We start from the raw sequence: 144,179 nt of genomic DNA on the forward strand, positions 1-144,179 counted from the left end.
TTTTATTTTATCCTTGGAAGTTGTAATACTTTGAAAAGTCCTATAATTAGTTTTCATTTTAGTTTTATTTCGTTTTAGCAGAAATGTATTTTATTGGGATAGGAAGGCACTAGAAGTAAATCATAGACCAAGTGCACTGTGGGAGGGATTAGAATATTGCAACCCACATTATGGAAATCTGAATGTAGCACGCGCTTTATATGCATTTAAACTCATTTAGTACTCACACCAAGTCTACGAGGAAATTATGGCTACAGTTTAAGCAACTTGACCAAGGTCACATGGTGAGATTTCCACCCACGCACTCAGCTTTGCTGCAGAAAAGCCTAAGGTAGGATCTATACTTTAGGAACATTCACATTAATTCTCTCAAACTTTTTTAAAGAATAAGAGGTGGCTTCTAATGATGTGTTTTCTAGGCTGTTTGAGTCACTTGCTGTGTTCCAATCAAGGGGTTTAAACTTTTTTCAGAGATGCTAGACTCCAACAGAAAAGACAAAGCAAGACCAGTGAGAATCTAGCACATGTATCTAAATACAGTAATATTCACAAAGCATATTTATTAAAAAGTAAGAAATTTATGGCAGCAAATGCTAGTGTAATGGCAAAGGTCTTAGAGAACTCAGTCATCATTATTATTATTATTATTATTAATGAACTCTCCCTCTTCTAATTTGCTTCTATAGAGAAGGTTTTCAAAGGCTTTCTCAAAGATGTAAGAAAATAACAAAATAATTCTCGAGGATATCTTATATATTTATCTTATCTATATGCTATATATTTGTTGGTGACTAAATCTTGCTTTTTACTTGCCAAGGAAAGCTGGGTCATGGTCTGCATTAAAACCTAGTAATTGCATGACTCTAAAAGTAGTCAGCATGTTGGTCTGGTCATTAATCCACCAAGTACCTCGCTGTTCTGATAAAATACACAATTTTGGGAATCCAATGATCAGATTGGTCATTTCCAGAACTCTTTGGCTTCATCTGCAGAACGGCTCACCACAAGTTCATAGCAGAGTCAGCACAGTTAGATAATGAGACAACAACGATGACCTCAAGAAAACCTACTAGTCAAGTAACACAATGCAGTAAAAGGAAGCACCTGGTTTGAAATTCTAAGCCTTATGTTTCAAAGCTTCCGAGCTGCCTCCACCATTCATGGTCAGATCTTCCCTAATTCTTTCAGGAGGCTTCAGTTTTCCCTTCTCTGAGACAGATGATACATTTAATGATAGCAAAAGAATCTATAAATATAAATCCTATTAACGAGCACTCTAATCTTAGCCAAAATCAGAAGGGAAAATTCAGCAGCTCTCCAGCATGGTTGAGTCACTCATTCATCGTTGTCATTCTTTGCGCATATTGAAAACTAATGGAAGAAAGTAAAATCAGAAGTCTTACGATTTCTGGTGGAGTCCAGAATTGTACTTGCATTATAGAAGGTAAATTTCGTGCCCTGAATACCTGGTAGCTTTTCATTCTCATCCTCTCTTTGCCCTATGGGCCACCGCTTTCGAGGAAAGCTGCTTATGTTAAAATCATAAACCACTCCAAAAACAGAATTCAGCTCTTTTACTCTTGTTAATATTTTGTCAATACAATGAGAAGGTTGCTGTCCAGTTAGCTGCATTTGTCAAGAAGTATTGTGGCTGGAAGAAGGACACCTGACCACAATAAGTGAGAGTCACCCATTTTTCCCAGTGTTCAGCCGATGATTAAGAACATTTCCGGGATCTTGCAGGTATAGTTGAAATAATCAGATCATGAGAGAATGTTGTTACAGAGTAAAGACTGCCTTCTCTAGAAATTGTTTTCATTTTACTTTAGTTTTTGTCTGTCCACAGAAAACACTTATTCTAAGGAAACCAGTAACCAAAGGGTCAATGGGACGAATCCCAGCTACAGATTTATTACTGCGACTACGACTTTTTAACCAGATCTTTTCCCTTTGACTGTAAATTTCCCTGCCTCCTCTCCTTCTGGGAGGTGGATCTGAGGCTTGCTCTCCTGTCTTCTCTGGCTGCCTCTCCAATAAGCCCTTTCCTCACTACATTGTCTTTGCTGTGCATCCAGCAGACAGACTAGGATTTAGTTACAGTAAACCACCAATCATTTTGGTTTCCTTTTCTTTTCTTTTTTTTTTTTTAACATTTTATTTATTTTCTTATTTGAGAGAGAGAGAGAGAGCAAGCATAAGAAGGTAGAGTGGCAGAGGGAGAAGCTAACTCCCCACAGAGCAGAGACCCTGATGTGGGGCTTGATCCTAGGACCTGAGCTGAAGGCAGATGCTTAACTGACATAGCCACCCAGACACCCCAATTGTCTTTTTTTTAATACATTTTTTTTTCATATGGAGTTGAGAAATTTTGGTTTTATTTGGCTTTAAAGAATTGAATGTTGAGACACCTGAGTAGCTCAGATGGTTAGGATTCTGCCTTCCATTCAGGTCATGACCTCTGGATCTGGGAATCCAGTCCCACATGGGTCTCCATGCTCAGTGGGGAGCCTGCTTCTCCATCTCCCTCTGTCCCACCCCCCTACTTGTGTGTGTGTGTGTCTAAAAGAATTGAACATTAACTTTTTTTTTTTAACAGCCGGTGGGTTTTTTTTTTTTTAATTTTTATTTTTAAGTTATATTTGGGCTATTTTCTCAGAAATTGGACAATCATCAAAGAAGGGGAAAGGTTAAATATTGATTAGCTAAACTAGGTTTGCCATAAACATGCAGCAAAATTTGGGCCTCGTGTGTAGGTGCTCATGTGTCTCATTCAAATTCTAGAAGTAAACAGTCAGGGGTTATGACTTGAAGTTCATTTTATTTCATGTTGTTCAATGAGTAGGGAACACCTTTGGGTTCAGTCTTACACCTTCCTATAATTATAGTCCTCCTTCTGGTGAAATTTAGCCTTGAGCAGAAGTGTGAAGCAGGCTGTGGCAGGTTGGGGTGTCAGGGAAGCAAACTCAGACGGAGATGAGCACACACGCGCAGACAAGGCTCTTGCAATTGACAGCTGTGAAAGCGGTGAGTGGGGAGGAAGGGCAGGGTGGAGGGGGAAGTGAACCCAAGATGAAACCTCAGCTGAAGCTGAAATTGAACCTGCAGCCCATTTGTGAGCCAAGGTACCTACCAGTCATCAGGTAAGAGTGGTGGCCTGGGGAAGAGGTAGAACCTTAGAATCTTAGCGAATACTTTCTCTTCAGCCTCAGGCTCTCTACCAAGAGTGCTAGGGCACTTCATAGAGTACCGAACAGGCAGGCAAAGCTTGTTCCCCTTAATGCTGTCCCCAAATTTGGGGACATGTCTGTCTATCCTAATGGCCTGTGCTCTAAACTTTTCCATTTCTCCTTTCTCCAACCATACTCGACCGTCTTTTGCCCCATCCTCTACTGGTCTTTGCTATATTTGAGTAAGACACTTATTCCTAGCCCCCATCATAATGATTAATAAACACTCCACTTCTGGAAAATCTAAGTATCACCTCGCTATTTCAATGAAGATGCCCGGAATCAAAGGAGTGAAAAAACTGGTGGGCATTTTAAGCAAAGTGGAGGGTGGTAGTGCAAAGGGTAAGAGCCACAGGGAATGTAAGCTTTTTTTAAATGACCCGGTTACATGGGTACACATGGTTGACTCCACTGTTAATACTCTCAGGAGATTACATCATGAAAACTTTGCAGAAGTGTGTGCCCACCAGCTCTCCCACAAATACCTACAGAAGCTCAAAAGGAAGCTACTATGTTTCAAAATGTCATTTAAATCAAACAGTCCATGAGCATGCCCAAAGTATGGTGGGACTGGTGGATCCGTGCTCAAAGCTTGTCACTTACAGGTCACATGAGATAGCATCTCTCTCTCTTTCCGACAATCTCATGGAAGAACAGACTGTGAGATGTCTGTACTCATTACAGGAGTGCAAGAAGCATTTTGTTATCATCCCTGGATGACAGAAAAGGAAAGAGACAGGAAATGACAGGAAGGAATTTGATGGAGTTAACACAGCTAAGCAACCACTATGTACTAGGTGCTGTGATGGTAACTTTTTTTTTTTTAATATCTTATTTATTTATGAGAGAGAGAGAGAGAGAGCACACATGAGTGAGGGGAGAGCCAGAGGCAGAAGGAGAGGGACAAGCAGACTCCCTGCTGTGCATAGAGTCCGAGGGTTGGGGGCCTTGATCCCAGGACCCAGAGATCATGACCTGAGCTGAAATCAAGAGTCAGATGCTTCTCAACGGACTGAGCCACCCAGGTGCCCCTGTGCTGGTAACGTTAAATGGACTCTCATACCAACACTATAGTAGGGGTTTTTATTATACCACTTTCAAGATAAGAAACCAAATATTAAAGAGGTCAGTTATTTGGCTAGGGACACAACGAGTAAGTCAATAAGCCAATATTTGAACTCCGAAGTCAATGCCATTTTCACCCTCTCATGTGGCATGGATTCTCAAATAAATTTTAATAAAAGCAGTTCAAATTTCTAGTATTCGGATGGTTAATATTTTGAACTACTTGTTAATTCTTTTGATAGCTTCTTGGTCTAGATTTTTTAATTATTATATTTCCTAAACTAAACCTGATTAACTTATACCCATGCCACAAATTATTTGCATATTTAAGTGTGTTTATTCATATCTCCACAAACATGTTGCTTATTTTTCCCTAAAAAAATATGTCCTACCAAAATATATTTGCCCATACTTTGATCACTCTTCTGCAAAACATATTTTTAAAGTGTTTATGGTTTTGGTTTGGTTTGTGTTGGTTTTTTGTTGTTGTTGCTACTGCTGTTAAAATGTTGGTACTTTTATATAAAATTTTATAGATTGATTGATTTTTTTTTTCCTTACGTTGGTTTGTTTGTTGTTTACTCTTCAGGCTGCACTGACTTTTTAAAACAGACTCAGTTTTTAGTAATTATTTCATTAGTGAAAGCTATCTTTGTTAAAATAAATTATTTCAAGAACATGCCTTTGAAAATTTGAACTTCCTTCACTATGCAAAAATAGATATGATTAACAGCAATGTGCTTTTCCCTCCAGATAACGTCATCTTCGATTTACTTATAAGTTCCTAAACTGCCTGGTAGAATTTTTAAAAATTTTAGAAAAAATCTACTAAATAATTTTGAAATATTTGCTTTGATAAATTCCTTTTAAAATGGTATTTTGGTCCTTTAGAGAGGTAACATAATCCTTAACTAACTTTTGAAAATGAAATTTTACTAACTTGATTACATTTTATTTGATTCTCTTTATACATTCAACAAGCTTAAAATTTCATAATAAGGACCTAATGAAAGAATGAGATTGTAAAAGAAGTGAATACATAATGATACCTCAATTTGTGTCCCCTGAATCACTTTCTAACTACACAGCTAAAAGCCATTCATTTAAAGTAGCCATTACTAGATTGGAAACTCTGAATTATATAAAAATCTTTAATAGAGCAATGTTTCATTATTAAATTCAGATATATGATGTAATCAATTGAAGCTATTACATACTGGTATGGATTCTTAACCACTTTAAGGCCAAATATTAACATCCAGTGCTACCTGGTAAGCAGCAGTTCTATAAATTTATTGAATGTCCTGGAAAGAAGTATTTTCTGATTATTCTAAAAATTCGTTCTTTATTTTTAAGATCATAATTATATCCTTTTTCAAGATTCAAAGATAAGAAGTGGCACAGTCAGTGTTAAAATCTGTTCTATTTCATCAAAAATAAAGCACATTTATCATTCAGCATTTTCCTGGGTATTCTTCTCATAATTTCTTTTCTGTTGAATATTTAAAGTTTAATAGCTATTACATAAAAGGCTTACAAAGATAGAAGATGCACTCAATATTTTAAGAAACAATCTTGCTTTATACAAGTTTTATTGTAGGGAAATCTATCTTTAATAATTTTAATTGAAATAAAGTATTTTATAAATATGTCTACTTAGTAACATAGTTTGAACTTCCCTCTTTTGAGGGAAAGATAATTGAGTTAATAAGAATGAGTTTTGTTTCCACTTGCTTCTCTATTCATTTGCAATTTTTCAGCCACAATGAATTTGAATGAGTCCATCACTGCACCAAACACTTGACATAAGTTATCTTGTTGACTCTGCACAAGTACTGTTTCCCCATTTCACATTTAAGGAGAGTGAGACTTAGAAACATTAAATAATAACACACAGGTACAAAGTGGCAGTTCTTTGTGATTCCACAGCTCTTTTGATAATTGTGCATATTGCTTCCCAAACATACTGAGCTTACTGTCATTGTCACCAAGGGGGGCATGCTAGTCTTTATAATAAAGTCAATGAAACTGGGTGTTTGCATGCTCCCTGTTTTCAATCCTATATGCATCTTCCTAAAATTTATAAAAATGTATAACAAAAATCAGCCCAATTCACTACAGCTGCACTTCATTGAAAATTGACATGGATGAAATGAAATTTAAGTCCAAAAGAACTTAAGAATCAACCAAAGTCTTATGTGCTCCACTAGAAGAAACAAGCCAGAGAGATGAATGGTCTTACCCGTGATCCAAGGGAGCCCCAAGCCATGTAACCCAACTTTCTGGACATTAACTCCACATATTTGCACTAAGTACCTGACATTGAGTATGTGTCAGGCCCTGTGCTGGATAATTGCTGTTGAGGTAAGTATCATAGTTACCCCCCTGAACAAAAAAGGAAACTGAATCATAAATATGCTCAAAGCCCAAGGTTAGTATGGACTGGAGTAAGGCTAACTGTAGCTCTGGACAGCTTTGAACTCAGACTCAGAGGAATTCCTCCTGCTCAATAATTAGCCCCCATAATATAGTCTGTATAGAAACTACTGTTCTCTATCAAAGGTGATTGGCCTTCATTGCAAAGCAACTGGTTCCCACTTATCCCAGATATACTAGTGGAGTGTGCTGTGTTCCAACTAAGGATGGCCAATATGTAAAATATTTAACAATAGAAAGAGCTGGGCAGGGGGGCAATCTATCAAAACAGACACCAGATCAAACACAAGAGAAATTGGCTCTAGACCACGGGAATGCCAGTATTGATTTATACCTGTGGAATAACTGCCTTGAAACCAATTAAACTCCGCAGTCAAGAACTAGAAGAGAAAACATATTTTCCCCCTAGCATCTCACCTCCTGCATTTGTTAAATGAGGAAAGGCTGGATAAAAAGGAAAATAATGCTAATATGGATGCCAGTGACTGTGCTGCCTTGAGACTATCTTGTCTACCATCAATGGAAAGTGTACAGAAGGAAAATACATGACCTGTCTGAAGAGGACGCATGCATTGATTACAAAGAGTTAGCAGGGTGTCAGCTGGTACATGTTCACATCTGCACTGCAAAACCATTAAAATGTCCTTCCTGTTGATGCTACCAGCCCCAATAGCAGCCAGCCAAGTGCAGTTGTAGATCGTATGGTTGGTCATAGAGTAAAATGAAATAACACTATACCATTTAACATTATAGTTTCCGGAACAGAAAGCTATTATCTTGAATTTTTTTTAATGTTTTAATTTCTCAATGTTTTCTGAACTCTCCATTCTGGAGTGCATTTGATACTTCTGAATAAATTTTCATCAATAACCCCATGCATATGTTTTGAAGATCAGAGAGGAAACATGCTAACTACACTAAAAGGAAGTCTATTCTTTTCACCATTCAGCAGTGCTGCTCAGTGGTCCCACCCATCATCAGACAGAGGACCCGGTATGATGCTGTGCTGCCTAATGGCACTTCCTTTTCCCCAACTTTTCCAGGAAAAAAGAGAGAAAGAAAGAAAGAAAGAAATAGATAGATAGATAGATAGATAGATAGATAGGGAAAATGGAAAAACCCCTGTCAACTTGTATCGATAATGGTTGTACAGTTATGTGGAACTTGGGATGCTAATTAATTCTTTTGAATAGTTGACTCTTACATATAATTCTGATCTTAATACTTACAAAGTTTGGTTTCTTCATATAAAGTTGGCAATATGTCACCCTGTGCTCACGAACGACGTTTGTCTGGAAAATACGTGGTGCTCAGTGCTATGTATTTAATGCTTGCCTTAGTCTGAGACTGCCAGCTGCTCTCCAGGCCCAGAGTTCTGACATCCTTCATACATGTTCAACTTCACTGTCTCTATTTCAGGTCAAAGAAATGGATGGCCATAAAGCATAAGCTATTAACAAGGTCAATGGGCAAAGACAGGTTTCCAAAATAAGTCAGCCTGTTTCAGGTGTGAGTTCCTACTAAATACCCCCTCTTCTGCCTCCTTCTTTATGGGAATATCATTTCTAGAAGAGAACTATGTCTTCTTGTAACAAATAACTGAGATAATAGTATGTGAACCTTTAAATGATGCATACCATATTTTAGATATAAGATATGACACAGTGAATAATGACTGTACCGTTTGATATTGCTGATGGAAACAAAAAAATAAAATAAAAAAAGAGATCTTCTTCTGTGTTTTACATGTGAAAAATTCATCCTGACTAGAGAACTGTCAAAGTGTTTTACTTTGACTTTATGTCTACCCATATGTCAGGTACTTCCCATATGATAACATTTTGTGTTAAGACAATTCTTCAAGATATCTCTTTACATTCCTTTCTGAAAGTTAGTTCAGAGCTTTTAGATTGTCTGCAAAATATTAAAAAAAAGTATGTTCTTCAAATAATTTGAACAGTTCTTTCAGCCTTTCTTGTGGGTGGAGACATAGTCTGATTTTCTAATATAGCTTTCAAATCAGACACATGTGTGGTCACCAAATAATCATGATAGCAATAATTGCTACAGAAATTGCCATGGGTAAACAAGAGTTTTGTTTTGTTTTATTTTTGTGTTTGTTTTTGCTTAGAAAAATGTATGTTTTATTTATTCTTGTAAAGTATATATTGTGGAATTTGAACAAGGTTAATTCTACATATCCAGTATTTCACAGAACATTCTGGGGCTTTTTAGAAAGGCGTCGAGCCATAGAAGATTGACAAGGTAGATATCATTTGAGCAGTTGCTGTTCGGAGATGCCTGAACCCACAGGGAGCCTGCTATCATGGCAGGGTCTCATGTGTTCTACTCTCATTTTACCCAAAAGCATGTACTAAACACCTGCCAAGGTCTGGATACTATACTCAGCACTGGATGACATATAACAATTGACAGAATGTGTAGTCTGTCCTCAGGGGGGTTGGAGCATAGGCATGAAACAGACCCATGAAAACTATAATGTATAGATGCCATAACTAAAAGTATTTTAAAGTTATGTTAGCTGCACGGAAGTCTCAGATAATTGACAGATATTATTTGAGAAATTTCCCAAAGGTGGGGGCACTTGAATTGTATCTTAAGGAAGGAACAAGTCACTGAGCAAAGGAGAAAGTGCATGTCATAGGATAAAAGGCCTTGAGCAAAACTACGAGAGTCAGGAAGGAGTTGGAGTTTCCTTAGAGATAGACTCTGTTTATATCAAATTTGGATCTAGTCTAGAGCACATAATGAACGGGTGGGGGGGGGACACTCTGGCAAGGAATGTCCGAGAGCACAGTATATACAGCACATATGTCATACAAAGAGTTTGAATTCTCCCTTAAAGTCATGGCAATGGAAGATTTTGAAACCAAGACAGTGTCACAGTCAGGTATTCTTTACGGATCTTTGTCCTTTGTCCCACAGTGTGTAGGAAAAATGTAAGTGGACTAGAGACCACAGGAATTGTCTTAGCCATGCCAGAGTTTGGAAACTGAGAGAAGAAAATACACTCGTGAAATCTTACAACTGTTGGAAGTAGAAATGTGCCAGATTATTTAAATGTAAGAGTGTGAGCTCTTAAAGAAAGCAAAGAAATGGGAAAAGCCTAACCCATGTACTGAATGCCAGTAACTTCCAGGGAAGATTTTCAATGATATAAAGTTACTGTCAGCACCAAAACTTACCAGGCCTCAGCAAATATTTGTGGAATGGGAAAAAGAATGAAATTAACAAAAGCCCTTATTACCCAAATCACAGAGTTTTGCAGACTCTCAAAAAGCACAATTTTATATTTGGTTAAGAATAGAGTGATCCAATATGGATGTTGATTATGTCATTGAAATGACCAGAATCTCCTTAAAGGTGTAATAAATTTTTCATTTAGTTTAGACTTCGTACCAAGAAAATGGGTAAATGGGTTCATCAGTCGGTGTGTGTGCTAAAAAGGCATCTGTTTTAGAGTGTACCATTGCTAAGTCTTTACTCTTAACTTTCAGTATAACTAATGAAAACAAAACTCCCATATCCTCTAAAACACACGTTTTCTATTTGTGCTATTAAAAAAAAAAAAAAAAAGTGTAAATCCAGAAGCCAGTTTGCTAAGGCCCTAATAGATTCTGACATATGAGCATCTTCAGCAGGATCTACAAAATACTTCGAGCAACCTCTCAAGTATGAAACAAATTCATTACCAAAAATAACCTGACTCAGGTCCTTTTAATAGTTCTTTCAGCTCACCCTGTGGGTTTAGGCATATCTTGATTCCATCTGAAGCTTTCAAATCAGATAAATGTGCAGTCACCCAATAATAACAAGCATAGCATTTCTATTAAAAAAAAAAAAGCAGGGATATGTAACCAATGGATTTAAAAGACAGATTTTTTTAGGTTTTAATAATGTTCCCTTGATTTGTCATGAACAATAGTTAATATCATCTACTGAGTGAAGTTGTGATATCTCCATCATCACAAATTTTAACCATTGACAAAGAAGTTGCCTTGAAGCCTTGTCAGTCTTAAAGCTAGTCAATTTATTAAGAGACAGGAAAAAATTAAGAGCCTAAGAGTCACGTTTAGGTTAATTCCGACTCTTGTCATTTTACAGGTTTTGTGATCATGGACCAATCACTATACTTCTTGGGAAACTGAGCTTTACAATCTGAATAATGATGATAACGTACCTTACATGGATAAAGACAAAATGTGACCACATGTATCAAAGCATTCTATATATGGTCTTACATAGGTGATCAACGATTATAAGGTGCCATTATTCTTGTTTTAGATTAGTTTATATTCAGGTGTCCAAAGGAAATTTAAGGTTGCATGTCTAATTACCAAACACAATTCCTAAATGTTCAATCATGTAGTATATGTTTGAAAAGTTAATTCAAATTCAATTCTAATTTTATCAATTCACTATCACTTTGTGTCATCTATTAAATACCAAGATCATCTAATATATACAACTAATGCATCATCAAATTTACCAAGAAGTACATGTATTTCTTTTGTCACCCTAGACACTGTGGTGAGTTGGAGAGAATGCAGTCTCTGAAAATCTGGAAAGTGTTAGTAAATGAGCTTATTGCATGATCTATGAGCTCCTTAGCAGCAGAGTCACATTTTTCTCCAAATCCCCAGAAGGATCTAACATAGTACTCTGTAAAAGTAGATAAGGAGTGAACACTTTGGATGGACAGATTTCTTTAGGAGCACAGGGAAGTGGAAGATATGATTGATGTGCCAAAGACTACATTTTATTCCTCTCTGAAAACTCTATACTCACCCAGGTTCCTGGAACAAAATAGAAGGATCTTAATAACCTTTTTTTTTTCTTTTGGTATGAATTGTATTCCTTGACTAAGGGTCTGATTTTCACAGAGTAAGGTCTGTAATTCTTGGTAAAAGTAAGTAGGAGTTGCCTGAACATTACTTGACATAAAATCTCCCAAATGTAATGTGAATCATCTGTCTTTCATACTTAATTTTCCAACAGAGTCTACAAATAATTAACACTAGTTAACTGAAGTGTCATGATTTTATTTCCTGATTTAATCTCTGTCAAATACATTATTAGTGAAATGGTCAAGAAGAGTTAAGAGAAAGGGCTCTGGCAAACTTTGAGATTAATCTGAGTTGAAGTGGAGCATATGAATAGATACATTTTCATGAGTGCTCATTAGAAGTATGTGTACATGAGCTGTAAACAGATCTGAAGTAGAAATGTACCATGAAAATATGTTAAAGAAAATTGACATTTAAAACCAATAGCTTATGTGTTGAAATAAAAAAAAGATTATTCTGATTGGATAACTACATTGGTATTTATCTCTACCCTAAACAACATGGATTTTACAAATACAAAACAATATGTTTGATGTATGTGTGTATACTAAAAAGATATTCATAGAAACACACAATCTAGTTGGGAAGTAGAAAAGAACATGAAGATGTCATAGAAATCCCTCACACAAAAAGGCTCACATGGCCTTAAAAAACACTTCTTTAAGGTAGGAGAAAGGGAAAGATCCTATTACCTTCTTCATCCCTGCCATCCTCCTGCATCATCAGGAAGCATCCCATATTTCTTTTTAACATTAAGAATGCAAGTATTGGTAGAACCCCAATGAACTTACTCAGATAAACACAATGTGGTTTTCTTTTAAAATAAGCCTTTACTGAATATATCAACACGGTACTGTATAGTGTGGAGTGAAGTTGATAGTTAACAAAGTGTGTGACATGGTAGGTCTCAGAGGGTGTGTAATGCAGAATCTTCCAGCCCCTTGCAGTCCCTTGTCACTGAGAACACACTAAACGTAAACCGGAAGCAAATCAACGTATGGTTCAAACAATAACAAATCACTGGAATTAACTTTCAGTGAATATATACTGGTCCTAGGAGGAACAGACAGTGGCGACAGCTTCACCTTACCTCAAAAAGGTTATAAATCTTACATCTTATGGATATCTTTATAAATGCCTCGGGGTGTGCATTTTTGTGTGTGTGTGTGCATACGCACGTGTGTGTTTCATACTCGTTTAAAAATGTCTGTTGCAATGGCCTTGCTTTGTGCTCTTCGGTGAATGTGCCGCTAGAAAAAGAAAAATGAAAACCATAGCACAAGACTCTGATCCATTTCTTACAACAACAGTATCATACATGTACAAATCTTTCTCCCCACAATCTGTGACAAACATCCCAGTTGCCAGTAATTGTCTTTTGACCCTGCTGAAGAAATCAGAGAAGGATATAAGCTACAGCTTTCTTCATTAGTATTTTGACTGAAAAAAACAAAAACAAAAACAACAAACAAACAAACAAAAATCAGGCCAGTTTTGACTATGATTAAGAATTAGGAGAGTGTTTTGTTTGTATCTCTTTCCCTTTGTATCTCTTTCCCTTTGGGGCACAAAGAAACTGCTTTGCTTTCCCATGAAGCAGGAAAATCATGGGCAAAACCATTCTTCTCATGTTCTAAAGTAATGTCTTCTTGTTGTAGGTTCAAGAAAAACGCTATACACAAAGAAAGCAATGGAAATGAACCACTTCATGGTCAAAAGTTGCACTGAGCTCTCCAGCTGAGGTTCCCCAGACTAGTGCAGCAACTGTTCCGTGTAAGTTGTGTTTGGACTGAGTGTCCTGCTGGCCTCATGCAGAGCAGGTTTTCCACAAAGGGGAAGGAAGTTGTGATCTTGTGAAATGACTAAGACATCATGATCTGCACTCATAGGAAATGGGGACTTAGAATTAGCTACTTCATTAATAATTTTGCCAGACTAGTCACATTACAGGTTTTTTGTTTTTGTTTTTGTTTTTACCTCAGGGAACATATCTAATATATTTTCAACAAGCATCCAGATAATTAGAAATTGCATTATTTCTCATGGGATGGAATGTTTTCCACTTCTTACACAGGGAAACACTTTTTGTCTCTGCCCGTGGTTGTGCATTGCAAAGACTGTTAATGCATTTGAGAGTTTTGTGGGAAGCCCAGAGCCTTTCTCCATTCAAGCACGTCTCCCCAAACAAATAGGTATTAATGATAACCCTGGGTATGAATAACGATCCGCAATATCTGTGTGATCATGGGTATATCTTTTCCTTTTAGAATTTCCTCTGCACGGTGAGAGTCCCCTAGCTCTGAAAGTGGCTGTGTATTATCTGATCATCTTGTTTGGTCAAACAGCGTCAAGCTCTTTACAAGCCAGTCCCTTGTGTATGGCTTTGTTCACGGACTGGGCCTGCACCTTTAACTGTGACTCTTGACTAATCTCAAAGTACAAAACAATGACAGCAAAAGAAGCTCGAATACAGAGTAGAACACATTCCTGTGACTGTAAATGCCAGTCAAACCCTAATCCAACACCTCTGGTTGGTTATTCAGCAGTTTTCCTAAGACACATAAGACATTACAAATACAGTGATGTGCTTTCTATCCTGGTATAAGCGAGAGCCCCAGGTATGCCATGACAAATGACACATTGATAGGAATTTTAGCAGTCTCTGCCGTATTGTGTGCAAGAGCAAAGGGAAGCCTATAACTACATTCTATCTCTTCAGGAACATCTTCTAGCAAAGGAACCACTTCAAGTGACTAGGTCTTCATTGTACCAGTTAAGCCCCAAATAATTTTATGAATCCCATAAGACGTCATAGAAACCTCTCCAACATTGGTCTTCTTGGCCCAAAGCAAAAATGTCTCAGCAGCTCGGGTTATACACACAATAGAAATAAATGAAAATGATTATTTTGTGGATAAGAGAGAAAAAAACCCTCAAAAGTCCAAGTACCATCATTTGAACACATAGTTTTATCTACACAGCCAAGGGGAAGAGGACAGTGGAAGGGAATTATCCAGGTAAGTACACAAAACCCCATGTCATTGTCCTGAACCTTACATGGCTTACCGTTTACACGGATCACCTTCACAGACTGTCTTGTCCCTTTGCCGTGTGGAATTAGGTTTAAAATAGCAACAGCCAAAATTTGCTAGCTAATAGACTAAAAGGGAAACCTAAGCCACTTTAGAATTAATTCAAATTAATTCGTAGCTAATTTCAGCTCAACTGACTGCAGTTTTGATTCTTGCTTCTACAACATTATAACTTCGGTTATATTTTCTGCTTATTCTGAGGGACAAGGGAGATTAAAACATAGAAGTTGGGGGTACATTATTAAAGAAAATAAAGCTCTTACTATAAAGAAAAACTTGCATAGCATTTTATACCTAAACTCTTACAAAGAAGACACATCACAGTTCTATTTTGTTAAAAGTGAGAGAGAGAGAGAGAGAGAGAGAGAGAGAAAGCGAAAATGATTGTGACATTAACTTCATAGGTCCCTAAAAAATGGCCAGCGGTAAAGGAAATATGCAACACAGGATGAAATTTGATTTTATAAGGAATTTTCCAAGGGTGTGTGTGTTTTAGATAATGTATGCAATCGATAGCCCTTCTACATCTAAGGGATGAAAAGGAGTAAATTATACATACTTTGTGAAGATGGGCATTGCTTCCAAAATATCTAGAAATAAACACAGACATCCCTCCCTTCCCTGTGTCCTCTGCTGTATGCCCTACTCTGCCAAGATTAGGGGAACAAGCGCACACTCCCTGACTTGTTCATTTTTCATGTTATCCTGTTAATAAAAGATTGATCATCCCTCCATGATTCCCAAACAAGAGGGACATCCAAGACTGAAAAGGAATAAATGAAATTTCAAAACTGGAACAGGGTCAAAGTCAGTTCAAGGTGGAAACTTGGGATTGCTTTAAAAAAAAAAATTAAAAAAATCATCCAGCTTTGATGTGTCCCCATAGAATTATAAACACTGAAAATTAGTATACATTTTAAAGTGTTTAAGTATATATGGATATTTTGTGCAACCAAAACTGTCATCTAAAATTTTCTTTCAAATTTTAAGCAGAGTGGGAAAAAAATCAAAAAAGGTAGCATAAATAGCTAATTACGAAAATATATGTGAGGTGATTGGAAGACAAATTTGCGAGGGGATAAAGGTATTAATTCAAGCTATTTCAACATGATACGTGTTAACACAGTCATTTGATAAAGTATAGCAGAACCGCTCATCACTTGATTTTGTCTAAATGGTATCAATAGTTTTTAAATAACAAGTTCAGTATATTCCAAATACTAACCTCTTGTTGGTCTAAATATCATGTTGACATAGCTGCAGTGAATCTACCCAAATAATTCTCATTATCAAAAATAATTCCATTCAATATAATTCTTCCCATTATTTTATTAGCCTCTTCTAAAAAAGTATTCTAGAATATATCTCTGTTGAATGTGATTCAACCTGACATATAATTTGAATAGTAACACTTTTAAAGGGAGTTTTCTTGCTGGAACATCCTACCTGTCCCTGCAGATGACTGAAATCAGACTCAAGTCTCTAACTCTGTTATCATATAGGGTCAGGGAAGCATGAGGAGTGATTTTTAAGCTCCCGGTCAGAAAGCCAACACCCGAGTTTGAAGTTCTTTTCCAAAATGTCATTTGCTGGGTTCTGACGGGTTGGGTTAACTTATCTTACAGGAACGGGCTTCCTCATGATGCTTTTCTCTATTTCCTGCTTTGGGTCAACTCAGGGTAACTACCTCCTTTCTTCTATTTCAAGATTTTTAACTTCTCTTCCAGACTAGGAAGGGCAGAAATAGCATGAAGGTATCTGGGCCATTTCTTGTTTCACCCACATCACTTAGCCTACCCTGACGAGCTCTTCTAATCTGCCCTTTCATCTAACCACCGACCGACCGTGAGAAAGGAATTTACTCTGACAGCTTCCACAGCAAAAATGGTTAATGTGCCTCATGAGGAAGAATCACTCCGTCTTTTGCCTTGGCGTTGGGTTCTCCTTGTACAACCCTGTACAGTACTTCAGCGACTATTTTTTTTTTTTTAAGATTTAAAAAGCAAAGAGTTACAAAACTGTTTGTAATTAACTTGAAATAGAAAAGATAGCACTTTTTTTTTAAATCCCATTATATAGTACACCGTATAAATTACAGAGTATTCAAATGCACAAATGCATCTGGGTAACATTTATCAAATGTAATTCGCGTGTCTCTAGGCGCACACACGTGTGTGTTCTCGAGAGTCTCACCGTCCGCCTTCCTAGCGCCGGGGCTCTGGCTGTCACGTGTGGCAGTGCTCCAGATCTGGAACGCTGCTGTTGCAGTATCGCATGTTGTTGGGGATGTGGCAGTCTGTGTAATTAATGCCCCCGTTCGGGGTGTAAATGGGCTGCAGTCTGAAATCTCCTTTAAGGAGCTGATCGTTATTTAAGGAGACGATCTGAAAGCTGGTTTCGGTCATCTCCAGGATGGAATTGTCCTTCTTGGTGCCGGCCTCGCAATAGTCATCTTTCCGCCGGCCTCGGTTGTACTTCCACTTCTGGGACGTGTAGCGCCCCTTTTTGTGCATGTGCCAGCAAAACACACTGAGCAAGACCACGAGCACGAATATCACTGCCCCCCCGATCAGGCCGGCCAGAAGAAAAGGGGAGCCCATGCTGTGGGAAGTCGTCTGCTCGTGGCTGGAAGCAGTGTTGCTGCCGTTGTTCAAGTAGGAGGCGTGGGTGGTGGCCTCAGAACAAATGGTATCCTCCACAGCTCGGTAATTAAAAGCATCCAGGGGCACCAAACAAATCCGGTAGGTGGATCTGGGCTCCAGGTTCACCAGGCTCAAGTGCTGCTTCTCACCGCTAACGATGCGTTCCTGGACGATGCCGCCCACCAAACTGTGGCCCATTTTCACCCACGTGAGTTTGTATGCCATCACCGTGAAGAGAGAGAGCCAGCTGACTTGAATGGACGTGTCGTTCACAAAATGGATAGAGAGCTGGATCCGTTCAGAAATTGGCGGGGTCGCTCTTTCCCTGCCGTCCCAGTCAGGAATGGTGGGCAGTCGGGAGGTGGTGGGAGTCAGGGGGGTATCGCTTCTGCTGGGGGTTGAGGCAGAGAGGGTGGGGGGCTGAGTCGTTGGAGAGGCTGTACTTGGGGCCGGGGTGAAGACGGGCAGCCCAGGGGTCGTGGTGGGGCACGATAAAAGATTCATATTCAGCTCCCTGACGGCCATCCCCCGGACTTGCTCGGGCCCCTGGCACATGAAACCTCGCACGTTGAGAGATGAAGGGATGTATCTGAGCCATTCCGTGACCCATTTAATGCTGCAGTCGCAAAACCAGGGGTTATTCCGAGCAGTGAGTTGCTTCAGGTTGGAGAGATTATCAAAGACCCCTTGAGTCAACACGCGCAGCTGGTTGTTGGATATATCCAGTCGTTCCAGCTTGCGCAGGTTTGAGAAGGCCGTCAGAGGGATGTGGTTGATCTGGTTGTCCTGCAGGTAGAGCTTGATCAGATGTGTACCTGGGAGATCGGGAGGGGGGTGGGAGAGGGAATTCCGCACGATGGAAAATTCCTTGAGCTTGGTGAGGTGGCTGAAGGTGCCCTCGGCGATGCCCTTGTTGGTCAGGAGGTTGCCGTCCACGATCAGACGCTCCAAACTCGTGAGGTTCTGAAAGGCCATGTCTGATATGACAGCGATTCGATTTTCATCCACTCTCAGCTCTTGCAAATCCACAGGAAGCCCCACAGGCACACTGCTCAGGTGATTCTTGGATAGAAACAACAGTTTGAGGCTAATAGCCTCCCGGAAGGCCCCGTCCTCCACCCCCACTGTGGATATCGAGTTGTCATCCAAGTGAAGCTCCTCGAGCTTCAAGAGCTGGGCCAGAGCAGCCCGTGAAATGGTCTGAATGTTGTTTTCCTGCAAATGGAGAACTCTGACGTTCTTGGGAAGGTTCATGGGGAATTCATCCAGTTGGTTGCCATAAAGGTAGACCGTGTGCACGGACCGGACGTTGTGCAGTTCTGCAGGAAATCCAGCATTATTAATTTGGTTGTTGTGGAGGTAGAGTACGGTTACGCCCTCCGGGATCCCAAGAGGCACTGAGGTCAAGCTTCGCTCATTACAGTAGACAAAGTTCCTATCGCAGCGGCACACGCTAGGGCACGCCGAGATTTCTGACACTTGTGAGTAGAGCCCCAAGGAGATAAGAAGCCAAGATTTCAGGAAAAAAGCCCCATGGTTGGGCCACTGTGTGGTCTGTAGGCCCATTTCTGAAGTACAGAAACAAAATACAAGGTGGTAGGGAAACTAAAAAGAGAAGAAAGAAAGAAAAAAAAAAAAATATATATATATATAGCAAAACCAAAATGATTGGACAGGGTTCTGTTAAAGTCCAGAACTCCAAGTAGAGGAAAAGTCTTGAAGGCCTGTGGTAAAAGAATTCTCCTATGGTCTCTGGTCTTATCAGCCTGTGTTGTCTTCTTTGTTATTGTCCTCCATGTGAGAAAAAAAAAAAAAAAAAGAAAGAAAAAAGAAAAAATTCAATAGGGAGAATTTTCGACACAGGCAATGAGTGAAGCCAAGTTTTCAGCGGTCACCAGGGGCCCAGCTGGGAAGGCAGAACTGAAACTCCCTTCTCGTATTGTAGATCAGGTCAGCGTTGATCAGACTCTGAACTTCTTGGTTAAACTCAATCCGCAATCTGTTGTAGGAAAACAAAGAGAAAAAAGTCAGCTAAGGTCCTAATGGATGAAGGGCTAATCTGATTCTTTGCCCTTCAAGAGCTGGGACCAAGTGACGAGAGAGGCAGGAGCTGGCTTAAAGTGATGTTTTAAGTAACAATAATTTGGTTGAAAAGGTATTCAAGAAAGGAACATGATTCAATGTTGCCTCTCACACTCAGGGGTCATCCTGTGAAATTTACATCCCCATCAGTACCTTCTCTTACATATCTATTTGCATAACCAAATAGAAAAGAGCAAGGCTCACTGTTGAATCCACTGAATCAATCTTGATGATACCTACAAATCCAATTGGTCACATTTTATTTTAGGACAGCACAAGTGACTGAGTAATTAATACAATTTGAGGGCAAATGCATGAAACCCTTTCTAGTTATAAATAAACAAAGGCAAGATAGGGACTGATGAAGTCCTTTAAAAAGATGTGTCCTTTTGATATGATGCTAAATGAAATAAAGTCAGAGAAAGTAAAATACCACATGATCACTCATATGTAGAATTTAAGAAATAAAATAGATGAACCCTGGGGAAGGGAAGGAAAATGAAACAGGAGGAAAATTGAGAGGGAGGCAAAACATGAGAAATGCTGAAGTCTAGGAAACAAACAGGGTTACAGGACGGGAGGTGGGTGGGGTGACGGAGTAACTGGGCGATGGGCATTAAGGAGGGCACGTAATGGAAAGAGCACTGGGTGTTATATGCAGTTGATGGAGCACTAAATTCTACCTCTGAAACTAATTTAAAAAATAAAATAAAATAAAAAGATGTGTCCTTTCGATCTGACACTGTGAGGGAGAGGGATAAAAGTAACGCACAGAAGCATGCATGAAGGCAAGGGGAAGATTTCTCTTTTCTTCCCTACTTTTTGCCTCTTTTCATCTTCGCCCTTTTCCAAAATAGTTTACGCTTGAGTTACCAAGGAGAACGACTAGGCTCCAGTCCATGATAACGTTTCTATTTATTCCCCCTTTCGGGACCTCCACGTACAGATGCCACATACAGATGAGATACACCCTTCCAATCTCCTTGAGAGCTGCCAAACTCATGACTGGGAATAAGTTATTTTTCACCTCTACCACCTTCCTCTCATCTGTGAGGGCTTTTTTTTCCACTTTTCAAGAAGGACCTTCAGCAGACTTTGAAATGATAGCACACCCAGTTGGGGAAGTAAAGGCAATCCACAGATAGTAATGATGCCTTCCTGCTCTGTGTGTTCTGTCTGTTTTTAGATCAGAGAGGTAAAGCAGTTAATTGAAAGGTGCCAGATTTGATTTCCTTACAAAATAAGCTAACATGACAGGACATGGCAAGCTATGAGTTTCTTAATTCTCACCAACAGACAGAAACTCAAAACAACTTATATCGAGAAGCACAGAGGAACTACTTGAAATTGTTCCCTTAGTTATCTTTAGAAACATAATTTAAGAAAGAAAAAAAAAAAAACACTGTAAATGCTGTTTAAGTGTCAAGGATATTGTAAATTTGTTCCACTACTTTAAAAAGAAAAAAAAAATTGTGAACACCTAAAAAAAAAAAAAAAAAATGCCTCTGGTGACCTGAAACAGCAAAATGTATGTCTTACTATTCAAAAGCTTTTAAAGGGAAAGGGGTGGGATAAGGAATGCTTGTCCAGGCAAAAACTGCCTGAGCTATGATACTGCCTGTAAAAACCAAACATAATTTAATTTGTTAAGACTTAAAAATATACGTTTCCCACTAGACAGGAGCCATGCCCCCACTCCAGCAAAAATCTCCCTGTCTGCTTAAAGAATAATTTATAACACAAATGGGATAGTACAGGAAAAATGAGTTTAATGTCATCACCCTGATGTCATCCTTAGCTCAGATTTCAAATTTTAAAACCATCTCGGTGTTCCCCAATAGCGTGCTACTCGAAGGTGATCCTGGTGCAGGAATGTGAACTCAAGCTGGGAAGTTGTTGGAAAAGCAGAATCTGCATGTTAGCAAAAACCTAAGATGTGCACCTTAACATCTGAGAGGCATTCCCCTAAACACAGTAACATCTTATTTATTCATTCAAACGTTTTACTTTATTAAATATAAAACAAATGCAAGAGCATGTCAAATAACTCTTAAGGAGGAGTAAAAGCATAAGGCATATTGATCACTTTGGTCCCCAGGAGAGAGTCTCAAATTGTATCTTCTCCCATAAATGACATCTTGTAGAAGGAGTAGTGCAATGACATACCATACACTTGGCCTCAACATACCCTTGAAAATGTATGTCTGAGTGACAAGCACTAATGCCCAGTAGAAGCTTAAAAAGTTTTTTTGTAATCAGGGAAGCCCGCTTGATACAGCAGGATTTATTTAAGAACAAACCTTTGTTTGGTGCCATTCACATTTACTCTTCACAGGAGGTAGGAAAGTGAGACCCACAGAACCACAGAACAGAACCTAACCCAGTTCTGAGTATTCCACAGGAATCTTCGACATGGGATGCCAGCACAGAATAAATAGAATCTCCGAAGAGAGAAAAACAGCTGCTCCAGAGTTCTAAGTTCCTAAGTAAAAAGAATGGATGGTTCTTAACTATGCTTATAGCCAAGTTTTAGGGCCCTGGAAACAAGGAACTAGTACTTGAGGATGGTCGAATTTACTTAGAAAGGTCATCAGGTAACAACCACAAAGCAATAATCACTGGGAGCTAACAAAGTACTTGGGTTTTGGACCTGGAAACTATCATGTTCCCAAATTATACATTTTCCATTTGTCTGCACCTCGTTTTCTGTGCGGAAGGGGAAAAGCCGCACCCCCTCACCGTTTGCCCCAGGCCTTGCTCTCTTGCTGACAGACTCTACTTAGGAGTGCTTCTTTTGTAATTATGTAAGAGGAGGATGTGGTCCTGAAGAAATCCTCTAATAGGATTACTTCGGGCAAACTGTCAGGGTTTATCCACCTTAACAGAAGAAAAGTCCCATCAAGATCACAATAGGTTGATCAGCTATGACAACTTCAGTTCTGAATGAAAACAAACTCTCGGGGTTTTCTTTGAATTTCTTGAGAATCCCACAAAATTACAGCAAATAGCAGACGTGTTGTAATCCTTGCATCAATGACAGCCTATATTTGTCTGTCAATATACTGTATCTTTGCATTCTTTACACTTTGCATTCAAATTAATGCAAGTGTAAAATTACAAACATCCAGGCAATAATGACCTTTTTTTTTTTTTTCCACTGAAGTAGTCTAAAATTTCTTCTATATTTTCAGGCTAATTCCTATGTAATACTGAGAGCAGAAATGCTTTCAGACCTTAAGCTGGAGACTCTATTCTTAAAAGAAAGATGGGATCCAGAGGGAGACAAAGTATAAGAGACAGGGACAAACTGACGGTTGCTGGGGGGTGGAAGATAGAGATGGGGGGGCTATGGACAGTGGGGAGGGTATGTACCATGGTGAGTGCTGTGAATTGTGTAAGACTGATGCTTCATAGACCTGTACCTCTGAAGCAAATAATACATTATATGTTAATTTAAGAAAAAAAAAAAAAGAAAGAAGAAAAAGAAAAGAAGAAAAAAAAAAAAAAAGGAAAAAAGAAAGCCTTATAGTAGAATGGTCAAAAGCAAGGCCCCCAGTTCTTGTCCCACTCCTGACAAGGAGTAGCCTCAGGATCTTGACCTTTGACACCTTCCTTCCCTCACCTGGAAGATTAGGATAATAAATAGCTCCTAACTCGGAGTATTCTTGAGAGAATTAAATGGGATAGTATTTGCAGAAAGCTTTCATGATGTCTGATACAGGCAAGAACATAATAAATAGAAACCATTATTCTCTCCCTAATTATGATTATTTATGTTGTCCAAAGAGGTAAACTCCAACATGTACTGCAAAATAAAATCACCTTGAACCTGCTAAGTTCTATGCCTTTCCATATACTCCAGAATATCTCAACCTCAGCACTATTGACATTTTGGGCTGGATAATTCTGTGTGGGGCTGCCATGAACATCCAAAAATATTTCCAGTCACACTGTCATAGCACATGTCCCCTGGGGTGACAAATCATTCCCAGTTACGAACCACTGACCCACAGCATCTTATAAGTGCCTTAGAAGATTAGCATTATTATTCTAATTTTATAGAAGAAATTGAGCATATATTTCTAATAAACAGAAGCTAAAAATGCTTCTTGTCATGGACACCAAAAAAAAACATGAAAATGTGACATGTTTTTCATTCATTTATTCAACCAATATTTCTTGGGCACTAGAATGAGAATACAGACTGAGGCGGAGCTAACGTGGGTTTTGGCTTCACATGCTTGACTAAAGTCAGTGAGGGGAGAGAAATTAATAAGCAGGGAATTACAGTACTATGTAAAGTATCCCACTCTTAGGGTATCAGAGGATTACGGTACTGCATAAAGAGCTCTAACCTAGTCCCTGGGGTATCAGGAAAAATGCTGCAGGACAGAGATTGTTTATGCGCTAGTCTGAAGGCTAAAAAGTTGCAAGCAAGGGAAGAGATTCCAGAAGTTCTGCACATGGACCCAAGCTGGTTGTAACAGGGATCAAAAGGTGAAAGCCAGTCCAGCCAAAAGAAGAAATAAAACTTGGACAGCACGTTCTCCCAACTCTGCCTGCTTCTCACTTGAGGAGTCCTACTTCCAGAAGATAATAAATAAACGTATGTTTCAAGTTCACTGGCCATTTCCATTTATAAGTCTCTAAATATTGGGAATAAAAGATTTTGCTTACAAGATGAGTTTCAAATATCAAGGGCAAAAATTGTTTTTTGTTTGGTTGGTTCTGTTTCTCCTTTCCTATTTGTTTGGAATATTGCACTGAATATGCTTCCTTTCCAGGAGAACTAGAGATTGTGAAAAGTGGTTTAATGGAAGGTGTTAAGGAAAAACAGGAATTTTCACTGAAATAGAAAACACAGTTTCCAAAGGTTGTGTATAAATCAACATGGAACAAACGTCCTTTGGAGACTCCAAGAACCTGGCCCTGCCATTCTGTTAAAGTTGACCGTAATGGCAGCAGTTTTTCTGGGCTACTTTACTCTAATTTAACTCTTTTCAAAGGAACTGAGACTCAAAGCATATAAATCACGTAAAAGCTTTCAGCAAAGTGTTTCCCTCCCAGTGCTGCATAAGAAGATTTTTTTTTTTTAATTAATTCCAGGAGCCTGTATTCCAGGAGCGCTTAATAAACTCAGACTATAAAAATCATAGTACAGAAAATAAGAATTGTCAATAAGCACTGCCGATTACATAATATAATGACACCAGGACAAACCCAATAAAATCTTAATGGTCTCAGCATTGGCTGGATTGTGACAAGACAGCCCAGTGCATGAAAGGCTATGAATGAGAAAGCTAACCCAAAGAGGGATTCTCTACAAAAGTTTCCCTGGGTACCTGGGACTTAGCACTTCTGGAGTTAGACACTTTGTGCTTAAAATCAGACACACAGGTGCAGAATCCATAGCCCCGACTATACTACAAGTGTCTCTGTTACAATCTGGAAACACTAAAACAATTTATAGATCTTGTGCACATTTCCACATTCCGGAAGATAGGTTATAAATACTGTTCTTACAACAGTCAGGAGAGTTCTATAGTTAGCGGGCCAAGATGTGGGGATTAGCAGAGGAATTTGGGGGAAAATATAACAATAGCCGCCCCCAACTTGAAGCCATTTTTCCATCTCATTCACTGACACTTAACCAAGCCCCTTGAAGTTTCTCATTAGATGAACATTTTTATTTGCTGAAGAAAAGAAGAGAAGAGGGAGAGAAGGAGGAAAAGAGGAAAGGAAGGAAAGGAAACACTTTATATAAATAGTTGACAATTCCCTGGCTCCAGTCAGTCTAGAATTGAAAACATTAAAATTGGACCAAAAAAAAAAAAAAAGCTATTCTCCTGGCAAGCATAAATTCTCTAACACATTTGAAGAGTTGTTCCCACATGGCTTCCAATGCAGTTGGTTCAAATAATAAGTTTAGAACAAGCAACCAATGTTAAAAACTCAAGTGCCCAAACTTTGAGGACACATGCGTTACTGTCTCTGGCTGTTCTTCACCCGCTACAGAGCTCCCACTGACCAGTTCTCGGTTCCACCAAAATCTTCATATCTGGATGCAAGCCTGGGGCTTCATGATGTTTAAACTTGGGGGTGAACAGACACTAATAGAGAAGAATTCTACTGAGATAGGACTAAGAGGAGTAAAAAAAAGAAACAAGTATATAGTTCATAAAGGATGGACCCCCTAGAGCCCATATCTATCCATTTTTCGAGCCATTTCCAAAGAAGATATTCGCTCAATCATACATTCATTCATTTGCTCAAACAAATGTATACTGAGAACCTCACGGTTCAAGCAAGGAAAACAGCTGGTTTCCGAGGCTCTTCTCTATGAGAGGACTTTGTCTCAGCATCTGATTCAGAGATTCTCCAACCCCAAGGGTCATCAAAACCCCTAGGGAAAGATGGTGAAAAAAGGAGGCTTCTAGGTAAAACCTACAAATGTTTGGTTTGATAGGTCTTCAAAGAAGGCTGTGCATGTGCCTTTTGTTTATATTCTCCAGAGGGATCTGATGAGCAACCACCTTAGAGTTTGACTGCCCAAATACCCACTATCAGGGCATGGAGACAACCAGTTTTTCTCTTTTTCTGGATCAAATTGACTTGTGAGAGGTGGAGCAGTAGAGGTGGTGGCCTGGCAAAAGCAAAGGGTTTGGGGTAAGTTAGAGTTGGGTTTTGACCTCAGCTCAGCGACTCCTCCAAAGCATGACAATAGGCACTTGACTTAACCTCTCTCTCTTTGTTCATCTCAAGAGGGGATAATAAGGCATGCTCACAAAATCCTTGGGAAGACTAGAGGTCACACATGTGAAGTAACGAAGAATACCAAGTCGGCACTCAATAAACTGTGCTGGGCTCTGGCGACAGGTACCCAGACAGTTTTCTGACTTGCCGGTGGTGTTAACCTGGGCGAATCACTTCCCCTCCCTTGTTAACTGATTTGTCAAATGGAGAAATTGGTAGTATACTTTTCTCACAGTTGTTAGGCTGCAAATCATTTCAAGTATAATCGAACATGTGGAAAACATCCGCTCATTATGTGTTGGCCATTCCCATTTTTAGCTTTAAAAAACCAGCAGCAATAGCAAAAAGCCTCCTGCTCAGGGAGCTTTTGTCCTGAATTTAGTAGAGAGTTGGTTCTTTTGAATCCATCAAATTTTACTTTCCTCTTTTGTTTACCGATCATAGTTCTTTCCTTTGGAGATATGCACATACAGCTTCCCACCCATCAACACTGCAAATATGTGGAGACATGTACTGAGTCAATCAGATCTTCTCCTTTCCAAATGTCCCATTTCTTTCCTTTGCTTCAGAATCTTAGCAGTGCTGATGCCTCCATTTCTTGATATGTGCTGTCTGGAATGGAAAACAAGACCCATGTGGTGAGACCAGCACCACGTACAGCCTAGCCAACCCGTGGGGAGTACCCACTCCCTGCCAGGCATAGACCTGGTTACTAGAAAGTTATCTATGGCACAGGCTCCATGTTTAAGTATCTATTCACATCAGATCAAATAACTCTGTGCATGAAGCTCTTTATAATTCTAAAAAGCATTTTAATATATTTCATTTCTTGTAATCCCACAACAACCCATAGGAGTTAGGCATATCAACCTCAAATGAAGTCTACAGAGATGAAGTAGTTTGCTTGAAGCCATATTGACGGAATGAACAGAGGATGGTATTATAAATTTTCCCTAAGAAAATACTAGCTACTGGCAGGATTTTATGAATGGCGTTAGTTATGATGGTATTAAAACCAACATGCACTTTCCTATAAAAACAAAAGCCTCTCCCTACTGATTAAATATACAAAACTATCAGTAGCCTGGCATCTGAAGTGAGTAAAACTGCCAAGATGGACTGATGCATAAATAAAGGGTAATTATCCCAGGGAGCCCATTGTCTGTTCTTCCCTGTGACTCCAGGACTCAGCAGGAGTGGGAAACTAAGCTGCAGTTCAGCTGGTGGCCAGCATCAAGGTGCCAAGGACGGGAGGAGTCTGAAGGACCTGAGGCTACTGATAGGCTGCTACCAAAATGATCAGCAAAGCTTCCTTTTTCACTTTATCTCAAAGAACCCCAAGTTGGCCACCACCACATTCTACAGCTTGGGAAGGTCTTTATGTGGGGCCACTGTGGCAAAAGCTGTTGAAGCAGTAAAGCCAGTCACCAATTGCCCAACATATGGCCACCTTCTGCATACCAATAGCTTGGGATGAGATGTCGTAGGTATCAAGAATTCCTTGAATTCCAAGGGAAAAAAATCTGTAGAAAATGAGATCAGCATTCTAACAGACAATAATTTTAAGGAAGATCTTGCTAGATCTTTTTTTTTTTTTTTCCTTTTGTAGGGTACTGTTTCTAAACAATCCCATAAGAACACTTGACTCCAGAAAAGTCAAAGATCTCTTCTGTCTTCTGCCCTAAGAATACACATGCAGTGCTCACTCTGAATACTTGTGTCCCTTTCCATGCTGTCCCCCAGTCTGTCACGCCCCCAAGCATTCACCAAGAGTGGGGGAGGGAGAATGAGAAGTCATCTTCTTTTCTTCCCTTCTTCTCCCTCTTTTTTTTTTTTGAAAGGAAAGCTATGTTGGGACAGGACAAGAGATTGGGGCTTCCTGTTCACACTGCCCTTAATAATTCGACAGAAGAAATAAGCAAATGACTATAATCACTTTTTGCACCCCTAGACTCTGGTGCATTTCCAACTTGAGTTCAAATTCAGCTAAATAGTCAAATACCTATTAAGAGCTAACCACTGCTAGTATGGTGCAATACTCACAGAGCCATGAGAAATAGGTCATTATTATGTCGAATTTGCAAATGATGAGACAACCTTGGAGAAATCCATGACTTCCTCAAGTTCAAACAGTAGCAAATCCTAGCCATAGAATCCCAGGTCAGTTTTTCTGATAAGATTTTAAAAAGAGAGAGAGAGAGAGAGAGAGAGAGAGAGAGAAGAAAACAAAAGAAAAGAAAAAGAACAATTTGGTGCTCTTCCCACCACATTTCCCTCCTGTCTTACTGGTTTAGGGTATACAACCTCTTATTTCAAAAATTCGTCTGCCCTCTATTCTTTCACCGCATTTTGAATCAAGCAGACAAACCCACTCAATCACAAACTCAGTCTCCCCTGCGCCTGCCTGAGTTTCAGATTCTTACCAGAGAAAGTCACCTAATAGCCCACATGAGATCCACTTTAAATAAGGGATCACTCATCTACAGTGAGGCTCCCCCCCACACACACCTAGCAACCCTGTCCTACTTCTCTGAAAAATTCCTCCCTCTTTCTCCTCAAAGATGGAGTCAGTCTTCACTCTCCTTATATCACTAACTTCTCTCACTTTCAGTAGACAACCTGACCTTAATCTGAAGACATCAGACAGATGTCCCACGTCTTCTCGTTGCCAAACATCTGAGTCCATCTGTGTCTGCACCTACTTTCTTTTCCTTAAAAGCTGACCACTCCATCTCCATCTCTCCTGTGGGGCCTTACCCTACAGGCCTCTCTAGAATGTATCTCTCCGTGTTCTCCTCCCCTCTGCATGCAAACTCTCTGTCTCAGACTGGATCTATTTCTAAACATTCTCTGGGGGCGACTGGGTGGTTCTGTCAGTTGGGTGCCCGACTCTTGATTTTGGCTCAGGTCATGATCTCAGGGTCATGGGATCGAGCCCTGTGTGCAACTCTGTGCGTAACGCAGGGTCTGCTTGTCCTCTCTCTGCACCTCCCCTGTTCACACTCTATCTCTAAAATAAATAAATTAAAAATTAAAAAAAATTCTTTAGTATTTTTCACTTAAAAATAACGCTTCCTCCAGCTGTTGCCCCATTTTTCTCTTGACGTGTAGCCAAACTTCTAGAAAGAATGGGTAGAAATTGAATCTCTGTTGTCTCACCTCCCACCCAACTCCACCACCCCTCTCCACACTGGTTCCTGGCTCTACTTTCACACCAGCATGTCTCACTGACGTCAACAATCAGCCCCAGATTGGTAAATCCAAGGGCTCTTGCCTGCCTCTTTCTTTATCTCACAGCATCATTTAGACCTGCTGTGTGTGTCTTTCCTGAAATGTTCTTATTCTCCGATCGCTATGACATCATAGTCTGCTGGGTTTCCTCCTGCGCCTCCTACCTGCGATTTTTCAGGCTTCCCCTCCTCTACCCAGGTATTCAGTGTGAGTCTAGTAAGCTCAGATCCAGGTGCTGCTCTCCTCCTCTTTCTGTAGGACATGGCGTCCAACCCCAAGTTTAAATTGTCATCTGCACATGCAAATGAATCATAAATGACAATCTCCATCCTAGCCTGTCCTCTTAGCTCCTCCCCTGTACAGCCAAATGCCCACTTGACTTATTCATTGCAGTGTCTTAAGAGCATTTCTAACTTAGCATTTGCAGTTTCAGATACTTTTTAAGAACCTATGTACTGATTCATAATAAAGCAATAAATTTTTTTTAAAGATTTCATTTATTTGCTTGACGGAGAGAGATCTCAAGTAGGTAGAGAGGCAGGCAGAGGGATCCGGGAAGCAGACTCCCCGCTGAGCAGGGAGCCCGATGCGGGGCTCAATCCCAGGACCGTGAGATCATGACTGGCAGACGCTTCACCATCTGAGCCACCCAGGTGCCCCAAAGCAATGCATTTGATATGGTTATTACCCCCACAGAGAGGAAGAGTACCAAGTTAGGTAGCTTCTCCAAAGCCAATCATCAGATAAGGGATAGGAAGGGACAGAATTTGAACTCATGTATAAGCTTCAGGGTCTTGCTTGTAACCCCTTTCTTGCTTCCCTGTAAACTCTATACGGGCAGAGGTTGGACTGCTTTTGCTCACTATTGTTTCCCCAGAGCCTACAAAGCAGACACTACATACAAGAAGTGTTTATAGAAAAAAAAAGTGATGAATCAAAAAACAACCTTCAGATGATTACTTTGCTTGAAGAGGCAGTCTGTTAAAACTCTTTGACATTTCAATCTGAGGTCCCATAAGGAACCATACCCAGCTAATATTTTGGAAAAGGCTTCACAGGTTTTAAGCAACACTAACCTATGTGGAGAGATTGAGGTACAGATAGAGAGATGGATGAATAGTTTTTAGATACAAAGAAACTAGATGACCTAAGCAAGGGCATAAAACATAAAACATGCAACTAGAAAATTGTGATTGCTACAGCACTACACTTGTTTTGCAAAATAACTTCAAATTCTGTGCTATTATTGACTGAAATGGGGTCAGTCTGACCCATTATTACAAACTTGGCTTGATGAAGGCACATCTGATCACCCTAGATACATACCCTTTCCGTTCTATGAAGTTCTGACCCGAATTCAGGTAAGTCCTTATGCTCTACTACAGATACTCTGTTTCTTTAACAACAACAACAACAACAACAACAACAAAATAAAACAACAAAAACCCAAAACAAAAACGACAACAACAAAAAAATCCAAGTGTTGTGTTTCTTCTCCTATAATGCCATAGCTTATAAATATTTACACAAATTTCAGAGTGACAGTTCAACTGTGCTTTAATTGCACAGCAGTTTACCATTCCTCATAGTTAGAATCCATACAAAATAGGCCGGGAACTTTGAGAGCTATAAGAAAGCTCGTGAAAAAAAATAAACTGAATCCAAAAATATAAACATGACCCATTTTCCCACCAAAATACTGCACCACATATGTAATATGCATAAAGAAACAGAAAATCTTGTTGTCTCCTTCACACAGAGAATACAGATTTCAGGCAGTGATACTGATCAGGCACATGAAATGAAATTACATAGTGTGTATTTGCAGGTGAGTTATCTGGTTTTGAGTTTAAAAAATGAAAAATTCATTGCATGAGCCTATTTTGGTATCATAGGGATGGCTCTGAATGCAAATGGTACAAAATATCCTAACTGAATAAACAGGTTTTACAGAGCGCCTCCTCGTCTTCAGAACACCTGTCACGCTGAAGTGTCAGGCTATGTTCAGGAGACTATTTCTGGATTTGAGGCATGAAAGGGAAAAAGAAACAAAAGAAAGATGATGATTTCTTATCCTTGACCTTCTCCTTTTCTCAACGGTATCTCCCCCAGCACGGTCAGATATGGGATAAGATAAAATCAAGTGATTTCCCAGACTGAAAATTAAACCCCATTAGTATTGTCCAATATAAACTTCACACGGCACAAAAAGAATCATTCAAAACAAAATATTAAAAATACACAGCAGATTTTAAAAGCTATCTTTGAAAAACCTACACAAGCAGATTTTCTCATTTGAACGAAATGTTGATGTTTCCCAAACAAAGGAGAATTTAAACATACGCGCAGATCCTGTTACAGGTTTATACACAGTCAGAGCACTCCTTTCATTTATGAACACTGCAGGCTTCAAACTTTATCCCCAATGCAGAAAGTTTGTATTTTCTTAATTATATGTTGTCAATCAATTTCAATCACTTAATTCTTTGTTTAAAAAAAATGCTTCCCCCAACCCCTGACGAATACACACACACACACACACACACATATATACACACACTCATTAGAACATGATGACTTTTTCTTTCTTTTTATTAAGAAAGCAAACAGTCTGACCCAATGCCACCCATGTCCATGTACACAAAGCAGCCACCAGAGGGAGGCATCGCAGCTGAAAGAGGTCTCAGTAACACACACCCACACCCCACCACACACCCCCACACACAACCACACCATGCAAGACCATTTTTTTCCCATATTTGTCTCAGCTGCTTGTTAGTTGTCCAGAAAAGAGTTCCAATCTTCACTTCTAAATAAAATTAAAAACTCAAGTATTAGAAAGTACCATGATGTTTGGGATGATAAAGCAGACTAAAATACTGAGATCGATGAAGTAGCATACATGTATGAAATAAGAGCAGATTACTCTTTGCTTCATTAGCTACATCCTCATGCTTGACTAAAATATGGGCTCCCCAGACCCTTGGCAGTATCATGACTGGTCTAACAAGGTCTGTCTTCTAAAGGATTACATCTAAATGGCAAGTCTGCTCTCTGAGACAAACATTCAAGAAATAGGTCAAGGAAAAATACACATTGAACGGGCAACCACTTAACATGATGTAGTTTCCTCCAAAACCTTTCCTCACCAGGTCCCTGATGCTTAAAATTTTATAATTATAAACCAGTTCCTTTGGTTGAGAATGCTACTTTCTCCAGAAATCGAAACATTCTTGGCAGACATTCTAATAAGGCGTGTATCTGACCTTTTCCTAGAGCTAGTATTTCTCACTCATTCATTCATCAAACAATTGTTGAGAGGCCACTTACTGTGTCTGGTATATGGTGGGGTCTTTGTGATGCAAAGGTGAGAAAGATAAAGTCCTTAGAGTCAGGAAAGTGACATGTTTAGGAAGTAAGACAGAAAAGGGAAAAAACAAAACAAACAAACAAAAACACAGGAGACAAGAATAATAAAGTCCTGAGCAAGGTCATGAAGGAAATAAAGATGACAGAGAATATCACTGTGGAGGATAGATGTGGGTTTAGATATGGCGGCCATGGATGACATCTTGGAGAATGGGATTCCCAAAGAATGAAGAGTTGTAATGAATCAGAGACCTGGGACAAGGAAGGACAGTGCATGGGGAGAGGTCAACTCAACGTCTGAGCGTAGTAAGAGCAGGTGCAAAGGTTCAAGGGAGGAAAAGCCTAACCTCTTCCTGGAACGAGAAAACCAATGTGGGTGGCATTTATTTGTGAGGAGGGAGTGAACAGAGGCCCACTGATGGGCCTGGTCACACAAAGTCTCATGGCTCTGGCAAGCCATTTGGATTTTATTCTAAGGGCAATGGGAAGCCCAAGATTCAAGGGACTAGAACATGGAGGATATGGTGAGAGAAGGTAAAGATGGAAAGACATAACAGCAAAGAGCTGAAAGAAGTTTTGGGAGGAGGGGATAAAGTAGAACAGAAAATGTTATTGAGGAGCTTGGAGAGAAAAAGTAAGCTCTGTCCTCGGTCACATTTTTTTTTTCAATGTCCTGTTTCAGGATAAATAACACCGACATTTTTCAGCTGTCTCAAATTCTCTTTGGAAAGAGATGAAGTATAAATAATAAATAAAAGAAATAGCTTTGACTAAATAAGAACTTTAAAGACAAAGCGAGGTACCCACGCTGGGTAAAGACAGCCACATAATTAATTAGAAGGGTCTCTCCCTTTCTGTCCTGAGTACCGAAGAAAGCCACCCTGGTTAGCATAATGTCCCTTTCACTGAGAAAGGTACAGACCACCCGCTGTTCCCTAGCAAGAAAATTGGTCCCTACTATAAATTATTCTATGTGGTAAGGAAAAGCACTGACTTTTAAATTCTTTCTTTATTTATTTTTTCCTGTCGCTCTGAAGGCTTGGAAAACAACCTTAAATAATTTGAAAAAAAAAAAAAAAAAACCAAAAACAAGAAACAAAAAAACAGCTTTTAGTGGCCCTAGTGGCAAAAATATTTGCCAGTATTGTCCAGGGTTGGGCAGGGCTGCATCATTCCAGAAAGGTTGTTCTGTCTCACCTGAGGGGTTGGGCACTGCTGCTTCGCTCCTTGCAGTGACAGTGGGCCCCACTCAAGGGGGGCAGAAACCTGGGTATTGTCTGCTTCCACCTGAAAGCTCATACGCTTCTAGACCCAAGTTTGTCTGTTTGTTTGTTTGCAAGTGGTGAGTTGGTCTTTTGTGGGACTTATGGGGCCAAAAACTGAAGACTTAGGGTCAGGACTTTATGGAGAGATTCCCAGGTGAAACGACAAACTCCGTTAGCTTCCTTTGGCTGCCACTACGCCCTGACCCTAGTATTTCCTCAGAACGTTCTTTCCCCTCTCTTGCTCACTCTTCAGGGAAGTCAGAGTATGAGAACAATCTCAAAATTTGTGGGAGTTCCTCTAACCATGACTGACCACAGTACTACCGTCAGACCTGTGACTTGCACCCTCCTACCAGGTCAAGATGTGCCCCAGGCCAAAGGCCAGGACCATGTGAAGCCTGGATGGCCCCCTCCAGCTATGCTCTCGAGCACCCAGGTTGCGGAAACCTTGTCCCATGGCCTGGACTGGCTTCTCAGCGGGGGCGGTTTTCCTGAGGTTACAGCACCTCTAGGTCTGTTTCTCTGGTGCGGGAAGCACAGAGCTGGTGTGTGTGTGTATACGTGTGTGTGTATATACGTGTGTGTGTGTGTGTGTGTGCATGTGCATGTGGGTGCACACACAAGGCCCCTTGGGGCTCAGGACGGGACCTCTGAGGAAACAGAAGATGCTTGGTACCAGTTCTGCCTATATTGTCCCTTTCCATGCAGAATGTGGTGGAGTTGGGGCACCTGCGTGGTTCAGTGGGTTAAAGCCTCTGCTTTCTGCTCAGGTCCTGATCCCAGGACCCTGGCCCTCGGGCTCTCTGCTCAGCAGGGAGCCTTGCCTCCCTTCCTCTCTTTCTGTCTGCCTCTCTGTCTACTTGTGATCTCTGTCTGTTAAATAAATAAATAAAATCTAAAAAAAACAAAAACAAAAACAAAACAAAACAAAGAATATGGTGCAGTTTGAGAATTCTAAAGTTAAACCTGACTGGCCTTCCAGGACATTCTAAAAGGCAGATCAGTCACATAGGAGAATAGTACACAATTTTTTAAGCAATTTGTTAATAAGATTTACAATTTTTGAGAGATTAACTCTGTGGTGGGCCTCTCTGTAACCCTGGAGCAGGGCCCTGCAAACGTCTAGGGCTGGCCTGCTGGCATCAGTGGCTCTCCAGGGGAGAAGGGGACCTGCCTTCATGGAGGGAGCAACTGAACATAGTTATTAAAAAAAAACACAAATACCCCCATGGGATTTTGTCTCTTTCAGGGTAAAATAAATATAAAAATTTTAAGAAACTTAATAATAACTCACAAGTATTGATGGAATTGCTAATTCAAATTTGGCAAAACAAAACAAAAGTAAAAATTCATTCGTTCATTCATTCGTTCACTGTTGAATGTCCACACACCACAGGTAGTGAGTTGTTATGGACGCAGTTGTGTCCCACAAAACTCTTTGTTAAAGTCCTAACTTGTCGAACCTCAGAATGTGTCCATATGTAGAGACAAAGTCTTTAAAGAAGTAACTAAGTTAAAATTAGGTCATTAGGGTTGTCCAAATCCCATAGGATTGGTATCTCTCCAAGAAGAGGTGATCAGGGCACATTTACACAGAGAGGAACCATATGAAGATACAAGAAGAAGAAGGCCATCCACAAGCTGAGGAGAGAGGCCACAGAATCCTGCTGACATCTCGATTTCAGATGTCCAGCCTCCAGGATTGTGAGAAGATAAATTTTTGTGGTTTGCCCAGTCTGTGGGGTTTTGCTATGACAGCCTGCACAGTCTGGTGAATAATTCCCTTCAAAAGTTCACAGTACGGTGGAAAAGAAAGATATGCCAGAGTCAATCATAAAATGAGATGAATAAGAAGCAGCTCACTCATACCCCACTCTCAGAGCAGGACCGCAAAGCCATTTGTTTATACACCCCTGGGAAGTCTTCCTTCCAGAACTCCACTCTGCACCGAACTTCAGCTTCAAGGCCTTAAGCTTTCTCAGTCATGAAGCTAAAATCTTCTTTTCTCAAGTGCCATGGTCATATAACCCCAGCAGTTCCAAGAATCCATCCACTCCCTATTTTTCAGGCCAGAGAATAATGACTTCATACCTTTGACGACAATCCATTAATAAAAAATGAAAACTGCTAGGAGGTTATTAAGAAAAGTGTATTATCTAACTCTAATTGCTCTTTCAGGTTCTAAAGGTCCATGATGTGCTTCAATCCTTTATCAGGTTCTTTGCATCAACACCTTCCAAATCGAAGTGTCCATCTCAGAGCGGGCTTCCTCTGGCGGGGCAGAGAGCATGACTCCCGGGTCAACTTGCCCAGTCTAATACCGAGCCAGCCCCACCCTGACACAGTGCCCCCCAGCCTTGGGTGGAGGAAAGCACAATTACCTGACGTAGAGTAGATCAGATCATATATTCTCTACAAGGGTAATATCACCCCCAAGGTGGGTAAAAACTGGTTCTTAGGAGAAAGAGGGAAAAAAACAAAAAAAAACAAACTTAGATATTATGATAGTCCGTGGCCTTTCCAGGGGCCACATGACACAAATAGACATACAGTAGATCGCAGTTCTAAAATGTCACAAGGGAAAGGGAACTTTAGGAAAAGAAAATATCTAGGCAACCTTCTTAAGGAAGCAATAAAAATAAAGTTTGAGAGATACTTGTATAGACTGGAAGTAAGAGTACCAAGCATGGAAGTAAGAAGACTAATGACTAACATGTGCTGAGTGCCATGTAAAACTGGAATGTACAATGCCACATGCTTGAGCTTTGTCAACACCTTTAATTCTCGCCCCAACCAAAGAAGTAAATATTATTATTATACTGCCATTCTAGTGATGTAGCTATGGAGGCCTTAAGTGTTTAATTTTGTGAAGGTTACACATATTAGATCTATATTGGCTGGGATATATGTAGCAGAAAGCTCCTTACCAATAAGCCACTTAATAATACACCTAAAAATACTATTCTCTCATACTCTCACTGATGGTACCAACGGCATACGGGGCCTTAGTGGCTTCTTAGATAGTCTTTTAGTACATCTGTACCTGCTCTGGACTTCTGAGTTCTATGCCTACCAAGAGTTCCAAACCATATTATGCTAGTTACACTTCTGTACTTTAATTACACAATTAGAATAAAGATTTTGCAAAACAATATAAGAGAAGTACAAGAAAGGAGTTACTCATATGGAAACATGGTTGAATAGTTTAGAAAAACTAGTTTTGTTTGTTGGTTTGTTTGTTTTGTTTTTTAATGGCAAGTCAGTTAAAGGTGCCAGCACATTAGGTAAGACAAAAATGGAGAAAGCAGAATCTTAAAGATCTGTTACAATTCTATACTCAGATTATTCTCCTAGATCCTGATTGTTTTATTTCCAATATAAGAAAGGAAACCGGAAATCAGAGTTGCTGCACTTGGGGAAGGAAAGTGTATTAATCCAATCAGGTTCCCCATGAAGATGGAACCCTGGTGCCTACATCAAAAATTGCAAATTAATGTCCACTTAAATAGTTTTGTTTTATGTGCGTACAAGTTATTATTAACTTTTTAATTATCTCTTAAATAAAATGAACTAATTGACCCAATTTTGTCTGATATAGGTATCTTGTACACGATGGACATTTTCAAAAGCATCTTGTCATTCTATCAGCCCTACAACCTAGAAAAGCTGTAATTTATTACTGAGGCAAAAACATAAGCAAAACCGAAGAGCACCATACAATGGGAGACAGCTCCCACTGCCAAAATAAATAATGCTCTTTCTTTCCAACTAGAGTCGTGAGTTCTTGAAAGGCACCGCGTAGCTAAAAGAAAACAAAACCCTGCACTCCCTAAATGATCTTTCTTTTTTGTTCCTGAGTGACCTTTCTTGATGAAAAAAGAAAAGAGAGAAAGAGATGGAAGAGGAAGAGAAGGGAGGAAGGAGAGAAAGAAAGAAAGAGAGAGAGAGAAAGAAAAGAAGGGGAGGAGGTATGGAGAGGGAGAGTGAAGGGGGGAGATAGGACAGACAATTGAAAGGAGGGCATAAATTTAATTAAATCAGATGGAAAGTCTGGGATGTTATTAAAGGAAAAGATGAAGAAGCACATGTAAAGGCTGCCCTACCCACGCACTTCTGACTACCTGAATTATTTATCAGGTGCACTGCAGTTAGGCTCCAAAGGGCTATGAATTCTTAGTGGTGTTTTTTTGACCTGTAATGATTCTGAACCCTCCGTGTCAAAGCGTCCTGTCTTTGCTAACCAGCACTGACAGCCAGACTGAGGCTGGGAGGGCCGCTGTGGTCTTCCCATTCTCTTTCCTAATCCCCCAGGTCCACCGCTCTGCACACAGGCACAGCAGGAAAGACTAATTTCTTTCGCATTTTCTAAACCCTCTTTGAAGGTATTTCTCTAGCGCAGCTCTGAACTGTGGTGATTTAGAGCAATTTAGTTTATCTGCATCTTTTTATTTCCTCTGCCATTAGTCCAATTTCAAAAACAATAAGAACAAAAAGAAATCCTTCTCAGTTTTAAAAACAATCCTTAGGCTTATTTATCTTGCTTATGATTTTTTTTTTTCCACTTTTGGTGGAGTTTTCCAACTCTCAATTTCTTTATCCACAGCAATTTGTGCAAACAAATGCTGCCCACAGCCACCATTAATCCTTGAAGTGTGACCTACTGTGAATAATAATGTTCAAAAACTCGGGCTTGCTTGTGCAAGGTCAAAAGAAGTCAAAGATATGATCCGAGTCCTTGAAAAGTTCACAAATTGGTTGGGTAAATAAATGTGCACAATAGAGAAGATTACAGGCAACAGAAAAACACGGTGGAAAACACATGAAATAAGCTATATCTAAAGGAAGACCTGGATAAGATTTTGGAGATCCTGACTTTACCCCTAAATGTCCCACCAAGAGAGGCATGTCACTTAACTCCCCTAGGCATTGGGTCCTACACAACTTTATGGAAGGAGCTGGACTCACTTCTATCTAAGCTCCTTTCCAATGTCAAAATAAATGACAAATTCACACACACCCCCAAATCAACAACAAAAACTCCACCAAAAAAAAAAAAAGGGTTCAAAAAAATCAAAACAGCAAAACAGGGTGGTATTAATTTAGGTAAGGTTGCTTTTGAAGTTCTCGAGTTCACAAAAGTAATATTAATGAAAGCAATGATGTGAGCTTGAACAAAAACAGTTTGCTGGAACACAATCAAAATGGTCCCATCAAAAATAGTGGAGGCACTCTTTTTGTTAACCCAGAAATCTGTACAGTGTTAATTTCTGACTTTTTTCGCCATTCTTAATCCTGGTTCTCAATTACCTGCCAAGATCTGACAAAAAGACAAGAAAAGGAAAAATAAGGAGTGAAACCCTTCATCTACGATCAGAAGTCATTTATCTGGACATGTCATCTCCTCAAGCAGAAGGATTCACTTATCAATGAACAATAAGACAGAGTCATTCTTTATATGCTGGTTTTGAGTATATCAGTTATTCAGTCAATGCCATTATTCTAGAAAGCATTATGACACAAGCCCCCCTGCCCTCCGTTTAATAATCGATGCCCAGAACCTCAACTTTCATCCTCTCTACAGACTCAAGCAAAGAGGCCTCTATCTACTGTTCTTGGGGTTTGCCTCATTGGAACGGCTGCAGCAGCTACCAAGTGAGCGAAAGCTAAGTGGAGGGCTCTGTACTAAGTGCCTTCAGGGAATTCAGAAATAAATCAGTTCAAGTCCTTGCCTACTTAAGAGAGAAGAAGGCAAAGAAGATGGATAAATGAATAAATGAAGGCAGAAGGTCATAAAGGCCATAAAAAGGGGGCATCAACAAAATTATATCCAGGCTGGTAAGAAAGAGGGATATTTGGGAATAGCTGAAGGCCTTGGAAGGGAAGTGGCCTTTGAGACTAGCTTTATTTTCAATTCCCCATCTAGTCGTAAAGAAGAAAATCACCTCAAGATCCCCTCAAAATAAACCAAAGAACGGTGATGATCATTTATCTTGGATTATGGCATATATATCTTCCAAATGGTTATTAGTTTCATTTTCAACAGGAATGAAGGATCTCCACACAGAATTCTCATACATCAAAGGATATGCCATCCATTTATGACATTGTAGCAACTCATTTCCTAATAAATAAGTTGAAAGATCCATTCCACTACAGGGCAAATGAAGTCATTGATGTGAAGGTATGGCTCTTAGAGCAAAATTACACTCATCCTTTCCATTTTACTTTCCATAATAATTGCAGCTTTTACGAAATCACAGTCTTCTGCACTGAATGTAGAGCCCCCTTAAGCTACTCTCACTTTGAAAACTCTAACTTGGCTTTGAACAAATCCTGATGAAGACAAAGAGAGCACAGAATGTAATCAATCCTGATTTCTCCAATTTGTTCTCTGAGCTACAGGGTGCTTTAATGAAATCGGAAGTACCATCTAGCCTTCCAATAGAGGAGCTGGGCTGGGAGAGGAGCCAGAAGCATACCAGGAATGATTCTGCAGCAGTAACTCCAAATCTGAGCACAGGGACTATTCCAAGGTTGTTATAGCAAGATGGTTACTTTGAGAAACTGGAATAAATGTATCATCATTTCAGAAAACAGCTTTGTAGGCTAGAGCAAAGAAAATCGGGTAGGTATATATATATATTTTTTTCATGTAACAAACATGTAGAATTTTATATGCATTTACAGAGTATGTATGTGTATATATGTGCAAATATATTTATACCCATAAAATACACTTCTCTGTCCTTTCCTAGAAATAAATAATAAGTTTATTTACTTATTTATGTATTTTTTTTAAGATTTTTTTATTTTTAGAGAGAGAGCATAAGCAGGAGGGGCAGATGGGGAGGGCGAGAGCATCTCAGGCAAATCCCATGTTAAGCGCAGAGCTTGATGTGGGACTCAATCTCACAACCCTGAGATCATGACCTGAGCAGAAATCAAGAGTCAGACACTTACCCAACTGCATCACGCAGGTACCCCTAGAAACAAGTATTTCAGGATAAATTTTAGAATACGGTTAAAAAATTCACATCTCTATTGTGAAAAGAGCCTTTCATCCATATAAACCAAGAAGCACAATTTGACATAGACACTAACGTCTTCCACTTGACTTCCAGTAACAACCATTAGTACAGCCTCACATTCAGAACATTCCATGGTGGACTTAAGGACAAGTACATTTCTGAGATACGGGGTAATCCTCCTGCTAGTACTGTTCTTAGCCATTCATATCTCCGGGCTTTACAATAATCATGACACTTACAAAAGAGATAATATTTGCATCGATCTTTCAATTTTTCATGCACTCCCCCCCATACATCTCCTTTGATCTTCCCATTCTAGAAGACAAGGCTTACAGTTGGGCCATTTTATAAAGGGCAAAACTGAGGCTCAGGAAGTTCCAGGGATTTCAACCTTATCTAGGTCATGGGTAGAGGGCCTGGGATTTAAACCCAAGTGTTCTCATGCCAAGGTTATGCTCTTTCCTCTGGGATGGAAAGATCTTTAGAGCTTTACTCCCAAGCCGTCCATCCACTGCGGCCATTACGCAGCTGCTGGGGAAGCCTGCAGTCTTCCATTATCTAGAGGCCTGTAGTCTCTCTAGGGAACTGGTGATGTTGGGCATAATTTTAGTCTTGGCAGCCTGGCTATGCTCCAGGACCTCTTTATTAGGATCACGCTGTGTCATTCAAAGTTCAAAGGGGCTTGTAAGCAATGCTGACAAAACGGCTCAACAATGGTCTATAGCCCAGGGAGAGTTCAACCTGGCCCTGATGGTTTTGGCACCGTCAGTCTGCAGACGGTCCTGGGAGACATTCTGTCAGGTGGTCTCTTTCACGTTTTGCTTCCTTTAAATCTCATCGTGTGTCCCTTCAGCACATCAGCCTCTGTCCCTCTCTCTCTTCACTGCCTTCCTCAGCGGCAGCCTCTGCTTGGCCATGAGTGAACCTTCTTTCTGAACTTAGCCTGCTGCTCTCCTTCCAACCTCCTCCCCTCCTTTCTGCCTGCCTGAGGACATGGCTTCCGTTTGTTTATATGACTCCATGCTGTGTTTAATAACTAAAATGAGAATAATACCCATCTTTCTAAATCTGTAAAAGTCTAAGCGACAGCACTCAATTAACAAACGTCTCCTGAGCACTGAAAATGGATAAGGCACCAGGCAGCTTAATGGTAAGACAAAGGCTTGACCTCCAGCTAGATCTTCCTTGATGACAAAGTTGATCAGGTCTTTATTATTCCAAAACCTCTGTCCCAATACAAGCTCCCACTTTGCCTTTCTCTTTGCATTTATGTAAATTGTATTATCTCTATGTCTTACCCTCTGGTTACCAACATCCGGCTTACACTATTTGAAACTCTCTCTAAAAAGTTCACATTTTGGGGGCACCTGGGTGAATCAGTGGCTTAAGCCTCTGCCTTCGGCTCAGGCCATGATCTCAGGGTCCTGGGATGGAGGCCCGCATCGGGCTCTCTGCTCAGTTGGGACCCTGTTTCCCCCTCTCTCTCTGCCTGCCTCTCTGCCTACTTGTGATCGCTCTCTCTGTCAAATAAATAAGAAAATCTATTAAAAATAAAAAACAAAAACTTTAAAAAAAAGTCCACATTATGATTTCCAAATATAAACCAAATGGTCTGTCTTCCTTCACCTTGATTCTCCACAAGCAATGCTGTGCCTGACCACATTTCCTTTCCCTAAACTCTCCCTTCCGTCAGTTTCTCTGATATCCTGTTAGTCTTCTTTTCACGTTTCTAACCACATCTGTTTCCTCCCAACCCCTAAGGTGGACAGTCCTTATAGTTCTACCCTCATGCACCTTCTCTTCAATATTTGATTAAATGTATAAAGCTGGATTCCAATCTTCAGCCCAGTTCCAATAGTGATACATCTGAACTGATTTCCAAACCCACAGACATTAGCAGCCATACATCCATCTGGGACTTCAATCTCTCAAGCTCTTCTGACTTCCCCATTTCAACCAATGACATCGACATCCTCTCAGTGACCCACAGTAATGGCACCCACTCTTTCTACTTCCTCCTAACTTACCACCCACGTGAGTCACTAGTGAGATCAATTCTTCCTTCATAATTCCCTCTTCATATATTGGCTGCTACCCCCATAAAGACCTAAACTGCACTTGTCTCATATCTCCCTGCCCCTAGTCTCTCCTTTCTAGTCACTCTCCACTCATATGAATATCCTGAGCATATCCTAGTATTACCTCACTCAAAATTTTACTTTTACTGTTTGCGACGGTTACAGCCATTTAAACTTTTTTGGAGCTGGATGCAGCCTATCTTTTTTATTTGGGTCTTGGGTTGCAATCCCAGATTTGCCACTTTCTGGCTGTGTGACCTTGGGGAAGTTACTTAATCTTACCATGACCTGATTTCCTCACTTGTAAAATATACAGGCTTTTGTTAACTCACTGATAAGGCAGAGAAAAGATAGATGAATGAATGATTAAACTGAATGTCCAAGGTGCAATTCAAGAAGCAGGAATTAAAAAAATAAAAAAAAAATAAAGAAGAAGAAGAAGAAGAAGAAGCAGGAAGTAAATGGCATTGTTAGACATACTTTATAATTCTTTCTTTAACATTAATTAACTTTAATTTTGTTAGGCCAATGTAGTACAAAGAGAAACATGTAGGCTTTATAGTCAAAGAAACCAGTGTTCAAATCCTGAATATTCTGATAGGTAGCTATATGACATTGTAAAAATCATTTATCTAAACTGAGTCATGGTTTTCACCCCATAACTAGGGACAATGATATCTACCTTACAGAGTTACTTTAAAAATTAGCAATAGCAACATGGTTTATCTACAGTCGCCACCAGCTTGATGGTGGTTATTAACGCTATTCTTGAGCATGGTCTAGGGATGAAGCAGCCGGAACATGGCCATCTCTGACATTGGAAAATAATTTTAGCCTACTGAGTCAAGAGTATTTCATGGGGTCAAAAGCTGTTTGCATTTCCATTTGAATTTAAAACAAACAAACAGAAACTCACTTTTCCTATCTATCCTAGTGCATAGTTGTATGAATATGTTGTATATGATTAATTAATGTGATGATCTATTACTTAACAATATTTTTTTAAGGAAGGCTTTCTGAATAGTAGGAAGAGGTAAAGCCATGGATTCCAGAGACTTGGGTCTTTGTCTTAGTGTTGTTACTAACTAGATGCATAGCCTTGAGGGAAGTCATTTAATTTCCCTTCTTGAGTATTAAAACCATAATAGGAAGAAGATTTTTATAACACCTTAAGTCTCTTTCAGCTTGAAAATCCCATGAGTCCCAGGAGTGGAGTGCCACCTGTTGGGTCCAACTGAGAATTAGCTTTGAGGTTTAAAGAAATTTCTCAGAGCATCTGAATGTTGCCATCAGAAGCCAAACCCCACAATACGTAGACTCAATATGATGTGTCCATGAGGATGACAGATAAGACTTGATTTCCTGAATCTGCGTCTAGTACCTGGGTTCTGATAAGTACGGCTTACACTCTGCAATCGAAAATCATTTGAAAATCCAAGGACGTTTATAATTCCAGTAGAATGACTTAACTCAATTAAAAAAATGTTTAATTCAAGGATGGATAAATAGAGTCAGACAGACTTGGATGTCCAGACACCCTCTCTGTCATTAATGAGCAGTGGGCAAACATTCAGCAAATCCTTTAATTCCTCTAATCCAAAAATTTCTCAGAAGGTGGGTATAAAGATTAAATGAGGAGATCTATACAAAATCTTTACTTAGTAAATGGCCTGAATGGACTGAGTGCACAATAAATGATAATCATTACTTTCATCATTGGATGTAAGCTGTTTTACATGAACTAACTAGAGTAAAAGAGTTTCGAAGGAGACAACTACAGTGGAATAGTAACAAGTATAGAGCTACCAATGCGAGTCTAAAACAGAGGAGATCAAAAGCTTCTTCCCCAACTGCAGAAATTATATTTATGACTGTAAATAAACCAATTTTGTTGGTGTAAAAAATGCCACCAGAGCATATCCTCTCTGCGATCCCACTGAGCTGTAACATCCTATCAGTATATAATTTTAAGCCACACGTCTGACTGTATAATTCGCTGATATCTTTAGATTTCTGCAGAAGTAGAAGTGAGTGAGCTGTAGAGAAGTGTAGCGCCTGCGTCAATCTGTGAACAGACGGGACTTCTCACGAGTTGTTTCAGCTCTGAAATCTCTTAAAAACCAACTGCATTTTATTTCCAGTATTAAGTTTAAACTATGAAAATAGAACAATTTAAGAAAAAGGAACTTCACAGATTTTCACTATTTAGCTGGGAACGGCAGTCGGTAAAATCTAGTAGAACAAATGAAACAAACTTGGTAATGACACCACCATGATGTTTTTCCTCATGAAGAAAGCAAGTATCTCAAAGTGGCTCATCTCATTTACTCACATACTTCTCTCAGTTAATAAGAGACTATGCACCACGTACTATATACATAAATGTAGTTCATGCCTAAATAGCTAATATTTCTCTTCATCTTTCTTTCACAGCATGAACACATTTTCTCTCATTTTCCAGCTCCTTGAACTACATTTTTCCTTATTATATTTTAATTGACTTTTCATATTAAATTTTGCTTGAAAGGATGATTTGAGTTCAAAGCTCCAAAGGAGTCATACCTTTTGAGCAAAGCCTTATGTCATATTTAATTTGATTCAAACTTCGATAGCAAATTCTGGTTTTCTCTTTATTTTTTCACATTAACACAATAACATATAATCAAGGCACAGCTGAAAAAAAATACAGAGGGAAGACACAGTTTCTGTCATTCAAACACTCAGATTTCACCTTGACTTCGCTATAAGAAACTCTATCATTTTTAAATGTTTTCTTGGTTTCTGAGAATCAAATCGTTAAAGCCATATGCTATCTCCCAGCTCTGCGTTCTCATTACCATTTAAAGTGTGCTTAAAATCAATTGAAAGTCAACATATCACATAACAAGCAAGGCACTGCTAGCGTGTTCTGATCTGTACAGTTGCATGGTAACTGCTCGCATATGAAATATCCAAATTCTCCCAGGTACCATGGTGATAGGCAGAACGAGTTTAAATACTGAAAATGCTAAAAAAAAAAAAAAAATTAAACTTAAAAAAATAAAAATAATCTTTCAAAAGATGATGTGTTCAGCTACTTCAAGATTTTTAAGTCTAAAATTCTTTTATTTATTTCTGCATTGGAAAAAAAAATCTAAAAAAATTAATTTTCACATTGAAATTCTTTTTCCACATTAAAAAAAGGAAAGAGAAAGGAAGAAGAAGAGGGTACTTAAAAAAAAAAGGTGTCTTGTGTTTGTGTCTAATCTCCTTTGATCTCTCACTCTACAAGGCAGAGGGGTGACAAACAGCAAATGTGCTAGAACATCACAAAAACAAACTACATGAAAAGGGTGTGTCCAACTATTTTAATATTTATAGAAATGCTGGATTCATCGTAACTTACTTGTGAAGTCGAAGGCTAATGACTCTTTAAGGGACCCTACCCCCACCTCGATCTGTGCAGACAGGTTCTCCGTCATTCTCCAGATCTGGAAGAGTGGATAGCAAGTGAAAACCCCTGCAGGACTTCAGGGAAGCCAGTTCCTGGCCCCTGGGGGAGACACTGTCTTCCTGACCTGTGCAGGGAGAGACAGTTTGTTTGTTGGATGCTAATATTTTAAAAGGTCCTTCCTGAACAGTCAAAAAATGAACTGTAATTTCCTGAGAGACGCAGGCCTACAGCCTGTCTGAAAATGAGCCCAATTCCAAATGCAGAATTCTCAAGTAAGACCCCCAAGCCTGCCCTTAGGGTATTTGTGGAAGTTTACTGTAAGCACCAGACCAAGCAAGGAACATACTCACCTCTCACCAGTCAACTGAACCTTTCTCAACCCTTTTCACAGCACTGAGAGAATGTATATGTAAAGACAGGAAAAAACAGCGAAGCAGAAATGGCCTAGTTTTCCCGCTGGGCCTGTTACTTGATATTAAGAAGTGATCCCCCTATAGAAATAGCTATGGGTTTTATTTCCAGGCCCTTCTGTATTAGGACTTCAAAGAAAATTCTGAATATTAATCCTATTGATGCTCTTTGAACATGGGAGGCACTTATACCTTGGATAAAAGAGGGACATTAATTCCTAAGCTCTTTTCATATAGACTTCAAAGAGTTCTTTCTTCTGTATCTTTGAAATCCATGATTTCTCATAGCTATGTGCATATATACAAACATAAAATAAATAAGCATACACACACACACACACACACACACACATATATACTCAAAATGTGTGCCTGCCAGCTACTAAGCATGTTCTTAATGACAAGTGCACCTTCTTAGTCACTTTTTTACATCTTACCACTAATACTCACAAATCACTTGTAGGACATTATGACTAACCCAATTTTGAGATTAAAAAAAAAAAAAAAACCAACAACACTAAATTTAAAACAAGTGAAATAATGTGCTCAAATTCACACAGATTATAACCATCAGCCATCAGCTCTTGAATCTAGGATTATGCAACTTCCAAAACCCAGGGTCATTCTGACATATCACACACATCTACTAACTTAGTGTGGGTGTGTATGGAACTATTAAAAACAAAACAAAACAAAACAAAACAGTTTTTTCAGGACTATATAAAATAAGACAGGAGGTTTGAATCAAAAGTACCAAAATATAAAAGCCTTGTGTATGTTCCTCAAATGGAAATGACAGAGCTGGGGCAACTGTAAAGGCTGAACTTCTTTTGGAGCATAGGGAGCAAATTCCCTATTTCTTTTTTTTTTTTTTTTTAAAGATTTTATTTATTTATTTGACAGAGAGAGATGACAAGCAGGCAGAGAGGCAGGCAGAGAGAGAGGAGGAAGCAGGCTCCCTGCTGAGCAGAGAGCCTGATTTGGGGCTCCATCCCAGGACCCTGGGATCATGACCTGAGCCGAAGACAGTGGCCTAACCCACTGAGCCACCCAGGTGTCCCTCCCTATTTCTTTTTGAGCAAATACCACAGTAAGAGGGATTTAGGGTGTGTGATGAAGGGCTGAGTGGGTGCATTTTATTTTAAGATTCATTTTTTATTTGGGAGAGAGTGTGTGCTTGAGAGCTGGGTGTGAAGTTGGGTGGGAGGGGGTGGCAATGCAGAGGGAGAGAGGGAGGGGGAAGGAGAGGGGTTGGTGATGCAGAGGGAGAGGGGGAGGGAGGATCCTTACGCCTACTAACCACTGACTGCGGAGCTCAACATGGGGCTCCATCCCAGGACCCTGTGATCAGGACCTGAGCCAAAACCAAGAGTCAGAGTTGGACACTTAACCAAGTGAGCCACCCAGGTACCCACCCAGGTACATTTCAACAGGACATCTGAGCTGAGGCTCGTAGGTGGGAGGGAACTGGGCACAGGGATCCCAGGGGAAGCAGTTCAAAAACGCTCTACTCAGGCAAACATCATAGTCAAAAGACACACACGCACATACAAGACAAATCCCCAGTGTTTAGTAATCATGGCCTAGACCCTCCCCTGAAGCAAACTTAAAATACAGGTGGGACCTGAGCAAGACCCTAGCCAAGATCTGCAGTCTCTCATCCTGGAATTGCGTTTTTAACTCCCTGCTAATGGGTCACTTCCTTTCACAGACTTGCAACTTTCTTAGGGTCAAGACTCTGCCTGTTGACAGGCTTAGGGTGTGTCTGTGGAATTTCTTCTCTTATTATTTCTTTGCTGTCCCTGTGGGTCAGATGGATAGTTCCAACTGACCTCTCCTTTCTGCAGATACTTTTCCTGGGCTTTTCCTTATTCTAAATTGGAAACCAACATCATCCCAATCAAAGGTTCTTTGCCAACATCATCCCAATCAAAGGTTCTTTACCTTCCTAATCAAGATTAATTTTTTTTTTAAGATTTTATTTATTTATTTGACAGAGAGAAATCACAAGTAGGCAGAGAGGCAGGCAGAGAGAGAGAGAGAGAGAGGAAGAAGCAAGCTCCCTGCTGAGCAGAGAGCCTGATGCGGGACTCGATCCCAGGACCCTGAGATCATGACCTGAGCCGAAGGCAGCGGCTTAACCCACTGAGCCACCCAGGCGCCCTCAAGATTAATTTTTTATTTTAGACTTGGGACACTTGGGTAGCTCAGGCGGTTGAGCATATGCCTTCAGCTCAGGTCATGATCTCAGGGCCTGGGATAGAGCCCCACCTTGGGTTCCCTGCCCAGTGGACAGTGTTTCTTCCTCTGGCCCTCCCCCTACTTGTGTTCTCTCTCTCTCTCTCTCTCTCTAATAAAAAATAAATAAATAAAATTTTTAAAAGACTAAAAAAAAAAAAATTAAATAAATAAAGTGTATCCTTATTTTTGGAGATCTAACGGAAGGAAGCCACGCTAAAAGGTACCAGACAGTGGAGCTGGTGTTTGGGGCAGGATATTCAGCCTTACGTGTCTCCTCCCCACTCCCGCCCCAACCAAGTTTCACATTCTCAGCCATAGAAAGAGGCTCATCTTGGTTACATGAAGACAGAACTTTGTCTGTGTTTCATGGGGCTGTTGGATACCTGAGTCTATCAACTGCAATATGAATCTTCTTGACAAAGTAGATTGGGGACTTGGGTCTAGAGTCAGTTCTCAGAAGACCACAATCTGAGCAGACTTAAAATCACATTACTGTTCAAAATATAAATTTTAGCTCATTGTTTTAGGTAAAAAAATAATTATGTTCATTTACTTACTATCAGTTAAAACTTTAATCACTTGTTTGCTTCATATAATTTAAATAATTTTCAAATATTATATACTCCATATTGACTAATACTGTTTTTAGATAAATTTGGAAACAATTATTAAGAGATACTTGTGATCTTCATATTCTAAATAAGCAGAGAAATGATGAGATCCCTAGGATATAAGGTGAATATAGATGTTATATAAAATATAATTTTTAAAAATCAAAGACTGAGTACCTTTAATGCTTAGAGCCATGTATAAAGTTATCTCAGTTCCAGGAGAAAAAAAAAATTAAAAAGGTAACTAAGAGCCATGTAAATAATGCAAAATAATGAAAAGAATAATTAAAGGTGGGCAATGGTATAAAAAGTCCCAAAACTATAAAACATTATTAATTAGTTTCCAGGTAGACTTATAAATATTCAATGATATTCCTTCAATATTTCCAATCCCCAGAAAGTACATGACATATTTAAAATTCTGATGGCACCTACTGTTTTTGGCTCAACATGTTTCAATCTTATCAAATCAATAGGGTTCCAATTGTATCAAAAAAATCATATGAAAGTTTTGGTAAACTTTAAATTAGCCTATTGGCCATGCAGCCAGGCGATGAGGTGCAAAAACAGAGTTTGAATATCATGAAGAAGACACAGCTGTTATCTTCATGGAATTTCAAAAGCAATACAGAATAGAGCCACGCAGGCATCACAAAACAAAACCCTTAGAAGTTTCAAGAAAAGTCTAAAAACTCACTAGTTAACCATTTGAAAGCTAGGCTCAAATAAATGGAAACTCAATCTAGATATTTTATATAGACATCTAACCAAAATCATCTTTTCCTCCTTTCTTCTGAAAATCAACGTTCTTAATAAAACCTACTATAAGCCAGTGGCAACTGTACAGGAAAAGAAAATGTTACCCATATCCAGATGTGAATTGACCTATAGTATATACAGTAGAAGAAGACATATTTTGTGTATTTCCCATCCACTGTTTGAAAATATTGTGCAAAATATTTATGTAATTTTAAAATATTATGGATTGGCTGCAGAGAAGGCCCTGAGCTCGTGGAACTGGCGAAGCAGCATATCCTCCACGTCTAGATCCCCTAGGGCGCTCTGCGTGGCATCCTGCATGAACAGGTGCAGAATTCACGTGGTTAGTTTTTGACAGAGCACGTTATGCCAATACTTCTTCACACATACCAGACCCCATTTATTCTGAGTTGATGCACTTTTATCACCAAGTGGGAAAGTGTGTGCCAACTCTTCTTACCTGTTAAAGAAGGAAGAAGGGTGGAGGTCACCAGATACTGTGTGTCCCACAATTTGCAGTCTAACTGCTATCAGATGGGGAGAGAATGCGGTGATGTGACCCCTGGGATGGATGTAAAAGACAGAGCAAGGGAGGGGCTGTCTCCTTCCTTCTCTAGAGTCATTTCCTTCCCTTTCTCTTCCCTTGTCACAGGGTATATTGATTAACATTAAGAAATAAGAAAACCATCTTTATCTTATCACGTGTTTTCTCCTAAAAAAAGAAACTTATAAAAGATTTTTGCTTTCTTCCTGTCCCCATCTATTTTAATGACCTGTTTCAGGCAGGGTGAAATCAACTACTATATAGACAAATATTTAATTTGACACTTTAAAAAATCAATTTGTAATTAACTTTGTTATTTCAATTTAGTGGAGTGAGTCGTTCCTTTCTTGATGGTTATATGTGCTTAAAACAACAAGATAAATGTATATTAAATTTATATAGCATTCTCCGTAAACACAATGTCCCTTTATTTCTCACATCCATAAGAGTCAAGGCTTAGCTCAAGAAATATTTATTAAGCAATAAAAATGCTATATATTAAGTAGACAAAACTGAATCTCATTTATAAATTAGGTACTCATGTACACCTGCCACTCAATAAATCAAAAGCAATTAAGAAGAACCATTCAGTTGCTTACTAACCTAGGCATATAAAGATTTGTTTTATTCTCAGCTATTTTATATGCTAATTGGCAAGAACATTTTGATGGCTATTGTGCAGGCTGAAGGTGATGGGATTTCTGATCACCTAAGCATTTACCTAGGTTACCTTTCAAGTGCTAATAAGAACCCGCTCCCTAACCCACAAAGCAACAGGCAGGGCTATGGTCCTTCCTCTGCCTGTGCATCTTCACAATCTCAGAGTTCAGATTCTTCTTCACAGCAGACTTTCTGTGGAGAAGGAATTCCCACAGGACAATGCACTTCAAACACACTTACACTGGAAGAGGGCAAGATATGTCCTCAGCTTCTGTGAAATGAACAGATGATACCAACATCAAGACACCACTGATGTGTCCTTTCATTGCATTTTTTTTCAAAATGATATTTGTCCAAATCCTCAGTGACTATGAAGTCTGAAAAAGTGTCCAATCCTGAGAAAACTGAATCTAGAAGAATAAGATATCTGAAGATAGCTTGGCAGAGCCTTGAGTTGCTACCTCCCGGCTTTCTTCAATTTTATATATCGATGGCGGACAATTGGACCATTTCATCTTGAAAATCAATTCCACTGGATAATGATTTGTCTTTCAAAAATTACATTTAGTTTTCAATTAATTGGATGCCTCAGAATTCTTTTCAAAACGTTTTGCAGTTAACATCGCACCGCTCTCCGAAGTCAATGGTAAGAGGCATTCTGACAGAGGATGGTTCTCATTTTGTCAAAACAACAAAGAGGACACACCACACGGATGATGCAGGGACTTGCTCAGGGCCACCCAGCAATTCATAAGAAACAGTGATTAGACGTCTACTCCGTGAACGCATGACTACTACATCACCCAAGCACATACCAAGCAAAGCAAGTGAGACGAACAATTTAAAAAATGCTCACTGTATGCTTCTTCCTGCGTGCTGCCTTGCGTGTGTGGCTCCTCGGGACTGTAGACCCCTACCCCTTTTTTCACCAGCTACACCCACACAAAGGAAAGGAAGGTGTTTATCATGGCACTTAACCCATCATTGAGATGAACAAGGAGACATAGTAAACACTTATTAAAGGCCACAACTCCAAGTTCATAAAAAAAGAAAGGGGAGGGCAGCTGTAGCTATGCGCTTTATGAACAGAGAGAAGCAGTACAACAGAGAGCGAAGAGGAGGGGATTAACCCAAGACACTCCCAAGCTGTGCCACATAACCAGGGCAGTGGTTCAACAGAGGCCATTTTGCCCCCGTCCCATAGAGGATATCTGGCAATGTTGGAGACATTTTCAACGGTCATGACTGGGAGCACTGTTCGGTGGGTAGGGTCCGCGGACCCTGCTCAGTCTCCTGCAGGAAGCAGCACCGCACCCCACAACATTGAGCCCCTTAGGTCAAATTGTCAATTACACTGTTGTGAAGAAACCCTGAACTAGTCATAGGACACTGAACAAGATAATGACCTTCTGGAAGCCCAGGTGACCTGATCTGCATAAAGGTAATAATAATGTAAGAGAACCTATCTTGAAAGGTGGGTGAAGATGTTGTAAAGACAAAAGGCAAAAGCACTTCATCCAGTTCCTAGAAGGTGGATTGGATTAGAAGTATTTTTCTATTAATTTGTATTGATAACAGTGCTTGCATCTTTCATTTAATAACGCATGAAGACAGGAGCGACTGGGTAGCTCAGTGGGTTAAGCCACTGCCTTCGGCTCAGGTCATGATCTCAGGGTCCTGGGATCGAGTCCTGCATCAGGCTCTCTGCTCAACAGGGAGCCTGCTTCCTTTCCTCTCTCTCTGCCTGCCTCTCTGCCTACTTGTGATCTCTGTCTGTCAAATAAATAAATAAATTCTTAAAAAAATATGCATGAAGACAAAACACCTAAGAGGCCACAAGAGGAATCACTCATTTCAAGTTGTAATAGTATTACAAAATAAAATTCAGCACACAAATAGTCAAATTTGGTTCATTTCAGAATATCTTCATCTAATTCCATCACCAAAAATAAAAAAAGGAAGCTAAAATGAAAGCAGTCCCCTAGAAGGTTTCCTCATCATTCACCACACAAGGGTTCCAGAGATCTCACTAAAGGATGATGAAGACAATATAGCCTTGTGGGTAGAGTCTAATCAGGAAAAATGTATGCTAAAAGTTGATATTAAAAATTACTATCATTTTAATATCATCTTTGAAATATGAGCTCTTCTTCTAAGGATGAGTTTTTATTTCAGGCCTTAAAGTGTTTTGATTTCGTTCTTTTGAACTGTCAACTGTGACCACATCCAAAGAGACAGTTTGCATTTGTCTGTTGACCCTGTGGTAGGGTTTGAGGAACAGCAAACTGTTCACATTTAAAAAAAAAAAAAAAAAAATTCTAGTCCAGTCCTTTAATTTGTTGAAATAGAACTTGAAGAGCAAGTTTCAATTAAAATGACCTAAGAATCCAGTATGTTTTTCTGCTTTAGATGGCGAAGGGGGGCCAAAAACCACAAGATTATACATCAAATGAGCAAACAAAACAAATCAGGAAAACCTCGGACAGCAGAAGTAGTTCTTCCACAAGAACTCTTTGGAGCTGTTGGCACACTGTTGTCTGCTGTCGGGGTCAATTAGAGTGACCAAGAGGAACTTATTTTTTTTTTTTTCTTTCATTCCTTAGCCATCTACAAACCAGATGGCCAAGCAGTTTCAAGCTTAACATGTACTTCTGCCTATTTTCTGAAACGCTGGAAGAATGTAAATGTGTTTTTATAATGTCATTTTGAAAACAGCTTAAAACTGAGCTTTCTTATTTGATGGTAAAACTGGAAATTATAACACCTTACCTAAGATGTAACCAAAGGCCCAATATCAAGTAAGATATTGGAGTGACTGTCCCCTATAGACAAACTGGGGAATACTGATTCATGAAGGAAAGCCAACTCTAAAAAAAAAAAAAAAAAAAAGAAAAAGAAAAGAAAAGAAAAGAAAAAAAAGAAGGAAAGAAAAAAATCTCTTCTATCGTTAATATTTACACACTACCTGAGAATTACTTTGATTCACCTCAATTTCATGAGAACCAGCTTACCTGTCTGTGTTGACCTTTTGGATGTGAACTTCATCCTGACTTTGAGAAATATCATGGCCCATTTTACAGATGACAGGATCATTACTAAATTGATTCCATGTCTACCATGCCCAGGAGAATTTGCCTGACCAGTGTTCTAAATTCACCTCTTAAAAAAAAAATAAACAGGGGAATGCCTGGGTGGCTCAGTGGATTAAGCCGCTGCCTTCGGCTCAGGTCATGATCTCAGGGTCCTGGGATTGAGCCCCACATCGGGCTCTCTGCTCAGCGGGGAGCCTGCTTCCCCCTTTCTCTCTGCCTGACTCTCTGCCTGCTTGTGATCTCTCTCTCTGTCAAATAAATAAATAAAATCTTTAGGAAAAAAAAAATAAAAAAAAAATAAACAAAGACCCTGTTTTATCTTTTACTATTTACTTTGAAATAAATAGAACAAAACATCATATTTTCAATTCTCAATTTTCAAACTATGGAATAATTGACACGGTAAGTAGAGATGAGTTTTCTCAGGATTATGAAACACCAATTTGGGATATTGTTTCTTTTCTTTTTTAAATTTTTTAAATTTTTTTTACTTTTAAAGATTTTTTAAATTTACTTGACAGAGAGAGATCACAAGTAGGCAGAGAGTCAGGCAGAGAGAAGGGGGTAAGCAGGATCCCCCCTGAGCAGAGAGCCTGATGCGGGGCTCGATCCCAGAACCCTGGGAGCATGACCTGAGCTGAAGGCAGAGGGTTTAACCCACTAAGCCATCCAGGCGCCCCTCTTTTCTTAAAAAAAAAAAAAAAAATTATTTTATTGGGATAAGAAAATGATCCCTCTTAACAAAAATTTAAGTGTATCATACTCTATTATAAACTATCAGTGCAAAGTTATACAGCAGATCTCTGGAACGTATTCATTCTGCAGAATAGAAACTTTATGCCCATTCATTAAGCATTATTTTTGACACCAGCACTGTCAGTGAGGTCAGTGAATTTGATAAAAGTTCAAGTTGCACAGCCCCTTGTGGTTGAAGCCTGGTTCCACTGCTCACTGTCTGTGTGACTTGTGGGCAGGTTACTTAGCCTCTCTGTGCCTCACTTAGCTCTTCTATAAAAAGAATTATATATAAATCATATGTATGTGTGTATATATAAATCATACGCATGTATATATGTGTATTATATAAATGTGTGTGTGTGACAAGTAGAACCAATGCCAAAGAGGTAAATGATATAAAGGTTATTTGCTGTCATTATTGTTGGCTAGCAGCAAAGCTGAAGCAAAGATATTCCTAAAGAACATTAAGAAAGGTTAATGTACACACAATTGTATTTGTCAGTTATACCTCAGTAAAGTTAGGGGAAGAAAAGAAAAGAAAATGGCAACTGCCCATCCTTGGATTCTCAGCTCTCCAGGTAAACCTTGTCACAGCTTCCAGGATCCGATGGCATTATCAAATTCCTGACAATTTAGATATATCTAAATCTGAAGAAAATAAAATTTACCCCTTCTTAATCTCAATGAACTTTATTTTGCAGAATCCAGAACTCCAAACAACACATTGAGTAAATCATATCTAATAAAATATCCACCACATATACCCTCCTGCATATATAATGCACACACACACACACACACACCCCGATTCTCTATAGTGAGATTACAACTGCTGGTTATTTTCCTCTTTGACTCTGGATTTCTTTATGTATCTGCAAATAAATGTATCATATTTGTGATCAGAAATAAGTTTTGCGTGTTTTGAAACACAGATAATTTTAGTATTTCTATTCGAACCAAACACTACTGAGCCCCCTCTGAGTGGGGGAGGCAGGATCAGCACACCGATAATATAAATACCGGCCTAAAAAATGGCGGTCTGGACAAGATGGGATTGGGAGGGAAACAAACCATAAGTGACCCTTAATCTCACAAAACAAACTGAGGGTTGCTGGGGGAAGGGGGGTTGGGAGAAGGGGGGTGGGGTCATGGACATTGGGGAGGGTATGTGCTTTGGTGAGTGCTGCGAAGTGTGTAAACCTGGTGATTCACAGACCTGTACCCCTGGGGATAAAAATATATGTTTATAAAAAAAGAAAAAAAGAAAAAAAGACAGTCCGGGATAAATCAAATCTGAAGAAGATTAGTGAGAGAAATAAAACATTTGAACAAGCAGTAATGCTCTTTCAATCCAGAGGGGAGATTCTGGGAGGGCTGGCTTCCGAAGGCTGCGGGACTGGGGACACTTACTGAGTGCTGATGACAGAGAACTCCACAAGCCTTGTATCTCCTTTCATCTCACCCCTACCTTGCAGGTCGCTCTTTAGACCACCATCTTACAAGTAAGGAAACAGGGGTTCAAGGTCACAGGGCCAGTCCACAGCCGCAGTAGAAGGCCAACCACATTTCCTGCCTCTAGTTAAATATCCTTTCACTCCGCCACAGAAGCCTTTGCCTGTCTCTTGCCTTTCCTCAGTCCTCTTATATCTTTATTCATTGTCTCCCCCATGGCCCCCACCCCCACTTCCAGCCCACCCTGTCCATGCTTTTTTGGATGATGCCCCATTTGCAATGAAAAGTAACACGGGGCACAAAAGCCTCATATAGCTCCCACACAGAGGGCCTGACGGAGGTAGGGCCAGCGATGCCCGAACACACCAGTCTTCTCACAGACGTGCAGCTGCAGACATGCACACCGACTCTGCAAGGCTCATAAAGCAGCTTTCAGCGCCACTTAGAACCCTGTGTGAGCGGGCATCTGCGGCCAGCTCCGGCACAGTGACTGATTCTCTGCCGAACCCCAGCGGGCCTGCCGTGTGAGCCGAGATGCGGCCACAGGAGCCCGGAGAAGAATGTCTTCCCTCTGTGGCTCTGGAGGGCATATTGTCATGTCCCAAAAGACAGGAAGGGAAGAAGGCCCTGCAGGAATGGCAAAGGAAGAAACTCCGAGCCCGACCGTGTCCAGTCACCCAACCTGGGCACTCAATGTCGGCCGCTTTACGCAACTACAGAACGAAGACACCGCTGAAAAAGGCCTTTCACGGCTTTCACTGACCCCACATTTTTCTCATTTATACCTTCCAGCATTTCTTTCCCATGTCATTTCTTCTGCTAATTACTGAAACAGGGACAGGAGCGCAAGGCTCCCAGGTCAATACCATGCAGCCTGGTATGCGCGTGCCCCATTCATGAAAGACGTTGCCTACTCCTGTGCAAATACTAACCGACTCTTGGACTTTGTAAGGCAGCCTGAGTTCCCCGGTGCTTAAACAGAGAGGTTAAGATAAGAGAACGATTTAATTATGGAGGCGTCCCTAAATTGGAAGCTCACAGGTTCCAGGGAACGGGGAGCCCTTATTCTCAGAGGGATAAATAAATCAATCCCAGTGCAGGGATGAAGACAGTCCAGTGCACGACAGGAGCCAGTTAATACCAAAAAACTAGCTCTAGTCACTGCCTATTCCTTTTTTTTTTTTTTAAGATTTTATTTATTTATTTGACAGACAGAGATCACAAGTAGGCAGAGAGGCAGGCAGAGAGAGAGGAGGAAGCAGGCTCCCTGCTGAGCAGAGAGCCCATGTGGGGCTTGATCCCAGGACCCTGAGATCATGACCTGAGCCGAAGGCAGAGGTTTAAGCCACTGAGCCACCCAGGCGCCCCATCACTGCCTATTCTTAAAACATCCACCCGTCTATCCTCAGATTCTGATCAACTTAAGAAAGGCCCACTTCCTCTTCCTTCTGTCCTTGGTTTTTCAGAAGGTTCCAGCTTTTGCTTTCTCTGGAGCGCGGTAATCAACCTGCAGTGCTCATGTTATAAAAAGGAAGTGATATTTTCTTCTTCGCACACAATGTCCTAAAGAAGTACCCCTTCCGTGGACCTGGAGTCTGATCTTGATTTCGTCCTGGAGGAGTTCTGGGAGAGGCTTGGAGCTTCTACCTAAAGGGATCCACTGCCTTCTTCTGGGTGTATCTGGAGCTTCCGGAGCTGCTGCCAAACTGGAAATGTTCTGCTCCCCAAATTCATTGCTTTAACCCACATTTTGAATTCTGTTCACGGTGAAGACTACCCACCAGTCACTTAACGGATTCCTTGATTGCTACTATGTGCGGAATCTGCCCATTCAGCTCACCAACAGCAAGGATTCTGAAAGGGTTAAAAGTGTCTCCTTACTTTCCAATTTAACAAAAAGCTTCTATATTTTTTCTCATTACCTCTGCTTCTTTAAGTATTACAGAGGGGTGTAGACATTATATGAATAAAAAATTAATTTATCACACACAAACAAGTGTCCCTCAAGTATTTATTTTTGGAAATACTGGAGAGGCAGTTTCACTTTAAGGGTCAATCTCACCACCCCCATCAAGTAATTTTCAGCATCTTGTGGAGATTATCTTTCAAAGGTTTTCTGCATACAGGTGCTAGAGCCCTAATCCTTCACAAGGACAATCTCACTCCTCACATGGGAATTTTCTATAGGTTCTTTTCTTTCAGAGAGCTATTTTCAATAAGTCATGGGAGGGCAGGAGGGTGGTGTGCAGCAAGTTTAGCTGTAACCTCTGAAACTGTGCAGTGAAACAATATACAATTTTTATTCTGAAAAAAAAAATTAAATAGAATACTGTAGAAATAAATTAAACAATTACACTATATCTAACATACACAAAACCCTTTAAAACGGTGTTCTTTTCCACAGTCACTACTTAGCATCTCTCAAAATTCAGTGCCTTCATTCTGAGTTAACAATAAAAATAGCTAGACTTTACTGACTGCCTTCTTCGCAGGACAAATCAGTGCATGGCTATCTCATGTAACCCTCACAACGACTGCACGCGATCAAACTATTATCCCCATCATACATATCATAGTAATGATTACAGCAACAGTAGCCATGATTTTTTATTGAGTGCTTAACTATGTGCCAGGCGCCTCCCCTCAGATGTCTTTATTTAATCTGTGCAAGAGCATTACAGAGTCAGTTCTCCAGTTATCCCTCATTATACCAATGAAGAAACCGAGCTCACAGTGGTTAAGTCACTGACTCAAGATAAATACTAATAAATGCCAGAATTTCAACCCAGATTGGCCTGATTCTAGACTTCTTAACCATTTTGCTCTACTGTTTCAAACAAGTACTAAGTACAAATGAAAATCAGTGAGTGGGGATGAAAAAGATATCCAAGAATAATTGAGCAAATCATTTCTACCTTTTTCTTAGTTTCCACAACTCAAGCGTTCTATCAATTTCATAAAGGCTCCTAAGTCAAAACAAACCATTACACCCCCCCCACCATCTCTCACTCTCACACAGGCACTTACACACACATCATATAATTATAAGGGCTTATTATATCAAAGAGATGCTCATCTAGTTATTGAACAGAATGGTATCAAAACTCCATTCATTCTGCCTTACCACCAGCCTGTACATCTAAGAGTAGGACCCGGGCATACCTTAAGCCTGTTATATCATACAGGGTATGGGGTGGTAGCTGTTAGGAAGTAAATATCTTTCATTGTTAGGGATGCTATTTCCTATAAATATCCTCTCATTTAAACTTCCTAAGAGTATTCCAGAAGGATTATTAGTACTATTATTATTATTATTATTATTTTAAGATTTCATTTGTGAGAAAGAGCATAAGCTGGGGTGAGGGGCAAAGGGAGAGGGAGAAGCAGATCTCCTTGAGCAGGAAGCCTGATGTAGGACTTGATCCTAGGACCTGGAGATCACAACCTGAGCCTGAGCCCAACGCTTAACCAACTGCACCACCCAAGTGCCTTCCAGAAGGACCTCTTAGGTATTTTCAGAAAAAATAATGGTCAAATATGCATTTAAAATTAGTTCTTCCTCCAAAGCCTGTGCTCTTTCCACTGATAGACTACACTGACAATACTCTCCATTTGCCGACCCTCCAAAAAAACAAAAACAAAAACAAAACAAAACCAGCCAGGGTAAATGAAGATATCCACAAAAAGAAAACCATACCCCTTACTGTAGTGAGGCACAAATTAATGCCAGATTGCATGCGCGTTCACAGGTACATCTGTCCTCCACAGCCAAGGCTTCATCCCTTCAAAGGCTACAACCCAAGTTGAAATAAAATGACAGGATCATTTTTGTCACACATCCTATTTGTGGATGACATAATATGAAGAAATAACCCTGCAAAATGACCCCAAATACTGGATCTTGGTTTTCATTCCAGTGAAATGTGGCAAAGGAAATCTGGGCACCATCTTCATGATCCCCATAAATGTGCACACTTTTTTCCCGAATAAAAATTAAAAACTGTATTATTGAAATGGATTTCTATAAATTTAAAAATATTTGATACCATAAAACAAACTTTATCACCACTGCAAAAGGAGAATTTAATCTTTTATTCCAGAGGAAAATGGAAGTCTTCATCCTGGATCAAACCCCAATGCTCACATCACTGCTCATCACTATGAATGTCCATGAGGATGAGGGCTTTGAACCAAAGGAAGGGAACAGCCATCAATTTGTTCCGAGAAGTGGAGACGTGGTAGAATTTTCTAAACTGTTTAAACTGGGATTCAATGGCACTGTCAAACTATTGTTTTCCTTCCTTTGACCACTAAATATAGAGGCTGGGCCTCTCTGGGCTAAGCGGCGTCCTGTAACTAGCCATGTGAAGCCGTGGGCTTGTCATTCAGAGCACCGCTTGCTCTATTCTAGAATCCTGGAATACTCCATGACTGCTGCTGCCCTGACCATCTCTGAACAAATGGGAAGCTAATTTGCATAAGCCTCATTTCCATTTTATTCATCCTCTGCCCAAATCTAGATCAGGATGTTTAATATCATCCCGCTGTGGGAGGTCACAGGAATTTAAAGGGCATTCCTGGTCAAGGATTAGAAAGCATAGGTTCCAGAGTTGAGTTTCTATTTGAAATCCAAAGCTGAAACAAGAGAAAGTCTGTTGCAAGACACAGGGTAAGAAAAACAAAAAGACCAACTAAAATATAAGCAGGGAAGAAACCAGAACCATCGCTGTGTTCTTCTCTCCCCACAGATGAGCTAGAAAGCCACCACCGAAGAATGTACACCAGCTACCTAACTTGCATTTCCATATTCAGTCTTTTTTGACTCCCTGATACAGAAGTAAAGACGGGGCTGAGGGTGGAGGGTGCCAGCGGGCTGGGAAGGTCAAAAGGCAGGTGGTTTTCTCAATGTTAAACATCCTCTACAGGGCAGAAGCAAGACTGAAACATAGCAGTCTCTCGGTTTAGCTCTATTTCCTTTACTCAGGGGACCTCCCTTCTGTGGCCCCGTTGTTTTCTGACATTGCTCTTCATACAACAGGAATGTGTCCTGATAAGTGTAAGCAAAACCCTCAGGGGCTCACTCAGCGTTTGAGTGACTTCTTCTCCTTGAACATTAAACAGTCCAGAGACAAGCTGTTAAGTGAGATGCAACCTTATTTAGGTTGAGGAGCCCGATTATTGAGGTGTGTGTTAAGGTTAATTTCCCAAACATAAATCAACTTGATGTCACAGTGAACATACACGCATACAACACACACACACACACACACACACAGGCACAGACACAGACACAGACACAAATGTCTTTTGCAAACACGATCCCATTAGAAGGAGAAACGAAAGTACTTCTGAAAACTGCAAAAATCCTGCAACCCCAACAGCACCTTCTCTGGCTCATTAATTCTGGCCTAAATTTGCTACTGTCAGGCAAATCAGGCACACTGTCCAGCAGACACCCACCTGCTATTAGGCTGAATGTGCCTGGCATCTTGACATTCTATTGATTCTGATCCAAGGCTTATGTGAAAAAAGGCAGCCTCAGAGTCCAAAAGGAATTTTAGCCACAAATACTTTGGGAGAAATCCAAACAACTAAAAACAGAAAGAAAGACAAGATGCAAATCTGACTGACAAAACTGAGACAACCCAAGCCGGACTGCTGAGCGTTCAAGGACAAATCTACAAATGACCCAGGCACCCCCTTATGAGAGAGACTTATTTTAGGAAATGCCAATAGCCTGGGCTTTAGATGACCATTCCCTCCTCGTCTAGACTATTGGCCTATAGATTCTCAAGGGTATTCATTATTATTCCAATGGTATTGCTTTTAATGATGACCCTGTCAATTCTTGCCCTCTAGATCCCTGTACATTTTCAGTGAAAACATTCTACACTCTAAACACGGTCTTGATAATGACCAAGGATTCAGGTTCTTCAGTTGTTAAAATAAACCAGAAACTACTTAAAGGGCTTTAAAAGACTGTGTTCTTTCGTCTTCAAAACAGGCCTTTGAGCTAAGAGTTTGATTTCCATTTTATAAATAAGGAAGACTGAGGTTCTGAGAGGGAATGCAATTTTTCCTGGTAGCTGGAAAACAAGATACTAGAGAAGAGAGAGCATCAAGATGCATTTATAAATTTTCTGACACCTCCCAGCCCTTGTCCAACCCCCCAGATAACCTAAGTAAAAGGGGTCTATGTCCAATTTCCAAATCCTGGCCCTGATGACTTAGGTGGCAGCTGCTTGTCACAGTCAACTATGCTTAAACAGGATGGCTCTGGGGGAGTTCTTTAAACCCAGAGCAGCTCTCTCTTACTTTAGCCAAGAAAAGGCATACATTTCAAAATAAAAGTGAATATATATATTTTAAAAAGTAAGAGAGATTGAGAGAGAGAAGAAACCTGTAATCCCACCGAGAAGTATGAATTTCAGCTGGCTCCCAGTCTTCCCCTCTGGCCCCCCACGCCCACCAGCCTCTACTTCAAAGACAGCTCTGGGAGGAAGGGGAGCAAGAGATCATCCGGGCCAGCTGGAAGAAGGACCTCATGCTTAGGGGAGAGTAGAAGAGGAGTGGAGATGCACTGCCCACGTCAGTCATCTCAAAAAAAGAATTCGAAGTGTTTTCCAAAAGCTGATTTCTATCAGGGCTGCCAGGAGGTTCAGAAGATTCAGAGTTTTAAGTGGGAGGGAGGTGTTATTGCTGCACAGCTATTTCCAAAGCTTTTAGGACAGTTGCCGGTTTTTGAGTGCGGGTCTGGGTTTAAGGAGCAGGGCCAACCATCGACATTTCAATGAGACTCGACTTACCCCTGTGACCATGACAAGACGGGAGTATTTTACCCTGCAATACAGCAACTCTGCGTGACTCTTGAGCATTCCTTCTGTGACTTTGTCCGTGTCTGAAGTTTGAAGCCATACTCTTTTTTTTTTGGTAAAAGAATGCTCCTACATTGAGCTGCATAGAGTAAACACGTGAAATAACCAAGCAGTTCCTTCAAAGGGCTTGTTACGTTTCCTGATCCCCATCTGCCCTAGTCTGCGGTGGTATCTATTTTTTCCTGCCGGTATCAGGGGTAGGAGGTTCTGCCTGCAAGTCTGGCCAAGGCATCCTTCCTGCCGCTCTGCCTCTGATTTACAAGGTGACTTCTCAGAGACAGCCACTTAGCCACCCCGGCCTGGGTTTATCATCCATCAGTGATCATGGTTACTGCTGCCATTATTATTCAAAATGGTTATAGACTTATAAAGATGTTCTCATCTGATAATAATGTTTGCAATACGCTTTTTACACTGCCTAGCTAACAAAGCGATTTTCGGTCCAGCACAAGTCACAAAAGCTGCTGCTATGGAATGGTTAGCGGCTTTCCAAAGGGTTACACCTAGAAATGGGGGTGAGGGATGGTGAAGGTGGCAATGTATTAAAAAAATAAAAAAGACTGGGTATCCTTTTGTACATGGTGACAACCAAAAAGGCAGCACCCCAGGCAATCATAAATATATCTGACTCCTTCCTCCTCAACTCAGAGCTTGATAAACTCTCTCCAAAGGCAGTGATTGCCATTAGCAAGTCTGTCCTTGACCTTCTCACTCAAGCCCTATTGACAGCAGAGGAAGTAGAACACACATATTGAAGGCAGAGGCTGGTCCTTGGAGGCTAATAAGCTGACTAATAAAGGGCATACTGCCTAGAGAGCAGAATACTGAAGGGGAGCACGGATGCAAGGAATTAATAAAAATCCGTGCACCTTCTTCGTAATGACAGCAACAGTGGGCTTGTGACTAGAATTCTCTTCTTCCTCATGCACTCACCTCTCTTGAATGTCAACAGGAGTTTAGTAAAAGCACATCAGGAGAAAATGGATTCCTAGGTCATTTATAATGATCCCTTTCACTTCCTCTCCTCCGTATTTACATATACAGACAAAATATAAAAATGCATTTAAAAAAATCGATTCAGCTTTGTAGTTTTCTACTCCAACAGCAAACGGAGACATCAGAATTATGAGAGCTGATAGCCTTTGAATAATTATTTAAATGGGGTCACCCACAATGGAATCCCATGGGCCTCTGATTTGCCAACCCCAGATGAAAAAGGCGAGTGGCAATGCGTTACAAATCGCTCCTCATTTATGGTGAGATTTGAATTTCCATTTTGTGTTTAACAAGAGCGTCCCAGTTCGCTGACAAATGTCCTGAGCTATATTTAGAGGAATAACAATATTTAAGATCAGGGGCAGAGTTGGCTTTTCACTTTTTCTAAACAGAAATACGAACCACGTGCTCTTTCTGTGACTTTCAGGTCAAGGATTCAGGTTGGCCCTCAGAATGTCTGCTGCCTTCTGAGCCCAGTGCATCCCTGCTCTTGGGGATCTGGAATGCCTTCGAGGTGAGTCGAGAAGACCCTTCCTCCACTGCAATAGAATAAAACCATCAAGCGAGCAATTGGTTTTAATATGGAGAGCTGTAAATCTGAATGAGTTTGATAACAAAAAAGACAAATGGATTGTTAACTTACCCCCAAAAGGTACAAGCAGTTTGTACTGCCATTGCTTTAGGGATTAGATTCTCAGAAATTGGAAAACACAATCTTTGGCTTTCCTTGAAAGAATGCTAGAGGCAATATGCTGATTATTTTTCAAAGGAGGGAAAGAAGGTGTTGAAAGCTCTTAACAACATGTAAAGTTCTGAGTTTGCAAGCACCAAACACAAAACAATGATAATGTTTTAGCACTTTATAAATGAAAGTCACTCTTTGGAGACAGTAAATACTTTCAAAGTACAGCATCCCTGCCTCTAAGCTCAAATACAGGAAAACAGCCAAATACTTTTAAGCATCAGAAGATAACCATGGTGATGAAAATACATAGCTCTTGTTCTGAAAGGAAAATAAGAAAACACATGTAATTAAAATAGCAGTGAATCTGAAAGAAACCCCAAAAAGTACAGTTTTGGTCATGAGTTTCTGAGACTGCCTCTGACGGCCCGAATTTCAAGTAACAGCACAAACTGTAAGGAAAGGAACACCATTTTAGCTCAAGACTGGACACCGGTGAACCCAACGAAAGGTAGATCAGTAATCAGAGAAAGTGCAGACGATAAACAAACAAGGTTGTGCATGATCTCTTAAAGAGTTAGTGCAATAAGCATTTTTTCCAATGTTAGAATACACCCTCACAAATGGAGTTTTACAGGCAAGAGGGAATTAAGGTTTACTGAACTCCTTAAAAGCTATGTGTCTCCCAGACATCGTGCTAAGCACCTAACATATATGATTTGCTCTAATCTCCTGGATAGCCCAGCCAAGTAGGTAGTATTATCACCTTTTTACAGATGAACAATTTGACCCTAGGAAATGAAGGCACTGAGCAGTGGAAGTAGGGCTAGAAGCTGGCTGAGGTGTAACAAAGGAAGCCCCCATTCTGTCTCCCTTGTGCACAGTCACTGGGGTTGGGCACCCGCTGCTATGGTTGGCTTCTGCAATGTCCTTTGCCCTAGGGGAAGGAAGGGTGCGAGGACAGTCTGAGGCAGGGTTTTCCATACTTGCTGCAAGCAATGTTGGTTGGGGGTCTTGGGAATCCCAACTGTTCCTCTCCCATATAATCCAGTGAGCTGCCCTCTGCATAGGATTCCTACTGGGGAAGCCCATGTGCCTATCCCAAAGCAGAGAACTATTTTCACTTCCTTAGTGCCAACCTAATTTGTACCCAAAAATGGTGAGTCGATTTGGGGACACCCATCTTGTCTTTCTTGAGCTGCAGAAGCCCTTAATCCATTCTAAAACAATGTTTTGAGGAAACGGAGGTACTACTGCTGAGTTTGAAGAAATATTTATGTAAGAACTTAATCAAATTGTCATCAGCTCCAGAAAATGAGAAATGGGGTTCTAAGTCAAAAGGTCACTTGCTCTAAGCACCCATACTCCACTCCAAGGCACCCAGAAGTATCAGAAATATTTACCCGCGGTATAACATTGCACTGTTTCACACATGAGGACTGTCTAGGATGATCTGGGTGTTCGTTTTGAGATCTCTGTGAGATGGCAAAAGCCAGGATCAAAGGTTGGGAATTAACAACTTTCAGGGTGATGATAAGGTTGGGTCCAGCCAGCTGAACTATTTCCTTCACAATTACAAACATCTATTACAGGCTCTGCGTTAGTATCTACCATATTCACAAGACAAGTGTACCTACTAGGTACATAGAAAATCACATCTGAGAACTTTGTTAAATAAAAACCAAAGGGAAAGTATTTGCTTACCCAATGACTACAGGCCTTCCCTGTTGAGTCAGCCTATAATCAGGTGGGCAGCCCCCAGAGATCAATTTCAGTAGAAATGAATCTTAGTGGTGTTGGCAATGACCTGGTCTCCTCTTGAATTATGGCCAACGCCTTTGTAGACTACCGTACCCAGTTACGACCTGGGTAAATTTTTTCCGAAGGAGAGTAAAGAGATGCAATTCAATGACAGTGCAAAACATTCTGTTTGGAAGAATAACTATTTGGGAAGACAACAAATTGGTCAACAGGGAGGTCTTAGGTTCCTCATAAGCCTCACATCAAAATAGAGCTCTGTAATTTAGGAAAAGGTGGTTGTACCCACATGAGAGGCCTTGGAACAAATTTCCACATGAAGTGATGTCTTAATAGGAGCCATGCGGCTAAATTCCTTTGCACTCTAAAAATCCCCTCAATTCGTTAAAGAAATAAAAGTGAATGCGACAGTTGCACAATGCAGCATAAAGGCATGAAAATCAATAAAAGATTTAAAAAGGCATCTTCAAATTTCTTTCTAATATAATGCTTCCTCAAAAGGATCAAGATACAAGTTTACAGGCAGTACCAAAGCCTCCACAAACCTTTTTGTATCAGGATCCTTTCTGACCTCTCAGGACTGACCCTTGGGAAAGAATCAAGATAGCCTTGAATTTCTATAGCAAGAAAGGTTAGAATAACATACAAACAGAGCACAGGACATATGCATGCAAAAAAAAAAAAAAAAAGGCACTGTTTGCCAAGAATTCAAATTTAACTGGGCATCCTATATTTTTATTTATTAAATTTATTAACCTTATTATGATCAAGCAGTCAAGAGCAAATTTTGAATGAACTGCTTTGGAGCTGGTGAATGGTGCAACCAGAGGTCCTTAATCACTAACGCACTTTGTGGTTTCCTGAGAAGCTCTTTGAAAATGCTGACTCCTGAGACTTTCCTTTACAGATTCGTTCTCCAGTTGGCCAAACAGCACAATGTTTACCTGCTCCCAGGTGAGCCCTGATACACACACATTTGAGAATGACAGTTTCAACCCAGACTAATACAAAGAAATGAGAAAGACATAACAAGCTTGATTTCTCTGATGGCTGAAGTCACTCTGTTAAGCCTTCAGAGGTACGTCAGATGTCTGAAATCTTAAGACAACTTGAGGAACTACCTGAGTGGCTCAGTCAATTAAGCATCTGCCTTCTGCTCAGGTCATGATCCCAGGGTTCTGGGATCGACTCCCGAATTGGCTCCCTGGTCAGCAGGAAGTCTGCTTCTCCCCCTGACCTTCCCCTTCTTGTGCTCTCTCTCTCTGATAAATAAACAAAATCTTATAAAGGCAGGGTTAACTTGAGAATGTCAAAAGGAGTTCATGGAAACCCAAATATTGCTTAAGAAAATATCGTCATGGACCATTTCTTCACTACCCAGATGAAGACATTGAGGAAAAATCACTCACTTTAAATTAGCAATCCAGAAGCACAACCAAGAATAGAATCTCTGATACCTGATGCCAGAATTCACCCCATGCTGTCATCTTTAAACAATTCCTCCTTCCATCCTTTCTGTAACAGCTGAAAGAGTTGGCACACCCAACAGGAGGAGCTGAGATATTTTTCTATCCTTAGCTAATGTGTAAACTCCTTAGCTACAAAGTAACTGTCCAATCACAATAAAACATAAAGAAATCCACATTTGAATCAGAAATTATCTCAACAGATGTAAGCTGTTTCTTCATTGTATCAGTAAATGTTAACATAGCATTAAAAGTGAGTAAAGAAAAATTTAACTGCACTTTACTGAATATAAAACTCAATTACTTTTTGCTTCCAAGGATAGGAGGTGTGTATGTGTGGGTGTATGTTCATGTGTACACGTGTGTATGTGTGTGTGTGTGTTCTATGTCTGTGGTAGGAGTGATGGAGGAGAAAGTGCTTCCTTCTCTTACTATTGGCAGAATTTCTTTCCTGTGATATTCTGCCCATTTGATGTAAGTTCCCAACACCCCTCCACGTACAATGAATGAGATCTTACCACCCATGGAGGCCATGTTTGACAATTCTAGGTGACTAACGATGGAGTTCAAAATGTCTAAAAACATGACTCAGCCATGAAAGATGTCAACATAGAATCTATGGCTTATCAGTTAGTTGTAAGAGTGGAGAACGGGAAGCTAAAACTGCAGCATGGCCTATATGCGATAGGTGTTCAGTCGAGTGGAAAGTGTTGATAAAAGCTCTCTCTTCAGAGTTGCTCAGACCTCGGCTCAAATCCAAGCTCCACCGTGATGACCATGAGACCTTGGGCAGGTTATTCAAGCCTTCTGAGCCCCTTTACCATCTGTAAAATGTAAATAACAGCATCTAGCTAAAAAAAAGGTCAGTTTTTTTAGTTTAAAAAATCCCACCATGACCATGAGGCTTAGTTAAATTAATAGGTGTGCCGTACCTACCGCAGGGCCGGGGAACATGGCTCACTAAATGGTGAGAATGAGAAGCACAAGTGTGTGTTTCTGTGGGTCCATTGGTTTACAATGTATCTGCTCGTACTGGGGTACAAACCAGCTCTGTGCCTGGCTAAGTGCAGAACCAATGAGCAATGAAAGAATATCGACCTACTCACCACCTGCAGATAACTGTCTGATAATCAGTTAACCTACACAAGCTCTTCCACCACTGCCATGAACATCGGACCTGATTAATCAATGCCAATAATACCAAAAATCCCAAGATGTGCTTCCCTGGAACTCCAGGTCTCCGTTAAGGAGGTGACCCATACCTGTGTGAGAAGTTGATGAAAATGATGCCATTTAAATACCACCAAAGGACAACACAGAAGTACAAATGGCAGTTGATGAATGGCTGATGGAGAGTGGGAGACAGTGTGTAACTGATAAGACCTCGGAGCTCAGGGGAAACAGGAATTAAGACAGCTGATGCAGTTGGGGAATTCTTCATGGAAGATAAGCCACTGGAGACTGGCCTTGAAAGAGAAGTGGGATTTAGATAAGCAGAGAAGAGGAAATCCTCGATTTCTGATACAAGTAAAGCTGCAGAAATGAGAAAACGCAGGGTTAAGTGATCACTTACTGGTAGATACTACGTCTTCCACATCATTTGCAGCACTGAATACCAGGCACAAAAGCTGGACCATCTTTATTTACGCCTGTGGTGCTCAAGATTTTAGCGTTTGTTCTCAGCACTGCACAATTGTCAGATAATCACAGTGACCATTTTCAAGACTACACCCAAACATATTTGGGGTTGCTTAGGAAAGATTGGCTATAGAGTACACACAATCCTAGTAAACTGACACTAGCACCTTCTTCCCCCAGTCATTTCCATTTTATTGACCACAAAAACAATGCTGTCTCTTGACAAATGGTTTATATCATGGGAAACAGGAGCCATGAAGAACTTTGGCAAACCCAGTCGAGAAGACACTTGATAAGGAAGGTGCTAACTGTATGTTTCAGAAGTCAAACGCAGAGTCAGAAAAGAGTCCCACTATAGTTCTACCCCAGTGGCTTCACCTCAGCCCACCTTGCTACTCCCTTACCTTGTTACTCACTGCCCATCCCACCACAGTAGGAAAGTTAATGAAGTACCAGACAAATAATGATCATCTTTGATTCCCTTTTGTTTGGCATCCATCTTTGGCATACCCTTTGGACATGTCAGTGGAAGGGACGAGCTTAGAGTTTAGACAAACGATTGCTTCCTTCTTCCACATCAACCAGCCCATCCTCCGGTATACACTCTTCAATGGTCAGTTAAGCACCATTAAATGAAGATGCCATAGCAGGCACTGTCTGGCCCCCTAATAATTTAATATTCTCCCTATCCCATAGCATTCTTTATGCTTATAGTTTGTTAAAGTTTCTGAAACCAATATATAAGTGTGATAATTTTCATTTTAAAATAAATCATAGAATTAAAAAAATTTATAACAGCTCCAAATATAGAAAACATTATAGCCAACCCTGAGCTAATACTATTGTGAGTATTAAAATGCTATACACTTCTACGCCTGGGTGGCTCAGTTGGTTGAGCGACTGCTTTCAGCTCTGGAGTCCCGGGATTGAGTCCCACATAGGGCTCCCTGCTCGACAGGGAGTCTGCTTCACCCGCTGACCTTTCTCCACTCATGCTTTCTCTCTCTCATCCTCTCTGTCTCACTCAAATAAATAAATAAAATCTTAAAAAGAAAAAAAAAAAAAGATGTACACTTCTAGAGAAGAAACATAAGCAGATAGCATCCCATACTGAAATAAGTCTAGCCATTTTAAACCACTCAGGCTTGAGCAAAATAGATGCAAATAAGCTCTGGGTTCCAAGTCTTTAAAAGGATGTCACCAGGGCCCAAGATACACAGCTACCACTTTATGCCACCCAAGCAAAATACCACTGACAAACATAAACAAACACTTTCTTAAGAGCTAGGTCTTACAAACACTTGAAGAAACAAGGCTTTAAAATCTAAACTCTTGACTCAGTATAGAGTGCAATGGAAAAAAACCTTAAAAATTATAATAGAATATATTAAGCTACCAGAGTTGTTTTCAAAGAAATAATGAGAATTTAAGACAAAACACAAACATAAAGAATTCATTAAAACCATACAGTTCACTCTTGGCTCTTTCATTAAGAGTACAAATTAAAGCACAGCTATTTGATGTTTTAAAAAATAATTGACCTCTAAATGTGAATTCATTTAGCTGCTTCCAATGCTGTGGTCAGTTTGAGGTAAGAAAGTACAACAATGAATCGTAATGCCTAAAATGAAAAAGGACTTGAATTATTGCATGTTCAGTTTTCATACCTACTGAGTTATTTACAATAACCTCACATAGATTCTAATCTGCAGCTGAAATGTGAAACTTAATAAAAACCAAGAGCTTTCACTTTTAATGGTCAATGCAAAGTTGGCAAAATAAAAGAGAACATCTTTAAAGGAGCCAAGGTATAATTTATGTGTCAAAGTGACAACTCTCCCCTCTTGGACGATGGCTGTCAATGCCAGAAGTTAGAGAAGGAATGGTAGAGATAAACAGTCTTATTTGGTGTGAAGGCAACTAGTCACTTTCCATGCTTGACTTTTTTCTTACGTTGAAAGACCATGTGCCCATTTGGAGAACGCCTGTTTGAGGAATACTGTGGTAGGTGAAATGGACATACCAACATCTTATAAAAACCACTAAGATTCACTGTCGCATTTAACCAGTGTGATCCCCAAATTATACTGATGGAAACTTTTAAGAGAAAACATCTTGGTAATGAGAGCACTTGCGATCATTTGTATTGCTAATGCAACATCCCTCCAAAAGCACAGAAAAAGAATGCTTTCATAACATCACTTCGGGATTGGTATTCTGCCATTGGCTCATCAGTGTTTAGCAAGAGAAATGTATTTTTCAGTAGCTCTGATAAAACCCAAACAAACCATGGTAACCAAAGGGCTTGGGGACAAAATAAACTTCATTTGAAATTCTTAAAACACATTTCCCACTGTGACTGTCTGCAGACTTTTATTAGCACTCTCAAGTGCCTTCACCGTGTCCTGGCTCCTCAGGTCTCTTTCTCTCTAACTTTCCTCCCTAAGGGCCAAGTTGAATGCCTCCAATGTGGTGTTGGGTGCTGGAAATGATCTCTTGCCCAGGTGTTGTCCTGGCCCTGCCCTGGTTCCATGGTCCCAGCCCAGAGAACTCCACGCTGGGTTCTGCACTACTGGTTGTTTCTTGTGCCGTTTTCTTGTCAGCTCTCCAGGGGAGCTCACATTTCCCCCTCACTCCACCCCAGACTAGAGAAAGGAAGCCTGTGCAGACACTCAGTAGCCTTTACAATAGATGGTCAGCTGCCAAGGATGTGTGCTAATGACAGAGCTGCTTTGGGCAGAGTTCTTTTCTTTCTAGAAATCCCAAAGTCGTGCTCAAAGGCAAAACGGTAATCACCAGTACCAGCTAAGGTGGCCTCCTTCTGCCCCAGACTCTTCAGGAGTCTGCTACAAGCCCCAAAGGTCCATCATTATACAGTCCGTCTGTTTCAGCGAAGGGGTGTGGTTGCCAGGAAATTACTGTTAAAATGTTAACTATTTCTCATGAAAAGGTTTACTGATGAGTTTGTATCATAGCTGCAATTTCAAAGATAAAAGATAGACTGGGCTGCACATCTTTAACAGAATTACGAAGCAGGGAGAGGCGATTAAGATACGTCAGGCACTTTCATACCATGTCTGTTAACCTCTGAAGTCAGTAAAAGCTGGGCCATGAAACTGGGTTTCAAAAGATTATAAGAGAAAGGTAAGTATCCCAAGAAGAACAGGAGAGAGCAGCCAAGGTGGGGTTCCACAGGGAAGTGTCCCATTTTGGGAAGGCAGGGGAGGTCGGATTGGGAGCCTGGGTCCCAGGCAATCGCCATGGAAATGAAGGAGAAAAGATAAAGAAACATCAGGAAATCATCACACCGAGAGTGTGAAGCTCAATCACCATTTTTCTGTGCCCTCTGGTCTACAGTTGCTTCAAGCATCCCAAAAGTGAGCACATTTTGAAGGAAAAGCCCCATTTACATTATATAATGCAAGAAAAGTTAAGTTAATTAGGAAATACACCTAGTAAGGATCGTTATCTCGGTATATTTGTGTCTCACACATGGTCATTAAGGTTTTCCAATCATCTTTTAATTTCAGTGTTCATTCGTACAATAGCACTTTTGATTGCCCAAGCAGGGCACTCCCACCCCCTGAGAACGTCAGTGACTTGGCTAGGCCCCAAGAACAAAGCCATGTGCCTTGCCCCACGGGCCCGTGTTCTTCCCCAGGACTGGCTTCTCCCGAGTCAACACGGTTCTGCTTTCACTATATCATCTTTATTTGTCCCATTATGAAACAAAGAAGGGGCCAAATTCCCAAGGGCCCAACCCTAAGGAGAACAGGGATGACTAATTTCCAAATAAGTGGGAAGACCTTGCTTCGCAGCTCTCTACAACCCTTCTGTAACTCACCTGCCGGGGAGTGTAAACCATGCTGTTCCCAGAAATTAATCATGCTAAGCGTTCCCCTGATCCCTACAGGAAAACAAAATTCACTCATCAAGTTATTTACTTTGTGCAAGGTTCCATTCTAGCCCTGTTGCAGAAACCAACTCATTCAACCCCTACAACAGCTCCAAGAGTAGGTACTACAATTATCGGCGTTGCACAGGGCAGGATACCAAGGCAGAGTGATAAAGGAACTTGTCCAGTCTCCTACATGAGTAACCGGCAGAGCTGAGGTCTGAGTCGAGACAGTCTGGCTCCAGAATTCATGCTCTTAATCCACACAATACGGCCATAGGGCAAACACACACAGGACATAGAAAGACAGCGCCTGCTTTCCTAGAAAGCGCCACTTAGTCTAACAGGAATGGTATGGAAGGAAGCTCAGAGGTCTAAATCCTTTTGGAGTTTCTATTAGGTCAGGCACCACACCAGCGATGAGAAAACTGTGATGTTCACAGCATAGCCGAGGTGCCCACAGAGCTCTGAGTGGACACGTCAGTGTGGCCGCCAAACTAGGATGGTCCTACCAGTTCTGTAAAGCTTGAATCCACAATCTTGCTTGCAATTTATGGATGTATTTGCACACAACTTCCCCAGGCCAGCTGCTTTGAAAAGGAAAAAAAAAAAAAAAAAAAACTTGAGCATTTTTCATTTAAACAGGTTCCAATAGAGGTATCCTTCCCCCAACTTCCAGAGACACAAGTTGAATCATGAGAAGCTCTGTGTGATCCGTGGAAACTATTGTCATTACTTTTTAGTTACAGCACAAATATTAATACTGCTTGAAAGTCCTGCCCCGTATTACGCTTCATCTGGCAGAAACAGACTGTTTTTTTTCATCATGACTAATTCGCAAATGACCAAACTGAAAAGTATTTACACTTGCTTCATTCCTGGGAAGCTGATCCATGGAAGGGATATACTTCCTTTAATTCATGCCAAAGATTTGATAGGACCCAATACTGAGATTATTTTTCAGCCACCAGATGACATTTTCTTTTGCTGTAACTAGGCCAGGAATATAAATCCTGTGTATTCTACCATACATATTTGGATCAACTACTGAATAATACCAAATACTGCATTTTCCAAAACACTTTCACCAAAACAGAAGCAGCAATGTCCACCTTTCTTAAGCAAACACACACACACACACACACACACACACACACACACAGAGGTACGCATTCACAGAGTGGTGAGAATGGTTGCTGTAGGATTAGCCTGAATTTACCAAGTGTTATCTTATGGGTTGAAAAATCAAGATGATCCCTTGGATTCCTTTACAAAGCCATTTTATTCCTGGAGAGCAGAGGCTGATTTCAGTCTCGAATGGAGAAAGAATCTATTACATTTATCTCTCAATGACAAATGTTTCTTGTAAGTTTCTACAATCAGATCCGGCCGTTGTCCACTGAATACCATCTCCCTTGACCCATGCATGCATGGCTCTTCAGGGTACCTCAGTCCACAACACAGACTCTTCCTCCCCTCTAACACATCTAGAACCTATTTTTGGCTCATGTGCCCTCTTTAAGGCCTTCAACCAGAGGGAATTAGGTAAGTGCCAATATGAAAGTACATCTCTCTCCAATTATACCTTCCCTTGTCCTCTGGTCTCCATTGTGTGAATAATCAGGATACTTCATCAGAAAACTACTGACACAGTAGCATTTGTAAATTTCCCTCCATTTGTGGCTTTACGACTCTGATTCACCTGGGAGCATGGCCTAGATTTGACAGAGGGCAAAGACCCATCTTTTTTATTTTAATGGTTGGGAGTTGAGAAAAATCTTATGAAAGTTGGTGCATTTTCCTTATTCATCCTCTACTAAAAGCACTCCACAAGCAGCGAAGTTTCTGTCTGGAGGACTAACAAAGAAAGGACATTTTCCTCCCTAGATATGGCCTGTTGGTTGGCATTTTGTAATAAATTCCATTACAGGTTCTAAACCTTCCCAAGGACCCACGGATTCAATAGGTACGAATACATCAGTGTCATGTCAAGCACATTCTCCCTCATGACTTGCAACAGCTCTTTCAATGTAGGAGTCTTTTTTTTATTCTATTTCCAAGTGTCTTTTAAGCATGACAACCCAAAATGGCAACTTTTTAAAAAGCAAACCACCTATATTTTAAAACCAATAACCTGAGCACAAGAACTCTCAAGCATGTGCATCTTAATGCATCCCCATGTATATGGTTCCTGAAATGACTTGAAAATTTTAAAAGTAAAGAAATTTGGTCATTGGTCACGCACATCCTGGAGAGCTGGTAATAATCCTATGAATAGACCAAGGAACTGCTGGGGTTCCCGATGCTATGTAACACTTGGAATAGCTCCATCAAGGTCATTATTTTTACACCCAGCCCATTAAAACAACTGCAGAATCCACTCGTCTCATACTCACATTGTAACTTAAAACGAATGTGACAGATTTCTTATGAGAAGAGGAACAGCACACAAGAGATATTATGACAAAAGCTATTTTTATGACTCCATACATACTGGAGGTATTAATATCACTCTTCCTATGCAAAAGCAATATATGACACCCCAGATTACATGTCATTTGGATCAGGAAGATTTTCATTATCCTCAGCCTACTCCTGCACTCCCCAAAAGAAGGAACAGTTTTTAAAACAGGATTTCATTCATATTTTCCCAAGATCCTTGAAAAGAATAGAAGCAACAGAAATGGCAGTCTGGTTTAAAATAAAACTCTGGGGTGGGGGTGGGGGGGCGGCTGGTTGATTCAGTCAGTAGAGCATGTGACTCTTGATCTCCAGGCCATGAGTTCAAGCCTCATGGTGGTGTAGAGCTTACTTTAAAAAACGAAAACAAAACCAAAACTCTACGATTTCCATTGCTATGTACCTTGACTGCTGTATATAATATCTTATCAGTTCTGTTTCAACAACTGGTATAGCTTATGACTCCACTACCCTTTTCTTGCTGTCATAGAAATGGTAAGACAGGGATAAGATAAAACTAGGGGTCACATGATTGATTTCTTATCTCCTCCTTATTATGAAATGACCAGTGTATGCTCAATAGCTTCCTTTTTAATATTATATAAATTACGTTCAACCCATCAGTTCAGGAGTTTGAATTCTCTTTAATATTAAGGAAGCAAGAGGTGCCTGGGTAGTTCAGTGGGATAAGCCTCTGCTTTCAGCTCAGGTTATGATCCCAGAGTCCTGGGATCGAGCCCTGCATTGGGCTCTCTGCTCAGTTGGGAGCCTGCTTCCCCCTCTCTCTCTGCCTGCCTCTCTGCCTACTTGGGATCTCTGTCTGTCAAATAAATAAATAAAATCTTAAAAAAACATATTGAGGAAGAAACATTTAAAAACCTCCAATTCCTGATTATATTATAAAATTAAATTGTTTGCTTTTTGGTAAGGCCAGGATCACATGCGAGAACTAACTCTTGGTTACACAGGAAATATGAGACAGTAAATTAGTGAAACCAAAGGAAATAGATTTAAATTGGGAATTATTATACATACTTCTTATGACAAGACAGGCCACATGAAATACAGCTTAATGTATGAACTACCCTGTAGATGAGAATAATCACCACCACTAGAACTTCCACATGAATAGTACCCTTCAACTTGCAAATCACTTTTAGATACAGCCTCACATCTGATCACTACAAAAAAATCCTTTGAAATCAGCACTATTACAATCCTTACCATATAGATGAAGAAGCTGATCTGTAGAACAATACAGAGCTGCTCAGTTTAAGAACTATTACATTAAATTACATATCATTTGTTTCAATCATGACAGGCAGAGTCATATTTTTCTGTAATAGTGTTACCTATGTCTACAAAAGACATAGAAAATGGTTTTCTATGGTCTACAAAAGACACAGAAAATGACAAAACCCTACTTTCAAATATTTTATTTTTATACTACCTATGAGTCCAGTGGCACACTCAGAATACCAACCCTTTTTGCCAAAGACAAAAATGTCTTCACACAGATCCTCCATAAGTACATTTGGAGTAGCCTTGGTTGGTCCAATGGAGATATAATGATGTAGGCTTTTAATTATCTTAGTATATTTCTAACTCAGGTGGTTAGTGATGGATATTGTTTGTTGTATTTTTTATTATCCTCTATTTCTCTGAGTTAACCCATTTGTAATAAATGAAGGAGAACAGTGTGAATTTTAACATTACCAAACTGTTACTCACTGTGAGTTCTTAAAAAAAAATCACTAAAGTTTCTAAACGTATCCATCCAACTCAAGGAATACATAGTCGTTGACCAAATAAATTCATGAGACATGGAGAAAAATTGCCATTTGGCTATCATGTTCTGCATGTATAGGCAGAGAAGAGTAAGTGACCAAGTGCCACTTTGGTTTCCTGCCATGTAAATATTGAAAACAGAGCCACGGAGGAGCCCATACCTGTCCTTCCCTTCCTTTGATAAAGATCATCTTCTAGAGAGAGTATCAGTGCCCTGACTTCTGGCTATCCATTCAAGTGCCACATGAAGGACTGCTTTTTTAAGGATCTTTTTTTTTTTTTTTGGCTAAGATTTTTACATGTGTCAACACCATCTCCTCTTTAACTTCAGTATCTTCATTGACATTTTAAGTCAATTAACATATGTTAAGTTATGTACAAATAATTGCCAGACACATCTCTACCTTCCACCTAGGACATTTCACCTTTTTTTGCAAGAGAAGTCCACTCTGTTTTTGTTTATCTTTTCTAAGATCACGTAAATACTGAGGTTTAGAGATTACAGAAGATCTGAACCAAGTCAGTTGCAAAAGGTGGGACTTGGGGTAGGGTGGCATTCGATATATCTCGCATTTGTTAAATAGCATAGACTCTCAAGTCAGATGCATTCCAATTTCATCATTTCCTGGTTGTGTGGTCCTGGTGACAAAGGTAACTGCTGTGATATCATTTGGGCATGCCCATAACATTCCAAATACTTTGGACAATTTATACTTCATAAGCCTTCTGTAATGATTCAACTGAGTAGGGCAACAGTAACTAGAAAACTGTATTTCTCAAAAACTGATATGTGCTATAGATGCTTCTGGATGTCTAATTTTATGCAAGAAAAACGCATTTAAAATACATATATTTATTATTTAGCTCTACATTTAACAGTGTGAAAATAGTCTTAGAAAAGTAAACCAAAAAGTCCTGGCTCCTCTGGTCCACATGGCTTCTCTAGGTCTCCGGGACTCAAGAGCTCTGTCCCTCCACGTAGGGTTGTGTTACAATCCATTGATTTTTCCTCACAGTATAAAATTTCCTTTGTTTAATTTCATTGGGCTGTTTCCCCTGGGTCATTCTGACCAATTATGTTCCTTGTTGTTTATACTGTTCAACCATCAATAGATTACATTTTAAAGAACATGATGTAATCATGTGATGGCATTCTTTCCAGTTATTGAACTGTTGTTGCCTAAAGAATGTCATGAAGAACAGGAAAATAACTGATGCCCGTGACCATCATAATCGTCAAGATAATTATGAAATAGGTTTGAGATCTTTTATCTAGATTTAAAAAAAAAGGGGTGCAACAGGGGGTCAAGTTGGTACCAGCTACAACTACCTGATGTTTCATGCCCATCTACTCTCTCCCTTTCTCCACTACTTAATAACATCTCATCTGATCTTCAGAACAAGTCTATGGTGGGGTATTATAAACCTCAATTAACAGAGGACGAGACCACCCTGCTAGAAAATCAAATAACCCGCATTAGGTCCTCAAAGCCAAAAAGTGATAAAGACTGCACTCAACCCTGGTCCTCCTGACACCAGCTACCAGATATCCTTTCTGGGAAACCCAGGGATCATTAAAGATGTTCAACTTTTTTTTTTTTTTTTAACATAACATTCCAAATACTTTGGGTTTGAATTTCAGATATGTCTATGTGAAATGAAATATCCTTTTGAAAAACTGAGTGAATCCTATGGATTTTAAGAAGCCGAGCTGGTATTCAGGGAACTTTCACAAGGAAACGATGCCTTTCCCACCCACCATGAACACTCTTCCCTGTTAGTTGCTCAGTCTCTGCCAAACATTCCATTTCAGAAACAACTTGCATTTAGCCCAAGGCTTTACTCATAGTTTTTAATATGTAAATGTTTTCAAAAAAGTGACCTTTAGCACTGGTGGCACTTATATTCCTTAGGGGAATAAGTTACCAACTTATCATGAGACAGGTTTTATTGGTAGAAGCTTGAGGACAGAAAAATAACAAAAAAGTGATGACCAAAGTGTCCTGTAGAAGTAAAATTGGGGACTTCTGGAATTTTAAGGGCACTAGAGGAAGACAAGAGCAAAATCAAAGACAACAATAACAACCACCCTCACGATTTCATGATTTTACTTAAGTCTGAGGCTGTTTACAGAACTGATGATTTTCAGGGCTACATTATTACACATTTTAAAAATAAGGGACATTTACCATTCTGTTTGAAAGTATTTCTGTTATGACTCTATTTCATCTCACCCCTACATTAGCATTATAAACCAGGCAGCCATTCTGCAACTTTATTGGTTGTCAGCAATATCATCTGGTATAAAGACGGATGGAGAATTTCCACACAGGCAAGACTCATGCATCAGGATGCCTTGGTGTCTACCTGCCAGCGTTCTGTGAGTGTTCGAGTCGAATCCCAGCACTCACTCTGCACAGTTCACAGACTAACAGATGGCACCATAAAGCCAGTGTCCCTGGTAGTCCGTCTCTTTGAAAACAAGGGCAAAGAAATGCAGGCTAAAATTAAGTCGACTAGAAGAAGGTACATCCTTATTCCTTACAGTATGTTGACAATGGCTGACAAATTTCTAGCGGATATAATCTCACAGAACAAGCAGAGTAACGTTTTACAACAACATGAACTGAGATTGTAAGATACCTTGATAAATAGCTACTTTTTACCCCAGGCTGTGTGCTCCTCTCTCCAGATACAGGGACAGCTCCTGTCACCATCAAACAGCCAGGGGAGAATTACAGACTGCTCCAGATAGCTTCGGAAGCTGTGAGGAGCTGTTGCAAAGTTGCATTCAAATCATGGGGTGGTGGAACACAAATGTGTTCTACAGAATGAAACATCAATTTCGGAGGGGAAAAAAAAAAAACACTATGTTACCGAAAGGTAATGAGAAAAAAAAAAAAATTTAGTGTTCTACACACTGACAGTGAGCTGTTAACAAGGTAAAATTACCAAATATTGGTGCAATTTGGAGCTTGCATTTTCTCTTTGGGAAATTATGATAATGTGACAAGGTTATCGTTATAATTAGGAGAGTAATTAAAGTAACGGAGTAATTGCTCTTCTGCATTTTTTCTTAGTCAAAAAGATCTTAATTGTAGGGGGAAAAAAAAAGAGAAAAGATATTCTTCATTTTTTTTTTTTAATGTCTCACAAGCATTACAGAATCCCAAATCAGGCAAACTAGTCACATTGCTACATATAGCATCTTTCAACTTTCTTCTTATGAGCAACTGGATTTTTGTTTGTTTGTTTGTTTGTTTGTTTTTTAGCTAGCTGTTACGAATTTTTGCTACAGAGCATGGATTCTATGTGTGAAGATTGTCTTTATTAGCAGGCAGTCCCTTCTTGTGCGATATCACTTTTAATTTTTATAGGTTACGGAGTTTTTCTCTTCCATGCTTCCTGATTCCAGACTTAGTTTCAGTTAATTACATGGTCACACGTTCGCGCCTGTACAAATGAGGAAAATCAAAATCGTTCCTCCTGGGTGGGTGTTAAGTCCATAGGTAGTAGACAAATAACAATTTAAAAAAAAAGAAAAAAAGAAAGAAAGAAAGAAAGAAACCTACCCATCCCTGAAGAGTCAGAGCTAGGGCAAGGTCTGTCTGGCAGAAATACTTTGAAGTACGGAAATGAGGATGCAGCATTAAAAGATCTGTTTATTTTTTATTTACTTATTTATTTTTAAACTCCTGTCGGGAGAAGGGAAGCGGACCTGGCAGAGCTACGAGAAAGTCAACATTTTTGCTCAAATCCTATGGGCTTCCCAAAATAGAGAAAGAGCCTTGCCAATTTTGCATGAAGTGAGAGCGATCAAGACAGGCCCACTGACTCATGTTAACTAGTTATCCATCACTAGTGACTAATGATGACTGAATGCTGCCAACGTGGGAGATCCTGAGGTCCTTAATTAAACCTGGAATTCACCACCCCTCTCAGGGTTGGCATGGGTCAGTGTTGCCCCGGGTCCCAGAGGTGAGTCCCGGGAACATCACTGGAGGGAAACCCAGTCTATGACCTTGTGCACATGGTACCACTTCTGTAAGCCTCCCTTTTCTGACCTGAGAAATAATGACCCAATTCATCTAATGCTGAACTACTATGAGCTAAAAATATAAATAAATAAATAAATAAATAAATAAATAGATTTATAAAAGGCTTTATTTATTCCATATAGATGTATATATACACAGAGACATATTGCATATAATCTTTATAAGAAGCTGTGGTTTGCCTCAGGGACTCCCCTTCATTTGGGCAGTGAGCACAATGTATTCAAAGAATACTGAAACCGTTTATAAACAAAAGAGCTCATATTCATTTTGGTGTCAACTTGGTCCTGAAGTGATAGACCTCTTTCTGCTTAGCTGCTTAGCTGTTCCTTCATCAAAGATCAGCTCATAGGTCACTTCCTCCTGAAGTCTCCCTGGGTCCCAGAGGGGAAATGAAGCTTTTACTTGCTTAAACTGCAGCACACATACCGCCCCCCCACCACCATCACAGGTTATGATAACCTGCTCACCTGTGTGTCTCCCTCCAGTCACGAGCAACCTGAGATAGAGGCTGAGTCAGTCCTTTGAATCTCTGCCACCCTAGGCTGAGCAAATGTTCAAGGTATATACTGATGGGGCTTGAATAATAAATTCTTCAGCAGGAGTAACTAGGACCCTTATAAATGCATGGATATGCATGCATCGGCGTAGGTAAGTATGGGCCTGTGTGTACTTATGGGCTTACCTGTGTCTTCATCGGCTCATATCTAGATCTAGATCTGTATCTATCTTTTTAAATACAGGTTTCTTTGATTAGGATACTAAACTCTTAGGAAGTCACTAGCCACCCACATTACCCAATCCCGAGAAGACCATGGGAATAAACAGTGCCTTTATTCCAGGAAATGTTATTTCCTGAAGGTTATTATCTGTTCAGGCAATAGCAATATCATGGCAATTACTCTAAAGAAACATTATGTCCAATATGCATGATGCAAAAGCATTTCAAAAACAAAATGTTGATCTGTAAAGGAATCATGTACCGGGAACTCCCCGGTGACTAGACACCTCGAAGCTGATGTTAAGCCTGTTGTTCATCAGAGCGACTGCATCTTCCCCTCTCTTTTGTGATGTGATTTTAAACTGGAAGCATTAGGTAGCAAGAGGCACTGTAATTAAAGCTTCAAACAGAAAATGATTGAAGAAACACTGAAAGAGATGTCTCTTTTGAAAATGCATTTCAATTCTCCCCATGTCTCCAGAAGAAAAATGCCTCTGACAGTCTATATTTTACCACTGTTTCACTTAATAATGCATATCGACATTGATCCGGGAACATCGGCCGTTGCTTTGCTTCTCATTAAAGTCAGCTAAACACCTGCCCTTGACTCATTCTCCCCCCAACACACACACTACCCTCCCCACTTTATTTTCTCTGTTTGTTCTCATTTCCTTGTTTTGAAAATGAACTTTTGAAGCAAGGAAAAATGGAGCAAGGGTGGAGACACGATTTCCCTGGAAAACTTGAGGATAACTCAGGGGGGAACTGAGCGCTCTTTGCCTCTTGCTCTGTTTGCAGAACAATTTCATCACCCACGTGGAAACACATACAGGCCCAGGACATGTATATTCCAAGAATCTAATACACCACACGGAGGGTTCATTATCCTTATGCTCTGTGCTTAGAACATCTGAAGAGACACTTCAGTGGGCAGATGCCCACTACCTGCTTTACTTTCTAAAAAAGGGCTCATATTAACTATTTGTACAATCATCACTTTCTTTCTAATGGGAACTATTGCTATATAAAAAGAAGCAATTGTGAGAAGTGTCTTTGTGTTTGCCTTTTTTTTTTTTTTTTAAAGATTGTATGTATTTATTTGACAAGTAGGCAGAGAGGCAGGCAGAGACACGGGGGTGGGGGGGAAGCAAGCTCCGGGCTGAGCAGAGAGCCCGATGCAGAGTTCGATCCCAGGACCCTGAGACCATGATATGAGCTGAAGGCAGAGGCTTAACCCATGGAGCCACCCAGGCATCCCTACCTTTGATTTTATAACCTCTGGGTCTGCAGAGGGACCTCACCTGGTTTATCTCCTTTCGGAAAATTGAGGCATTCTCCTCATAAAACCTAGTATCCATAGTGTAAACCTAGAGAAGAAGTAGTTCAGACAGACTGATTCATCACAACTTTCATACTTAGTTAGGAGCTGTAGAAGTATTACGAGATGAATGTACTGTGCACAGTGCTCTCAAGGTATCTGCAAACTAATAATGTAGTTATCTAATTAAAAAAAGCTTTACAAAAGAACACTGTAAATTAGTCATGACTTTAGCTTCCAATTGAATAAAAGGGTCTGTGCTTTTTTAGGTTTATCACTTAGAAAACAAGAGGAGTTCACAAAGTCTTTTACTAGACAATTACAAATGGTACAGAAATGGTGCCAGCAAAGCATTATCTAGAGCTCATCAAAATAGCTAATGATGTGCACATACTACATGCCGGGCCCTGTTCAGAGCACACTGTATGTATTGATTCATTAAAACTCCCCAACAACTTTATAAGGTAGACATTATTTCCTTGTTGTAGATAAGAAAATTAAGCCACCAAAATGTGGTAACTTGTCTAAGTCACCAAGTAACAAGAAAGAGATGGGATTTGAACCCAAGGAATCTGGCCCCAGGACGAGCTTGACCATTTTCTACAAGTCTGTCTAGGTGCGGGTGCGCCCCTGCACAGGAAAGCAGGTGCAACACTACTGGACTGAAAATAAAATTCTCTCCAAGGAACGTGTGGTTCTCAGGCCAGGCTCTGGCGATGATTCCATTTTTAAAGCTAAAACATTTTCCCAATATAATTTTACCACCAGCTTTTTGACATGAGTAGAGTACCACTTGTAGTTAAAATTTAGGGAAAGAAAGCAGGGTAGGTGTGGGTGAGGTGTAGGCTAGAGCTTGTCAAAAGGTTAAGCTAACTATCTCCAATAAAGCTCCTACCAACAAAAATGGCTGTGCCTTGCACATACTCCTTTATGCTTAATTTTCAACAACCCAGTGGGCATTCTCTCAAACTGACAAATATTGCAGATAAAAGTCTACAAAACTGTTTCTAGAATACCAGACTTTGAAGCCATTTTAAATATCCAAACAGCACTGCCTCTTACTATTGAATATTACCTCTTACTATTGAATAAAGAATATTACTATTCTTTTAATTTTAAAAGAATCATCTGCATACTCCAGAGTTTTAAGTACAAAATATCTATATTCACAAAACCTAATTTACCAGCTTAATAGTAAATGTCTTAGTAATATGCCTTCTATCCCTATTGTATTAACATCTCTGCTAGAAAATAGAAACATGTATACATCTTAACACTTATTTTCATCCTCTAATAAAATTTTGAACAGCTATTTCTTCTCTAGTTTTCAAACAGTTGGTGTTCTTCCCCTCTGGTACTCTTCTTACCAGATTCATTTTAAGATTTTCACATAGGGAAGAAATAGTTTTGTTGCCGACCTGCAGCGAGATACAGGACTCTGGGCATAGTCTAGCAGACTGACTAGTTCCTTTCTGAAGGCACAGCAAGAATATGAGGGCTGCCAGCCTCCTTTGGCCCCTTACATCACGTTCTGAATCTACTGTGATATTTGATGTGAAAAGCCTTCAATACCTCGCCACCTGTAAATTTTCCGTCTCTCCGTTTCAATAAATATCGCTCTTACATGAGGAGTAAAATCAAATTTCTAACTTGTAAGTGTCTAAGGACCACAATTACATTCCCAGAATGATGCCCTATCTCCATTAGACAGGCTTTATTAGATGATGTTATAGGTCTTTAATCCACATCAGTGCCTTCTGCAGGGCTGATGTGTACCCAGGGGGTGAGGACGTGTGAGGCTAGCTCAGGACCATGCCACCTCTGACTCTACCCTAGGGCAAAGCCGACCTGGAAGGGGGGAGCGGAGGGAAGAACCTCAGACTCACCTACCAGCTTCCTGCAGTGGTAGAATACTGCTCTCTCAACCAGGCCAGATTTATTGAAATTCACAGCAGCAGCTCTCTGTTTTTACGTTCAAAAAGAAATGTCTACAAAGACATAACAGTTTCTTGGATCAGGTTAAACACGATGCTCCTATTCACAATGCTAACTGTTTGGTCAAAGACAAAGAGCTGAATTTTACTAAGAATGGATCAAGTAGAAATAGTGCAATCTTAAGAGGGAGGGATTCTCAGCTCTACTGAGTTGAATTCATCGTTGGCTTTAATTGGAATGTCAGCTTTCAGTTCAGGAAAAGGGTGGAGGAGTCAAAATGGGTTTTCAAGCAGCGAAGACCTGGTCTGAGAGGAACTTAGAGTCATCTGTATGCTCCAACAAGCTTAAAAAAAATGTTGTTCATTCTGGACTGTATTTCTTAGTCGGACTAATATTCCAGGAAAGGAAGCACATAATACTTCCATTCTGTAGAAAGGGCATTTGCAGCCTGTGATCGCTCCCTGACAAAATGTTTGTCTCCTACAGTATTTTTTTTTCTTTTTGCAAGAGGACAGTTTATTAAATCCCTCAAGAAGACAACTAAACTGGCAGTTGGAACTTTCTGTCATTTGGGACTTCAATAAATAGTTGTTGATTGCTGGCTCCATCTTGCATCTTTCGTTAAAGTTTTGTACTGTTCTGCAGAGCATAATGAAGCCCTTTAATAGGTAAGTTAAGTGCTTTGAAGAAGAATAAAATAAAATGTGTTCTCCTTTCTTCTATATGAGAATGGAAAGAGAAAGGAGGCTTGACTTTCTACGCCTGATAAGATTTTCTTTCCAATTTAAACCCTCAAAATCATGTCTGAAAAGTATGTGTCCTGTCCTATAAGTTGATGAATATAAAACTGAATTTATCCTCTTTGTATAGTAATTTGGATAACCGGGCCAAGCACAGAGGCAGAGCTGAATTTCAACACACTTCAGAAGTCATCTGTATGCTACTTCTTCAACAGGACAAAAAGGCTCTGTCCTTTTCCAAATTTATAGTGCAAAACCACCACCACCAACAAAACTGTTTATAATCACCTGCTGGAAGTAAGCTGAAATATGTTTTTTCCCTCTTCCTCAATCTTTCCTTCTTTTCCCCTCCTCCTGTGATTCCTTCTTGCCTTCCACAAGTATGTGTCGAATCCCTAACCGTGTACCTGATCATGGGGATAAAATGGGAATAAAATCATGGGGATATCATGGGGATAAAATAAATTACACAGCTGTCGTTCTCAGGGGTTCAACAAGGAGAAATGACTCTTGGATGATCCCACTGGTATTACCAGGAAAGATACACACACACACACACACACACACACACACACACAGAGCATGTGAAATATTGGGGGCAAGCATTTGAAATTTGGCCACTACTAAATACCTTGTTTATATTATAAGGAGATTTGATCATCACATTCGGTTCTGATTTCATGTTTCTTGGCGGATAAACTTTTATGGCTGCATTATCCATTGCATCCTTTGTCTGAAGGCTGCAAAGGAGAGTGGGAGTGTATTTCATAAGAATGACTAAGGCAGATACCCATACTACCTTACTGGAATCAAAGGAAAAGAGCTACCAGGTGGAAGGTGGCTGCTCTCTGAGTCTTCTCTGCCTTATTTGCTGTACGTGTGGAAGCTGAACATCTTTAATTTGAAAAAAACAAAAAAAAATCCCGTAGTCAAAATTAAATGCAAGAGCCATATCCTGAGCCTGGCATCAAAAAATATCATTACCTCTGCAGTCTTCTGAAACTAGATCCGGGTGGTTAGGCTGGTAAATTTCCAGAGACTTAATGCACAGCAGAAGCCTCAGATATAAGAGAAACAAGACTTGTTAGTTAAGCAGTTTAGGACTCTTGGCAGGATTTCTGGAATAGCTCACTCACACCAAAGTTTTCGCAATCAGCCTTCCAGATCCTGCCAGAAACCAAAAAAGGTCCCCATGCCTTACCTGTGTGCACCAGTGAACTCCGAGCAATGACAATCATCAACATTATCACCGTCAAACATTTACTGAGCTTCTACAGGGAACTAGAGGAACTGTATCTTTCTTTGAGAGGCCAGTAGGATGTTCCTCTGTGATCATCTCCCTTTGGTAACTTTGAGGGCATGACCGAGGCTGTTGGGTCAGGAATGTGGGGACACATTAAGGTCTGCTGCTTTTTGAAAACATCAGAGATACTTAACCATACTTATTTTTTGAATAAACCATGTTGGAAATACCTGTCAGTATCTATTGAGCACGGAATTCGACCAGGTATGATGCTAGATGCTTTCCATGTATACCTCATTGAATCCTAAGGCAATTCTTCAAGGAGGTTTTAATTTGGCTATTTCCACTGCACCGATGAAGAAAAGGAGGCTTATACAGATTAAGTTCCTTGCCAAGGCGCCAAAGCTGTCAAGTAGGGAAGGCACCTCTAAGCCCGAGCAGACGAAAACCAAAGCCAAGCTCCCAATCACTAATGCTAGCTCCTTAGATTCTAATAATTAATGAATTACAGGAACTGCCGGTGTTGAGCAGAGGAAGAAACTGAGGTTCAACAATACTGAGTAATTTAAAAGAAAGCAAAGCGTTTTTTTAGAGATAGCACAAAAACTAGAACTCCAACCTTCCGCCCACCCACCTAATTGATGGCCCATTCAATTCATGGCATCAACTGGTGATAGGGTGGCTGTTTAGGACACAGTGACACAAAACAGAAAGGGGCATGCCCTTAAGCATTCCATTTTCCTCTTGGTGATGCTACGAGGAATGGACAATGACACACACCTGCTACAGGAAACAGGGAAGTAAGACCAAATGAGTGGTTTAAATTCAAATACAAGTTACAAAAATGACAAGGAATACGAAGCATGGTTCCCATCTCTAAGTGTCTCCCTTCATACCGTACTTTCTCTCTGGTGATGATTAAATCAAATTTTCATGTATTTCACTAGAGTCCATTGCAATCTTAAGTAAAATGAATCTTTTAGACATTTCAGGGAAGAACCTCTACACATATTCATCCAATCCATGCATCTCTCCAACCTTTTTTTTTTTTTTTAAGAAAGAACTTAGGATACAGTCATAATTCATCAAACACAGAAAACCAACAACAATACACTAAGATCCTATTGTGCATAATACTTTTCATCTCTTATGTCACTTAATCTTTATAAGAACACTAAAAAAATTAGTATCTTCATTTTACAGAAGAGGCTTACATAAGATGCATAATTTGCCCCCGGTTTCACAGTCAGTTAACAGTACAGCTGCGATTCGAACTCCAGCCCACCTACTTCCACTCTGAACCACGACGCTGTTCTTGAGATTCCCTCCGTTTGCGGTTGTTCTTGGATGTGCCCATGACCACAAGGACCTGTCCCCCATCCCTTCCTATTAAACAGGACAAGTGGAAATGACACTGGAACCTCTACTGCTGTCACTTGGGCTTCACAAAGTTAAATTATGGAGTTCCAAAAAAACAAACAGTTCACGTTTTTATGAATTCCCAGTACCTATCCATTGGAGAAGGATAAGAGCCACTGTATGCAGAAAAAGAGATTCTGGGATGTTATCTCTACCTGTGATATGCCTGAATCTTTCTTAGATTCTGTAATTATAACTGGCTAATGTCCCCTAGATTCCATTTCCTAACTTTCCAAACAATCCCATTCCTTATGCCAATTAGGACCTATGGGCCCTGCTCACCAGAGTTCACAGATACCAGCTACCACTCCTTCATGTGCAATGTGCTCTTAATTTTGAAGAAAGAAGGACATGGCCCTTGAAGTTCAATCCTTTCATCATGTTAGGAGTCCCAGTAAAAAGGTGGAGTGAGAATCAGACGAGATCGGGCGCGTTCAGGATGGTATGGCCGTAGACTGGAGTGAGAATCAAACCCAGCTACTAGTTACATGAATTTAGAGATTTCCTCCGGATCTCATGATTTATAAGTCTCTCCGTCACTTAAAGACAAAGAATTATCTGAATATTCATTTTTTTTTCAGAAAGATATTTGTTATATATTTTCACAGAAATTCTGGTCATAATTTAAAAATACAAAATCATAGAATAGGAAGGGCAATGTCAAGTCAGCTTGTTTCCATGCCTAACACAAAAACACCAAACTTAAACTAAACCAGCAAGATAATTATGCTTGTTACTCTCATCACTGATAAAGGGAATGCTACGATTTTCCTTTTTTTTTTTTTTTTGAAGTATCTTTTTTTTTTAAGACTTTATTTATTTGACAGATCTCACAAGTAGGCAGAAAGGCAGGTAGAGAGAGAGAGAGAGAGAGAGGAGGAAGCAGTCTCCCTGCTGGGCAGAGAGCCGGATGCGGGGCTTGATCCCACGACCCTGGGATCATGACCTGAGCTGAAGGCAGTGGTTTTAACCCACTGAGCCATCCAGGCGCCTGGAATGCCACAATTTTCTCATGAACCCTTTCCAGATTTCCAGAGTATTTTGCATAAGGAGACCAATATCTCCACACAAAGAAAAGTATCTTCGAGGGTTAAGTTCCAATACCTGTGTATTATAGGTTGAAAAAACAATCATGGTGTATAGTGTAGATCTTTCTTTATCTTCTAACATTGCATTTCCAGACTATGGATAAGCCTTTAAATGGAATTCTAGGTAAAGGCTAAAACAACACTGATTTTTCACTAGGAAATAGACTGATAAATATAATTTTGCACGGCTGTGGTGTTTTGATATGAAAAACACCTCCATAACTAGGGATGACACTAATATTATGCAGAAAAAGAAAAAAAAATTCATTAGCCAGTTATAATTACAGTGGTCATCAGGGTAAATGAACTGTGACTCTATCACATCATATTTTCCACAATGTGGTCTGCAATGAAATTATTTACTTAATTTGCCTTTTTCTTCCCTCTTTGTCATGGTTTTCATTTTGTTGCTTACCTGTTTCTTAATAGACATTCCCTGGGGTTCTTGGAGAGTTCATGTTCATTCTTAGAAGCTGTTCCTTGAGAATTTCACCTAGTGGAAACATTCACAGCCTTGTCCCCAAAGAATATATTACGAATGTTGCTATTTTCATGTTTGTAGTGACAAGCTGAAATTTAGTAGAAAAATTTTTTTTTTTTGCCTGTTGATAAACCAGACTCTGCAGGCAGTTGTCTTTAAGAGCACTTCCTTTGGATAATTCCTTTCTAATAATCCATAATACCTACTGTTTTTGAGGCGATGAGCCTGTTGGAAAGATTTTTTTTTTTCTATAAAAGGACGTGATTTTAAGAGTTTTTCATCAGTGAGTATCCTAAGTCAGACAAGGTAATGATTATTTCTGGGGTACTATATCCTCTTCTGGACCCTAGAAATAAATAGTGTTCTAGAGAAACTGGGCGGGAGGTAAACCGTGTCCCTACAGAGATCCTTTGGGGGAAAGAGTGACACGGTATTACAAAACTGCCTTACCTGTGCAGGAAAAAATAGTCACTTATAAGCCACAGAATTCGTATTATTTTAAGTCAGAGGGCAAGAGAGAAGGGAACTAAAGCTTATCATACTTCATGTGTATCAGGCATCACCTGCTCTATTTGCTACAACGAAAGTGATCCCATGAGATGCATATCATTTTTCCTTATTTAAAAATTGAAAGAGTAGATACAAAGGCAACAAAAACAAAAACAAAAACAAAACATGCTCTAGTTGCCCTGCTGGCTGAAGTAGAACCAGGATTCAAATCCATCTGTCTGAATCCAAACTCTGTGGCCTTCCATTACCCCCTGCCCTACGTCTTTATGCAGCTCCCTTTTAAAAAGAATACATTATGGAGATAATAAAAAACATGTGATTGCTGTATTTTTCAAAACATCCAGATGTCGTCAAAGATTCCAGCAAGCTGAAGTCTATGGTTTTGGAATAACACAAGCATCTCTTTCAGTATAAACTAGCACACCACTAATTTTGGCTATCAAGCCTCAGTTATAAGAATCCAATTCAATATAATCAAGTTCTAATGCCTCTGATTATGTCTATTTGCTCTTGCCTAGAGGCCTGGAAAGACTACAGGTTTTACAAATATAAACAGAGGGTTCATGATGCTGTTGGAATGTTCTACCTTCCTGTTTTCAAAGCAAGAGTACACTGCTTTGACAAAGAATTCCACAGACGGAACAAAGAGACCTTATTTCATTAGATAACTTTAAAACTCAAATATGTGAGCGTTATCTCTGCAAACGTTTTATATGTGAGAGTTATCTCTGCAAACGTTGTTAATATTAATTTGTCCCATATTTAAAATCTTCTGGAAAGTAGTACAGATAGAGGGAGACACAGCATTGTGCTGTAAGGGAATTTCACAGAAGTAGGTTGGGGTCAGCTGCCTGAGGTCAGTTTAGCACCTCAAACATTTATTGGGCATGACCTTTGCCCTGGGTCAGCTCACAGATCATAGAGACAAAGCACTTGGTAAAATTTTACTCAACAATACTACTACAAAGATAAAAGTAAGGACGTACTCCAAATTTAGTTCAGAAGAGAAGAAGATAAACTTTCTTTGGGAAGATTAAGGAGAGCTACAGAAGGAACAGCCTTGAGTAGCAAGCTAAGAAGTTTAGACCTGACCTTGTACGTAGTGGAAAGTAATGCCATCAGCACCGGAATGAGTAAGGTAACTACGGTGTGCAAGTCAGGGGAGGAAAGGCCTATCTGGGCCACGATGGAACCAACAAGGGTAAGAAGGACAGGGTTTTGAAAAGATGCATAAAACTGAGATAGAATACTTGAAAATGAATGAATGGGAGTAATCAAATATGGCTCAAAGTAGTGGTTCTAGACAATATAGCTTGTTTAATAAAGAAATACGAATTAAGTTCTTTGTTGGAATTCCGTTGCAAGCAATCAGCTCATGCTGACACACACCCACACTGAAGTCCCACAGAAAATGCAATCAGGTCAGCTCTCAGAGTGGAGAGGAAAGAGTGACATGGGGTCATAGGCTGATCTGTTACAGACGCAGGTGGTCCAGACAAGTCAGGCAACCATTCCTGGTAGGAGCAACACTGGTATGTTTACATTTATTTTACATGGTCTGATCACTTCTCAGTTGCAGACTGCAGATAGCAAATGTTGGGTTCCACCTAATTCAGCCAAATTCAGACCATCATGGACAGAAATGTCAGAGAATTTCCCGAAGGGCCAAACAGAGCTAGTGTGTTCATGTGGTTCTTGGAGTGGGCTGGCCATGGGGCCATTCACCAATCTGCTCCCGTGCCTGGGCAGAGCCTGCTTTCATAACTTCATCAATGATCTCATCTAGACTGAGTCTACGATGCCATCCATCCAGAGTTGCGTCATGACAAAGAGTAGCCATATGGGGACAGAAGGACTCAGAAACCCCGAGAGCCATGGTCTAGCTGTCTAAAGGGAAATGGAGGAATTAAGGAGTGGGAAATAAGGAATTAAGGCAGCACAGATAATATTCACATGGAATTAGAAAGGATAGATCATTGGGAGGTCTTCACTCCAATCCCTGAATTCATAAAACACAACTTTGCTACCTATAGAGATGAGTGTATCAGTGCAAATGCAGAAAGGGAAGGATGACCAAAAGGAGGAGGAAGTGGGGCAAAGGAAGGAAGGAAGGAAGGGAGGGAGGGAGGGAGGAAGACAGAGGGATAGACAGATGGATGGATGGCCAAACATCCGTGACTTTCAAATACATCTGTGCTTCTTTTCAAACCACCAATGGAGTACAGCCTTTCCCAGCCCATCTCAGGGTCACTCCTTTTCCCCAATAAAGCCTACAGCCTGAGCAATTACATAGTTCTAGAAAAGGAGAGAATCGGACCTATTTGTAATGCAGTCAATTCTCCATTATTTTCAGGCTCTCTTAGAGGCCACTAGCTTTACGCTATTATCCGCTCTCTGGTCACTCCATTGTCCATTATCACCTCCACAGGAAAAAATCAATTCATTTAACTATTTATTAGTAGTACTAAAGGAAAGAATGGAGATGGGCACCTGGGTGGCTCTGTTATTAGGTGTCTGGCTTCGGCTCAGGTCACGATCCCAGGGTCCTGCATCAGGCTCGCTGCTCAGCGGGAAGCCTGCTTTTGCCTCTCTCCCTTCCCCTGTGTTCCCTCTCTCACTGTCTCTCTCTCTGTCACATAAATAAAATCTTAAAAAAAAAAAAAGGAAGAAAGAAAGAAGAGTATCATCTGTAATACATATACTCCACAATCTGGTACTTATCTACAGACTTCCATTAGTACAGAAAATAAGATCACAATTGTCACACTTTATTTCAAACTAGCAATTCTTCCCTCTTCCCATTTTACAGAAACACCTTTAGAGACCCAAGAACTTCTTTCACTCTAAAATGGCAAAGAGCAAATAATGACTTCTTACAAAGTTATCTACTAAAAAATATCCAATACAATGAGCTGTGTCCCAGATTACTTCCTGGACCATGAGCAATCACCCCTGAAATTGATTTTCAAGGTAGGGAAAAGTAAATGCAGAGTTAATTTTGAAAATTACTCAGTGCTCACCTATCCTATAAAGATAAGTAATAGCTACAAAATAAGGTAAGCAACCTGAGGCAATTCTTTCTAATTCAGTGCCCCTGTGTGTAAAACTGAGTTATGAGCAGTATTGCTAAACAGAACCTACTTTAAAGGGGTTCATGAAAATTTTAATGTGATAGTATCCATGAACTGCCTAAGTAGCACTCCAAATAAACCTTATCTATGATCCATATCTTCATGTATTATTTACTATTATTATTATTAAGCCACAGGTGAGAATATGGCCTTGCTGATACTCAGTGTGATTCAGGAACAAGGAGAGCATACTGTTTCTAAACAGCCCCATTAATTAACATTGTAAGATCTTCTGGGTGGTGTTCTAAGCATCTTAATTAAAGCATAGTGGCTAACAAAAATCATCTGAGGTGTCATGCCATGTATTTCCTATTGACACTGAGTGTGTAGTCAACATACAGGCACCCCAGAGGGAACCAAGGGTTAAGGGAGGAACATATCAAAATATGATCCACCATCTTCTACTCCAGAAATTCAGCTGAAATTCTGCACACAACCTGGCCACATGCGTGCAAGTCATCTCTGTTCGTCAATTGATGATTCGCTGTGAAAGTAGCCAAGTATTGTTAGAATCACGTTTTGGCAAAGAAGAAGGGATGAAGGTCCAACTTTTGTCACCGTTATGACCACATTAAACAAAATAGTTTTGTTTAATTTCTTGTACCCTTCAAATATTCTTCGATGTGCACATCATGAAGACTAAGCTGGGTCCTGTTTTGTGGAGACAGAGCGATTAAGAAGTTATGATTTCTAGTCTTTTCTCCTCTCTGGAGAGCCCTGGCTCCTCAGAGATCTCCATCAGGAAATAATGTGCCTATGATAAAATCAACAACATCAAAGCAAAGGGTAAACAAATGAAAAATGAGAGTGTACACGCACAAAATTTTCACAAGTTCTTTGCTCTCCTTAATTATGCCAAGAAAGATACATAAAGTTAATTCTATGAGCTAAATTTCTCATCCTATGGTTAACCACATCTATGTGCACAACTGCTTAACGGATGGTTTCACTCAGTGGCAAGAAGCTATATCATCAAGTGGAATTACTTCTTCTTTAAACAGATCTTCCAGTGTGGCATTTGAATCGCCTCACGTATGGTTTGGAGTGTTTGATGATGATCAGGATTGGGTTAACCAGCTGGCATTGACCTGACAAACTTGCTCAGAGGAAGGCAGAAAGTGGTGGTTGTATTTTTTCTCCGTTGGGCAACCAATCTATGGAGGAAGGAGTTTTGATTGGAGGAGGGAGTTCCTGCCACTAGGTCATGAACCTTCTGGTCTTCCAGGACTGGCCAGCCCAATTATGCATTTATTCATTCAACTACATTTATGCAGAACCTGCTGCACAGGGCATTATTGTCAACACTAGGGAGACAGAATGAATGAGCCAAGGTTCTTGGAGTTCCATGGAAAAGACAGACATTAGAACTGACACATTACAAAACAATACGAGTAGGGAAATAATAAAGGTACAAACAAAAACCTGTAGAAGCCTAGAGAAAGGAATGAGTAATTTTGACTGGGAGGGAAGGTGACATTCATGTGGGTCCTAAAGGAGAAGAGTTTGCCAAATGTAGAGTGAGAGGTCATATTCTACGTAAAGGGTAAGCAGCATGGGAAAGGCTAAGCATCACAAAGCCATGCTTTACCATCAACGTGGATGCAGGAGATGGGTTGTTTAAGAATGAGGCTTGATGATAGTTTGAGACTCAGATGGTCATGGATCTCACATGTCCTGATAAGAAGTTTGGATGTGCTTTATCCACAGGGACAAGGAATCTGAGTGGTAAGTGACTGAAGTAATATAATTTGTTTGTTAGGAGAATAACTGTGGGGATATCAAAACCAGCACAGTGACCAGTGTAAGGGACACAGATGCCTGGTCATGGCATCACACAAAAGACTGTGGTACCGAGAGAGAAGCCAGTCCTGATGTCTGGCCCCTCAAAAGGTTCTTTACTAGAACAGTTGGGTTAAATCAACCAATACTCTCTAAGTGACAAAACACATAGGAAAAAAAAAAATACCATCAGAAATTCACAATTGACTATAAACCAGATGATTATAAAACTACTGAGTCTCTGGGCCAGAAAAGATTCTAAAAATTATGGAGGTCAGTAAACTCCAATCCTGGAGGGTTTTGCACATTCACATTTCCAGGCTTCATCAGGGGCTTAACAAATCAAAACCTCTGGGCCTACATCCCAAGAACCTGAGTTTTTAACCAACTTCTCCAGTTAATCCAGACCGATGAGTCAAGTTTGGAAGAGGGTATCTCTAGGCCAACCCATCACATTTCTTGATGAACAGGATGAGGTCTTCTTTGAAAAAATATCACAAAAGCCAAAACAGCATGGTGGTTGGCACTCGGTAAGGATTCAACTTTTGTCAAATCCCCGGTTACAAGCGCGTGAGTAGAACGGATGTCTGCCGTGCATTCCTTCAGGACTCAGAGATTATTAGACTTTAGTTTTAAATTCCACTGCTGTCAGCACTACTGGACTTGTTTCTTACCTATTTGAGTAAAATAAATTTTTTAAACCATTTTCCAAAGAATTTTAATCTCTCTTCCATGTTCTAAAGTAGCAAAACAAGGTCTTATTGTTTTATGCTGGGTGGAATGTTGGGTCGGCAGCTACTTACTAAGATGCTAACACCTTACAAAATATACTCTAGTGCCTGCTTCTCTCTGCTCCAATTTGATTAATTTTATGTGTATGTATTACATATATATATTAGATGTTCTTACCAGGAAAAGCTTCTGTGCTTCTGTGCTTCTGGGCTTGGAGGTCTGGGGCATGCCTAACATCTTGTTAAGTATAACTTTCATATAGCAATGAATTTACAGACCCATAGTGGGGGGTGGGGGAAAAATGTAGTGCTGAGTAGAAAGCAAAAAATTATACTACATATTCATCCAATTACAATGACAAATGAACAATAACCCCAGCATTTCATATTTTGACTAGTGCCTTTGAGTTGTGTACTTGTTCAGAATATCTTCCACAGACATCATTAGAAGTCCCTTTACTTAAATTAACTGAAAATTGTCTTTCTCTGCTTGACTTATTTCGCTAAGCATGATACGCTCTAGTTCCATCCATGTTGTCGCAAATGGCAAGATTTCATTTCTTTTGATGGCTGCATAGTATTCCATTGTGTATATATACCACATCTTCTTGATCCAACATGGGGGCTTAAGTGGGTAGGAGAAGAATAAATGAAACAAGATGGGATTGGAAGGGAGACAAACCATAAGTGACTCTTAATCTCACAAAACAAACTGAGGGTTGCTGGGGGGAGGGGGTTTGGGAGAAGCGGGTGGGATTATGGACATTGGGGAGGGTATGTGCTTTGGTGAGTGCTGTGAAGTGTGTAAACCTGGTGATTCACAGACCTGTACCCCTGGGGATAAAAATATATGTTTATAAAAAATAAAAAATTAATTAAAAAAAAAAAAGAAAAAAATTAACTGAAAATTACTTTCTGAAAGAAATAACTCCATGTTAAACTGATCATCTAACAGCATCATTCTGATTCAGACATCTGTCATTATACCAGCAAGGTGCAATCATTCCATAAGTACAGACTAAGTGTTATATAACAATAATTTGTATGTTAATCTTCTATAACAAAATAGTTTCATGACTCTGCCAAGAGGCATGTGTGAGATGAATTGTGTGAAGTAAGCATTTAAATTCATTCTGATAAAAATCTCGGTATAGAGTAATAAGCACAATTCCGTGTGCCCGGCATCGTAGTCTGGGCACAGGCCGTGTTGTCGCAAGCTACTGGTATTGGTCCGCCATGGAAGGGTGCACAGAGGAGGGGTGGGGAGATGTGCATGAAGAAGCATTCCTTGGGCGCCTGGGCGGCTCAGTGGGTTAAAGCCTCTGCCTTCGGCTCAGGTCATGATCTCAGGGTCCTGGGATCGAGTCCCGCGTTGGGCTCTCTGCTCAGCAGGGAGCCTGCTTCCCTTTCTCTCTCTCTCTGCCCGCCTCTCTGCCTACTTGTGATCTCTGTCTGTCAAATAAACAAATAAAATCTTAAAAAAAAAAAAAAAGAAACATTCCTCAAGTGTCAAAGCCTGTACTTTCAATGAACAGTAGCAACAGCAACGACAACAGACTCCAAGATGGACACTACTTTCTGATTCCCCAAACTGAGATGAGTCCTCTTTTATGTTCTCCCTCCCTTCTCTGGCCCTTATCACACCAGCAGCCTGTCCTGTATATCCTACTAGCTCTGAGCTCATCCTGCCACCGTGCAAAGTGCTTATTTCCCTTACTGTCCTTTTCATGCTCTGTTACACGCATAAATATTGAAATTTCATTTTGCAGAAGAGGCTGTGTCCTGTGAGTGAATAGGTTCAAGGGGTCCAAAGCCTTCTTGGGGATTCCAGAGAAATGGCAAAGATATTTGTTGAAGGCGAAAGTAACATAATGAAACCATTATCATTTCAGAGAGAGAAGGATCTGCGGTCAGCATTTATTAGGCCTCTACTGTGTGTCAGACAGGCAGACATTTTACATAATTATCTCAGTCCTCCAAAGGACAGCCCTATGAGTATACAGTGTTTTCTCCCATTTTAGACTAGACACAGAGATTGAAAGACATTTAAAATTTTGCTCAAGTTTATCAAGTTAACAAGTGACACAGCCAGCGTGAGAACCCGAGACTATCCTTCTCCAAACATAAAGGTTTCTTCATTAGCACTACGTATCCCTGGCACACTTATTAGGATTGACTGTCTTCAGTCACGTACAAACCAAATGCAATTAGGTTTGTGTCTCCCTCTTTCCTCCCCAGCCTAGGCAGCCTCAAGTGGAGGGATCCTGCATTACCACTTGCCTCTCCAATCTTACTCTGCCAGCATACAGCAAATGCTAAAAATCACCCCTCGGATGAATGGAAAAGCTTTCTTTATCATCTGGTATATACCCTCTGCCTCTAAAAGGATCCTATCTCCTTCATGAGTACCAAGCCATTCACACAGAAATAAATTCCTCATTGCATTTTGTGCTTTTCTTTATTTAGAGCTTCCTTAGGACCTATTTGGAAAAGAAAATGTCCAATTAAAAATAACTTGGGCTATCTCTTTCTTCTATTCTGTTAGGAACATATGGGCTAAATTAGCACCACCCAGCTGAAGAGTAAAAGAAGCACCCCTCTCCCCATGGTATCTAAGACTAAGATTTCTTTGTGCCTTTCTAACTCCCCACACGTATACCTCCAGACTCTTCTTGTTTTATGAGCAGAACTCTTCAGAGTAGTGATAAACATTTCTCTTCTTCAAATATTATTATTGCATCATTCAGCACTGCCAGAACAAAAAGCACTCAGATTAATTTTGCCAAACTACCAAAGTAATTTGTCATGTAAAAATAGAGTTATATAGTCAGGTGTTTTACAACGTACTGCTAAAATTCTCATCAACTTAAAAAAAAAAATGGGGTTGATGTAACTGTCAGAACTTTGGCAAATAGTAAGTCAAAAATGGAAAAGAACACCATGGGATACACACTGTTGTGTATCCAAATAATGGATAAAAACATTCCTTCTGATCAAGAGTCACAACCTAATCATACATTTTATAAATACAGTTCACATATGCATGTGTTTTCTGCAAGCTTCATTTAAGCAACCTTAAAATGATTAAAAATTAACCTTTACAAAGGCCTACATGTATACAAATCAGGAAAGTAAAATAAACATGCTTGCTCTTGGAACATTTAAAATTAAAACTGTCTCAGATTCGACAATTATAAAAATATAACTGAACGAAGTATGGGAAAATAAGTTGTAAAAAAAAAAAAACTGCCCCACAAAGATTTTGTGATACTCACAATGTCAAAATAAGGCCAAGCTTTGGAAAGTATGTCGGTGTTGTAATAAATCAAGTCTTTCCATTCACTGAGAAGGAGCTCAGGAGGTTTGCCCTACCGAAAAGGCAGTCCTTTGCACCAGTCTGCCTCATGTTGCAGAACCAAAATTTTAAACATCATCATATATCCTATTAATGGCTTATGTTTTTGTGAAAGGTAACTTGGACGACTCAAGTATAAATCCAGCCAAAAGGAGAAACAATGTTACTGCAGGGAACGTGGAAGGTTTCTTCCCAAAAGAGCCCCGCTGGAATCCATGTGTGATAAATTCAGTTTCCAACAACAAGCCAGCCTGTCAAGGATGGAAAGTTTGGCCCTTGTGTAGATCTTATCCTAATTACCCTTGATCCTTGAAAAGAATACTTTGTTCGAAACAGAGCAAACTCACAAGAGAAGATGAGGCCCCATTAAATGAATGGAAGAAATGGTATAGAGGGCCACCAGACGCTTGACTGCTTGGGTGATATCCCATGACATTCACAAACACCAGAGTTCCTATAGGGAAGGGCACTCTGTCTTAGTATAAGACCTAGAACTATTCTGGCACATGAAAGTCCTATGGGGATAAATGTTATCAACTTGAATAATGCATCTTTATAGGTATATAACACTGTATGATTATCGAGGTATTTTCCCACGCATTAATCTCATCTGACCCTTCAACAACCCTGTTGAACTCTGCAGAAAGGAAACTAAGTCTCCTGGAGATTAAGTAATTTGTCCAAGGTCATCAGTGTACAAAGGAGTGTGCTGACATAAGAATGCAGGTTTTCTTTATATAAGCACATATTTTCTTTCCTCCAAAACAACCTCCCTACCGTTCACTCCCCACCCACAGTTAAGGTCCCAAGTCACCACACCTACATCATAAAATTATACTCATCCATAACAGGAAAAGCTTGTACCTACTATAATGGTGGAGAGACAATGAAATGTTATTTTTTATAATTACACATTTACGTGATTGAAATAACTGCTACTATTTTAAATGAGAAATCATTTCAGGTAAGTTGGTAAAGGGAAAAACTTATAAACTGCATCTGGAGAATTCAAACATCTATGTGATTGAATGTAATGTTCATCCTTTTGTGCAACGCCAAATGGTCTGAGGGAGAACTCGGTGCAGCCATGGGTAACCTTCAACTTGTTTGGCTCCAGTCACCCCATGTAGGCCAGGCTAATAGGGTTTTCTCGGACCAACTCACAGAAGCGATTGTGAGCCATAAAATCCTGCATGCGAGAATTAGGAAAGGTAAGAGAGGAGGCGGTCAAGGCTAGGTATGAATCAGTTTCATCCCTTGGGCCTAGAGAGAATTTCCTGGCACCTGTATGGCAAATGCTTAACCAGTCTATTCCCATGACCTTCATATCCTCTTTATCTCTGAGATATTATAATTCCCTGTATTCTATCTTTCTTCAAAATATTTCATTCCGAGTTTTGGAGCAAAGTGGGAGAGGGAACGATCACAGAGGCTATTTTAACACTGGATTTCATGAAAAGTGACGCCCATAGGCAGCTGGGGATAAGTGACACCAGCACATGGACCTATTTCGGGACTGATAGGAGTCTAATGTTTTCCATTCAGCTCATGACCTCTGTTGACTTCAAGGGACACTATATTTGTGAACAGACTCTGGGAGCCACTCTTCTTTCACTCCCTGTTGAGGGGGGCTTCGATATTCCAAGGACCTCACAGCCATCGATGAACTTTGAGACAGGATGGTTTTTTTGGTGGGTTTAAATCCAAAAGCCCTCAGGTTCTTAAAAGGTTCAGATGGAAGATTCTTTTATCTGTGTCTTAAAAGCTCTAATAAAAAGAACTGAAATATCACACATGACCTGTGAACTGAGGGGGACAGAGGACCTTTTGCCAAGTTTCCTGCACATTCCCTTAAAAGCAACCTGGGAAGAAAGTGAGAAAAACTGCTCAGCTCTAATGAGCGCCTAATGGGTAGGGGCACCAGAGATTTATTTCGTGAATGCTTCAAAAAATGGCTGAGGTCTTTAACCACTAAACTGCCGGAAAACGTGTGGTCTTATTAAGCATCAGCAGAATAACTGACCAGTGTTTGAGAATCATGAATGTGGCCTTTCTGACTTCCCAAAGTATACAAGGATATTTTCTTTGACTTTCCCTTCTTGCAGATCCATAAAAACGACACTGCTTTGTTCAGGAGACCCGGGACACATGGTGCTGCCTGCTTCTGCAGACACACATCCCACATTAAATTAAGTTAGAGGTGGTATTTGAAAAATAAATAAATAACGGAGTTCCAATTCACTGCAAATGGTACAGGAGGTCCGTAAGTGGGAAGCCTACAAGAAAAGGACTTCTTTTAGAAAGATGTTTTACAGGACTTTTTCTGCATCATTAACTCTTCTGGAATCCTGAATATAACATGATGAATTTCCCTAAAAAAAGTAGCTACTGTTTAATTTTGAATCACTTCAAAGAGCCTCAGTAGAAGGAATCAAAGAAAACCAAAAAGACCAGTAGATGTGAAATTCGCCAAGAAAAAAAAAAAAAAAAAAAAGAAGTTTCTAACAGATTTTGACCATGTACTGAAAATACCACTGATTATTTTGCTAATACAGTATTTTACTGTTCCATGCGGCTGAAATAAGTCTCTGTATTCATCGGAACACAGGATATTTTTATTACAATATTTGTGTCATAGCTCTTTAAAAAGAAACATATTTAAAACCTTGAAAAGAATCTCTGTCTTAAAATGGTTCTTGATGTGTAGGTGAGTACGTGTGTTTTACTATAAACAGATACTTAATGGGAGTTTACTTTGCTAAAAAGAGTAAAAAAAAAAATACTGGTAGTCTTAGTTCTATCCCCAACACATAGTTCTAGAAAAAAAAAAAAACTAATTTTTAAAAACTAAAGCAATTTGGAAGGTGGGGAAAGGAAAGAAAGTTGGCTGGGATATTATAATGGTTGCCTGATAATCACCATCATCATCATCATCATTGGTCTTTAAAAATGTCTTTTACATAAAACCTGCCCAAGGGAAAAGAAAGAAAACCTCCTAAAAATTCCACATCCCTGAACACCACTACATCAAAAACCATCTGGAAAATGTCAGATAATGGTATCCACCCACCTAAGAAATTCAGCAAACTTTGTCTTCAATTACCATTTAGAATAATCAACTCAAATTGAAATTTCAATTTGAAAACCCTCAGAAGACAAAGCTGGGATTAGGAATCAGATTTTAAAAGTCTCCTTAAAAGACCATCTGTTTAAGACACCCTTCTCACATCCCACCTCGTCCTTGATCTGTACCATAAGTTCACAGCAGAAGCACAGCTGAATTTAAAGACACATACACACGGCTGCTATGAAGTCTAGTTATCACATGCATGTTCTGAGCTTGTCTCAAGTTTCTCTTGTTATGTAAGCACTTAGGGGCAATAAAATTTCACTCACATTCAGCAGCATTGTGAGTCTCAAAACATTAGTCTACCTGACTGTACAATCCTTTTACTGGCAGTGGATAGCCCTGGTATTTTATTTATATTGATCATATTGTCAATGCTATATGGAATAACCATTTAGTAGCCTATTAGCCTGTAACATTTTGTTACTGTTTTTAAATATCATTACCCATTCTGAACTCCATATTAGAAAAATCAGGTTGGAAAATCTAAATATTCAGAAAGAACTACAGAGCTTTGGGGGTCCCCCCCCCACACATAATTTGCAGACTGATGAGAAGAAAGGAAAACAATGAGTATCCACTTCTCACAGATAGAGGTCACTAATGGACTGAATTTGAATCACTGTGGCAGAAACCACAAAGTTATTAAAGTAATCTAGTGAAAAGTGAACTTGAATTAAAATTAAAGTAAAAATACCAAAAGATGATTTTTCAGAAAGGTCTGACCTGAATAGAAACAAAGTTGCATCACCTGGCTCTAAACAATCTTGTTTAGAGCTGTCTTCTAAAACCAGTGAGCAAAACTGAGAGCACACTATCCTTTGCTGTTTTTTAACTTCAGTCACTTCTGATTGCAGAAGCAGCAATTCTTCCTTGTAGGCTACAAGACTGAAGAGTCAAGCTAGATCAGATGCTCACCCTGAGTCTCTACAGAATAAGGTTTCTGGACATACATACTTGAGCCTTTCTTGAAACCACAGCTTCAGACTGGGAAGATATAAGGTTGCTTCAGGGAGATATGTCTAAATCCTAAATCAAACTCTCCAGCAGGCCAGAATATAAATGTAACAGGCATCAGAGGAGGTTCAAATTAGATCCAGCCGGTCAAAGTCAAACTGGGATAAGATCACATCATCTGAAACCTAGCATTCAGGGGAAAAACCATGACTGCCTAGGGGACCTCAAGGCAGCCCAGCATGGTGTCATTTGGGAATCTACTTTCTTCTGTTAAAAGCATCTCCTGGAATTTCTAAAACTGCAGTGAAACTACTGAAGTTTTAAGACATGGGCATCTTGTTTAAAATCAGCATTCTTTCCATGCTAGGTTTGTAATAGGTTCTGCTACTAGGCTAGTCCACTTCTTACAATTTCTTGTACCTACTGGCAGAGACATGGAATAATGCTTGAAATTTCATCTTCCAACCTCCTCCACTCGGATATTTGCAACTCAGCATGACAGTATGAGGCTGAACCTCCATCAGTGATTATTAAAAATTCTTAAATGGTTTAACCCTATCCTGTTTGGGGCTTTTGAGGAGGGAAGGAAGAAAAGTTGTATTTGGAGGAGCAATAACATCATGGGGAAATAAGCAACTTTTCATGGAATGTGTATTTCCCAAAGATTTATTCTCTTCTAATATGGCCTGTCGGTATTCTGTATCTGGTGCATACTGCTTAGCTAAAAAAAAAAAAAAAAAAAAAAAAGTCCAGTTCTAACATTTTAGATACTGACCTAAAATTTTACATTCATACAGCAACAACCCATATACCTCCCTGGGCAAATGCCAACCTGCATTCTCTTACCCCAAATTATTGGGGGATCCTCTCACTGGAGAATTGGGAAGGTCATATCACTTAAATACACAGACAATACGGGTTCCTATATGGAAGCTAGTCTACATATTAGCTTTTGGCTAGGAGAAGTTAGATGTAATAAATTTAACAATAAGCCTGTGTGAGCAAGGGGACATGCCCCAAAGCTCCCTGAAACCCTGTGTGATTTAAGAGCCTCCCAGCTGAGTGGTAAGCAATAGCTCCCATTTAGATGGGGCTTTGCATAGAGCAAATGCAGCATGTGAAGAAATCTAATCAGCACCTTGCACTCTTGCGCGAGCATTTACACGGATTTGTGCCCTGCACTCGATTAGCTTACTGCAAGCTTTACAAGAGATCTCCTCCACTAAAATTAATCAAAAGCTCTTGGAGACTGCTTTCCATTTACAAGAGAAGTCAAGATGAGCTTCCAGGTGAATAAATAATGATCATACTAATGATGACAGCAGCAGCAAATGCTGAGCTGCTCTGAAAATCAGCTGGGGGAAAGAGGATGGTGGGGAGTTGGGGCTGGAATATTTCTGTAGCTCTCTGAGGGAAAAGCAGGAGCTATTTTCTCAGTTAACCTAAGTAAGGCTGCTGTTTGGGAAAGGTGACCATATTTTCTCTCCACTGCCCCTGGCCCCAAGTGCACCCAGGAGACCACTGTCTCCCCCCATACCACCGTGTATCAGGCCACTGAGGAACAACATGCCTCTCCACAACACCATTAACCACCACCCACAACACACACACACACGCACACGCGCACACACACACACACACACACACACACGGTAAAAAAAAAAAAAAAATCACGGTAAATTCACGTCGCCAAAGGCTAATGCGTTTCATCTCATACTGCAATAAATACAAGACTTCTAAAGTTTTTATTTTATGACGCCAGAAGGTGAATGGAAGGAGGGAGGAAGGGAAGGCTCCGGGGATGTCAAAGTGGGAAAAGGAAAATTTTCCCTTTACTTGATATTCTTCTCTCTCTCTCTCTCTCTCTCTTACACACACACACACGCGCGCGCGCGCACACACACACACATTTGCTTTGCTTTCCTGCACCAGCTAAATGAGGTGGGCTTCTATCATTTTTAAAAGATGCTAAACTAAACAGGGCTGAGAGAGTGAGAGGGTGAAGGTGAGGGGGTGGGGGGGGGGGGAGGGAGTGAAATCTATGCACCATTTCCCCCGGCTGAAGAATACTAAAAGCCCCTGAATCCACCTTCTCAGTTTCCGAGGAGCTACAAGATGAGGCTCCAGCTGGGGCCGAGGTTTCTCACCCATCCCAGAAGGGCCTCACCTCCCCGCACAGCTGCCCACCGAGGGCACAGAAGCGCCGCGGGCCCCTCGAACCTGACTGTAGATCTCCCCGCGCTGGGTGCCCATCCCCGGGATCTTGAACTTCGCCTCCCTCTTACTTTCACTCAGATCTGCCGAGCGTCAGGAAAGGCGCTGGGAAGAAGCAGGAGCTCCGCGGCGGGGCAAGGAAGGAGAGGGTTGGGGGTGCGCGTTACCTGCGAAGGTTCTCGAGGTCTCCTTCCAGCCTCGGTGGTAATCTCGCTCAGCGCCGCGTCCTCCCCCAGATCCAAACTTTTGCTAGGTCCTCCTGGTGGCGGCGGCGGCGACGGTGGCGGGTGCTGAAGCCCAGCCTTGTCTCCCGCAGCGTCGGGGCGCGGGGGTGCGGAGGCCGGAGCCTCAGAGCGGCGCGCGCCTCCCCGCAGCCTGCCGGAGCCCGGGCGCCCGGCTCGCCTAGCTCGCTCTCGCCTTTCTCCTCTACGGAGCCGCGGCATCGTCTTCCCCCGTCCTCCGCCACCTCCGCCTCCAGGGCTCGGGCATGCCACTTTCTCTCGGCTCCGGCCGCCGCGGCCCCCGCCTCCTTTCCTCCTCAGCCTCCCCCTCTCCGCCTAGACCAAGCCACGAGTTCCGAAAGAAGCACAGAGAGCGGGGAAGGCAGCGGAAAGAGGCCCCGCAGCGTCGGGGCTCCTCAGAGACCGGAGGACCTCGGGGGTCAGCCGGAGAGCCGGGGCGCGCCGCGGGCGCTTAAGAACCCACCGCGCGGAGCCCGGAGCAGGGCGCTGCGCGGGGCTGCGCGGGGGCGGGCGCGGGGCTCGCTCCAAGTGCTGCGCCGGCGGGGCGTGGGTCCCGAGGCTGCTCCGACCTCACTGCTGCCTCGATCGGTTGCGGCGGGGCTAATGTAGACGCCGCGGCCCCCACCCCCACCCCTCCTGACACCCCCGGGAGATGTTTACAGTAATGAATTCGCGGGATCGCCTGCGCTGCTCCCGCGCTCCTTCTCTCACTCTGTCCCTCGCGCTCTGGCGCGCTCCCCTCCGCGAGCCCTCTCTCTCTGCCCCCCTCCTTTACTCCCTCCCTTTCGGAGTCCCTCCCACATTTCTGGTTTAAAGAATGCTTGGGAGGCGCGGCTGCAACCCTAAGCTTTCCAAGAGGCAAAGTCGGTCTCGGTTTTTAACCCTCTCCTCCCCAAAGAGAGTTGCAGAGTGCCTGGACCAACACCATGGATGCCACCCTGACCGAGCACGCCTTCTCGCTCTAGCCAGCCCTATCCCACCCCCAACTCTTAGGGAGAATGCCACCGTCTGAGCTCTGAAAGTCGATTTCCCCCATGCCCTCCAAGCCAGAGGATCTATTACTTAGACAGTGAGAAATGATCGAAACGTGAGATTAGAGAGTAAAAAATATAACAAGTCTCTCAACCAAGATGGCGTTATTTCAAATGAAGGCAACCCTGGTGATGTGCTCCCCCACCCCCACCCACCATCAGTTAACTCCCTTATCCCGGACCTTATTAAATAACTCTAATTGGGAAAATAATCGGAAGTTTAGTATGATTATCTTGAATACCTATTTTCTCCCCTCACTCTAGCTGCTGGAAAAAAAAAAAATGATTGTTCACTTTCCCCATACATTACAACGGACAACTAAATTCAGCCTCAAAGATTCAGGAAACAGACTTAGCAAAAGGAGCCTGATTTGTATACGAGCAACGTATCCACTTCGCAATCTCTTTGCAAAGGTTGAAGAGTAGTGTAAGAAAACCAGGTGCGCGTCTCTTTCTTGGAAAACATATTTTAAAAGGTTCTGTTTTATTCCTCTCATCTCATTGTCGCTCCTCCTGCCTCCAGTAAGTTGCTGTCATGTTTTAACAAGTCTGTGGAGAGGCTGAATGTGAACAGAAGAGGGAGAGCGAGCTCGCGCCAAGCTCCAAGCAGCGCCAGAGACGCGCCGTCGGTGGAGAGAAGCAAAGATCGAGCTTGAAACTAGCTCAGGACCAACTCCCTAGGGATCCGCGGGGCTGTCTCGGACGAAAGGTTGGGCAGGGGCGGTGGCCTCGACTGACTCAGGAGGATTTCCCCGTCTTCAGTTCAAAGTCTGAGTCACTTGGCGCCACTTTCCCAATTGTTTTTATTTCCTTCGCATCCCTGTTGTGTCTACCGCCTTCACTTATTTGAGTGCCTTAGTTGTGTTAAGGGGACTTGCAGAAACGCCCCATTTGCCTCCCAAGCACAAGCCACGCATGGATCCACCCAGACGCACGACCGAGACGCACGCTGGCACACGCTCTCAGGCGCGCACACAGGCACACACGACCTGGGTTTGTGCCCAAGGGTCGCTGTTTCTGTTGCATTATGCAGTGGTGAGGAAAATACTTTGATTAACATCTACATAACCGCTTTTCTCCCCAAACTCAGTGTGTGACTAACAAATACCCTGAAGAGGAGGGGGCACGGCGAGGGTAGTTAATTGGACCAGGACAGTGAGTGCCATCTTGCTGGGAGGTTCCAGGAGCAAAGCGCCAGAGTCGACTGCCGCGGTGGCCTCCACCTCCACCTCCAACAGCAGCTGCCGCTGGCTTGAGCCCCACGCGATCCAGGAGTTTCCTTGGCATCGCTGGGAGTCCAGACGGCCCCAGTCACCCTCTTTCCCGATCCTTAATTTCCTTGGTTAATGCCCCGACCTCAACTGACAACCTTGATCTTGGGCCTGATTAGAAATGAGAAGTGACCGCGCCGGCGCTGAAGGCATGGAGACAAACCCGTGGGACTTGTCAGCGCGGCAGAGGGATCTTTGCAAGCGACTCCGAGCCCGCGCGGGGACACGGTGGCAGCTGGCCAGGCTCTGCTCCCTACTTCCTGGCCGCCGCCGGCCCCCGGCACTCAGCGCCAGTGGGGGGCCCGGCACTTTCCGCCCCCTCGCCGCCTTCCACGCAAGAGGCTCAAACAAGGCAACGGGAGTTCAGCCTGGTGCGCTGCCTGTGCCTTCATCACCCACGCTGGCGCGCCGGGAAGGGCGCTCCGGCCACAGCTCGGTGCCCGGCCACTGAAGACCCGCAGAGCTGAAGACTTTGTTTTGGTAAAAAGAGTAACCCTCTCCCCAACTCGAAGGAAAATGCACTGGCATCCTTCTTAGCCACGAATCAATCCCGGATTGCGGGCGGGGCGGGGGGGGGGGGCGGGCTGGTGGCTTTAGATGTAACCGCTTGATTACATCGGCGACATTATCAGCAGATGGAGTGGGCGCGGGGGTGGAGGAGTAAGGGGTGTTACTCCTAGAAGTTATCATATTCATCCTGGGAAAGTGAGACGCTGGATTACAGGAAGCTTAATGGTTCTAGAACCGCGATTTGGGATCTATCGTCCCAGCACACTGACAAATGTGTGTTTTGACCCAGAGCTCAGTTACAAAACTCTTTCGAGGAGACGAATTCTACCTGCAAATAGACCTCCCTAAAGTCGGGGGTAGATTTAAGCAGCTATGCTCTTTCTGGAGGCAAGAAAAAAAGCTAAAAACATCCCATCCCGTTGACCACCCTACGCTGGTTCAAAAAAATATATTATCTTCCCCCCAACCGCGTAGCAGCAGCCCCGGCGGTTACTGGAAAGTCCACCTGGCACCTCTGTCCCTTTACCTGGCGGCCGCCGTGTCTCCTCGCAGTGGGCTCATCCGAATCCGACCGGGTCGGGGAGGTGGAAAGGGAAGAAGCTGGCGCGGCAGCAGCGGGGCTCCCGGGGCATGGTATTGTTTTAGGGGTCACCGCCAAGGTCCCTCCTGCCCATCGTTGAAAACGGTCAACCTGATCCCGGGTCTGGGTGGACACCGCGGCAGGCGCAGTGCTGCCGCCTCGCAGCTGCTAGACACCCGGAACCGAGGGTGAAAGACGCACCCCGGGCGGAAGCAGCGCAGCGCCTTGGCGCGGAGACTGTGGCCACTGATGTTATCTCTGAGCGCTCGTTCTTCTGCGGTGACAATGGAAGATGACAAACTCGCCAAGTGACAGCGACAGGTTTCCAACGTACAACTAACTACAAGGTACCCAGCCCGAGACAGTATGCTGCTTCCCCCCGCCCCCTTCTCTCCCTCCTACTGGGGAGGGAACTAATTTAACCCTGTGTGCGTCCTATTCTCCCTGGAGAAGCTGGAATCGACTCGGAAACCGCAAGCGGCGGCTCCCGGGGCAAGAGCTTTGTTCACGTGCGTTTCCAGTGGGTGTGTTGCTGTCTGGGGGCATTCGCGTGGCAAGACGCCAGTGGCAGGCTTCCAGCGCCAGACTCCGGCATGGGAAGGAGACCTAGCGTTTCATCCGGACCAGACCCAGCCCTCGGAATCTATTTTTTGCCTCCAGTTACCCGATTTATTGAAGTTGCCAGCAAAGTTGGGTTTTATTCCTTTATTTCTTCCTCTCTCCCGCCCCCCGTATTATTTCCTTTCCTAGCGATGCTTTGAAGAAGTGGAACTCTCCCCTCATTCTAATTCTAGCTTATAACTGTTTTGCGTGTGCGAGACGAATGGTGGAGGGTACCCATCCACCCACGCAAAATTTAAATGAAACCGCAGGGAAAGCTGTCTCCCACCAACTCACCCAGTGTGGGCAATGGCAAATGACCACATATTCAAATAAGACCAAGACGCCCGGAAGATGAAGGGGAGGGTTTGGGGGAGTTAGAGCTGGGCGAATAGGGAGATGGAAGGGAGAGAGAATGCGCCTTAGAATGGAATAAGCAGGGGAAACACAGACAAGAATGATGATGCAGAAAATATACTGAGTCCCAACACTGAAAACAGCAGGTCAGCTTTAAGTGCCTAGATTTTGATGGGCAGTATTTCCCTGGCTCCTTGGAAGCAGAATGAATGAAAGAATGAATGAATGAACGAATGAATTTGGGAATTTGTTTTGTTGTTGTTGTTGTTTTTTAATGAGAGGGAGAAAGTGAATAGGTGAGGCTCAGCCCTGGCAACCCAGATGCTGTGTTTTATAAACAGCTTTGTCTAAGTGCTCCGAACTCCGGAAAGTAAAACTGGAGTTGGAGGTCAGTCATCTCCTAGACGTGGAATGGAAACTTAGACAAGAGAAAATGACAGCTCTAGCTTCTGCTGTCATTGTTACACCCAAATGATCCAGATTGTTGCCCACAGTGCAAACTCAGACAATCTTCAACAGATTCCCTTTTTCTCCACCTCCATACTGAACTAAAGAAAGAAAGAAAGACTGAGTCTTTAAAAATCATTTAGAGGGTAACACTTGGATCTTGCAAAAACGGAGTTATTTTTAAAAGAAAAAAAAATGTGTTTCTCCATGGGATAGATGTTCTAAGTTCTCTCTGCAACATACCCAAGCCAATGGGAATCTGTAATACCCATTTTAAACGCCCCCGGAGCCGGGTCTGCCCACAGAGGCAAAGGGAACAGTTTCCAGCCAGCCTGGCGCAAAATTTTGTTGTAAATCCTTCTACTTTGCCAAGGTGGCAGCAAAGCATAGGGAGAGCTTGTCAGGCAGCAGCATCGACACTGAAGACCACATTTTAGGACAAATACTCATCTACCTGCTTTTTAATACTCATCTTCGTGTATATAAGTGTACATAAGTATCCACATGAGATTCTTTGAAATCTTGATCTGAGATAACAGTATAATTATTTCATCTTTAAGAATACGTTTTTGTTTAAAAAAAAATGGAACTCCATATACGTTTCACTTTCTGATTTATGCTGCCAGAAATTGACTAAGATTAAAAAAGAGAGACGAGGTGGCTGCAGATGTACAAATTTTCTATTTTAGATTACTGTTGTTTATAAATTGTAAGGAAACACTATCATCTGGCTGTGTTCCCTGTGATAGACTATTGATGGGATGACTGTAATCAGGACATGGAAAACAAAGTACAGAAAAACATCACATCAGATATATGAAGAGAATAACTGTAACACATTTCTTAACCACACGACCCACAAGTCAACTTTAGAAATGTGTGCTGGTGGAGCCAGAGAAAGTGACAGAATAGTAAATGTGGTTCAGGGGCTCCAGAGAGTAATAATTTTGCAGACACACAAAACTGGGATAATTAGATTACTTTATTTTTATTAAGAAGCCATCACTAATACAAAAGGATAGAAGAGTAGAGAAACAAAAAGCAAATCTGTGAGCCTCAAAACATGGAAAGTCATGGGACGCCTGGGTGGGTTAGTCAGTTAAGTGACTGACTCTTAATTTTGTCTCAGGTCATGATCTCAGAGTACTGAGTTCTAACCCACTGAGGGGCTCTACACTCAGCAGGGAGTCTGCTTGAAGATTCTCTGTCCTTCTCCCTCTGCCCCTCCCACCACCTGTGCACTCTCTCTGGGGTGCACTCTCTCTCTCAAATAAATAAATAATAAATAAAACCTAAAACAAAACACAAAACAACAACAACAACAAAAAAAAAAACCCAGAAAGTTAGCTCATTTGTTATTCTTTGGACTTCATTTCTTCATGGAGTTTTCACATCAGCCAAAACTTGACTGCCATCTCAAATCTTTTCATGCCCCTCTCCATGTTTTTTGTATACTCTCCCATCTATACAATGCACATGTACATTGGCCTGGGTTTCTAATACTTTGTAGAAAGGTGCCTGGGTGACTCAGTTAGTTAAGTGTCTGCCTTTGGCTTAGGCTGTGATCCCAGGGGCCTGGGATCGAGTCCCCAAATGGGATTTGGCTCCCTGCTCTGCCAGGAGTCTGCTTCTCCCTCTGCCTCTCTCTCATGAATAAATAAATAAAATCCTTAAAATAATAATAACAATAATATTTTGCAGAAGTAAAGATAACACAGGATTTGGATTTGTAAGATCATGGTTTAAGCCCAAGGCCCTGAAAATTTTGATCTTGGGTAAGACTGGCTCTGAGCCACTCTTTACTCATTAATAAAATGGGCATAAAATTACCTGTTGTACCAGTCTCATAATATTGTCACGTTGTGAGTCAGTGCATGGGAAAGTGCTTTAGAAGATTCAGTTGTTATTCAGTCATTGCTAACAATATTATCATTACATCACACAGTCGCAGCCTTCAAAACATTGGAAAGTTACATCAACCTGAACAGCTTCCCCTAATGTTATCATCTTACATTACCTTGGAACATTTATCAAAACAAAGAAACCAACACTGCTATGTTGCTATTAACTAAACCCCACGCTTTACTGATATATTGTCATTTTTTCCATTAATATCCCTTTTCCGTTTCAGGACCCCATCTAGGATACCACATTGCCTTTAGTCATCATATCTCCTTTGCTCTGTGACAATTCCTCAATATTTCCTTGTTTTTAATGACCTTGGGAGTTTTGAAGAATAATGGGCCTGTATTTTGTCTTTCCATTTGGGTTTGTGTGATTTGATTGTAGTTCTGGGTTTGGGGGGAAAAATACTCAGGAGGTGGAGTGCTGTTCTCACCTCATCATAGCAGGTGGTGCATGATATGGGCATGATGTCACTGATAATAACATTATCACTCTCTAAGGTATTGTGTGCAAGGTCTCTCTGCTATAAAGTTATCTGTCCTTTTCCATACTCTGTTCTTTGGAAGTGAGTCACTAAGGTCTGTTGACCCTCATGGATTTAGAATTTGTAAATGCACAGGTTAAGCCTTTAGTGCAACTCATGAACACCCCAAATATTGAATCCACCTAGGAATAATTCCCCGGAAATTCTTCCTGTATTCTACATCTTTAGGAAAACGTTCAATTACCTCCTCTTGGCTATGTCTTTTGAACCCATCTTCACCACGCCATGCTTTACAATCCCCAAACCCAGTCTCCAAATACTGTTGATTCTTTTTTAAAATGTCTCCTATCTTCCTAGTTCTCATTGTCACATCTGGTTGGTTTAGAATCCCAACTTACCTACAGAAAGATGGCATCCATGATCTCTTATCCTTTCCTCCCTTTCATGGTTTTCTGACAGTTTGGTATTCATTTCAGTCTTCCTCCAAGGGACAACAGCAATCAACTAGTTTGTCTTTGGATAGTCTAAGGGTCTCTGAGAGTTTAGTTGGTGTTACCTTTTCTTTTATTCTGGTAAATACTTGAAACATGCGTGTTGACTTCATGAATAAGCTTCTGTAGTAAGTAGAAAGAAAGCCAACCTTTCTTCTGAGATGAGAGCCACTGTAAGGAAATCTGTGGTTAACAGACTGGGGCTAGGTGGCTTTTCATTTCTCTCATGAGTATAAAAGACTCCTTATGCATTTCTCTGTGTGTGTGTGTGTGTGTGTGTGTGACATGATTCATGTAAATCTATGACACTGAAATGCATACTCCTCTGGTTTTGAAACACCATGGTATAGTTTATTGTTCATCCATTTATTCAACAAACATTTGTAGAAAACACAAAACATGCAGCAGAACTTTGATAAATACACTTAGTCCTTACCCTATCAAAGCTCTCAGTGTAGTGAGGTACACTGTTAAATAATTACACATGTAATTAAATAATTAATTTTAAAATGATTAATTAAATTAAACAATTTTAATTAAATAATAGTAATATAGTTATAATATAAATAATATATATTAATATACAAATAATAATACATTTAATTAAATAATTACAATCATCAGGTAAATAAAACAACTTGGTATATGCAAAGCACAATAGTAACCTAAAATAGATTTTCTGAGAAGGGAAATCCTCATCCAAGTGATGAGGGGATTTTCTTGATAATGTACTGATTTTATAGGGGAATTGTGACATTATTTTTACTTCCAGCCTTCTGCATACAGCAACCCCAGGAACCAACCAGAGTCCCTTGTCTCAGGGAAATCTCTTTGGGCCAAGAATGGGAAAATCAGTGTAGAAGTAATTGCTTGACTATCCATTTCCCCTAAGCCTTAGTTTCTTTGCCTCCCGATGCAGGTTACAAGACCATTATGTGTGAACAAAAACAGAAGGTCTACACTGACAGGAAACAAAAGCACGTTACACCATGGAGATTTCCTCATACATAAACCTGTCATTTGTCAAACACTTGCTCTCTGTTCCAAAGGGAAGCTAGCAAAACCTTGAATCAACCATTCTCCAACAGCACTGGGGAAGAATAAATGAGGGAAATGCCCTTTTTAAAAAAGGTATATGGTTGATATATACCTTTAAAAAAGGTATATGGTTGATATAAAGATGGAAGCCATTTTAAGAAGAGATGAAAGATCTACCCAGAGATGGATTTCAACCTGGGTGTTGCAACTGTAGCAAATGTGACTAAGCCTCCTGTATCTGACTCCGTTCCAATGAATAGGGAAGTTTCATTCTTTTTTAAAGATTTTATTTATTTATTTGACAGACAGAGATCAAAAGTAGGCAGAGAGGCAGACAGAGAGAAGGGGGCGGGGAAGCAGGCTCCCCGCGGAGCAGAGAGCCCGATGTGGGGCTCCATCCCCAGGACCCTGGGATCATGACCTGAAGTGAAGGCAGAGGCTTTAACCCACTGAGCCACCCAGGCGCCCCTGGGAAGTTTCATTTTAATGGAGAAAACATACTTCTTTGAGTGAGTATAAAAGATTCTGAATTAGAATATATATCTAATATATATAACAAATACATATATATATATATATAACTTCCCACTAGACTACATATCTATCTATCTATCATCTGTCATCTACGTTTCTATTTACAAACACACACATATACACTTCTCATTGTCTGTTGATATATTAGAGAAATAAAATTGCATTCTTTAGAAGGTCAGAGATCATTTTCAAGCCTGACTTTTATTATAAGGATTAATACTACATCAGTTAAGCTATGTGTAGTCGCAAGAGGCCTAATCTTGGACTTGGATGGTGGGACTTTAAGTCTTTACCACTTTATCAGAGAAATCACTAACAGCCCAAGGTCTCAGTTTCTCTTTTACCCAAAAAGGAAAAATAAAATGATCTGCCAGGGTAGATACATGAACAGTAAGTGAAGTGGGTTATTTTGAAGCTCAAATTAAGAACAAATTATTATTATTTATGTAATGACTGTGTTTAACAGACCATAATTTAATGTGAGATCTATTTTACTCTGTATAATCTTAAGACATTCCTGGCTTTAGGGGTGCCTGGGTGCCTCAGTGGGTTAAAGCCTCTGCCTTTCGCTCAGGTCATGATCCCAGGGTCCTGGGATCGAGCCCCACATCGGGCTCTCTGCTCAGCAGGGAGCCTGCTTCCTTTCCTCTCTCTCTGCCTGCCTCTCTGCCTACTTGTGATCTCTCTCTGTCAAATAAATAAATAAATAAAATCTTAAAAAAAAAAAAAAAGACATTCCTGGCTTTTCTGGTAACCTGTTTTACACAAAGTTTCAGAGCTTCAAAGACACAGAGTTGTTAAATTCCTGCAATGTTGCTCCAAACAATACTTTCTGGTGCCACTTAACCAAGTTTTGACTATCTGAACAATAAACTTGTCCAATATAGGGAATTCTTAGCTGTCTTCTCAATCCCTCACTGAAAAATTCATATAAATTGCTGTTGGCCAATTATCTTTTGCAGTTCGTTCACTTAGCTAATAGAAGTAACTAAAGTTTTCTAAGTGATTTTTAAAAAATTTTATTGTTAAGTTATTTTCATGCTTGCGTTTTCTGGATTTAAGTCATCTCATTTGCTTACTCAGTTGAAACAACTTATATTTGATGTTTCCTCTCTCTCTACTTGAAACGTTTTTGAAAAATTAAATTGTCATTAAAACTTGTTAGCAAAAAGTTTAGAGAGGTATCTCCTCACAGAGAGTGTCTCTCTGTTTCTCTCTGTTTCACCTCTGGAAGTTTCCAGTAGTACCGTATTTTATTGACATATTAGAAAGTCATATGATATGAATGAAGTGAGCTTATTTGCATTTGATTTCTACCCTTTATCGATAGTACAAGGGCATGAATTAAATTCTTCTTGCTAAACACTGAAGGGCCATTTTTGATCACAGTCCGGTGTATAGTTTGGCAAAGGCCATGGCATTCCTTTCTCCAAAGAAGGCAATAAAAGCTTGATTTCCAAAGGCTTTCCCATTTTCCTCAGTGTTTTGAAGAAATGAATCTCAAACTATATGAAACAATGAAAATATCTGAATCATTCTGTCCTTGAAGTATGTATTTATTTGTATTTCTAGGGATTCTGCTACAGTTTTGAGTTTCAACAGTATAATTTCCTCTTCATTTTACTTTAATGCTTTATAAATGGAATCATATCAGATTATTAAGCATAGCAGATAAAAGAATATGGATTACCCATCAGAGTTAGTAGAAAGACAAGAAGTTAACCTTTAAAATACCTCCATCTGTAGGGTGTTTATCTCTTACATCATTACCAAATGGATAACTATGTCTGAGAGCTCTCTGCCTTCCGCCGACATGTCGTAGGTTACAGAAACAGTGAGGCAGCTAGTAGTAGATGCCAGATCTCTAGAAACCTGTCCAGAGTTTAGCCACTACCCTGCTATAGATTTTGTTTTTTCATCAACAGGAATTATTTTTTTCTTATCATTTAGATAAAACCAAAGTTATTTAAATTTATTTCTAAGTCCCTATAAATTTATTTCTAAGTCTCTATAAATTAAAGACTGTTTCCTTAAAAGACATCCTGTATTTCTCACATGTCTGTCCTAAGCAGACAGGCTTAAAAATTATAGAAGTGAGCTTGTGAAAGCTAAGGGAGCCTCAACATCATTAGGGAGAAAAAACCACAGTGAGAAACCAGTGCACTCCCACTAGAATGGCTATTTAAAAAGACAGAAAATAATGAGTGTTGGTAAGCAAGTAGAGAAATCCAAATCAACATACCTTAATGTCGGGATTGTAAAATACTACAGGCACTTTGGTGTGAAGGTTTCCTAAAAAGTTAAACATTAATTTACCATACAACCCTGAAATCCCACCCATACAACCCTGAAATCTCCAAGAAAATGGAAATATACGTCCACACAAACACTTCTCCATAAGTGCTCTCAGCAACATGTTTCATAGTAGCCCCAAACTGGGGCTAGATAGACATAAAGGCTATTAGGGGCTGAACACGTAGACAAAATGTAGTGTATCCACGCAATGGACTGTTATTTGAACAAAGTAAAGATACATGGTAAAGCACGGGTGAACCTCAAAATAATTTTGTTCCATAAACGAAGTCATGCTCTAGAGATCACATATTGTGTGACTTAATTTATAGAAATCACAGAAAAAGCAAAGTTTTTGAAGATAGCAATTCAGTAACTGCCAGGGGAAGAAGGAACAGAGATTTACTGTAAATGTGCATAAGAGATCATAATGCAGTGATTAAAATGTTTTAAAATTGATTCATGGTGATGTATGCATAACTTGGCAAATTTACTAAAAATAAGAACTGAATTGTACACTCAAAAGGAATGAATTATATGATATGTAAAATATGTCTAAATAAAATTATTTTTTAAAAGCAAAGAGGATTAATGTCAGTATCTATGACTATTTAATCTTGGTAATATTCTTGCTAGGTCCTCTTATGTCACCAATAAATAGGGCTTGAATTATCTTAAGATGAATAAATAAAGAATATGGAGAGTAGTAGAAATAATAAACTAATATGTGTGTCTAAACATTCTTCTTATTATCTACTTTTTCAGAAGAGCAGATCATTTGTAATCTGACTAAATTCATCCACGTGATCTTTAAAAATTTGAAAGTAAAATAAACAGAACACAGGGTGACATATCCTTTCCACTCTTCTCTTTAAAAAAAAAAAAAAAAAGCTAATTCTTTGCTTTTTTATTAGGTCCTCTGCTCACCAGTCTACTCTGCCAAAAAGATTCTTCTATTTTTACAAAACATATTACATTTGTTTACTATGGCTCAAGGAAACATGATGTTTTACTAATAAAAATCCACTTTTGATAATAGAATAATCAATTATTTTAACATACCCTTTGAACAGCTTAATTCTTTTATATAGTCATCAATCAGGAATCTTCTTTCTTTATGTCCAGCTAGGGCAATATAAATATCATTTTGTGAGGATGTCACATTTTTCTTTTTTTCTGGCAAAACAAGAAAGCATAAGACAGATGGGTTAAGAAGAAAGTCAGAGGATCAGTTGCCAAAGGAAAATAAAATAAAATAAAATAAAGACAACATCTTGTCCATCAAGGAGCTCAGATCAAGAGTCTTTCTTTCCTCAAATGATGACAGCTCCAGAGATGGAGCAATCAGAAAATAAATAAAGCAAAACCACTAAAGGTGTTTATCCACAGTTTCCACTGTAATGCCTTGAATAGATAAACATGTCATTTTACTAGGAGAATTACCTGAAAAAAAAAATTAGCTAAATCAGACAAGAAAAAAGAAGAAAATAGAATAAGGGCATGTCATGTCTATTACTGAGGAATGAACGACATCATGCTTTTCTGGGTACCGCTGATGAAAATGTCCAGGAAGAATAATCTACATCTACCTTCAACAGTAGAAAAAGAACCAAAGTACAGATTTATAATCCTCACGTGAGGAGCTTTAGGACAATTGGCATAGTTGTTCTCAATTGCAAATGGGCCCCGATTGGTATTCTGCATTCATTTTTCTCCAGCAGGAGCTTGGCCACTAGATGTGATGAAATCAAGTTTATGTGCTCTTCAATAACCTTTCTCCAGACAGGAAGACCTTGTTTTTCAGGCCTCTGGAAACTGTTGATAGAAGAAAGGAGGTTGGAAGTGGGACTAGATCTACTGGACCTGTGAGCCATCCGTCACGCACTTACAGCAACGTCCCAGATGGAAGAGAGATGGTGGTTGGGGGGTGGAGTGCACATTTAATGAGTTTTGAGTTTGGAACGGGCAGAAAAACACATTTTTGAAGGTTTTTAGATCAATGTCTTTAATCGACACAATGAAAAATCTTTTATCATAGATAGAAAAATCACTTTTTTTTTTCATTTTTAACATTACTTTCAAGTTTTAGGAAAAGAGTAGAGACTACGTTGGAAGATATTGAGAAAATTTGCTAAACTAGCCGAGTTCTTCGTTAATGCCTTATAAGATGTGTGTAAGTATAAGAGCATGTTGCAGTCTTTTTGGAAGAGAAGCAGGGTGAGTTCTGGTATCAAATATGTTCCCAGTTAGCTGAAGATTTAGGAAAGCCACTCAATTTTCTTAGGTCCCAGATGTCTCTTCTCAGAGGTGATAATAATTTCTGGCAAACTTGCTTTGCATCATTTTGTAAGCATAGAATAAAATGGTAAATGTAGAAATATCTATGAGGAAAGCATTTCCCCAAGCAAAAGTGTCATTTTTATTTGAAAAAAAAAATTATGAATGTCTCCTCTTTAACCCCTTAGCTTACTTGAGGATGAAAACCAGGGTAATTCTCTAGGAAACGATCAGGTTCTGGTTTACATTTCTTCTTTGAGGAGGGTGATAAAGGACTGATCTTTAGATATGACAAGTACAAAGTTCCATGCTTGGGCTAGAGTTTGGAGAGCCTCATTAATCATGTTCCATTGTGTTAGAGGTTCTGTAAACATTGCAAAAGCATAAAGTACAGCCCTTCTATTAGTGACATCTTTCCAACCTAACTCCAGGAAGCCTTTGAGATTTTCTTAACTGACTGGATTTCATTTCAGTCATTAGTTAACCCTGCTTAGTGGGTGACTCTGAATCCCACCAGGCAGGAGTAAGGGGATATGTATTCAAACAGTACAAACATGGCTTGTCCCAGTCACATAACCATTAAGAACAGTAGGGGGGATTTCCTTTCTCAGGATAAGTTAAATCGTTTATGTGAATCCCATAATATTCCTCTTTTTCCCCCCTTTGGAAACTAATGCTATAAAGTTATAGTTAGAAAAAAAAAATGCTGACAATCCTTCTTATGGATACTTTGGGTGAGATGAAAAGGCAAGTGTTATTGCTTACAGATTTGTACGTCCTGTTGGCAAAGTCTTTTTATGTATGAATGAGCCACTTGAAACAACTAAGAAGCCAGGCCACCTTTGGGATATGGATTGGAGCACATTTGGTATTCACTAGGACTAATCTGCTCAAGGTTACTTTTAAAACATTGGTTACATTTAGCTTCCAAAGTCTGTAAAATCCTCTTCTCATTTGTAAATATTTTTATTTTAATATTTTAAAATACGTTAAAATATGTTATTTTTGTAATATTTTATTGTAAATATTTGTTTTATTTATTAATATTTCCTCCCTGGAAATGTTTTCAAGCCTATCCATCAGTTGGAATGTAGTTCTTTTTAGTTATAATAGCAAAGATCCCAATAGAGTTTATGCAACAAGACCATTTAAATAGCTGCTGGGTGAAATTTGTACAGAAACATATCAATGTATATTTTAATATCATTTATTAATTTTATGATTTAGTTGAAGAAGATAATAATAATTCCCAGTTTCAAAGTTTTTTTTGGAAGTTCTAGATATGGTAAGTTGAATAAAAACACTAATTTTTTGGCTGCTTTTTTTTTTTTTTTTTCTTTGCTGTTGACTCCCTCCCTTTGTTTACACCTTAGGAAAAGCGATGGCTGTGATGGGTAGATGTTGGTCTAATAAGGCAAATGTTGGAGTTTATATAAAAGCAAGCTATGTTCCTTTTGCATAGACAGCATGGAAAGCTTATGAGTCTCACAGCAGGATGACATTTACACACAGAGAAAGAGCATGTAGCTGGGTCAGAGATAATCCATAACCATCTGTATATGAACTATTTAGGTTATAGAACATACTGACAATGGATGACAATTCATACAAAGTTTATGGATAATGAAGCATGCATTTCCTATACCTACAACAGTAGTTTTCTTCAGATTCATTGTTGATCCCGCCGTCTCTCTTTTTATCTTCAAAATGTTTGCTCTTCTCATACTAGTATCTTACACATATTTCAAAATAAGTGAGATTCGAACTAAGCAATTGCTAAACATAATAATAATTAATCAAAATACATGTGTAAATAATTGCAGAGGGTAAGTTAGAATCATTAATAACAAGGGAATATGGATGTGATAATGTCAACACTTACGATAATGGACTAAGCAGTATGAAGTACAGCTATGGGACTGTTTCCTGGTCTTTGCATATCACATTCCAATAAATATGTCTGGTTATTGCCTCATGCTTTCTCATGCTTAGACCATATTGCCTACTCAAATTTAACTAATTTACCAACAAATCCATATTCTTTGTACTACTCTTGGGCCTACCTCTCTCTAAATTTGGTTGTTCTTTTTGTATGTTTATGAACTTCACATGGTAGTATTTTTTTCCGTGAGTATATACATGGCGTCCATATTTTATTGTTTACATGATTAAATATTTCTGAAACTCTATGATATGCTACACATGACAGACACTGTAATTTATGCTGGTAAATGTATCAGCAGGAATTAGATTATTATGGAGTATTCAGACACATAAGTGAAACTACAGTTCTATTTAATAGCAAGTGCTAGATGAGGAGAAATATAACATTTTATTAAGGAACATGGAAGAGGCACCTAACTCAGTCTTCTGGAATCAAGAGTCCTTTCTGGTAGGGATATGGAATATTATAGAAACTTAAAGTTGCTCCTTTTGCCTGGAAAATCTATTGTCGAGGAGAGGGAAAAGAGAAGACACACAGATGGCAATAGGCCTTAAAAGTTGAACTCCACTTTGAAAGTGGAGTTTTATCCTCAAAGAAAGGAGTCTTTGGAGGTTTTTCAAATGGGGGAGTGATAAGAACCAGTGCTTTTGCTACTTAACTCTGCCATAGACAATATATAAACGAATGAGTGTGGGTGTGTTTCAATAAAACTCTATTTTGAAAACAAGGCATTTGGCAGGAATTGACCCCCAGGCCACAGTTTTCAAAAAGACAAAGCTGATGATGAGATAAAATTGCAAGGTTTTTGTCACTGGCTAGAAGGAAGGGAGAGGGAAATATCAAGTTTCTAACTCCCTTACGTGAGAGGGGTCACTACAATGGATGGCCCTAAGTCTGGTTAAAGGTGTATATATTCACGTATCATGTAGAAGATTGTAGAAGGCAGCAACAGAGTAAGAGGAGTGATTATAACCTGCAGGATATCTTTCAATGGCTGTAGGAACACTAGTTAGATTAAACACTGTAGAATCAATAGGATCTAGTTTTTTCTCTCTTTCTCTCTTTTTTTTTTACAAATTATGACATGGCTTCATACCTATAAAATGAATAATCACTTTTAAACCATAGTAATTAGGAAGATAGTATTTATTTGAACACCACTGAGTTCTAAGGAAAGAAGGTGCTGGATACAGGCAATGTATTACGATGTGGTAACGTGTAATATTTTGAAATGCCTAACAAAGAGTCACACATAAGCTGCAGAGAGAGAGGGTAAATATGGAAGCATTTAAAGAAAGGATGTGACTCACAGGAAGAGAGCCAATCTGAAAATTCAGAGAAACATAGGGAGGAGACCGAGGAGAAATCCAGAGTGAAATGGAATAACTGTTTGGGGAGCAGATGGTGCAATATCTCATTCTTAAGCGATAAGACGAGTGAAGAATCTGCCTCTTCTGCTCAAAAAGTTACATTGGTTATATTTTGTATTCCGTTTCTTTCCTTTGGGAGTGGTTTCATCTATAATTTATCTTTATTCAAGATGGGAATTTTACTAATTTTCCATGGAATGTCACTGCTGTCATGTTAAAGATCTAAGATTCTTGTGACATTTTTTCTTACCTTCTCCATGTCTGTATTAGTTCCCATCCTTCTTATTCTGCAGATGAACATAAAGTCAGTGACTGTGCGCCATAATGTGATGTTAAAATATTTTGGCAACTCCTAATTACTGGTTTCTGCAAGACATTTGGGAGATATTATATACTATGAGTAAAGGAAATCCCTTCACCCCTCTTTTTGGCATGCTTCTCTTGGGCTATCAGAGTGAGGCCATCAATGGGAGAAGATGTAGCTTTTAAATTCTTGGCAAACACAACTTGGAATTTCAACCTTTCATTGGTTGTAGCATCTAAAATCCAGATATCCTGTCCATGCTCCTTCCTCTTGCCACTTCGCCAATTCCCATTCTCTGAAAACATGGTGTCAGTGTCTTCAGCGTCTGGAAACTTTTGGCATGGAAACCACCACCATACAATGAAACATTTCCTTTTCATGTACATTGAGTCACGTCAGTGTGCTTTAGATCTCAAGGACCCCTCCCAGAACTGTCTAAAATGCTCCATTTTAAAAGAGGGCATTGATACAAATGTCAAAAACCAATGACAGCAAGGTTGATGCCATCCCAAGTTCTTAATCCCAACATGACAAGCCCTGAGTATGTCCAGATGTATGTGGATAAGGTTTCATTTAACTTACTTAGAAAAAAGAACATGGAAGAATACAATTGAAGATTGTTTATTTAGAGTATATATATATGGTGGTTTACGTTTCAAGGCAGGGGGAAATCCATTGTCCAGAAAATAAAGTAAAATGCATGGGTTCTTATGTCCCAAAAAGCAGATTCTAAGCTTTACTATTTTTAAAACTTTTATCAACTTCAAAAGATCCTCCTGGTTATACTATCAGTCATGTGGAAACAAGAACACAGGTCTAACAACAAATCCTTGAACACTTCTATTTGAAGAAATGGTTCTTTTTAAAGAAAGAGTGCATAGGTTAAAAATAAAAATGAAAGAAAAGATGCTAGCTTTCTACGAAGTATATTGTTAGCATGAGGCAGAGTTTACCCAGGTTTAACTCCAAGTTCCCCTAAAAGCGTTCATGGTATTCAAAGTTTAAGGAAAATTTCCATTCTCCCACATCTAAACCATACCTAAAAAGAATCTAATATATGTTTCTTTTGAAAAATTCTGGTTTCATATATAACAATGTTTTATTGTCTTAAGTTATGTTAATATATCCATTACTCGACTAAGTAATGAGGGTTAATATGGCTTAATCCTAATTTAATTTTCTCAGAGCTAAGTGCCTGCAGAGAGCAGGCAAATTACCATATCTCTTTATTAGGTTCATTAAAACCACTGAAAGGTGATATTTACAATTAGTTGTAAAAACTTATTACTTTGGCTGAAACAAATCCAGAGAAGGTGATCAAGATTGTAACTCGTCAACATTTCATTGCCACAGTGGATGGAATAAATTTTAGATAATTCAAAACAAAAAGCTTTAAAAAAAACAGCCCACTTTAAAGTCCTATCTCAGGAAGTAACTACCCAAGTCATTGAGGAACGCCTAGAGATTCAGCACTTAAAATGTGCTTATTACTATGTTTCTAACCTGTAAGTTGCAACTTTTAATGTAGCAGAATTACACCATCCTTGTCATCTTTGCTAAGTATTACAGTGTATTGATGAAAACACATTTCTAGCAACCGCTAGACCCATTGCTGAAAAAACCGGTAGACCCATTGCTGAAAAAACTGATAGAAAGCAGAGTTCATGTGAACCCCAGACCTTGCATCTACTCGAACAAACATCTTGTGCTCTCAGACATATTTATAAGCCCTCCAAAATGAAGACTAGAGTTTTTCGGCCTCCTTTTGTTGAAATCTCTCCCAAGTAATATGCCTGTTGTGATTACATGTGATCTAGATAGATACTCGGAAAGCAAGACCTTTAGCTCAGCAAATAATAACTGGGAACTTAGCACAGATGCACCACACATCTGTGTTAGATACTGGGAATGCAAAGCTGAGTAGGAAGCTCTCCTAGCTGTGGTCATCAGAGTTTATTTGATTGAAACTGGAAGAGAGGACACCAAGTTGCTTTGGTTGACAAGAATGGTAGGTATGTATCAGATAAAACCCATCCATTCTTGTCCAACTAGGTAGTATTGGTTTGCTTTTGTTCCAGATCTAATAATTTTTAAAGCAGTATCTGGTAATTTCATTGGCTGTCTTAAGCTTGTCAAAGTGACAAATGATTCTTGCAATAATTCTCTGTTGATTCCAAGACAAAATATCGTTTTAAAATGTGTTTCCCTGTTCTGTACTTGGCTGTGAATTTACAGGACAAAACCATTAAGTTAACAACTGGTGCTGCAAAGATATCATTCTCTGGTACTTAAATAAATCTCAAAACCTCTCAAGTTCAGCAAGGGTAATTGCCAGGGAGAGGAGATGGTGGACTCTGCCTGTCACAGAGACATCTTTCTCTTAGGTTTTCCCCCACCTTCCATTACTGGTGTCAATGCAGTCCCCAATGTCCATTGGGTCCCTCATCTGTAAGCTCTAACCTTTTCCCTGAATGTTTACTGTGTAAACTGAAAAGTCCTCCCTTTGGCTGCCTCTTGGTAAAACTGAATTAATATGGAAGTTCTCAAATCTTTACTGAATATTAACAGAGAACCAATGGAAATTCAATTAGAAAAATAAAAGAAAACAAGAACTACTTTCCCTGAGAAGGTAGAAATGTTTTACCACAGCCAGCTTTCTTTAGCCTCTGCTAGCCTTATCTTGTTCTTGTTCGAGTAGTTAATTAACTCTAGAAACTATCATTGCTAGTTATGTCCATGAGGAGGAAGACCCAGAGGGAAAGTAGTGGAGTTTCTAGACTTGACTTAGACAGTTTTGCTTTTATCTGTTCTGTTTCTTTACATTTCTAGAAGAGATTCCCTTTGAAGAAAACTTTCATGAACTAAGAATATTTAAAACCAATATATAATCCATGTTAAACTAGCTACTTTCTGATCTATGTGTGGTCAATATATGACATGAGTACTATGTATTATGTTCCTCATTTTTATGGAAGGCATCACTCTACTCATGCAATCCCTCACTGATTACTGATAAAGCTTGAGAATCCTTCTCAACACAGCACTTCAGACAGCTGCAATAATTAGTCAGCAATCAGCACATTAGTTTAATCTAATGCATCATTGTCTCTCTTCCAGCCCTTTCTTAGAATTTCTTACTTCCTGCTCCAGCCTATCATGATATGTGTGCAAGAATGTCTTCCTGCCCAATAGTCTTCCTTAGGATATCACTCTCTGCTCAGTGTCTTAAACTGGAAGTCTGAAAGTCAATTCCACTAACTCAATAGCTTTTATATTAACACAGTCTCAACAATTTTTTTTCTATTAACTTACATTTCTTATGAAGTATTCTTTGGAACATGATTCCTATTGTATATGCCATGAAAAATATTCCTGAGGCAAATACACTTGGAAAATGCTATATACTCTATAGCCCCTTGTGAAGAGTAACAACGTGTAAAAGCTAAGGAAAGAGTCCAAGAAGTGTTGTATTAGAAAACCTTGTCTGATTCCGTTTAACCAAGAATTTCCCAAACTTATTTGACTATAGAAAACTTTTATTTAATGACACTTTTTAACAAGTCCAGGAACACATTTTGGAAAGTGTTTCAATAACTTGACTGATTTTTTAAAAATATATTTATTTATTTGACAGAGAGAGGGATCACAACTAGGCAGCGAGAGGGGGAAAGCGGGCTCCCCACTGGGCAGGGAGCTCGCTGTGGGGCTCGATCCCAGGACCCCACGATCATGACCTGAGCTGAAAACAGAGGCTTAACCCACTGAGCCACCCAGGTGCCCTCCAATTTCTTTATTCCAACTTTTTCTCCCTTCAATCCATCTAACTTCTGCCACCAGGATTATTTTTCTATAATTATATGTCTGACCATAACATCCCTGTGTTCAAAAGCTTTTAATAGTTTCATGGCAGCAATTGAATAAATTCAAGCTATTGACTATAATATTCAAAACTTGACGTTTCTTCTGCAATTTATTTTTACCAGCTGTAACAACAAGGTAGAGAACAGTTCTTTGCGCATTGCCGGTGCTTTATGAATGAATCTTCCTCTCTTCAGCCCAGGTCTTCCCGACAGCCAGTCAGCAGGCATCAACATTTTCGCTCACTTTTATGTCTTTCTGTTTTGGATCAGTCCATTCCCTCAGCTGGAATATAATTTTTCTTCACCTCTGTCAACTGACATTCTTTAACGTGCGTGTTAATGAACACTATAGGTGTAAAAATTTCCTTTGGTTTCTCCATACCCCTAAAGAAACTAATTGCAATGTTAGATATTTTTCTCCTCATACTCTGAATATCTTTCTCCACCTGATTTTACTCCATGTACATAGATGGAAACATCTTTAAAGGACTGGTCCAGGGCTTCTCAGTTTTGGGCATTCTTGTCAATTTGCACCAAATGACTCTGTTGCATAAAACTGTTCCATGCTTGGTACATGAACAGTATATTTAGGACCATCCCTGACCTCTACGCACCAGATGCGAGGAGCACCCCTCTTCCCAGATATTGCCAATTGTTTCCTGAGGGGAAGGGTACAAAATTGCCATTCTAGACTAAACATTGGCGTCTCCCTAGCCTTAGTCCTGTGCCCACCAAATAGACACTGAATTCAACATAACTGAATGTTCTTATTTGCCCCTTAAGGGCTTAATTGTAGTTGACAAGGAAAAAAAGAGAGGGGGAAAAAAAGACAAGGAAATAAGATATTTAAAAAACGCTATCATTTGGGAATCTTGTGAGCATCATTATTTTCTAATTTTGGATTTCTCAGAATCAAAACTGAGAGGATGCAGGACCCATTCTCTCCATTCAAAGAGTACCTAGACTTTCGGAGTCTGTTTCTCTTTTCGAGGATTTTGTTATTCAAGATTCATCTTTTGTTTTGTGCTCTCTCAAGTGTTCAGTTTTGCTGAGGTGAATGCACAATTCAGCCATTAAGACTCGTTAACTGCATTGATTTGTCTTTTTCTTTCTGTTTTTCTTTCATTAATGATACATAGCAATTTGTCTCCAGAGATTTTTTTTTTAATCCTTTAGGAAAAAAATCTCATATTTTATTTCTTACAGAGAGTGTCATATGGCATGAAGCCTCATCAGTGTCTTAATTACATTGTATTTGTCTGCATTGAACTGTCCCTCATCTGTAAGCATTTGAGCCTGGCGCGGATCTTTCTGCATTTGTACCATATTTTTCCAAGTTACTTACCCATCTGAGATGATTTGTTAGTGAATATAAGATACTTTTGGCACTCTCTGCCTTTAATTTTTCCTGGCTACATAAGAGTTGTTTATAATAGTCTAGCTGTCCCCAGGCCAAAATAATAATGAGGCTATTTGTAATTTTATTTATAAAAATTGCTAAAAGATATTGTTTGTTATTAACCTTAATGTTGGTTTACCTACTCCATCTCCACTGGCAACAAATACCCATCCCCCACTTTAGGTGGAGAAGATAAGTTTTAATGACTCAGCTGCATCCATATGTTAGGATCTTTATCTGAACCTTATCTGAATGATCTGGGCTTTCTGAAACCCTGAAATTCTCAGCTGGAAATTAGAGAACAAACTCTCACTAGGCTTCCCACTTTCAAGAAAACTGGCAAATGCAGAGGGACTCAGTATATGCATAGAGTTTCTGTACATCAGCCTCTGGTATTTGATTAAAATTACCACAGACACTTTATCACTTGGTTTTGTTTAGCAAGAACTATTATTTGGACCCAGTGGATCACTGAGGATCCATTTGAGAATCTTCAGTCTGCAAATGAGAAAACCCTGGTCAGGGGGTATTAAATAGTTTATATTTTATTTTATTTTATTTTTTTAAAGATTTTATTTATTTATTTGACAGACAGAGATCATAAGTAGGCAGAGAGGCAGGCAGAGAAAGAGAGGGGAAGCAGGTTCCCTGCTGAGCAGGGAGCCTGATGCAGGGCTCGATGCAGGGCTCAATCCCAGGACCCTGAGACCATGACCTGAGCTGAAGGCAGAGGCTTTAACCCACTGAGCCACCCACGCGCCTCAATAGTTTGTATTTTAAAAAGAAATACAAAGTTCCTCTAAAAGGAATACAAAAGTCAAGTTTAAAAGGGGGAGAAGACACTTTAAAAATATTTTCCACCCTTCTAACTTGACTCTCCAAGTTCACAGTAAAATTTGGCAATCCGTGACTGATACTTTTCATTTTATCTGATTTTGTCTCAGCAGATGTGCAGATGTAATTTTAACCTAAATACAAAGTAACGGCAAGGAAATAGGCAAAGAGTCAGTTTCTCCCCTCCCTTGTCTTGTTTCTGCTTTTACTTCAATTTTATATTGTCCATGAATTCCATTTATAAAGACAATTCAATATATTTTCCTAGGCATCCCCAGTCCTCTTGACTCTTACATTCACTGGAAGAAGAGAGCATTACTTATAATTACTCCATGGTTGTCACTGTATATTTTTCTCCATCTGAGAATTACAAGGCAATATTTACCTCAAGATTTTCATTGAATTTTTTCTAGTTTAATTGCATTTCTTCCAAGAACACTAAAAATTTTGAAAACATTCACCCTTTTGTATCAGTGTTTCTTGAATGATGGTTATGTAGACCACCTGGGCTAGAAGTATCTAGAATGCCTGCCTAAATTATAAATTTATGAGAAGCCTCATCCCAGTTTTATTGAATGGAAATCTCTGAGTATACGTACCAAGTCTCTCCATTTTAACTGGGTCCCTCATGGGAATACGCTGTTCACCAACTATTGAGATGACTGCCTCAAGAAAGTGACTCCTAGAGGCTAACTGCTGCCATTGGGTGACTTGTTATCCTGGGTGCCTTTCTTTCGGACTCCACATCCAGATCTGTCAGTATATTCAAAACAGATCCAGTCTGAGTCTTTTGCTCTTTCTACTCTGTAACTCAGGCCAAGCCATCCTCATCTCTTGCTGCAAAGCATGCAAGGCCTCCAAGCTGGTCTCCTTCGTCCATCCTAACTCTACTTCCATCTGTGTCAACAAAGCAGAGAGAACGTTTTCTTTTGCAGCAAGTTCAGTCATATCCCTCACTGCTCATAGCCCTTCCTGGGCTTCTTGTCTCTCAGAGTGCAGGTCAAAGTCATTACAGTGGTCCATTAGGACCCTTGTATTCTGGCTCTGTGAACTCTCACGTCCCATGCCTGCTGCTTGCCCTTTGCCCATTGCTCTACCATTGCACAGCTTTCCTGCTCTTCCTGGACAGGTGAGGATAGCTTCTACCTCCTGGTGCCCGAGCCCAGCTTCCCTTCTCATCCTGGGCTGCTCAGCCTGCTCCCTCACTCTCTCCAGACACCACCATCTGCTCTTCTGGAGATCTTACTTATTTTGTTGACTGTAGTCCCTCCTCCAACTATAATCCATAAGGGCTGGAGATTTTTTAACTGGTTGTGTTTAGTACCACAGACTAGCCCCTAGAACAGCGGACTATGCCACAGACTCACTAAATATCTGTTGAAAGAAGTGAAGAAACCATCTCTTCTTAAGAGCTCTTAAGGAGCTCTTCTTATTATTAACAGACAAGAAAAGCAAGGCTTAAAAAAGAGAAACCAATGACTCACCCAAAGTCACACAACCTGTGCATAGCTGGGCAGAGCCTTACACCATGCCAAAGTGTCCATTTTTTCTGTGAATTCTCAGTGCTTCTTAAGGATCCTCTTGTTCAATTTCTTCATTCTTCAAACAAAAGAGTGCTTTCAGCCTAAATACCACATTTTCAGAATGAAGGAGAGAACCAGACAGCACACGATTCTAAGTGTTGAGGACAGACAAAGTGCTTCCCGGCTTCTGACCCTTCTCAGACGCTTGCACATCCACCCACAATCCCTTTCGGGAGTTCCTTATTGTGTCAATCTACACCAATCTAGCTGAGTCTAAAACACACTTTTCTTTTTTTTCTTTTCTCTTACTTTCTTTTCTTTTCTTTTTCTTTTTATTTTTTTGGCTCTTGTTTTCCAGAGCTGAACTTTGAGTTAAGTAAACTTATCCATTTGCACCAAATTATCATTGTGAATTCCAGCAAGTGTTTGTCTTACTTCACTTACCTGTAGTTTTCCCGCTTTCATCCCTGACCTCTGCCCCCCATTCCTTTCACCCTGTAGATATTTACTACTGTGTTTGATATATATCTTTAAATACATACGTATCTTTGTAAGAAAAATGAATGTGGTGTTGTTGTTGTGTATGTGTTACATTTACATAAAAGATATTGTGCTATAAATATTATTTCTCACTTGTTTTAACTGAATATTATGTTTTTGAGATATGTCTGTTTATTCCTTCCAATATATAGCATCCCCTAACATACATCATTGACATTTTGTTACTCATTTCCCCAGTTCTATCTTTCAACACCTTGAAGAATATTTATATACCTGGACCCTTACAGACCTCTATGAACAAGGTGCCTGCAGATCTTAGGGTATGTGCTTGATTTATTTCATTAAGTATTAACAGACTACTTTCCATATGGACTGTTTTGGTTTACATGCTCACGAGTATATCTCTACACATCCTTTCCAATACTAAGGTTTGTGATTTAAATGAATATAGAACAACATCATTACAATATCAATTTATCTGATTACTTATTAATGTGTTGTACCTCTCATCATAGAATTACTGTTTGAATTTCTCTTTTGTGAATTATTTATTTTAATACTTTTTACCACTTTAAATTTTTGAATTTATGTCTTTCTTTAAAATGTGGAGTTCTTCCAATTGGAAGGGGAGGTGAACCATGAGAGACTATGGACTCTGAAAAACAATCTGAGGGTTTTGAAGGGACGGGGGGTGGGAGGTTGGGGTACCAGGTGGTGGGTATTATAGAGGGCACGGATTGCATGGAGCATGGGGTGTGGTGCAAAAATAATGAATACTGGGCGCCTGGGTGGCTCAGTGGGTTAAGCCGCTGCCTTCGGCTCAGGTCATGATCTCAGGGTCCTGGGATCGAGTCCCGCATCGGGCTCTCTGCTCAGCAGGGAGCCTGCTTCCTTCTCTCTCTCTCTGCCTGCCTCTCAGTGTACTTGTAATTTCTCTCTGTCAAATAAATAAATAAAATCTTTAAAAAAAAAATAATGAATACTGTTATGCTGGAAATAAAAAATATATATATATATATAAAAAATTAAAAAAAAATGTGGAGTTCTGGGGTGTCTGGGTGGCTCAGTGGTTAAGCCTCTGCCTTTGGCTCAGGTCACGATCCCAGGGTCCTGGGATTGAGCCCCATATCGGGCTCTCTGCTCAGCAGGGAGCCTGCTTCCTCCTCTCTCTCTGCCTGCCTCTCTGCCTACTTGTGATCTCTGTCTGCCAAATAAATAAATAAAATCTTTAAAAAAAAAAGTGGAGTTCTTTGTCTATTACAGATGATCATAGTATGTTTATTTTAGAAATTTCAAATATCTTTCTCTTATCTGTTAACTTCATATATATATTACCCTGATTAGATAGAAATTCTTTTGTTTAAGAAGTTCTCTCACCTTTGCTAAGTCAAGAGGTATTTACAAAGATATTCTTTAATATTTTACTTTGTTAGCATAAAGGTATTGCCCCAATTATTTTTTATAACCTTTATGGGGTATGCAAAAGCATATGGGAGACCCCATACTCTATGGGAGTAGAGTAGAGAACTGGTCTAATTATTCTCTATAGAAGGAACCTGTTTTCCCAACACCATATATTGAGCAATCCATCCTATCCTCTTTGTTTTGAAGCATCACTTTTATTACACATTTTTTAATAATGCAAGTTTATTTGTATAAATAGGTCTGTTTATAAGCTATGTATTCTGCTTCATTGACATTTTTGCTCCTGCATAGACGCCATACTGCTTGTCTTATTGTAATCATATAACATATTTTCATATGTGGTGAAGCAATTCTAAGTCAATCTGGTTTCTTTCATTTGTAGACCATCATTATTCTATATTCATTATAGAAGGAGTTTTATCAATTTTCTATAAACATCTGCTGTATTGTTATTAGAATTTTTTTTGAATTTGTAGAACAATTTGGAAAGAATTGATGTTCTCAGGATACACTGCCTCATCCATTTAAATGGTTTATATTGTTTATTCAAATATTCTCCGTGATTTTATAAATGCCTTCTTCTTTGTATAGTTAGTAGGTAAAAGTTTTGGTGTTATTACAAGAGAATTTATCTTCCAGCTGCTTACTACTAGGAATAGCTAGTTCCTGAAGGGTGGGCAGGACTTGGAATGGTAGAGATAGGCAAAGAGCATTCCAGAGGGCAGGCTTTAGTGAAAATCCAAGGCTGCAGATTGGCATATGTATTAGGGATGGAAACAGTGTCATTTCTTTGGAGCCACAGATATCTGGAAAGAGCTTTTGAGGAATAAAAATAAAGCAAGTAGTTGAAAGATACACATGGTGCAACGGAAGTTAGGGTTCAGAGGTAGGCTAGTCTAATGGTTGGAAAAGCAGATTCTGGAGTCAAACTGCCCATATCTTGGCTCTGTTTCTGATTAGTTGGGTGACCTTGGGTCTTTCTGTTCTTCAATTTTATCATTAGTAGAGGAGGATGATAATATTATTAGCGTATAGTAAAGATTAAGACGTGTAGCACCTGGCCACCTGACGTGGAATAAGTTAAAATGTTAACCTTTATTGTTGTTATTGCTATTATGACTATAAAATGGTAAGCCATTAAAATTGTTTATTGATTTGCCTGAGGTCAGAAAACAGAGCAGTGATGTACCTGCAAATAGAAACTTAGGTTTCCAGATTCCTGCTTTTAAAATTTGAGACAAGTTAAAAAACAGAAATAAAACTGATTTTAAAGTTGGTGTAAACAAACAATGATTTCATTTTTTAAAATGGCTGTTTGTATAATTTTTAAAAGGCCTACTATTATCAAAACTATAAATAGTATAGTTGTCTCAGTAAATGAAATGGCATAATACACCCAAACAGTGTCTACATCCATTTTTATTTATTTTTAAAGATTTATTTATTTATTTTAGAGAGAGAGCACAGGAGCATGACAAGGAGAGGCAGAGGGAGAGGGAGAAAAAGAATCTCAAGCTGTCTCCCTGCTGAGCCTGCAGCCTGACACAGGGCTCTATCTCGGGACCCCAATATCATGTCCTGAGCTGAAATCAAGAGATGGATATTTACCAGCTGAGTGACCCAGGCGCCCCATATCTACATAACTTTTAAAACAAAATTATTATTTATGTACTCAAGAACTGAATTTACATAAAATGCCATAAAAATAATTTAGAACTTCCTTGTTCTGACAAGTAAAGATGATACAGGTATACTTTTAAACATCTATTCAAATATGCCACCATGTATTATATTATGAGGAAAAGAAATTCTTAATAAAATATTTACTTTAAACTAGTAAAGTTTTCAGTGGTATCTTTAGGAATTAAGGGCCTCTTGGAAACTGCGAACAGAATAGTAAAGAAGGATTCAACATGCGATTTCTTCACCGTGAACAAAATGTCCGTGTCATTAAAATTAAACTCAAATTGGAGACGCTGATAAAAAGTGGCATATCAAGGAAAGCTGGCTAGCAGTGACTACCTATAGAACAGATTTTAGTTTCTTTTCCAAATTAAAAAATATATATATAAACGACTTTAGCTTTTCTAATGAGTACTGTAAACACGAACAAGATGAGCTTATATGTTATTATCATAACACTCCGTATCTACTTACACAGGAATTCTTTCAGAGTTGAGGAGTTGATAGGTAAAGAAATTTCCTTCCTTTTTTTTAAGTCAACATTACAGTTTTCTCCTCCCTGTCAGACACACACCCAGGTACACACACACTTTTGTTATTTCTTGTGTGTTACATCTGTGTCCCTTGTTGCCTGGAGATGGACAGGCTTCTTTAAGGATAAAAGAAACATGCCTTACAGACCTTGGATCTTCCAGAAGGCACTGCACTGGATAGTTATATGGTAAATCCTCACCAAAATATAGTGGCTTGTGCCAGAGAGGGCCTGCATGATTTGTGCTCAGTGAGAAATGACTAATGTTTTTGATTGAAAAGGCTTTAATTTAGTTTAAGATCCAGAGAGCTTGGGAACCCACGGAATATTACTTCCAGTTGGGGGTCACAGAAAATGTGTAGGTCTGTATAGAGAGTGGTTACTGACAATTGATAGGCAGATTTACCACACAAGGTTTGGAGTTGTATAAACTAGATGATACAACATCTCACTAGGTCTAGCATTTCCCAAGAAACTTCTGAATATGAATTTCACCAATGTATCTTTCTGCTTTGTCTTTACACCACTAAAATCCCAACTACCTTACCCCCCTCTCCCTCATGCACATACAATCTTAATCCCTCTTTTTCCCTTCTTTTTTTGGTTATTCTTTCTAAAACACTGATAAAGTGTTGAAAGCCTGAATGGTTTGCTTTGAACAGAACAGCACAAATTCATACACAAAAGCTGTTTCCTCTGAATTCCCTCTGGGCCTGATTCTAGGACCTCTATTCTTTGGGTAATAACTCTAATTTGGTTAATAACTAGGATAGAAATAGAAAGAAAGGAAAAAAAAACCAATTCAGATAAAACAACTACCTCCTTCCAATCTATCTTTTAATGGATTTCAAATCTGAAGCCTAAGGACAGCTTTTTTATTCCATTCTTTTTTATATTTTATTTCTTTTGTTGCTCTCAACAGGAAATGTAAACCACGTGTACGCAAAAATATGTATCAATTTGGCCTTTATAGAAAACTTGTTTCTCTTGGTCTAATACTCATTTAAATTTTAAGTCAAGGTAACAACAAATGTGTCAAATTTTCCAAACAGCACACCCTACTCTTTCAAGGATATATAGAATAAATACCACTGATTACATTTTAAAAAAAATTTTAACTAGCAAATTTATACCAAGCTTTAGAGATTCTAATTACCAGTGTTTTAAACATGATTCATGTCAAAACCCAAACTGACAAAAAATTACAAAAAGCAATTTTGAAGAAATGAGTATCGTCCATTGATAAGCGTGTTTGTTGCAAATGGAGAAAATAGACCTTTCGTCTGCCTTGGCTCCAGTATTTAACAGTTGGCATCTAATTATTGAGTTATCAGGGGAGGGCTCACACAGCGTAGCAATTCCCTTTTCTCCTGATTACGGATTAGATTTTGATGGTGAAATTGTTGGTTGTGTCCCTCTTTAGTGACAGATTTTGTGTGATTAACATCTCTAGTGTCTATTTTTCTTTGTTCCCTTCACACAAAAGATGCCAGAAAAATCAGAATCACCAAGGAAAATGTAGTCTATTCTATCCCCTTCCTCCCACCTTCTCTTGTTATGGTTGATCTTTAGCTTAGGGTACTTGAACATGAAGAGCAAAATGGAGGACTACAAAGTTTCTGTACATATTACTGCCCGTTCAATGTAAATTATGGCTGCATAGTTCTGAGCTTCACTACATGTTTTACATCTTATCTACTGAGATAAAATGAGATCATTTGTAGAGAGCAGTTCATTAAAGGCTTAACAAAACACCATTCAACAAAGCATTTTTTTTTCTGCCATTGACCTAAACATGTAGTTATTTAACCATGGTTCTGTATACTGTTGTTTGTTGATGCCCACAGGCAGATACACCTGATTTCACAAGCATGTGCTCAAATGCATGAGTAAGATAATTTTTTTACATAGTTAATATAAATATAGCCTCATTGTGCACTTAGCTGATGAGTTTATATTTTAGCTTGTTTGCAAGGATGAGAGCTCTATTCAAGTTAACTTAAAACCAGTGATTTATAGACAGATGGGTATTTTAGGAAGCAAGACTTCTCTAGGGACCTTGTTTTATTATCAAAGGTTCTGTGCTCTTCTATTGCTTCAGTTTCATTTCCCCGTGAATTAATTTCCTGTACACATTGTGGTTTGCCCCCCGCTCCCCATCTTTGCTGTCCGCATGGACCTTCACTGTTATCTCTAAGTCATTCTCTGTCTTAAACTCTATCAGGGGGTTCAAACTCTCAGCTTCCACAAACCCAATACTTAGGAGAGGACTCCTCCTGGCTCATCTCACTTCCTTAGATGAGGTTCCAGTAATGAGAGGTCATTGGCATGACTATGGATTTCTGTGCACTGGAGTTGTAGCTCATTCCTGGTCTAATAGGGCCCAGAAGGAGCATTATCATGTGGAATACAATATTCCTTTGGTATTCAACTTTTTAGTTGTGTGGGTAAGAGATAGCCCCTTGGAAGAAGGGTCCTATATGAATGATGCTATCTACTAAGTGTTGATGTTCTCTCACCCCTGCAAATTTGTATATTGAAACCTAATTCCTAGTGTGATAATATTTGGATATGGAGCCTTTGGGATATGATTAGACCCAAAGAATGGAGGCCTCGTGAATGGGACTAGTGAGAGGAGACCCTAGAGCACTTGCTACTTATCTCTCTCTTTGGTTTCTGTCTTATCTTCTGTGAAGATAAAATGAAAAAATGGCCACCTATAAACCAGGAAGGGGGCTTCCCCAAGCACCTGGAGAACCAACAACTTTGTTGATGGACACGATCTGGGATGTGAGTAAAATACAATTATTTTGGTTTTAGCAGAATTGAGTTTTTATTAACCGAGATAAGAAAACTATAGGAGGGATAGGTAAGTTGAGGAGTGGTGGTTTATCAGAAGGCTGGTTTGAAATATGTTAAATTTGAGTTGCCTGTTATATTCTCAGGTGCAAATATCATGCCAGAAGTTGGGTATATATTTTAGGCCTGGAGTTCAGGACAGAGTTACAGGTTGGTGGTATAAATTTGGTAGTCATCACCATACAGGTGGTAACTAAAGCCAGGAGACCAGATGAAATTACCTAGGGATTGCATTTTTAGTTAAGAGAATGGGTTACTTGATGTGGATGACATTGACATTTAGAAGTAGAGAAATGAGGGAGATGTGAACCATGATAGCGTTAGTAGAAAAATAAACGCTTAAAAAAAGGAAAAAGAAAAAGAAAGATAAAATCTTGTTGATTGTGATGTCCTAAGAGACAATTTAAGAGAACATTAAACTGTATAAAACCCTCCTAATAGGTAAAGTAAGATGTCAAAAAAGAAAAAAATACTGATGATTGGATTTAGTCACATGGAGTTTATATCAGTCAGCTCCAGTTACCATAAGAAAATACCACAGACTAGGTGAATTAAACAACAGGATTTGTTTCTTTTTTTTTCACAGTTTTGGAGCTTAGAAGTCTTATTCACGCCTCTGGCTGAGTTGGTTTCTCCTGAGTCCACTTGCCTTGGCTTGTAGATGGTACTTTCTTACTTGTCCTCATATGGCCTTTCCTCTGTGCTCACGAACTCTTGGGGTCCCTTCTCTTTCTCATAAAGACACCAGTCCTGCTGGACTGGGACCCCACCCTTACAAATTCATTCAACCTAAATTGCTTGCTTCAAGTTTTATCACCAAATACAATCACATTGGGAGCTAAGGTTTCAGAGTATGATTATTTTGGGGAAGAAGAGTCACTTCTCAGTTCATAAGAAAAGTCATTAATGAATTAATAACCACAGTTTTGGTGTTATGGGATTGTGTTAGAGAGAATGTGACTTGAGTGGCTTGAAAAAAGAAGGGGAGGAGAGAATTAGAGGCATTGGATACAGACAACAACTATAAGGAATTTTGTTATTAAGGGAGGGCTAGAAATGGTGACAGATCTGAGGAAAGAAGATAATTTATTAATTTTCTTTTTATATTAATTTTCTTTTATATATTAATATATTATATTAATTATATTAATTAACATATTATATATTATTATATAATTATTATAAATATTATATATAATATATTATAATATATATTTAATATATACTTATATATATTAATTCTCTTTTTCTCTCTTTCTTTCTTTCTTTCCTTCTTTCTCTCTTCTTCTTTTTCTCCCTCTTTCTCTTTTTCCTCCCTTCCTTCCTTCCTTCTTTCTTTTTACTAGATGGAAAAGATACAGCTTGATATTTGATTATCTCAAGAGTAAGCTGCCTTGTGCATTGGAAAACTTCCTGCATTTACTTTGTGTTGACATTGGAGTGACCAGCAGAGCTGCTGGAGGTTACAGAGCAGAGATGGGTCTTGAGAGGTAGGTAGAAGATAATTGATGGGTTTCATAATTCTTTTGAGTGCTTCAAATTTCAGTTATTTATAGGACATTTTAAGATATTATTATAATATACACTTCTGTTAGCTGATTTATATAAATATAATGTAACATTTATTTATTATATAAACATGGTCTTATTTTTGTCTTTTGATGATCCCGAAGATGAATGTTTTAGAAATGCTTGTACACTCTCTTCCCTGTAGAAACTTCCATTCAAATGTACATAACCACCGTATGTTTAAGTGCTTAAGTTGCATTTGTTTATGATTGGTACTAAGTACGTCAATACTGGATTAACTATATATCCTCAGAAGTTTCCAAAATATTAGTGCGTTCCATTTATTTATTTATTTATTTACATTTAATGTTAAATATAATTTTAATTTTAAATATATATTAATATTATTTATATTATTTTAAAAAGATTTTTATTCATTTATTTAACAGAGAGAGAGAGGGAGAGAGTGAGAGAGAGCACCAGCAGGAGGAACAGAGGGAGAGGGGGAAGAAGACCCCTGCTGAGCAGAGAGGAGGAGCCCCATGGGGGGCTTCATCCCAGATCATGACCAGCACCAAAGACAGATGCTCAACCCACCAAGCCATCCAGGGAACTCTGTGCATTCCTTTTTATACTCAGAGGAGAAAGGAAGTGTCTGCTTACCTGGTATTGGATACTGACGATTCTCCATGAGTATTTCTCTTTAGAAGTAAAATTCTTTTGCAACATGGTTTATACAAAAGAGCATGGAATTTGGTGTCTGCAAATCCAGATTCGTGTTTTACTAGCCTTCCAAGCTAGCCTCTCTTATTTTATTTCTTTTTTTTTTTGATAATTTTTTATTTTTTATAAACATATATTTTTATCCTCAGGGGTACAAAATCTTATTTTATTTCTTCTCTTCAGGTTCTGCCTGTGCACAACGGAGACAGTATTGCACAATACTGTACATACCTTTTGAAACTATGCTTGTCCGGCCCACACATACACCAACTTTTTTCCTGAAATGAAAACCCAACTTAGCATACTATGGCCTTAGTATTTTAGATCTATTTGTCAATAAAGTGGATTGAGATTTCCTGTGAGTTACTGCTCATCTTAGGAATGTAAACCAGGGTCTTCAAGATAGAAGTTGTCATTGAAAATTAAGAGGGGAAGGAACATTTCAGTGGTGAATTTAGGAACAGGTGTCTAATGGCGATTGGAGATTTTAACTGGGGAGTGCCAATAAAGAGATGTGGAAAGGTCAGTTCTGAAATTAATGGTAGACCTGTAAAGACAAAGTGAGCTAGAGACTTCTGCTAATTCTACCACTGTAGGACAGCAAATCTGGATGGTTTTGCTGTTGGTTTTCCCATCTTATATAACTACAGTAGCAGATTTAGAGGAAATTGAATGAAATCAATTTCATTCTTTGCTTTTACCGACAAAGAGAGGCTTGCTGGGGGCGGGGGGTGGGGGAACAAACCCTGGGAAAATACATATAACAAAGAAAACTCTTACATTGTGATTTATCCCTCCTTTAGTTTTTGGGTATAGAAGAAATTCACTATAGAGGAAAAAGCAGAATATAAATTAAAGTTCTTTTACAGAATGACATTATTCAGGTTTCCTATTATTCCATCATTATTTTCAGCTACTTGCAATATATCAAGTTTCTTAAATTTTCAGGTAGTGCAAATATATGCTTTATTCTCATATACAGAATAAACTTCTTTCTACAAATAATAGGCAAAGCTAATTAGCAACTTATCACTCTTATTTAGGCCAGAAGCCACTTCTATTGAACTCTCTACCTTGGGAATATAACCTAGCTCTAGGAGTGTTAATTAATCTGTTCTTTCAATAGCCATACACTTTTAAAAGGTAAGGTTAGTGTATTGTCACAGAGCCTAAGGCTTCTTGTTCCTCTTTCTCAAAAGGATTGGAAGCATTGTATTGTATTTCTTTATAGGGTTTTGTTAAAAAACAAGAGTGACTTTGAAAGCTGGGAAATTTGGGATGTTTTGAACAACTGAGAAATCTAGAGGTTTCTGGCTTGTATGTGAATGACAAGGAAAGAAAAGGCCAAATGTTGATAAAAGTTACAATCTTATGACATAACTAGGTAAGTAATTCATCTGTGTTTTATTTATGGAACACAATGGAACACAGTCTGCACCAACCACTTGGGAATGCAGTGACTATAGTGAATACAGTCAATAAAGTAGAATCTCTGAGAGCAATGGTCTTCAAACCAGCTTCATGTACCTCAGAGACTTGCAGAGTTTTAGTGTAGATAAGACAGACTGGAAAGTTCTACAGATATCCATGTCTAGACAGTCTACTTAATCCTCACACTTTCCTAAAGTTAATCTGCCTGAGATAGAACTTTCCCACCTCCCCCTTCTCTGCAGCCCTTCAACTTACAAAACTCTCTTAGGTTCTGTATGGTGAGTTAAGTCTTCCCTGACTGAATAATGATAATAAGAAAATGAATCTAAGGACTATGTAACAAATTTCTTTGCAAGTATGGCGGCTTTCAATTATTTGCTTAAAAAAAAAATGGGAATCTGATTGAGCTACAGACTGATGGATTGTAAATATTTTTAGATGGTAGATCTCTATGTTAATTTTTGCTCTAAAACTCAAAAGATGGGCCTATAAGTTGAGTCTCCCAAATCTCTCTCATTTCCAACTATTTATGGTAATAAGGTTTGTCAGTGCCACATCTAAAATCGAAGAAAATGATGAAAAATAAGGGGGAAATCTCAATGCTGAACCCTGAGTTATTCTATGCATTCATGACCTGGGAACCTAGAGAAATAATAGATGAAAATATCCCAGTCCATCTCATCGTGAATCTTTTTACAGTAAAGTTTTCCTTTTTATAAAAAAAAAATAATGTTCAAAAAATTTATTTGTAAAAAATGTAATGGGCCAAATTTACGCTGAGAAA

The 144,179-nt window shown here is 39.8% G+C and overlaps 1 protein-coding gene across 2 annotated transcripts; it reads right to left on the reverse strand.

Annotated features, from left to right (window-relative positions):
- Positions 1-8,855: 8,855 nt before the first annotated feature.
- Positions 8,856-111,113, reverse strand: FLRT2 (fibronectin leucine rich transmembrane protein 2). 2 transcript variants are annotated; one of them, XM_032344776.1, is made up of 2 exons: positions 111,019-111,113; positions 8,856-19,329 (listed from the first exon to the last, which is right to left on the reverse strand). In XM_032344776.1, exon 2 carries the CDS (start codon positions 18,894-18,896, stop codon positions 16,914-16,916), a length of 1,983 nt encoding a protein of 660 aa, XP_032200667.1. In that variant the 5' UTR covers positions 18,897-19,329; positions 111,019-111,113; the 3' UTR covers positions 8,856-16,913. The 2 variants fall into 2 exon arrangements, with proteins under 2 accessions (XP_032200667.1, XP_032200666.1); XM_032344775.1 differs by lacking the exon at positions 111,019-111,113 and adding an exon at positions 107,606-108,448.
- Between the last annotated feature and the right edge of the window lie 33,066 nt (positions 111,114-144,179).

The sequence above is a fragment of the Mustela erminea genome, chromosome 5 (genome assembly GCF_009829155.1).
Source record: "Mustela erminea isolate mMusErm1 chromosome 5, mMusErm1.Pri, whole genome shotgun sequence".
Taxonomy (NCBI): Eukaryota; Metazoa; Chordata; class Mammalia; order Carnivora; family Mustelidae; genus Mustela; species Mustela erminea.

What these genes read in the sequence shown, in the direction of transcription:
- FLRT2 (XM_032344776.1), bottom strand. Translation starts at nt 18,896, where the DNA reads ATGGGCCTACAGACCACACAGTGGCCCAACCATGGGGCTTTTTTCCTG.